Source organism: Hyla sarda, chromosome 9, assembly GCF_029499605.1.
Source record: "Hyla sarda isolate aHylSar1 chromosome 9, aHylSar1.hap1, whole genome shotgun sequence".
NCBI classification, from domain to species: domain Eukaryota; kingdom Metazoa; phylum Chordata; class Amphibia; order Anura; family Hylidae; genus Hyla; species Hyla sarda.
In genome coordinates, this window is record NC_079197.1 from 16,188,772 (window position 1) to 16,325,132 (window position 136,361).

The 136,361-nt window shown below is 45.5% G+C and overlaps 2 protein-coding genes and 1 long non-coding RNA gene across 8 annotated transcripts in view; 2 read left to right on the forward strand and 1 right to left on the reverse strand.

The window, feature by feature from the left end:
- The window catches only part of FPGS (folylpolyglutamate synthase), a 66,336-nt gene extending 27,440 nt beyond the window's left edge, over positions 1-38,896 (forward strand). For 2 of the 4 annotated variants that reach the window (XM_056540450.1, XM_056540449.1), the window contains 14 exons: positions 14,730-14,858; positions 16,429-16,482; positions 21,289-21,353; positions 21,872-21,986; positions 22,948-23,025; positions 24,718-24,779; positions 27,743-27,845; positions 28,851-28,928; positions 29,011-29,158; positions 29,964-30,062; positions 30,339-30,489; positions 31,772-31,847; positions 32,901-32,967; positions 38,141-38,896. In XM_056540450.1, coding sequence (XP_056396425.1) covers positions 14,730-14,858; positions 16,429-16,482; positions 21,289-21,353; positions 21,872-21,986; positions 22,948-23,025; positions 24,718-24,779; positions 27,743-27,845; positions 28,851-28,928; positions 29,011-29,158; positions 29,964-30,062; positions 30,339-30,489; positions 31,772-31,847; positions 32,901-32,967; positions 38,141-38,565 — 1,650 coding nt within the window. In that variant the 3' untranslated portion in view covers positions 38,566-38,896. Of the gene's footprint in view, positions 1-9,800; positions 10,019-14,729; positions 14,859-16,428; positions 16,483-21,288; positions 21,354-21,871; positions 21,987-22,947; positions 23,026-24,717; positions 24,780-27,742; positions 27,846-28,850; positions 28,929-29,010; positions 29,159-29,963; positions 30,063-30,338; positions 30,490-31,771; positions 31,848-32,900; positions 32,968-38,140 lie in introns of those variants that run through there. The other 2 variants (XM_056540448.1, XM_056540451.1) reach the window with 2 other exon arrangements.
- Positions 38,897-69,439: 30,543 nt separating this feature from the next.
- ENG (endoglin) lies at positions 69,440-121,418 on the reverse strand. 3 transcript variants are annotated; one of them, XM_056540444.1, is made up of 15 exons: positions 120,981-121,418; positions 101,293-101,444; positions 93,204-93,341; positions 90,732-90,909; positions 87,999-88,161; positions 86,625-86,751; positions 82,447-82,615; positions 81,630-81,760; positions 80,298-80,438; positions 79,013-79,048; positions 78,737-78,844; positions 77,994-78,194; positions 76,592-76,643; positions 73,503-73,604; positions 69,440-70,789 (listed from the first exon to the last, which is right to left on the reverse strand). In XM_056540444.1, the coding sequence occupies exons 1-15, from the start codon at positions 121,033-121,035 to the stop codon at positions 70,671-70,673; spliced, it is 1,872 nt and encodes a 623-aa protein (XP_056396419.1). In that variant the 5' UTR covers positions 121,036-121,418; the 3' UTR covers positions 69,440-70,670. The 3 variants fall into 3 exon arrangements, with proteins under 3 accessions (XP_056396419.1, XP_056396420.1, XP_056396421.1); XM_056540445.1 differs by lacking the exon at positions 120,981-121,418 and adding an exon at positions 108,837-108,866; XM_056540446.1 differs by lacking the exons at positions 101,293-101,444; positions 120,981-121,418 and adding an exon at positions 93,632-94,612.
- On the forward strand, positions 83,149-113,354 carry LOC130291562 (uncharacterized). The gene is made up of 4 exons (XR_008847960.1): positions 83,149-83,665; positions 85,182-85,299; positions 90,772-90,878; positions 112,841-113,354. It is a non-coding gene; the product is annotated as an uncharacterized LOC130291562 (long non-coding RNA).
- Positions 121,419-136,361: the final 14,943 nt, after the last annotated feature.

A 136,361-nucleotide genomic window follows, 5' to 3' on the forward strand; every position in this document is an offset into this window, starting at 1 on the left:
TAAATCTCCCCCAGTGTGTAGGCTGGGTTGACACTTTTTAGGTCTTGCATAATCCATTTTAGAAATTATGCTCGGAAATTGGAAATTCCAGTGCAGCAGAGTCCCATTGCTGTTAATGCGATTCAGCTGCACATTGCACACTACGGAATTTCAGCGGCAGACGCTCCGCCGTCTAAATTACATCGGCATAAGATTGATTTTGGGTCTCCTTTTAGCAGAATCCATGTGGAATACATTGCCATCTATGGGGACGGCAATATTGGCACCGATTGAGTTGGCGCTGGGCTCCCTTTGAGTCTCCAGCTGAAGTTTCCTTAAACTAAACCTAGACTTAAAGGGGTACTCTGGTGGAATTTTTATTTTTTTTCAAGTCAACTGGTGCTAAAAAGTTAAAAAGATTTGTAAATTACTTCTATTAAAAAAAACCTTTACCCTTACAGTACTTTTTAGCAGCTGTATGCTACAGAGGAAATTCTTTTCTTTTTGAATTTCTTTTTTGTGTTGTCCACAGTTCTCTCTGCTGACACCTGATGCCCATATCAGGAACTGTCCAGAGCAGGAAAAATTCCCCAAGGCAAACCTATGCTGCTCTGGACAGTTCCTGACAGGGACAGAGGTGTCAGCAGAGAGCACTGTGGACAAGACAAAAAAGAAATTCAAAAAGAAAAGAATTTCCTCTGTAGCATACAGCTGTTAAAATGTACTGGAAGTGTAAATATTTTTCTAATAGAAGTCATTTACAACCGGACAGCCTGTGGCTCTCACTGACGCTCCTTTTGAACTTAATAGCTTCAGGGCTGGGCGCCCCCTGTGATTTTTTCACCTTTTGCCTCTCACTTATTTCATACAACACTAAGCTACTTTTCCCAAAGAAAGTTTTGTTACACAGCAGTCGCTAAACTTTGTTGTAGCCCATTCTGATCTCACAGTGTTGCAGTCCCATGTAAATCAATGTACTCCTATGCAAAAGTGTGTGTGCAGTCCCAGCGGATGGAGTATATGCGCACATATATGGCATAGAGAGGTATAATAGTGCCACCTCCATGACTGCGGGTGATGTACAGTGTCTCTGTAGAGAGAAGTAATGAAGCCGCTGGGGCCTACTACAAAATTGTATATAACTTTACAGTCTTAGGGTACGTTCAGACGAGCAGATATTCTGCACGTATTTCGCTGCGGATCCGCCGCTGAAGGATCGTTGTATGCTGCCTTTACATGTGCCTGTTCGGAGTGGCAATACACCGCTACCTGCAGACACACTGAAGCCATGTGCGAGTTGCCACGCATGTGTGGTGTACTCGCACACATTGCAGCCGCTCCCCCTGCTCAATGAGCCAGGCCGAGAGCTGCTACTGCGCATGCGCGCTGCGACTCAAACATCGCAGTGTGTCTGCTTATAGCGGGATATTGCCTCTCCGAGCAGGCACATGTAAAGGCAACATACAGTGGTCATTCAGCGGCGGATCCGCAGCGAAATACGTGCACAAAATATGCTCTTCTGAACGTACCCTAAGAGTACATTTACATGGGCTGATTACCTGCAGAATTTCCGCAGAGCATTTATGGATTTTGCTACCATTGACTTCAATATCCCGTCCTCATAATCCGTCCTCATATCCTGTCCTCATATCCCGTCCTCATATCCTGTCCTCATATCCTGTCCTCATATCCCGTCCTCATATCCCGTCCTCATATCCTGTCCTCATATTCCGTCCTCATAATCTGTCCTCATATCCTGTCCTCATATCCTGTCCTCATATCCTGTCCTCATATCCTGTCCTCATATCCTGTCCTCATATCCCATCTTTATATCCTGTCCTCATATCTCATCCTCATATCTCGTCCTCATACCCTGTCCTCATATCCCATCCTCATATCATGTCCTCATATCCTGTCCTCATATCCCATCTTTATATCCTGTCCTTATATCTCGTCCTCATATCCCATCTTTATATCCTGTCCTTATATCTTGTCCTCATATCCCATCTTTTTATCCTGTCCTTATATCTCGTCCTCATATCCCATCTTTATATCCTGTCCTTATATCTCGTCCTCATATCCCATCTTTATATCTTGTCCTTATATCTCGTCCTCATATCCCATCTTTATACCCTGTCCTTATATCTCGTCATCATATCCCATCTTTATATCTTGTCCTTATATCTCGTCCTCATATCCCATCTTTATATCTTGTCCTTATATCTCGTCCTCATATCCCATCTTTATATCCTGTCCTTATATCTCGTCCTCATATCCCATCTTTATACCCTGTCCTTATATCTTGTCCTCATATCCCGTCTTTATATCTTGTCCTTATATCTCGTCCTCATATCCTGTCCTTATATCTGGTCCTCATATCCCATCTTTATATCTTGTCCTTATATCTCGTCCTCATATCCTGACCTAATATCTTGAACCCCACATCCTGTCCTGATATCCCGTCCTCATATTCCGTCCTTATATTCCGTTCTCATATCCTGATAGAGAGATTGTGGTTGAAGGACCTGTGATGTGGGTAACAGTATTGGGCTAAAAAAGTGTTCTCAGCCTTGAGCCGAATAAAAAAAAAAAAAAAGGGCTGAAAATAAAAAGGGGTGTGGTTTATTGAAGGGCTTGGTAGCTGGACCGACACACTCACCAGGAGATGCAGAGCTAAGCTTCGGAGCTTGTGGAGGGAGCAGTCGCATTAGGTCCCTGGTGCCTAATACCGGGATTCTATTTGGCACATGGGGCCCTATTACAGAGTTTGCATCGGGGCCCTGACACTACAAGCTCCGCCTCTAGTAATGTGACCAGGTTTCATCTGAATATCTCCGGCCATTTGGAAGTTATGCTGGAACATACATATATACATATATACATACACATATTTAGTTATATATATATATTTCAGTCTTTGTTTTGGGCATTTAGGAGCCTGGAGTCAATGTCCCAGATTATCTCTCCTGCTCTGTTTGCTTTCTGCATTTACACATGGCGTCCTTGACAAGATTCGTGGGGTTGTGCAAATAAATCGCTTTCCCACAAAACCTTAACATTGGGGCAGCTGGACCGACAATACAACAAATAACCAAAAGTGGTAATAACAGCAGGGACCACTGAATGAAGCCTTTTATCCCAAACTACTTAATAATAAAGTGTGAAGTATAACAAATGTGTGAATTAAAACAACTGCCCAGTAATGTGTTTATTAGTATTATAGACCCCAATATAGGATGGGATATGACGACGGGATATGAGGACAGGGTATGAGGACAGGATATGAGGACAGTCAACGGGAAGAGACAGTCGTCCAATAATGAGACCATTATGATATTCTTTAGGGTATCTGTGCAGGGGTAGTAAAGATGGCATATGAGGACAGGGTATAAGGACGGGATATAAGGACAGGGTATAAGGACTGGATATGAGGACAGGGTATAAGGACAGGATATGAGGACAGGATATGAGGACGGGATATGAGGACGGAATATGAGGACGGGATATGAGGACGGGGTATGAGGACAGGATATGAGGACGGGGTATGAGGACAGGACATGAGGACGGGATATAAGGACAGGATATAAGGACAGGGTATGAGGACAGGGTATAAGGACAGGATATGAGGACAGGGTATAAGGACAGGATATGAGGACGGGATATAAGGACAGGGTATAAGGACAGGGTATGAGGACGGGATATAAGGACAGGGTATAAGGACAGGGTATGAGGACAGGGTATAAGGACAGGATATGAGGACAGGATATGAGGACGGGATATGAGGACGGGGTATAAGGACAGGATATGAGGACGGGATATGAGGACGGGGTATGAGGACAGGACATGAGGACGGGATATAAGGACAGGATATAAGGACAGGGTATGAGGACAGGGTATAAGGACAGGATATGAGGACAGGGTATAAGGACAGGATATGAGGACGGGATATAAGGACAGGGTATAAGGACAGGGTATGAGGACGGGATATAAGGACAGGGTATGAGGACAGGGTATGAGGACAGGGCATGAGGACAGGGTATAAGGACAGGATATGAGGACAGGATATGAGGACGGGATATAAGGACAGGGTATGAGGACGGGATATGAGGACGGGATATGAGGACTGGATATGAGGACTGGATATGAGGACTGGATATGAGGACGGGATATGAGGACGGGATATGAGGACAGGATATGAGGAAACGGTATGAGGACAGGGTATGAGGACAGGGTATGAGGACAGGGTATGAGGACTGGATATGAGGACTGGATATGAGGACAGGATATGAGGACAGGGTATAAGGACGGGATATGAGTACGGGATATGAGGACGGGGTATGAGGACAGGATATGAGGAGGGGATATAAGGACAGGGTATAAGGACAGGATATGAGGACGGGATATAAGGACAGGGTATAAGGACAGGGTATGAGGACGGGATATGAGGACGGGATATGAGGATGGGATATGAGGACGGGATGTGAGGACAGGATGTGAGGACACGGAATGAGGACAGGGTATGAGGACTGGATATGAGGACAGGATATGAGGACAGGATATGAGGACAGGATATGAGGACAGGGTATGAGGACCGTGTATAAGGACAGGGTATAAGGACGGGATATGAGTACGGGATATGAGGACGGGATATGAGGACAGGGTATGAGGACAGGGTATGAGGACGGGATATAAGGACGGGATATGAGGACGGGATATGAGGACAGGGTATGAGGACGGGGTATGAGGACAGGATATGTGTGGGGGTAGTAGTACAGTATGAAGCACAGCTGTGTGGGGGTAGTACTACAGTATGATGTACAGCTGTGTGGGGGTAGTAGTACAGTATGGACCATGATGCACGGCTGTGTAGTAGTACAGTATGATGCACAGCTGTGTGGGGCTAGTAGTACAGTATGATGTACAGCTGTGTGGGGGTAGTAGTACAGTATGATGTACAGCTGTGTGGGGTAGTAGTACAGTATGATGTACAGCTGTGTGGGGTAGTAGTACAGTATGATGTACAGCTGTGTGGGGGCAGTAGTACAGTATGATGTACAGCTGTGTGGGGGTAGTAGTACAGTATGATGCACGGCTGTGTAGTAGTACAGTGTGGACCATGATGCACGGCTGTGTAGTAGTACAGTATGATGTACAGCTGTGTGGGGTAGTAGTACAGTGTGGACCATGATGCATGGCTGTGTAGTAGTACAGTATGATGCACGGTTGTGTAGTAGTACAGTATGATGCACGGCTGTGTAGTAGTAGTAGTAGTACAGTATGATGCACGGCTGTGTAGTAGTACAGTATGATGCACGGCTGTGTAGTAGTACAGTATGATGCACGGCTGTGTAGTAGTACAATATGATGCACGGCTGTGTAGTAGTAGTACAGTATGATGCACGGCTGTGTAGTAGTACAGTATGATGTACAGCTGTGTGGGGGTAGTAGTACAGTATGATGTACAGCTGTGTGGGGTAGTAGTACAGTGTGGACCATGAAGCACGGCTGTGTATTAGTAGTACAGTATGATGCACGGCTGTGTAGTAGTAGTAGTACAGTATGATGCACGGCTGTGTAGTAGTACAGTATGATGCACGGCTGTGTAGTAGTACAGTATGATGCACGGTTGAGTAGAAGTACAGTATGATGCACGGGTGTGTACTAGTACAGTATGATGCACGGCTGTGTAGTAGTACAGTATGATGCATGGCTGTGTAGTAGTAGTACAGTATGATGCCGGGCTATGTAGTAGTACAGTATGATGCAGGGCTGTGTAGTAGTACAGTATGATGCACGGCTGTGTAGTAGTACAGTATGATGCAGGGCTGTGTGGTAGTACAGTATGATGCTCGGCTGTGTAGTAGTACAGTAAGATGCAGCACTGTGTAGTAGTACAGTATGATGTACGGCTGTGTAGTAGTACAGTATGATGCACGGCTGTGTAGTAGTACAGTATGATGCAGGGCTGTGTAGTAGTACAGTATGATGCACGGTTGTGTAGTAGTACAGTATGATGCAGGGCTGTGTAGTAGTACAGTATGATGCACGGTTGTGTAGTAGTACAGTATGATGCACGGCTGTGTAGTAGTACAGTATGATGCACGGCTGTGTAGTAGTACAGTATGATGCACGGCTGTGTAGTAGTACAGTATGATGCACGGTTGTGTAGTAGTACAGTATGATGCACGGCTGTGTAGTAGTACAGTATGATGCACGGCTGTGTAGTAGTAGTACAGTATGATGCACGGCTGTGTAGTAGTACAGTATGATGCACGACTGTGTAGTAGTACAGTATGATGCACGGTTGTGTAGTAGTACAGTATGATGCACGGCTGTGTAGTAGTAGTACAGTATGATGCCCGACTGTGTAGTAGTACAGTATGATGCACGGTTGTGTAGTAGTACAGTATGATGCACGGCTGTGTAGTAGTAGTACAGTATGATGCACGGTTGTGTAGTAGTACAGTATGATGCACGGTTGTGTAGTAGTACAGTATGATGCACGGCTGTGTAGTAGTAGTACAGTATGATGCACGGTTGTGTAGTAGTACAGTATGATGCACGGTTGTGTAGTAGTACAGTATGATGCACGGCTGTGTAGTAGTACAGTATGATGCACGACTGTGTAGTAGTACAGTATGATGCACGGTTGTGTATGAGTATAATATGATGGACGGTTGTGTAGTAGTACAATATGATGCACGACTGTGTAGTAGTACAGTATGATGCACGGTTGTGTAGTAGTACAGTATGATGCACGGTTGTGTAGTAGTACAATATGATGCACGACTGTGTAGTAGTACAGTATGATGCACGGTTGTGTAGTAGTACAGTATGATGCACGGTTGTGTAGTAGTACAATATGATGCACGACTGTGTAGTAGTACAGTATGATGCAGGGCTGTGTAGTAGTACAGTATGATGCAGGGCTGTGTAGTAGTACAGTATGATGCATGGCTGTGTAGTAGTACAGTATGATGCACGGCTGTGTAGTAGTACAGTATGATGCACGGCTGTGTAGTAGTACAGTATGATGCACGGTTGTGTAGTAGTACAGTATGATGCACGGCTGTGTAGTAGTACAGTATGATGCACGGCTGTGTAGTAGTACAGTATGATGCACGGTTGTGTAGTAGTACAATATGATGCACGACTGTGTAGTAGTACAGTATGATGCAGGGCTGTGTAGTAGTACAGTATGATGCAGGGCTGTGTAGTAGTACAGTATGATGCACGGCTGTGTAGTAGTACAGTATGATGCACGGCTGTGTAGTAGTACAGTATGATGCACGGCTGTGTAGTAGTACAGTATGATGCACGGCTGTGTAGTAGTACAGTATGATGCACGGCTGTGTAGTAGTGATGCAGGGCTGTGTAGTAGTACAGTATGATACACGGTTGTGTAGTAGTACAGTATGATGCACGGCTGTGTAGTAGTACAGTATGATGCACGGTTGTGTAGTAGTACAGTATGATGCACGGTTGAGTAGTAGTACAGTATGATGCAGGGCTGTGTAGTAGTACAGTATGATGCACGGTTGTGTAGTAGTACAGTATGATGCATGGTTGAGTAGTAGTACAGTATGATGCAGGGCTGTGTAGTAGTACAGTATGATGCACGGTTGTGTAGTAGTACAGTATGATGCACGGCTGTGTAGTAGTACAATATGATGCACGGTTGTGTAGTAGTACAGTATGATGCACGGCTGTGTAGTAGTACAGTATGATGCACGGTTGTGTAGTAGTACAGTATGATGCACGGTTGTGTAGTAGTACAGTATGATGCACGGCTGTGTAGTAGTAGTACAGTATGATGCACGGTTGTGTAGTAGTAGTACAGTATGATGCACGGTTGTGTAGTAGTACAGTATGATGCACGGCTGTGTAGTAGTACAATATGATGCACGGCTGTGTAGTAGTACAGTATGATGCACGGCTGTGTAGTAGTAGTACAGTATGATGCACGGTTGTGTAGTAGTAGTACAGTATGATGCACGGTTGTGTAGTAGTACAGTATGATGCACGGTTGTGTAGTAGTACAATATGATGCACGGCTGTGTAGTAGTACAGTATGATGCACGGTTGTGTAGTAGTACAGTATGATGCAGGGCTGTGTAGTAGTACAGTATGATGCAGGGCTGTGTAGTAGTACAGTATGATGCACGGCTGTGTAGTAGTACAATATGATGCACGACTGTGTAGTAGTACAGTATGATGCACGGCTGTGTAGTAGTACAGTATGATGCACGGTTGTGTAGTAGTACAGTATGATGCACGGCTGTGTAGTAGTACAATATGATGCACGACTGTGTAGTAGTACAGTATGATGCACGGTTGTGTAGTAGTACAGTATGATGCACGGTTGTGTAGTAGTACAGTATGATGCACGGTTGTGTAGTAGTACAGTATGATGCACGGTTGTGTAGTAGTACAGTATGATGCACGGCTGTGTAGTAGTACAATATGATGCACGACTGTGTAGTAGTACAGTATGATGCACGGTTGTGTAGTAGTACAGTATGATGCACGGTTGTGTAGTAGTACAGTATGATGCACGGTTGTGTAGTAGTAGTACAGTATGATGCACGGTTGTGTAGTAGTACAGTATGATGCACGGCTGTGTAGTAGTACAGTATGATGCACGGTTGTGTAGTAGTACAGTATGATGCACGGCTGTGTAGTAGTACAATATGATGCACGGTTGTGTAGTAGTACAGTATGATGCACGGCTGTGTAGTAGTACAGTATGATGCACGGCTGTGTAGTAGTACAGTATGATGCACGGCTGTGTAGTAGTACAATATGATGCACGGTTGTGTAGTAGTACAGTATGATGCACGGCTGTGTAGTAGTACAGTATGATGCACGGTTGTGTAGTAGTACAGTATGATGCACGGTTGTGTAGTAGTACAGTATGATGCACGGTTGTGTAGTAGTAGAGTATGATGCACGGTTGTGTAGTAGTACAGTATGATGCACGGCTGTGTAGTAGTACAGTATGATGCACGGCTGTGTAGTAGTACAGTATGATGCACGGTTGTGTAGTAGTACAGTATGATGCACGGCTGTGTAGTAGTACAGTATGATGCACGGCTGTGTAGTAGTACAGTATGATGCACGGCTGTGTAGTAGTACAGTATGATGCACGGCTGTGTAGTAGTACAGTATGATGCACGGCTGTGTAGTAGTACAGTATGATGCACGGCTGTGTAGTAGTACAGTATGATGCACGGTTGTGTAGTAGTACAGTATGATGCACGGTTGTGTAGTAGTACAGTATGATGCACGGCTGTGTAGTAGTACAGTATGATGCACGGTTGTGTAGTAGTACAGTGATGCACGGTTGTGTAGTAGTAGTACAGTATGATGCACGGCTGTGTAGTAGTACAGTATGATGCACGGCTGTGTAGTAGTACAGTATGATGCACGGTTGTGTAGTAGTACAGTATGATGCACGGTTGTGTAGTAGTAGTACAGTATGATGCACGGCTGTGTAGTAGTACAGTATGATGCACGGCTGTGTAGTAGTACAGTATGATGCACGGCTGTGTAGTAGTACAGTATGATGCACGGCTGTGTAGTAGTACAGTATGATGCACGGCTGTGTAGTAGTACAGTATGATGCACGGTTGTGTAGTAGTACAGTATGATGCACGGTTGTGTAGTAGTACAGTATGATGCACGGTTGTGTAGTAGTACAGTATGATGCACGGCTGTGTAGTAGTACAGTACGGACAGGTTGCAGACAGCTGCAGCTTAGTAAAGCGCCAAAGCGCGGGAGGGGCGGGGTCTGGTGACGTCACGCACACTCCTTACGTAACTTATAAAATTCCTGCTGCCACACTCAACATGGCGGCGGCGGCGGGGTGTCAATCTTCGGGTTACCGCGGGGTCAGGGGGTGTGTCTGGAGCCCCCAGCATGGCTCCACGGTACCGGGCACTACACGCGGTGCTGAAGCTGCTGCCCTATCCCGGTGCCCGGTCACAGTCCCGAGGTCTGAGCACTCAGGCCGCCCCGGCTGTCAGGATGGAGTATCAGGTACCCGGCGTGTGGGGAGGGGGAGACGGATTACATCATCCGGACACATGGGGCCCCTTCACATCACCACGTAGAGACCGCGGCGGGGACTACGAGCCCCAGCATGCCCTGCATACCCACCATGTCTGTTACAATGTGTCCCTGACAGCTGTGGTCACGTGGTGCTGCTCGCCATAGGGCTCCGATTCATTCATGGGCGCCAAAGTGCCAGCAAGTTGGAGCTAAAGTCACGTGACTGCGCAAAACTTGGACTCATGTTCTGATCTTTGTTTCCCAATCAGGGTGCCTCCAGCTGTTGCAAAACTACAACTCCCAGCATGCCCGGAAAGCCAATGGCTGTCCGGGCATGCTGGGAGTTGTAGTTTTGCAACAGCTGGAGACACACGAATTGGGAAACACTGACCTAACTTTTAAATGCCCTAAAACTTCTTAAGTGTGTGTGGGGGGGGGGCAGCAGTGTCCCAGGGCTTTACCATGGCAACTAACAATTTGGTGGTGGGGCCTTTCCAATAGGAGTTGTCAGTCTTTTAAAAGAACAAACTGTTTTACTTATCTTCGCCTTCATCCCCCCCCCCCTGATCCCCCATTTTGCCTCTGGTTGGTGCTGCGGTCATGTGACACTGTGCTGACTGAAGGCAGAGCGGGATCAGCGTGGGAACAGAGGTAAGTAAAATTAGTTTGTTTTTAAAAAGATGTAGGGGCATTAATCACTGTGACACAGGAGATGAAGGGACATTAATGACTGTGACACAGGAGATGAAGGGACATTAATGACTGTGACACAGGAGATGAAGGGACATTAATGACTGTGACACAGGAGATGAGGGGACACTAATGACTGTGACACAGGAGATGAGGGGACACTAATGACTGTGACACGGGAGATGAGGGGACACTAATGACTGTGACACGGGAGATGAGGGGACACTAATGACTGTGACACGGGAGATGAGGGGGACATTAATGACTTTGACACGGGAGATGAGGGGGACATTAATGACTGTGACACGGGAGATGAGGGGGACATTAATGACTGTGACACGGGAGATGAGGGGGACATTAATGACTGTGACACGGGAGATGAGGGGGACATTAATGACTGTGACACGGGACATGAGGGGGACACTAATGACTGTGACACGGGACATGAGGGGGACACGGGACATGGGGGGACACTAATGACTGGGACACGGGGGGGACACTAATGACTGGGACACGGGGGGGACACTAATGACTGGGACACGGGGGGGACACTAATGACTGGGACACGGGGGGGACACTAATGACTGGGACACGGGGGGGACACTAATGACTGGGACACGGGGGGGACACTAATGACTGGGACACGGGGGGGACACTAATGACTGGGACACGGGGGGGACACTAATGACTGGGACACGGGGGGGACACTAATGACTGGGACACGGGGGGGACACTAATGACTGGGACACGGGGGGGACACTAATGACTGGGACACGGGGGGGACACTAATGACTGGGACACGGGGGGGACACTAATGACTGGGACACGAATGACTGGGACACGGGGGGGACACTAATGACTGGGACACGGGGGGGACACTAATGACTGGGACACGGGGGGGGGGGGGACACTAATGACTGGGACACGGGGGGGGGGGACACTAATGACTGGGACACGGGGGGGGGGACACTATTGACTGGGACACGGGGGGGGGGACACTATTGACTGGGACACGGGGGGGGGACACTATTGACGGGGACACGGGACCGATGAGGGGGACACTATTGACGGGGACACGGGACCGATGAGGGGGACACTATTGACGGGGACACGGGACCGATGAGGGGGACAGTAATGACGGGGACACGGGACCGATGAGGGGGACAGTAATGACGGGGACACGGGACCGATGAGGGGGACAGTAATGACGGGGACACGGGACCGATGAGGGGGACAGTAATGACGGGGACACGGGACCGATGAGGGGGACAGTAATGACGGGGACACGGGACCGATGAGGGGGACAGTAATGACGGGGACACGGGACCGATGAGGGGGACAGTAATGACGGGGACACGGGACCGATGAGGGGGACAGTAATGACGGGGACACTAATGACTGTGACACGGGAGATGAGGGGACACTAATGACTGTGACACAGGGGAGATGAGGGGACACTAATGACTGTGACACAGGGGAGATGAGGGGACACTAATGACTGTGACACAGGGGAGATGAGGGGACACTAATGACTGTGACACAGGGGAGATGAGGGGACACTAATGACTGTGACACAGGGGAGATGAGGGGACACTAATGACTGTGACACAGGGGAGATGAGGGGACACTAATGACTGTGACACAGGAGAGATGAGGGGACACTAATGACTGTGACACAGGAGAGATGAGGGGACACTAATGACTGTGACACAGGAGAGATGAGGGGACACTAATGACTGTGACACAGGAGAGATGAGGGGACACTAATGACTGACACAGGGAGAGATGAGGGGACACTAATGACTGTGACACAGGGAGAGATGAGGGGACACTAATGACTGTGACACAGGGAGAGATGAGGGGACACTAATGACTGTGACACAGGGAGAGATGAGGGGACACTAATGACTGTGACACAGGGAGAGATGAGGGGACACTAATGACTGTGACACAGGGAGAGATGAGGGGACACTAATGACTGTGACACAGGGAGAGATGAGGGGACACTAATGACTGTGACACAGGGAGAGATGAGGGGACACTAATGACTGTGACACAGGGAGAGATGAGGGGACACTAATGACTGTGAGACAGGAGAGATGAGGGGACACTAATGACTGTGACACAGGAGAGATGAGGGGACACTAATGACTGTGACACAGGAGAGATGAGGGGACACTAATGACTGTGACACAGGAGAGATGAGGGGACACTAATGACTGTGACACAGGAGAGATGAGGGGACACTAATGACTGACACAGGGAGAGATGAGGGGACACTAATGACTGTGACACAGGAGAGATGAGGGGACACTAATGACTGTGACACAGGAGAGATGAGGGGACACTAATGACTGTGACACAGGGAGAGATGAGGGGACACTAATGACTGTGACACAGGGAGAGATGAGGGGACACTAATGACTGTGACACAGGGAGAGATGAGGGGACAGTAATGACTGTGACACAGGGAGAGATGAGGGGACACTAATGACTGTGACACAGGGAGAGATGAGGGGACACTAATGACTGTGACACAGGGAGAGATGAGGGGACACTAATGACTGTGACACAGGGAGAGATGAGGGGACACTAATGACTGTGACACAAGGAGAGATGAGGGGACAGTAATGACTGTGACACAGGAGAGATGAGGGGACACTAATGACTGTGACACAAGGAGAGATGAGGGGACACTAATGACTGATCATATGACGTGCGGTGTCCTGGTTCCCAAATTCATAACAGATTTGTCCGCCCCTGCCCCAAGTACAATACCAAGTGTCCTGTGGACGGGTGTAAAGCTGCTACCAGACACCTCCACAATCTTATAGAAAGTCTCCCCAGACGAGTGGGAGCTGCGAAGGGAGGACAACTCCATATTAATGTCTATGGATATAGTTTAGGGCGTCCTAAAAGCTCCTGTAGGTGTAATGTGGGGGCGCAATACTTCTGTCTAGATCAGTGTTTCCCAACCAGGGTGCCTCCAGCTGTTGCAAAACTGCAACTCCCAGCATGCCCGGACAGCCAACGGTTGTCCGGGCATGCTGGGAGTTGTAGTTTTGCAACAGCTGGAGGCACCCTGGTTGGGAAACACTGGTCTGTATAGTGAATAGATGTATCCACCCAGTATACGGTTTATTTGCCTTCACTATCTCACCATTACAGTGTAACTACAGTTCTGGGAGTTCTTGGTAACTGATCCACAGGGAGGGTCCCGGGTGACGTCCGCACCTCCAGCTGGTGTAGTATTAACTATTGCTTGTCCTGCAGATAATGTGAGGTCCTATAATCCGCACCTTTCCCTCTCCCCCTCCTGGCAGACAATACCTCTCAGCCTCCGTCCCTGTATATATCAGGAGGACGGGCGCAGCGTGTGGCATTACTGCATTCTCCGGGTGAGGAAGTTGCGCTTTTCTAGCTAAGGCTTGGTTCACACTACGTTTTGTCCCATTTTTGCGCCGTATGCGCTTTTACAACCGGACCTAAAACTGTGGTCAACCACGGTTTTAGGTCCGGTTGTAAAAGCGCATACGGCGCAAAAATGAGCCGACCGGACCGAACATTTCACTCCGGTCGGCTCATTGAAATTAATGGCATACGGGAGCGCATACGGTCACATACGGGAGCGCGAGCTTTTAGCTCCCCCCTGCCGTATGCGCTCCCGTATGGGACAAAACGTAGTGTGAACCCAGCCTAAGCCTGTGGTTTAGTGGACCTGCATATTTTAGGAGGCGACCAACTTCACACCAAAAGGTGCCCCCTGGGTATAAAGTGCATTGATAGTTGGATCATTCTTTATAAACACCTCTCCCTGGGATCTTACAGCAGTGTTTCCCAACCAGGGTGCCTCCAGCAGTTGCAGAACTACAACTGCCAGCATGCCTGGACAGCCGTTGGTGTGTGTGTGTGTGTGTGTGTGTGTGTGTATATATATAATATATTCGCATACATACATAGAATAGATTTACAAGGCGCCTATTACTGATCATGATGTTTGTGCGTTCAGGACGCCATACGAACCCTCAACACCCTGCAGACCAACGCCAGCTACCTGGATCAGGTGAAGAGACAACGCAGCGATCCTCGGGAACAGCTCGCCGCTATGAAAAGCTTCCTGGAGAGGAGCGGTCTGCGGGTAAGTGACACACACACATTTTGCAAACAGTCTTAATTTATAATTTATTTATTTATATAGCACCTACAGATTCCGTAGCGCAGTCTTAACCTAAAGTATCACTGTCATTTAAAAAACACTTGACATCTTGAGAGGCATCAAAATTTTAGATGGCAGCAGCAGCGCTCTTCACCCCACGGTCTGCCGCTCCTTCTGACTCCACCACTCCATAGGCTAATACATTACAATCCTGAGTTGGATTTGATTGACAGCTCACACTGCCGTATACTTTACTGACAGTAATGATTGCAGCGGGTGTCAGGGGGGAACACCCTCCAGTTGTTTCAAAACTACAACTCCCAGCATGCCCTGACAGCCTTCGGCTGTCCGGGCATGCTGGGAGTTGTAGTTTTGCAACAGATGGAGGCACACTGTTGAGATGGGGAATAAGCAACTAACCCCCACGGTCAGCCACTTATCACCTATTCCACTGTTTCCCAACCAGTGTGCCTCCAGCTGTTGCAAAGCTACAACTCTCAGCATGCCCGGACAGTCTTTGGGAGGAGTACCCCTTATAAGATCTCTTGCCTTTTTGTGTGTACAACTTCTCTGCTTAAAGGGGTACTCCAGTGGAAAACAGACTTGTAAATTACTTCTATTTCAAAAATCTTAACGCTTCCAGTACTTATCAGCTGCTGTATGCTGCAGAGAAAGTTTTGTAGTTCTTCCCAGTCTGATCACAGTGCTCTCTGCTGACACCTCTGTTCATGTTAGGAACTGTCCAGAGCAGGAGAGGTTTGCTATGGGGATTTGTTCCTGCTCTGGATAGTTCCTGACACGGACAGAGGTGTCAGCAGAGAACACTGTGGTCAGACTGGAAAGAACTACACAACTTCTTCTGGAGCATACAACAGCTGATAAGTACTGGAAGGATTAAGATTTTTTTAAACAAATCATTTACAAATATATTTAACTTTTTGTCCTAAATAAATAAATAAAGTTTTCCACCGGAGTACCCCTTTAACCCTTTCTTGACCCATGACATACATGTACGTCATGGGTCGGCTCCCATTCTATAACGCGGGGCCACGGCCGGGCCCGGCACCTAGCAATGGCCGGGACCCGTGGCTAATAGTGTGCGGCTAAAGGGTTATTAACCCTTTAGACGCAGCGTTCAAAGTTGATCGCCACGTCTAAAGTGAATGTTAATAAGTGCCGGTTAGCTCAGGGGGCTGTTCGGGACCGCCGCAATGAAATCACGGTGTCCCAAACAGCTGTAGGACACGAGGAGGATCCCCTACCTGCCTCCTCGCTGTCCGATCGCCAAATGACTGCTCAGTGCCTGAGATCCAGGCATGAGCAGTCAAGCGGCAGAATCGTTGATCAATGGTTTCCTATGAGAAACCATTGATCAATGTAAAAAAATTTAGGTGCAATATTGAGAGTTATGGTTTTTTGAAGGTAAGGAGGAAAAAACGAAAGTGGAAAAACCCAGGGTCATGAAGGGGTTGACTTCATGTCCACCTAATAACAAGCTTTACGTTAACCCTGAAGCTGCCTTTATTGTTCTTGACGATTTCTGTGTCTACAGGTTGAGGATCTGGATCAGCTTAACATAATTCACGTGACTGGAACCAAGGGGAAGGTGAGTGATGGGCGAAGATGTTCAGGTTATAGGTTACTTTTGTCGGCTATTACACGTCCTTTTCTCCTATTTCATCGCAATTTCCAGCTCACACTGTTGTTCTCTTAGTGTCCTCCACCCAGCTTTCCTGGCTTAGTGACCTCCACCCAGCTTTCCTGGCTTAGTGACCTCCACCCAGCTTTCCTGGCTTAGTGACCTCCACCCAGCTTTCCTGGCTTAGTGACCTCCACCCAGCTTTCCTGGCTTAGTGACCTCCACCCAGCTTTCCTGGCTTAGTGACCTCCACCCAGCTTTCCTGGCTTAGTGACCTCCACCCAGCTTTCCTGGCTTAGTGACCTCCACCCAGCTTTCCTGGCTTAGTGACCTCCACCCAGCTTTCCTGGCTTAGTGACCTCCACCCAGCTTTCCTGGCTTAGTGACCTCCACCCAGCTTTCCTGGCTTAGTGACCTCCACCCAGCTTTCCTGGCTTAGTGACCTCCACCCAGCTTTCCTGGCTTAGTGACCTCCACCCAGCTTTCCTGGCTTAGTGACCTCCACCCAGCTTTCCTGGCTTAGTGACCTCCACCCAGCTTTCCTGGCTTAGTGACCTCCACCCAGCTTTCCTGGCTTAGTGACCTCCACCCAGCTTTCCTGGCTTAGTGACCTCCACCCAGCTTTCCTGGCTTAGTGACCTCCACCCAGCTTTCCTGGCTTAGTGACCTCCACCCAGCTTTCCTGGCTTAGTGACCTCCACCCAGCTTTCCTGGCTTAGTGACCTCCACCCAGCTTTCCTGGCTTAGTGACCTCCACCCAGCTTTCCTGGCTTAGTGACCTCCACCCAGCTTTCCTGGCTTAGTGACCTCCACCCAGCTTTCCTGGCTTAGTGACCTCCACCCAGCTTTCCTGGCTTAGTGACCTCCACCCAGCTTTCCTGGCTTAGTGACCTCCACCCAGCTTTCCTGGCTTAGTGACCTCCACCCAGCTTTCCTGGCTTAGTGACCTCCACCCAGCTTTCCTGGCTTAGTGACCTCCACCCAGCTTTCCTGGCTTAGTGACCTCCACCCAGCTTTCCTGGCTTAGTGACCTCCACCCAGCTTTCCTGGCTTGGTGACCTCCACCCAGCTTTCCTGGCTTGGTGACCTCCACCCAGCTTTCCTGGCTTGGTGACCTCCACCCAGCTTTCCTGGCTTGGTGACCTCCACCCAGCTTTCCTGGCTTGGTGACCTCCACCCAGCTTTCCTGGCTTGGTGACCTCCACCCAGCTTTCCTGGCTTGGTGACCTCCACCCAGCTTTCCTGGCTTGGTGACCTCCACCCAGCTTTCCTGGCTTGGTGACCTCCACCCAGCTTTCCTGGCTTGGTGACCTCCACCCAGCTTTCCTGGCTTGGTGACCTCCACCCAGCTTTCCTGGCTTGGTGACCTCCACCCAGCTTTCCTGGCTTGGTGACCTCCACCCAGCTTTCCTGGCTTGGTGACCTCCACCCAGCTTTCCTGGCTTGGTGACCTCCACCCAGCTTTCCTGGCTTGGTGACCTCCACCCAGCTTTCCTGGCTTGGTGACCTCCACCCAGCTTTCCTGGCTTGGTGACCTCCACCCAGCTTTCCTGGCTTGGTGACCTCCACCCAGCTTTCCTGGCTTGGTGACCTCCACCCAGCTTTCCTGGCTTGGTGACCTCCACCCAGCTTTCCTGGCTTGGTGACCTCCACCCAGCTTTCCTGGCTTGGTGACCTCCACCCAGCTTTCCTGGCTTGGTGACCTCCACCCAGCTTTCCTGGCTTGGTGACCTCCACCCAGCTTTCCTGGCTTGGTGACCTCCACCCAGCTTTCCTGGCTTGGTGACCTCCACCCAGCTTTCCTGGCTTGGTGACCTCCACCCAGCTTTCCTGGCTTGGTGACCTCCACCCAGCTTTCCTGGCTTGGTGACCTCCACCCAGCTTTCCTGGCTTGGTGACCTCCACCCAGCTTTCCTGGCTTGGTGACCTCCACCCAGCTTTCCTGGCTTGGTGACCTCCACCCAGCTTTCCTGGCTTGGTGACCTCCACCCAGCTTTCCTGGCTTGGTGACCTCCACCCAGCTTTCCTGGCTTGGTGACCTCCACCCAGCTTTCCTGGCTTGGTGACCTCCACCCAGCTTTCCTGGCTTGGTGACCTCCACCCAGCTTTCCTGGCTTGGTGACCTCCACCCAGCTTTCCTGGCTTGGTGACCTCCACCCAGCTTTCCTGGCTTGGTGACCTCCACCCAGCTTTCCTGGCTTGGTGACCTCCACCCAGCTTTCCTGGCTTGGTGACCTCCACCCAGCTTTCCTGGCTTGGTGACCTCCACCCAGCTTTCCTGGCTTGGTGACCTCCACCCAGCTTTCCTGGCTTGGTGACCTCCACCCAGCTTTCCTGGCTTGGTGACCTCCACCCAGCTTTCCTGGCTTGGTGACCTCCACCCAGCTTTCCTGGCTTGGTGACCTCCACCCAGCTTTCCTGGCTTGGTGACCTCCACCCAGCTTTCCTGGCTTAGTGACCTCCACCCAACTTTCCTGGCTCATATCTTATTCCTGAAATGGTGTATCTAGGCTTCGTGGACTCTATTATAGTGTTCAAGATAGTAATGTTTTTACATATAATAGTGTGCCCCCTACTGCCCAACTTTTATAAGTGCTGCCAATTATTATTTCCGCAGTAAATCTACATTGAAATGTGTGGATTTGGGGCTTATTTGTCACTCCAGTGTCATTTGGATAGACATATATTTTTTATTGCAACCCCTCCCACGTTTCAGCTCCCAGGCATCTGTCTCAGCCCAGCTCTGCCTCCCTACTAGACTATGATGGAAAAGTTGGTTAGATCCCTCTGCCTCTTTTAGGACCATTAAATAAGGGCTGGTGAACAACTTAAATGCCGCCCATGTCACCTGACTGGTATCAGCCGCCATCTTCACCACATCCCTATAGCTCTGTAGGTAAAAATTTGCATCAGTTTTGTCTCATGTGAACTCTCCCTATAAAAGCCCCAGGCTCGGTACAATTATTAGTCAGGTGGTGTATTGTCAGGCTGGGTACACATCACGAGTTTGACATCGAACTAGTTAAAGGGGTACTCTGCTGCTCAGCGTTTGGAACAAACTGTTCCGAACGCTGGAGCCGGTGTCGGGAACTCGTGACGCTATAACCCCGCCCCATCATTACTTCATGGCCCGACCCCTCAATGCAAGTTTATGGGAGGGGGGCGTGACGGCTGTCACGCCCCCCTCCCATAAACTTGCATTGAGGGGGTGGGGCATGACATCATGATGGGGCGGGGTTATGACGTCACTAGCTCCCGGCTCCAGCGTTCGGAACAGTTTGTTCCGAACGCTGAGCAGCGGAGTACCCCTTTAAAGGGGTATTCTAGGATTTATTTATTTTTTTTCTTCAGCCTTTGAGCCCATGATGCCAATTTATAATACAGTATAATTTGCGTCTATTACCGCCGTTCACCACTTTGTCCCATTTTCATGCACAGGACCCTCACCCGAAAGTGCTGTAGTGCAAGTCTTCTTATAATACTGTTGTCTCTGACCTTTCCCAGCATTCCATGCGGCCAGGGACAATGTTACAAGTCACATGGTCTCCAGGGGGGGTGTGGCTATGCTCCACTGGGGGGATAGTATTACTTCTGTAAATCCCTTCCACCCACTGCAGTAGAGCCACGCCCCCTGGAGACTGTGACTTGTGATGTATTGTCTCTGGCCGCACGGAATCCTGGGAAAGGTCAGAGATAACAGTAAAATAAGACGACTTGCCCTATCTTCCGGGAGTGGGTCCTGTGCATGAAAACGGGACAAAGCGCCACCCGGAGGTAATAGAAGTATATTACACATTACACATTTATTATAACTTGGCATCATGGGCTTAAAGGCTGAAGAAATAAATATCCCAGAATACCCCTGATCTTATATCCTCATATCTGATTTTCATAACATAAATATCTATGTAAATCGTTTACCTGCACGCGGTAGCTTAGAATTTCTCTAGTATGATTAAAAAAAAAGTTATTTTTAGGGTAGGGTCACACGTAACGGATCCGCAGCGTATTTTAGGCTGTGGATCTGCTGGTAACCTGACCTTTATTGTGCCTCCAGCTGTTGCCAAACCCACCTGCCCCCTGGCCTGCTCACAGCGGCAATCCGCCGCTCCAAGCAGCCAGACTGGGGGCCTGCGGGTCGCCGAGTGCACTCAGTTATCACGGCTGCTCCACAATGTCTGAGTACACATCACATGTACAGTGCACTCGGCGACACCACGATGTCTGAGTGCGCTCGGCGACTCGCAGGCCCCCCAGTGTGACTGCTCAGAGCGGTGGATTGCCGCTGCGAGCCGGCCAGGGGGCGGGTGGGTTTGGCGACAGCTGGATGCACACTGTGGGTCGGGTCGCCAGCGTATCCGTTACGTGTGACCCTACCCTAATAGTATTTTATTTGCACAAAATATACAAACAAATAATAAATTATTTAAAAATAATAATAAATTGGACATTGGGAGGGGGGGGGGGGGGAGGGTGAAAAGAATGGTACCGTCCAATTTCGAAATACAATTGTTTGTTGTTTTTTTTATTTTTTATTTTTTTATTCAATTGTATCTCAAAGTGGGATTGTAGTATTTTTTTGTATTTATTTATTTTTTAGTTCATAGAATTTTTGCTTTTTGCCTTCCGTTTTCCCACCTCACTGTCGTATGTCAAAATTGTGATGTGAACCAACTTCCGTTTTTGTCCTACTCTGCGGAGCTGATTTTCTGATCTCTTTACCTACACAAATAGCTGTTTTTTGTACATCTTTTAAGTTTTAATCTTTTTCAGGGGTCCACTTGTGCCTTTACTGAGCAAATTCTAAGAAACTGTGGCCTGAAGACTGGATTCTACAGGTATTGTGTGTGTTGTTGTTGAAGGAACGCGCCACAAAAGTGATGCGATGTGTTATACCTAGTGCAGGGCCTGAAGGGGGCAGAGCCTGACACGCCATGTCCTCCCCAAACCTTGCATTACACCAGGGTGCCTCCAGCTGTTGCAAAACTACAACTCCCAGCATGCCCGGACAGCCAACGGCTGTCCGGGCATGCTGGAAGTTGTAGTTTTGCAACAGCTGGAGGCACCCTGGGTGGGAAACTCTGCACTAGACATAATGCAGTATCATTTTTTTTTTTTTTTTAACCTCTTATAACCTGTTTCCTCATGTAACCTGTGTATGCTGGAAGTTGTAGTTTTGCAACAGCTGGAGGCACCCTGGGTGGGAAACGCTGCACTAGACATAATGCAGTATAATTTTTTTTTTTTTTAACCTCCTATAACCTGTTTCCTCATGTAACCTGTGTAACTTTGGGCATCTGATGCCAGTTCTTCCAGTTCAGTCTGGTAACCTTATCACTCTCTGGCTTCCACCCAGCTCGCCACACTTGGTGCAGGTGAGGGAGAGGATTCGCATCAATGGGCAGCCAATCAGCAAGGAGCTATTCAGCAAATACTTCTGGCAAGTGTACAACCGCTTGGAGGAAACGAAGGTCAGTCGCTGACTGTGGCAGGGTTTGGATTATTAAACCTGTCATATAACAGATAAAAAAGAAAATATATATGTTATTAGGTCATGTAGATGCTTTGTGTCTTTTTTTATGTGTCTAGTTTCTGTATTTGGCTCACAAATCCCTCATCTGCTGCTCACCTATTCTGACATCCACTGCTCAGGAAGGGGCGTGTCCGAGGCAAGCACTGAGCCCGCCCTCACTCACAATGCCTTCATTTCCTCCCTGAGTCTGCTGTGCTGGGTCTCTTCATCCAAACACTGCAGGCTGCTCTGTAACCCCTTCCTCTCTGTATTCATGCTGCAGTCTGATAGGACAGGAGTGAGCACAGAGGAGTGCTAGTCCCGCCCTCACTTGTTAGACTTTGTCACTGCCTGTGCTTCATCAGGGACAAAGAAAATGCTGCAGCTGGACAGGATTATGTTCTGGATGGTATGGGGGCTCCAAGTGAGACCTTCAATAGAAGACAAAGCCCATGAATAGAGGGGCTGGAGAAACAGACCAAGGTACACCCCTTTTAATATGGCATTTAGTGATTGGTAGAAGAACAGTTCACCATACTGGTACAGTATTTGCAGTGCCTGGCACGTCTTCTAAATCACCCTTCCCTACCAGCACCTCCTTGACTGACATACAGAACTCTTCCAGGGAGGGGCTGGGAGGTGAGGGTGAGCAAGGAGTTGTGCCAGGCTGTGGCACTTTAGTAGCTTGGTACCGCCTCCTTGACACTTGGCTAAGAAACAAAAAGGAAATTTTATAAACTTGGCAGCCACCGTCTGCTCCAGAAAAAGGTAGAATTTACTTTTATACCCTAACGGCCATACAACTGACAGAGCGGACAGAATCCCTTTTTAAGTGTAAATTGATTTTAAAATTTTTAAAGTAAAGCACAAAAAACTCAGATCAAAGCCAGTGACCAACCCTTCTTCCATCTTCTCCTCAGAGTGATGACATGTGCTCCATGCCGGCATACTTCCGCTTCCTGACCATAATGGCCTTCCATGTGTTTCTGCAGGAAAAGGTTTGTATCCCGAGAGGACCTCTTGTACCTTCATGGCGTCCCAGTTGATCCCTCCTCACCGTCGTCTTCTCCCCCTCCTCACCGTCGTCTTCTCCCCCTCCTCACCGTCGTCTTCTCCCCCTCCTCACCGTCGTCTTCTCCCCCTCCTCACCGTCGTCTTCTCCCCCTCCTCACCGTCGTCTTCTCCCCCTCCTCACCGTCGTCTTCTCCCCCTCCTCACCGTCGTCTTCTCCCCCTCCTCACCGTCGTCTTCTCCCCCTCCTCACCGTCGTCTTCTCCCCCTCCTCACCGTCGTCTTCTCCCCCTCCTCACCGTCGTCTTCTCCCCCTCCTCACCGTCGTCTTCTCCCCCTCCTCACCGTCGTCTTCTCCCCCTCCTCACCGTCGTCTTCTCCCCCTCCTCACCGTCGTCTTCTCCCCCTCCTCACCGTCGTCTTCTCCCCCTCCTCACCGTCGTCTTCTCCCCCTCCTCACCGTCGTCTTCTCCCCCTCCTCCCCGTCGTCTTCTCCCCCTCCTCACCGTCGTCTTCTCCCCCTCCTCACCGTCGTCTTCTCCCCCTCCTCACCGTCGTCTTCTCCCCCTCCTCCCCGTCGTCTTCTCCCCCTCCTCACCGTCGTCTTCTCCCCCTCCTCCCCGTCGTCTTCTCCCCCTCCTCCCCGTCGTCTTCTCCCCCTCCTCCCCGTCGTCTTCTCCCCCTCCTCCCCGTCGTCTTCTCCCCCTCCTCCCCGTCGTCTTCTCCCCCTCCTCCCCGTCGTCTTCTCCCCCTCCTCCCCGTCGTCTTCTCCCCCTCCTCCCCGTCGTCTTCTCCCCCTCCTCCCCGTCGTCTTCTCCCCCTCCTCCCCGTCGTCTTCTCCCCCTCCTCCCCGTCGTCTTCTCCCCCTCCTCCCCGTCGTCTTCTCCCCCTCCTCCCCGTCGTCTTCTCCCCCTCCTCCCCGTCGTCTTCTCCCCCTCCTCCCCGTCGTCTTCTCCCCCTCCTCCCCGTCGTCTTCTCCCCCTCCTCCCCGTCGTCTTCTCCCCCTCCTCCCCGTCGTCTTCTCCCCCTCCTCCCCGTCGTCTTCTCCCCCTCCTCCCCGTCGTCTTCTCCCCCTCCTCCCCGTCGTCTTCTCCCCCTCCTCCCCGTCGTCTTCTCCCCCTCCTCCCCGTCGTCTTCTCCCCCTCCTCCCCGTCGTCTTCTCCCCCTCCTCCCCGTCGTCTTCTCCCCCTCCTCCCCGTCGTCTTCTCCCCCTCCTCCCCGTCGTCTTCTCCCCCTCCTCCCCGTCGTCTTCTCCCCCTCCTCCCCGTCGTCTTCTCCCCCTCCTCCCCGTCGTCTTCTCCCCCTCCTCCCCGTCGTCTTCTCCCCCTCCTCCCCGTCGTCTTCTCCCCCTCCTCCCCGTCGTCTTCTCCCCCTCCTCCCCGTCGTCTTCTCCCCCTCCTCCCCGTCGTCTTCTCCCCCTCCTCCCCGTCGTCTTCTCCCCCTCCTCCCCGTCGTCTTCTCCCCCTCCTCCCCGTCGTCTTCTCCCCCTCCTCCCCGTCGTCTTCTCCCCCTCCTCCCCGTCGTCTTCTCCCCCTCCTCCCCGTCGTCTTCTCCCCCTCCTCCCCGTCGTCTTCTCCCCCTCCTCCCCGTCGTCTTCTCCCCCTCCTCCCCGTCGTCTTCTCCCCCTCCTCCCCGTCGTCTTCTCGGCTCCTTACCATCTTTTCTACACTCTGACACAGGTGGACCTGGCGGTGCTAGAAGTTGGCATTGGTGGAGCTTATGACTGTACAAATATCATCAGGTTCGTGTCCTCCTATGTCTGAATCTGTTTGCTAACACTCACACACACCAGTTTTTTCTAAACGCCTTCGTACAAACCAGAATATTTACTGAACGCCTCAGTACAGATATATACATTATGCAGTTCGTCAGGTTCCCTGGACATCAGCTCCAGTTACAGAATCTCAGAAGCTGAGCCCATGGAGACTTCCAGACTTATTTTTTTGCTCTCAAGACCTGCAGTGGGACGATGGATTTTGCTGCCTGCCTGGCTCCTGCAGGAGGCGCCCTGACTCGTGTCAACATCTTTTTAGATAGGAACTCGTGTATGTATATACAAGCACTACCCAGGACCAGGGGGGATTGTTTATAGCTGCCGATTTATTGTATATGGTTCCCTGTATACAAGGGATCGACCGATATCGCTTTTTTAGGGCCAATACGATAATCGGTGGAGGTTAGGGCCGATAACTTATACCGGAATATCGGTATAAGTTATCGGCTATTTATCCCCCCGCAACACCGCTGCAGATCATTGATTTAAAGCGGGCGCTTTAAATCAATGCACTGCAGTGGCTTTTGCGGTGCTATAGGCCGCCGCCACCACCCGCTTCTCTCCCCCTGCCTGTCCGGGGGTCCTGAGACCTATCACCGCTCCCCGCACCGCCGCTGCCGCACCCGACCCGCCGCACCGCAACCGACCCCCCCGCACCGCACCAGCCCCTTTGCCTCCCCCATCCCCGGTTTTATAATTACCTGTTCCCAGGATCCACTCCATATCTGGCTCCGGTGGCGTCCTCCTGAACTGTCACTGTGCGCACTGACTGTGACGTCACGTCGCGCACGTCACTCCTCATTGCGCACAGCGTAACGCAGGACGCAGCAGGAGCAAGAAATAGCGTGGGCTCCGGGAACAGTTAATTATAAAACCGGGGATGGGGGAGGCAATGGGGGCGGTGCGGTGGGGGGTGCAGGGGGGCGGGGCATTGTCGGCTTATCAGTAAGGTAATTGCCGATACCGATAATGCCCAAAATCGTGATTATCGGCTGATAATCGGTCTATCCCTACTGTATACCATATACCAAGGGATAAAAAATCTAAAAGAATAATAATCAGCGCTAAAAATGAATGTGTGTGTATATGTGTGTGTGTGTGTGTGTGTATATGTGTATATATATATATATATATATATATATATATATATATATATGCTTTAAAGTGGTTTAATACAATAAAATACAATTGTATTTTATTGTATTAAACCACTTTAACGCATATTTTATAAATACATATATATTTATATATATAATATACATTCATTTTTAGCGCTGATTATTATTCTTTTAGCTCTTTTTAGATAGATTTGGTTGGGTGTGCAGAGGAGAGATGAATCAGCCGGTAGAGCTTATATCCACTTTTGTATCCGTGGAGTGGTAATAGCTTTTTTTTTTTTTTTTTTTTTTTTTATTCAAACGGTTTTATTGAAAGATAACAATCAGATAAAGAAAACAGTACAGCAACTTTTAAGCCCCAGCGGCCAGGTGAGGCCGGGAAGACAATGGGCTCAATATTACAATAATAAAGGTCAACAACGCGCAACGCAAAGCAATATAACCATTGGAAAAATACGACAGATCTAGGTGTCAATAGTGAGAGAGGAGCAGGGCGAGGAGCAATTAAAGAACAATACAAATATCCGGAGTATAGTCCCCTAAAGCCATGAAGAGCCAGTGAATATAAATGGCACACAATACACATGCTAATGGCCTTTTTTGAATCTCCGTCCTTTTTTGTGTTAAATTTTTTTTTTTGTTTTATTTGCCACTGTCCTATATCTTAAATAAACAAAAACAAATGACAATAAAAAAACAAAAAACAAACCAACTTTTGACCTGTTGCAGAGACTTGTCAACATTTTTTCTGTCTGGGTCTCAGTGCTGACCAAACAGGAGAACGAGCGGGGGGGGGGGGGGGATAAGTGTGTGGTGTCATGCTTTACCCCCCCCCCCCCCCTGCTACCATTCTCTTGCTGCTCCATTATAAGTTTATACCGTGCGCTTATCCCCACTTGTTCTCCTGAATGGCGGGGGTTCTTAGCACTTAGAATAAACGGGAGGTCCAGCACTACGATGAATTGCAGCTTTATTCAGATAGACAACACACAGTAAAAACGACAGTCAGACGCGTTTCGAGCGCATGCGCTCGAAACGCGTCTGGCTGTCATTTTTACCGTGTGTTGTCTATCTGAATAAAGCTGCAATTCATCGACGTGCTGGACCTCCCGTTTATTCTTCAGTATTGCTGGGTGACTAGCCGGGCACCGGCCTGAGCACAGAGTTTGGAGAGGTGAGCTGGACTCTGTTCTACATTGTCTGAACACTTAGACCCTGACCGGTTTTTTAAATGACGGGTACACTTGGAGGGGTACTCCCCTGGAAAACTTTTTTTTATTTATTTTTTTTTTTTTAAATCAACTGGTTCCAGAAAGTTAAACAGATTTGTAAATTACTTCTATTTAAACATCTTTATCTTTCTAGTCTTTATTTTTCAGCTTCTATTTGCTCCACAGCAAGTTCTTTTCTTTTTGCATGTCCTATTCACTCTGACCACAGGTCTCTCTGCTGACAACTGTCTGGATCAGGAGAGGTTTGCTATGGAGATTTTCTCCTACTCTGGACAGTTCCTAAAATGAACAGAGATGTCAGCAGGGAGCACTGTGGACAGACAAAGGAAATTCAAAAAGAAAATAACTTCCTGTGGAGCAAATAGAAGCAGATAAGTACTAGAAGGATTAAGATTTTTAAATAGAAGTCATTTAGAAATCTGTTTAACTTTCTGGCACCAGTTGATTTAAAAAAAAATAAAAAAAAATTCCAGGGGAGTACTCCTTTTAAATGTCCTCCATGTATTAAAAGGGAACTCTGTGGATAGGGGATAAGACGTTAAGTACCAGAGTACTTCTTTACAACCTGTCATTCTTGCAGGAAGCCCATTGTTTGTGGGGTTTCTTCACTTGGTATCGACCACACAGCCATCCTGGGGGACACCATTGAAAAGATTGCCTGGCAGAAAGGCGGCATATTCAAGGTTTGGAGAGGGATCACTTACATTTTCAGCAGAGACCATCACTATAGAATAGTTCTTAAATAGTAAGATCTTAAATTGGTTATCCTAAGATTAAAATGTATCCCCCTTATGACAGAGTTTTCCCACCAGTAGGCACCCTCCTTAGGAAGCACTGCCCTATGCACAGGATAGGGAAAATAACTACCTGATCTGTGGGGTCCAACTGCTGGGACCACTAGTGTTCAAGAGAATGGGGGTCCCTTGTCCCTCGGGTGAATGAAGCAGTAACATGCTTGGCTTTTATTCCATTTTGTTTCATTCACAATCTACGGGACTTTCAAAGATAACTGAACACTGTACTTGTCTATCAGCCGAAGCCAAGAATGAATGGAGCATACCTAGAAGAGAAATCCAAAAAGAAAAGCATTTTCTCTTTAGTATACAGCCCCTAAAATGTACTGGAAGGATTAATGTTTTTTTTTTTATTTTTTTTTTTTTTTTTTTTATAGAAGTAATTTATAAATCTGTATAACTTTCTGGCACCAGTTGATTTAAAAAAAAAAAAAAAGTAAGAAAAAAAAAATTTTTTACACAGGAGTACCCCTTTAAACGGGCATCTTGAGGATTGGCGCCCTAGAAATCATACACTGAATTACTGGCCAACAATGTATTAGGTATGGTTCATGTTGGCTCTGGTGGGTCTACAGGGGCTGTAAAGTTAGTGTAGTTCATAATATAGTGTCTGTACCTGTGTTTGATGGCTGGTCTCTTAATTCTTATGTGATCTTTGCCCTGATGTTCATTTTTAGCAGTGTGGTCTCAGGCCTTTCCCATGTCGCAGTGCGGCACGAGACATTACAGCACTAGTCAGGTGTTAAAAGGGAACCTGTCTGTGCTTCAGTGGGTGGAGCAACCACTGGGTGGGAGATCATTCTCCACAGGGCTGCTGGGAATTGTAGTTAGAAGCATAGCTGCATGGAATGGATCCCAGCTGTGAATGTGTCATCATTTCTTTGTGTCCCTCAGCTAGGTGTTCCAGCATTTACAGTCCCCCAACCTGCAAGCCCCCTGGAGGTGCTGAAAAACAGAGCCCAGGAAATTGGGGTGAGATTATACCTGCTCTGTAGCCCTTTTCCCGCCCTGCCTAGCAGTTTTGGACTTTTAACTTACTTATTCCTTATCATAGAGCCCCTTGTATATGTGCCCAGACATGACGGAGTACGAGGAGGATGGCGCATCACTTAATATCGGTTTGGCCGGAGAGCATCAGAGATCCAACGCTTCGCTGGCGCTGCAGCTGGCGCAGACATGGCTTCAGCATCAAGGCTGTCAAGGTACAGTGCTGTGTTCTCCAAGACACCCAACATGGTTCATCAGCTGTTTATGGCTAGTGCAGTGTGTCTCCAGCTGTTGCAAAACAACAAATCTAAGCATGCCTGCATAGCTGATGGCATTCCGGGCCTGCTTGGAGTTGCAGTTTTGCAACAGCTGGGGGGCTGGCGTTTGGAGACCACTGGGTACAGAATTAAAGGGGTACTCCAGAGGAATTTTTTTGATTATTTTTTTTTTAAATCAACTGGTGCCAGAAAGTTACAGAATAGAAAAATACTGAATACTACAGTTTTCTTTTTGGAACACAGAGCTCTCTGCTGACATCTCTGTCCATTTTAGGAACTGTCCAGAGCAGCATATGTTTGCTATGGGGATTTTCTCCTTCTCTGGACAGTTCTTAAAATGGACAGAGATGTCAGCAGAGAGCACTGTGCTTGTGTTGTCAGCAGAGAGCTCTGTGTTCCAAAAAAGAAAAATAATTTCCTCTGTAGTATTCAGCAGCTAAGTAGTACTGGAAGGATTAAGATTTTTTAATAGAAGTCATTTACAAATCTGTTTAACTTTCTGGCACCAGTTGATTTAAAAAAAAAAAATAAATAAATAAAAAAGTGTTCTCCACCGGAGTACCCCTTTTAACCAGGCTCTTCCTCCAGACTAGAGATTGCAAAACTGCAACTCCCAGCATGCCCGGACAGCCAACGGCTGTCCAGGCATGCTGGGAGTTGTAGTTTTTCAACAGCTGGGGGGAAAACACTGGGCTAGTGGTTTATAGAATATTGTGTTTATTATGACTGTTAATTTCTTAAGGTTTTGGAGAAATAAAGAATCCAAAGAAACAAATTCCTGCAGTGAAGTGGCCCCTCCCCCTGGCGTCTCCTTTCCGACTCTCTGTTCCAATGGTACAAGGTAAAATTGAGCACAAATGTCTCATGGCAGCGATAACTCTCAATAATTTTAAGCTACATTAGGACCGTAGAAGTGAATAGTGTTTGTAGTGTAGCTGTAATTTCCCTTAACTTTTGACTTTTTTAGTTATAATTTTTTTAAATATTTTGTAGTTTGGGATTTTGACCACAAGGTGGCAGCGATGTTGCGTGTCTTTTTTTTTTTATTTTTTATTTTTTTTTATTTTTTATTTTACTTTTGGCTCACTATTTATGCTTTTCCTCTACATTTGTGTAGGTTTACAGCACACTATATGGCTGGGGCGTACGCAGGTTCTTCTGCGCGGGCCCATATCTTATTACATCGACGGCGCGCATACCAGCAGCAGCGTGAAGGCTTGTGTCAAGTGGTTCCAGGATATGGCGCTCAGTGAGGAAAAAGCTGGAGGGTAGGTCTGATAAAACTGAAGCAACATGCTGTGCGTGCACCAGTCGGCCATAACATTAACCCCTACGCAACACGTGACAGGTATAGTCTGTCATGGTGCCCTTCAGGGTGTATGGATTGGGCTTCTGACTCAAGCCTGATCCATACCCGGCGGCCCCCAGCTGATTTCAGTAGCTGGGGTCCGCCGCTGATAGCCCGCATGCAGCAGTCGCTGCAGTCTGCTATTAACCCTTTAGATCGCTGTCCCTGGTGGTTTAGTGGGGTGGATCGCCCCCCACTGCAGTGCGATCGCTGGTGGGGGTGATCCACTGTAGAGGTAGCCAGGTAACCCTGATCAGCGACGAGCACTTGGGTAAATATGACATGTTCTAGTTATACTGTTCCCGTATTTTAAAGTTTTAGTATGAGAACATACGCATGAAGTAAGTAGAGATGAGCGAACTTACAGTAAATTCGATTCGTCACAAACTTCTCGGCTCAGCGGTTGCTGACTATTCCTGCATAAATTAGTTCAGCTTTCAGGTGCTCCCGTGGGGTGGAAAAGTTGGATACAATCCTAGGAGACTCTTTCCTAGGACTGTATCCACCTTTTCCAGCCCACCGGAGCACCGGAAAGCTGAACTAATTTATGCAGGATAAGTCATCAACTGCCGAGCCGAGAAGTTCGTGACTAATCGAATTTACTGTAAGTTCGCTCATCTCTAGAAGTAAGTATTGGAATTGAGAACATGAACTCTGTTGTACGAGTGCATTATTATTATATTTTTTTTGGATTGATCACAGGAGTCCGGCTGCTGAGCACCCTCACGATCTCTGCTGCGGCACCCCAGTCATCCAGTGCACGGAGCGAACACCGTGCAGTGCCTGATGACTGGCGAACACGGACACCGCACCCCCTCCATTCATGTCTATACAGCTGTGTACTAGCCGTCACACCCCCTCCGATAGACGTGAATGGAGGGGGCAAGGAGTGACGTCCTGAACCCTGACCGTAACGCTGCAGCATCGATCCGGAGATCACGGCCGGACCCCCCCCCGCGATCAGACATGTTATCCACTATCCTTTGGATAGGGGATAACATGTATAGGGGCGGAGTAGCCCTTTAAGGATCTGTTGCCTTAGTATAGATACCACAGTATTAGGCACAGTTTTATGTTACGTCTGATCGATGTAAGGTTATGTAAACGTATCAGCTTGTAGGACGCTGTCTAGGACTTGTAACCCAGTCGTTTGCTGCCGGTCAGGATACTGTGTATTACTTAGTGATCCTATTCTTTTGCAGAGGTTCTGTGGTGCGGGTGCTGTTGTTTAACGCCACGGGGGAGAGGGACACCGCCGCTCTGTTAAAACTACTACAGGTGAGTCCAACTACTACATGTGCACCCGTTTTATAGATGCTGCTGCTTTCTTCACATACATTCTCACTAGACCAGTGTTTTCCAGCCAGGGTGCCCCCAGCTGTTGCAAAACTACAACTCCCAGCATGCCCGGACAGCCTTCGGCTGTCCGGGCATGCTGAGAGTTGTAGTTTTGCAACAGCTGGGGGCACCCTGGTTGGGAAACCCTGCACTTGGATAACCAGTCTCACTCCTGACCTATGTTCACACTGAGAATTTCCGTCTAGACAAATTCCGGCTAGCGATTCTCGGTGCAGCAGGCTCTAGTTAACGGCAATGCAGCCCACACGCCATTCCGCCAAACTTCACTTTTTGGTGAAAATTCTGCAGCAGAAACTCATCGCCGCAATTTCCGCAGTGGAAATTATGCAGCAGAATCCCATTGACAGCCTAGTGGGTTCCACCTGGAATTTCCCATTGGAAATTTGAGGTTCAATGTGAACAGTTTTTTTTTACTTTTGTAAATGTTCAGCTTCCATCATTCCCAGAGAACTGAAAGCAGTCAGGGCATCCTGGGATGTGTAGTTTCCGCTGCAGAATGCCGTCGATGGCAATGGGCGGGCTGCTGCAAAGCAGATTCTGCCCTGGAATTTCCACCCTGTCACAACAGCACCACCAGAGATAGATGGCGGGATGGATTGTGGTGCTGTCGTGACTAGGAGGAAACAATTACCGGTGAGTAATTACCGACTTTCCTAGTGGAAATTCTCAGTGTGAACAGGTCCTTACAGTAAATGTACAGCTACCAGTATGCCCTGAGAGCATTCAGCTGTCTGGGCATCCTGGGATGTGTAGTTACCGCTGCAGAATGCCATTGACGGCAATGGGGGGCTGCTGCAAAGTGGATTCCGCCCTGGAATTTCCTAGTGAAAATTCTGGTTGGAAGTTTAATGTCAACTGGTCTTGGGTTACAAGTAGTGCCAACCATTGCATTCCAATTTATTAGGCATCCTGTACAGGTCCAGTACTTGGTAAAGTGTGTTTTTAAATTTAAAAAAATATTTTTTATTTCAGCCCTGCCATTTTGACTACGCCCTCTTCTGCCCTAACATGAGCGAGGTGTCGGGGGTGGGCATTGCAGGTAAGCCTTTCGTATTGGTCTTTATGCCAGCGACCTTGGGGTCACTATTTGATGAACTCTGATGGATTGGGTAGTAGGGCTGAATACGATGAATCGCAAAAGCAATTGAATGGCAACTATTCCTTATTTAGGTGTTGTATTATTTGTACTACAACCCTCAGCATGCTCTAGCAAGGATGCTTGGCGTTGTAGTTTTGCAACAGCTGGAGCTTCGCAGTTTGGAAACCGCTGCCTTAGGCCATGTTCAGATGGAAGAATTCCAAATTGCCGAAAATGCGGCCAAAATTTACTGCCCAAAGACTTTAATGGGATTCTGCTGTCCCATTCACACTGCGGAATTCCAGCATTGCGCAAAATTTAGAGGCCAGGGATTTTTTTGTCAGAATCCCATCAAAGTAAGTGGGGCTTTGCATTTCAGCCGAATTCTGTGTTTTGAGAACACAACTCCGCTGGAATTGTCACTTTTCTGTTTAGCAACCTTTGCGGAATAGAAATTGTGCGGAATTGCGGAAATTCCACCTTTTGTACAAGGACTTGCGCTGTCACAGATCCTTTCTAGAGCATGCTGAGGGTTGTAGTACATATAAAGCAACACCGAAATAAGTAAATTTGTTCCTTAAAGTAGGCTCTACTACACTGTCACCTGTCCTTACTAGAGCATGCTGGTTCTTGTAGTTCAAGCATAGATATCTGGGTTGTAGTAGGCAATAAGGCATTCTGGTAGGTGTAGTTTGAATGGACGCTCTCATTAAAACAACTTTTTGCTATTGCCCCCCTCATGGTAAATAAAAAATCTTTCTAATGTACTTTGATAAAATTATGTTTTCTATGTTTTGTGTTTAAAAAAGCTGCCACTAGGTGTCTCCCTACTTGTCCAGAGCACCCCCCCCTCCCAAATTGCAGAGACTTTGGACTCCTGCTGGCCTGGCAGAAGTCCAAAATCAGGAAATGCTGAAGGCGTGTGTGCAGCCTTAGCCAATCATAGCTCATCTCACACTGAAGTGCTCTGGGCTGTGTGTAGCAGAGTGAGGGAGGCAGTTCTCCCCTGTATGGCTTCAGATGATGTCACGCCTGCTGTGAATCTGACAGACTGAGCAGAAAATACAGAGTAATATCAAAGTAGAAAACTAAAGAATATGCAAGACCTGCAGGTTCTTGTATTTTAAACATGTGACGCAGCCTTGCGGGTGCTGCGGGAGATGGCGTTGGCGCCGTGCTTGTGTCATACCATGCAAACGGCACATACCTGGATGTCTGATTTAGGTAATGACCCATGATTGTTTACAGCTATGTTGGCAACTTCTGATTGGTTCGCTGGGCGTTTTTAGGATGGAGCCACTCCCAGATGAAGGTTAGCGTGACGAAACGTACGTTGGAGTGGCGCCATCCCAGTCTCTGTCTCGCACTCATAATATAGTAAAGTGCCAATACTCTGTTCCTAAAATGCACAGAGATGTCAGCAGAGAGCACTGTGCTCATGATGTCAGCAGAGAGCTCTGTGTTCCAAAAAGAAAAGAATTTCCTCTGTAGTATTCAGCAGCTAATAAGTACTGGAAGGATAAATATTTTTATTAGAAGTAATTAACAAATCTGTTTAACTTTCTCCCACCAGTTGATTTAAAATAAATAAATAAATGTTTTCCACCGGAGTACCCCTTTAAGCATAGATATATAGGGGTTGTAGTAGACAATGCGGCATGCTGGAGCTTTTAGTTTAAACACAGATAATGACATGAAATGGGGAGGTGGGGGGGTTCACCATTTGTTTATTATATCGAAATTGCAATATTTACTGCGTCCTGCCGACCAATGGGGTTGGTGGAAGCGGTGGCTCGGCATCATGGCACCAGCGGTCACCGCCGTGTTTACCGCCGCATGGATGTTCCTTTTAATTATTTACCAGACATTCCTTTGGACTTCCCAGAGGCCCCACATGTCCCCTGTAACCTGCGCTGCTAAACATTGTCTGATCCCAACGCTTAGGAAGTAAATCAGACACTTGGCAAAAAGTGCGGGACATTCCTGCGCTGTGTATGAAAAGGCGCTGCCAAAAACCGGGCTGATCTGGTGTCTGTCCAGGGAAGAGGCTTCAGTACAGACTAGTGGGGTCTGGACATTCCAGTTACCCTGTGTCCGAAACAAGACGCTAATATAGGGCCACGTGTCTGTGTATGTATATATGTGTGTGTGTGTGTGTGTGTATATATATATATATATATATATATATATATATATATATATATATATATATATATATATATATATATATGTATATATATATATATATATGTATGTATGTATGTATGTATATATATGTATATATATATATATATATATATATATATATATATATATATATATATATATATATATATATATATAATCTATCTCATTGAACTGTAGATAGGAGAAATTATGGAGGGACCGTGGGGGAGATCTTTGTGGACTTCCTGTTGAAGAGGCTCGGATGCTTGGTAAAAGTAGCTGACTAGGTTTACAGCAGTGGTCTCCAAACTGCGACCCCCCCCCCCCCCCCCCCAGCTGTTGAAAAACAACAACTCCCAGCATGTTGGCTGTCCAGGCATGCTGGGAGTTGTAGTTTTTCAACAGCTGGGGAGGTCGCAGTTTGGAGACCACTGACTCTTCCTCCAGACTACACATTGCAAAACTACAATTCCCAGCATGCCCGGACAGCCAACGGCTGTCCGGGCATACTGGGAGTTGTAGTTTTGCAACAGCCTGGGGGGGGGGGGGGGGGGAGACAGTTTGGAGACCACTGGTTATACCTGACTCTCCCCCAGACTACAGATGCAGGTTTCATTGTTTCCAGTCCTTTTGTTCCTGTCCTCATAGAGATAAACTTGCTTATTGTGATGTTGGCTAAAACCGCCATCCAATCTGTGTGGTACTTTTTGGCTGCCAGAGTGAATAATTTGACTATTTTATTTTTATTTTATTTAGGTTCATTTATTTAATTTTATTTATTACATTTTTTTATTTAATTATTTTATCTATTTAATTTATTAATCACGTACCAGTGTTTTGCAACTAGTGTGTGATCATATTAACCTCTTAAAGACACAGGGCGTACCTGTACTCCCTGCACCTGCTCCCGTGCTATAACGTGGGGTCACGCAGTGACCCCGCATCATAGCGGGTCGGGCCCGGCACCTAACAACGGCCGGGATCCGTGGCTAATACCGGACATCAACTATGATCGCCGCGTCTAAAATAAAAATAAAATGCTTTCCCAGCAGCTCGGTCAGGTTGATCAGGACCATCACGGTGTCCTGATCAGTTGAGGACACACAAGGGGGGTCCCTACCTTCCTCCTCGGCGTCCGATTGTCGATTGGATTGCTCCTTGCCTGGGATGCAGGCTCGAGCAATGGAGCGCCGATAACACTGATCGATGATATGCTATGGCATAGCATTGATCAGTGCATGCAATCAATGTACTGCATGTTATAGAAAAGTGTAAAAAATAAAATAAAAAAAAGTTAATAAATGTGATTTAACCCCTTCCCTAACAAAAGTTTGAATCACCCCCCTTTTCCCATAAAAAAAACTATGTAAAAATAAATAACCATGTGGTATCGCCACGTGCGTAGATGTCGGAACTATATATAGATATATACATAGATATAGATATTCACATAGATATATTTAAAGATATATAGATATAATTATCGTTAATTAAACCGCACGGTGAATGGCGTATACGTAAAAAAAAATAATTCAAGTCCAAAATAGCATATTTTTGGTCACTTTTTATACCATAAAAAATTAAAAAGTGATCAAAAAGCCCCATCAAAACAAAAAATGGTACCGATAAATAAAACCTCAGATCAAGGTGCAGATGCGGAAAAAATTGAAAAAAGTTATAGGGGTCAGAAGATGACATTTTTAAGCGTATACATTTTCCTGCATGTAGTGATCATTTTTACCAGAAGTAAAACAAAATTAAACCTATATAAGTAGGGGATCATTTTAATCATATGGACCTACAGAATAAAGAGAAGGTGTAATTTTCTACCGAAAAATGTACTGCGTAGAAACAGAAGCCCCCAAAAGTTACAAAATGGCATTTTTTTTATTTTGTCCCACAAATATATTTTCTTTTGTTTTGCCGTCGATTCTTTTGTAAAATGAAGGATGTCATTACAAAGTACAATTGGTGGCGCAAAAAACAAGCCCTCATATGGGTCTGTAGGTGGAAAATTGAAAGGGTTATGATTTTTAAAAGGTGAGGAGGAAAAAACAAAAGTGGAAAAACGCTGAGTCCTTAAAGGGGTACTCCGCCCCTGGCATGTTATCCCCTATCCAAAGGATAGGGGATAAGATGTTAGATCGCCGCGGTCCCGCTGCTGGGGACCCCGCCATCATTACTGCACAGAGCGAGTTCGCTCTGTGCGTAATGACGGGCGATACAGGGGCCGGAGCAGCGTGACGTCATGGCTCCGCCCCTCATGACATCACGGCCCGTCCCCTTAATGCAAGTCTATGGCAGGGGGCGTGACGTAACGATGCTCCGGCCCCTGTATCGCCTGTCATTACGTGCAGAGCGATCTCGCTCTGCGCAGTAATGATAGCGGGGTGCTGCAGCAGCGATCCCCGGGGACCCCTTTGGATAGGGGATAAGATGTCTAGGGGCGGAGTACCCCTAGACATCTTATATAATCTATGAGGGTGATTTATCAAGACGTGTTGAGGAAAAGTTGCCCATAGCAACCAATCAGATCGCTGCTTTTTTTTTTTTCACAGGCCTCTTTAAAATTGAAATAAGCAATCTGGTTGCTATGGGCAACCGCACCACTTTTCCTCTACACGTTTTGATAAATCACCCTCATAGATTATATATATATTAGCGCAAGATAGAGATATATAATTTTATAGATATGTATATAACTCTGGTGCCATCTAGTTATGTAGTGATAAATAGTGGACTTGCACGATAAGTGTCCAGGCATGCTGGGAGTTGTAGTTGTGCAGTAGCTGGTTGGGAAATAGTTGTATAGACAAAAGCAGTGAATGAGTCTCCATTCATCCGGGAGGTGCTGGAGATGAAGTACAGCGCTGGTGGACAGGGGATAAGTGTTTACTTCTGGAATACTCCTTTAAGCTGCGATATCTTCTGTACATCATCTCCTCCATGTTGTCATCTCTTTCCTCAGATCAGCAGAATTACAATGTGACTCTAGAGAACGTCCTCACTCGCTGCCTGGAGAACCAGAAGAAGTGGAATCTTCTGATGGAGGAGAGAAGCTGTACCGACCCCTGGAGCTCCGCCCTCCCGGTTGAGACTCTGATTAAGGACAGCCCCCGCGGGTCTCCCATGCTCCTCGCCCCCTCCTCAGAGCGCCTCCTAAACTGTAACTCCCTGGTGTTCCCGTGCATCTCTCATGCTCTCCAGTGGGCCACCCAGGGTAGGGACCCCGACTTCCCTTGTCTGGACACCAATCTTTTCCACCACCATCCTGTGGCCAGTTCCGGCTCCGTGCTCCTGCGGGAAGCTGCTCACATTCAGATCCTCATCACTGGAAGCCTGCATCTGGTCGGGGGGGCCCTAAAACTGCTCGACCAATCCCTCACCCAATGAAGAACTGGTTTATGGGTCTGATATTACATTACATGCTGTTTACTTGAATAGTGGATGCTGCCTGGCATGGGATGGGGCTTTGTTTTTCTTTTTTCCTTTTTTTTTTTTATAATCTATAAAAATGTTATGTCTTAGAACTGTCACAATGATCCCAGCATTAGCGAGGATTACCCATTTACCTCTGGACCGTGTCTTCAAAAGGGCTGCTATTTACATATGTCCCAAGTTATCAAATTCTAGTAATAGGGGATGGAGATATTTGGTTAAAAATAACTAAAATTTTACTACTTATTCCTGCAGAAAATATTTATTAACGTTTCTCATGTGTTGAGTTTTTCTTTGTTAGCAATGGTGTCATTCTGTGTTTGTCCAGCAGGTGGTGCTAATGCTCAGGTATGGGTAAACGGGTGACGGGTGCCACTTTTTCACACGTCTTTTATAATACGAAGTATATGCAATTGGGTAAGAAACACAGATATTTGGAGTTATCCTCACACTTAGCTATGTGAGCTGTAGATTTTACTTGAGTAGAATTTAATGTGAACCTGTGAGTTAAAGGGGTTATCCAGGAATAGAAAACCAGAGCTAATTTCTTTAAAAACCCTCCCTGTCCATCTCCAGGTTGGATGTGGTTCTGCAGCTCAGTTCTAATGATGTAAATGGAGCCAAGTTGTAATACCCTACACAACCTGGGGACAGAGGTGGAGCTGTTTTTTAAAAGGAATTAGTTCTGTTTTTTTTTATTTCTGGGTAACCCCATTAAACATATTTTTATAAACCAGCATAGTTTTTTTTTACATTTACCCTTAAGGGATAAGGACCCGTTTTCACCTTAAGGACTCGAAACAATCTGCGTTTTTGCACTTTTGTTTCTTCCTCCTCCATAACGTGTTCAATTTTGCACCTACAGACCCATATAAGGGCTTGTTTATTGCGTCACCAATTGTACTTTGTAATATCACTTATTTTATAACCTAATCTGTGTCGAAACAAAAAAAACATTTGTGGCATGAAATGAAGAAAAAAACGCCATTTTGCAACTTTTTAGGGCTTCTGTTTCTATGCAGTGCACTTTTCAGTAAAAATGACACCTTATCTTTATTCAGGAGGTCCATACAGTTACAGCGATACCCAATTTTATGTAGGTTTTATTTATTTTACTTCTTTAAAAAAAAAAAAAAATTATAACGACATGCACCAAAATTTTTATGTTTTAAAATTGTCATCTCCTGACCCAAATAACTTTATTTTTAATTTTTTCCCCGCATATGGGGCTATATGATGCATTATTTTTTGCGCCATGGTCTGTAGTTTTTATCGGTACCATTTTTGTTTTGATAGGACTTTTTGATGGCTTTTTATTACTATCTTTATGGTATATGAAGTGACAAAAAATTCACAATTTTGGACTTTGGTATTTTTTTACGTGTACGCCATCAAACGTGCGGTTTAGCTAATCTTATATTATAATGAGCAGAGAAGGCAAAGTCCAGCGCAGTATCAAAGCAATGCGTGAGATTTATTCAGCAATCGGCCAACATGGAGAACAGGACGCGTTTCAGCCACATTGAGCAGCCTTAGTCATACCAAATATGACTAAGGCTGCTCAATAAGACTGCTCACTGTGGCCGAAACGTGTCCTGTTCTCTATGTTGGCTGATTGCTGAATAAATCTCACGCATTGCTTTGATACTGCGCTGGACTTTGCCTTCTTTGCTCATTAGTTCCAGGAGACCAGGGTTCAGTCTCGTCCGTGCCGCGGTCTAGACTGAATGGTGAGCTGTACCGATAAGATTCGGTGAATACTTATATTTTAATAGTTCAGACATTTATGCACGCGGTGATACCACATATGATTTTTTTTTTTTTTCATTACATTATTTATAACATAGGAAAAGGGGGGGCTTATTCACATTTACTCATTTAATTTTTTTTAGCCCCCTTAGGGGGCTATACCATGTGATCTTTTGATTGCATACACTGTTCAATGCTATGTCATAGCATAGCATAGCATTATCAGTGTTACCGGCACTCTGCTTCTCCTGCCTGCTGCGTGGAGCAGTAGATTGCCGATCGGACGACGAGGTCCACGTCGTCCAGTAATCTGATCAGGACATCGCGATAGTCCTGATTAGCTCCGCTGAGCTGCCGAGATAGTTTTACTTTGTTTAGACATCGCAATCAACTTTGATCGTGGCGTCTAAAGGGTTAATGCCGGGCATCGGCCCGATCGGCGGCTGCCTGTAGCAACCGGGACCCTCGCGTTTTAACCCGTTCTCCGCTCGTGAGAGCGGTTTAAACCCGTTAGCAGGTTACAGTTACAGTTACGCCCTGCGTCCTTTAAGGGGTATTCCAGTAGAGAAAAAAAATATCAACTGGCTCCAGGAAGTTAAACATATTTGTAAATGACTTCTATAAAAAAATCTTAATCCTTCTAATACTTATCAGCTGCTGAAGTTGAGTTATTTCCAGTCCGACCACAGTGCTCTCTGCTGACACCTCTGTCTGTCTCAGGAACTGTCCAGAGCAGGAGAGATTTGCTCTGGGGACAACTCAACTTCAGCAGCTCATAAGTACTGAAAGAATTAAGATTTTTTTAATAGAAGTAATTTACAAATCTGTTTAACTTTCTGGAGCCAGTTGATATAAAAAAAACAAGTGTTTTCCTGGAATACCCCTTTAAGTGCAATTACATTTTGCAATACAACACTCCTGCGTGGAGACTGAACGTTTAAGAACCATACATGTCGTTTACATGGCTGTATTACTGGGACAAGTTATATATGGTCATTAAATGTAGCAGGAACGGTAGGAAGATAAAACAGACGCTTTATATCAGGACCTAAATGAATGGAATGAACATGTAAACAGGTAGAGGCTTATGCTGCCCAGTCACGGGATCGCCATTTCCTATGCAGACGGCAGGTGGTAAATTCTTTTTCCATGGAACAATCGCTGATGCAGTAGAACAAGAACGACGTAAAACTTCTATTGAAAAGGGACTTAGGAGTATTGATGGACAGTAAGCTCAACTTTAGTGATCAGTGCCAGGCAGCTGCTGCCAAGGCTAACAAAGTCATGGGATGTATCAGGAGAGGAATAGAGGCTTGTGTCATGGGAGGGACAGCCCACTACCCCACCAATACACATTTAGGGTGGGGTGATATGTAGCGCATCTGCAGCGTATTTGTTGCTGCGGATGCGCTACTGACCGTCCCTAGAGTGTGCTTCCTGCTGTGCCCGTGCGTCCTGGTTTACCTGCTCGTAGAAGCAATCCACACACGCATGAGCAGTGTACTCACAGACATCGCGGCTGCTCTCGGCCACGCTCACGAAGCAGAGGGAGTGGCTGCGATATCTGTGAGTATATTGCACATGCGTGCGGTGACTCATAGATCTCGGTGTGTCTACTCGTAGCAGCGGATTACAACAGCTGGAGACACACTATGGGTCGGGTCCGTGTTGTGTACCTACCCTTAGAGACTGTCCATGAGGCAACTCAACTTCAGCAGCTGATAAGAACTGGTAGGGTTAAGATTTTTTAATAGAAGTCATTTACAAATCTGTTTAACTTTCTGGAGCCAGTCGATATGGGAAAAAATAATAATTTTCACTGGAAGACCCCTTTAAGAGTGTTGACAGTGCTGTTAGTGTTTTTCTGCTGGTTTTAATCCCCTGAGAGCCCCCTCCATGGTAAACAGCTATTTGTCATTTTCTCCATTTCTGGACGTGGGACCAAAAGCTGAACTTGTTGTACACACACTGTTTCTTCCTTTCCTTACTTCTCTGGCCAATCAAAGCACTCAAGTGATCTATGAGTCGCCACATCCATGAGGCTGCTGGAGCATGGTGGCCCATTCCATGTTGGTCACAATCCTGCACAGGACTGTAGCCACCACAGATAATTAATTGTTAGCAAACACTGTAATTGTAGGGCCCCAGGACCTGCAGACTTGGTTGGTTATAAGCAGCTGGGTGGGGCGTCATCTATGTGCACAACTACAGTGGGCATGCTATGAGCTTAGAAGTTGTCTAAGGCTGGGTTCACACCATGTTTTTGCAATACAGTTCCCATATCAGGTTTTTGATTAAAAAAAATAAAAATTGATTCCTCAAAACTGGACTAAACTGTATGAAAACGTGGGTACCAATTTTAATCTGTTAACTGTTTGAAAAATGATGTCTGGTTGCATCCGTTTTTTAAGAAGAAAAAAAAAACTCATGTTTTTAACTTTTCATTCCATTATGAATAAAGTTTCCCTTGTTTGAAATTCAAAGAAAAAAAACCTGCAAAGTCAAAAACCGTATGGAATCGTACGCACATACGGTTCTGTACGGTTTCCATTGACGCCCATGTTAAAAAAAAAAAGTGTAGACTTTTCAAAATGTTTTTTTTTTTTACCCAGACCAAAAACCGTTGTAGGCTACGGTTTTGAGTACGGGAATAAAACTGAAAAAACTACAGGATGCGAAACGGACATAACCGGATGCATCTTTTGGAGTACGGTTTTCAATACGGTTCCGTACGGTTTTCAAATTGAAAAACGTATACGGGAACTGTATTTAAAAAATGTATTGCAAAAATGTGGCCTGAACCCAGCCTAAGCCAAATGGGGCAATAAGGTTTAGCAAATAATTAAATAGGGACATGTCATTAAAAACATTTGCGTAGATAGATCAATAGTACAAGCTAATATAACAAATTTTGTAATATGTCTTATAAGACAAAAATGCTTCTTTCTCCTGTTATCAAGCTTCTCCTTCCCGCCCCTCACCCTTGCTCAGTTTTGTCATGTGTTCAAGACAAGCAATACAAGTCTATGGAGGAGGGAGCTCCACCCACCAGCTCTGAGAGAACTGCAAATTAGAGATAAAGCCTGCAGAGCAGAAATCTGCTTAAAAAATGTCACGTACAAGTTGTATACTGGGCAGAAATACTGCTGCCCCTCATGTATACATACATGAAAAGTCACCTAAAATCACGTGTATGCTTTAATATTACAACTCTTGGTTAAAGGGGTACACCGCCCCTAGACATTTTATCCCCCAAAGGATAGGGGATATGATGTCTGATCACGGTGAGCTCCCTGCTGCACCCGGAGTTCGTTTTGAGCATTGGGTGCAGCGCCGGAGGCACGTGATGTCATGGCCAAGCCCCCTCAATGCAAGTCTATGGGAGGTCACGCCCCCTCCCATAGACTTGCATTGAGGGGGCATGGCCGCCATGAGGCTCCGTGCACCGGATGTCTGGGGTGCCGCAGCTGAGATCTCGGGAGTCCCCAGTGGCGGGACACCCGCGATCAGACATCTTGTCCCCTAATCTTTTGGATAGGGGATAAGATGTCTAGGGGCAGAGTACCCCTTTAAGTATTATTGAAAGCACCGTAGTGTATAGTGACTTCATACAGACATTCCAGCAGGTTGACATATGGAGGTAAAATATTTTCTGTATATAACGCTTTTCCTTTCTGTCCTGTCTTTGGACGTTAGTGCAAACCTCGAGGTCTTCCTGTGTTGTGTATTGTGAGGAAGCTGCGTCCTGGCGGTGTGCCCAGCTCCAAGCACTGGCCGCTCCGCACCGCCTGCTGCCTCGATTGAGCTGTGACCCTCACACATGGCGCCATGGGGACCCCCTTTGTTGTCAATGAGCCTGAAGGGGAAACAACTATTTTGTTTAAGAATTCTTGTGTCTGACGCAGTTGAGAATTCGGTTCTGATAACGGCTCTTCCTAATCTGCTTTTTCTTTTATTTTTGACCCCTCCGCCGAGTCGCCCGATGCAGACGTAGAGTCTGCGCCAGATGGAAAATTCCACCTCCTGTTACGTGACTCTTCTAAATAAAAGTCTGCGTCCCCCGTGCAGTCTCCATCCGAGATAGTGAATCAAAGCCGAATTTGTATCAGAACCATCACATGTAGCACAAAGAACTAAATACAAGACTGCTTTATTTTATATTATTAAAAATTATTAAAGGGGTATTCCAGGCAAAACCTTTTTTATATATATATATATATATATATATATATATATATAATCTATCAACTGGTTCCGGTAAGTTAAACAAATTTGTAAATTACTTCTGTTAAAAAAATCTTAATCCTTCCAATAGTTATTAGCTTCTGAAGTTTTCTGTCTAACTGCTCAATGATGATGTCACGTCCCGGGAGCTGTGCATGCTGGGAGAATATCCCCATAGGAACTGCACAGCTCCCGGGATGTGAGTCATCAGAGAGCAGTTAGACAGAAAACAACAACTTAACTTCAGAAGCTAATAACTATTGGAAGGATTAAGATTTTTTAATAGAAGTAATTTACAAATCTGTTTAACTTTCCGGAGCCAGTTGATATATAAAAAAAAAATCTGGCCTGGAATACCCCTTTAATTAATAATCCCCCCATGACACTCTGATATCTGCAAAATATTGTTCCCCAAGAGAAGATTTCAGTGACTACTAAGACACCTGCTCTTGGGGATCTAGTTACAGAGGTACGCCCGTCTCCATATGTTATCCCCTATCCCAGAGGTTCTCAACCGTTGGTACCCGTACCCCTAGGGGCACCACCAGTTGAGTTGGGGAACGCAATGCGCTGACAAATACCGGCCATGCATTGGCCAGTATTTGTAAGCACATAGCTGAGAATGGCCGCAGCAGCTCTCTGAACCGTAGCATGGGAGCTGCGTGTTTGCCGGGGAGACGTGTGACCTCCCCTGAGGTGCCGCACAGCGCAGGGGGATGTTACACATCAGTGCGGCCCAGCCAAACGGGAAGCACTGCATACATGGACAGGCCACACGGGACCACAGGAGGCTGGGTAAAGTAAAAAAAAGAAGTCCATTTTAGGAACTGTCCAGAGGATTTTCTCCTACTCTGGACAGATCTTAAAATGGACAGAGATGTCAGCAGAGAGCACTGTGCTTGTGATGTAAGCAGAGAGCTCTGTGTTCCAAAAAGACGAGAACTTCCTCTGAAGCATACAGCAGCTGATAAGTACTGAGAGGGTTAAGATTTTTTAATAGAAATAATCTACAACTCTGTTTAACTTTCTGGCCCCAGTTGATTAAAAAAAAAAATATATAGTTTTCCACCGGAGTACCCCTTAAAATACCAAAAGCACAATTCATTTGTAGGATAAGTCAGACAATATTTTGGAATCATATTTCATGGAGTTTTTGTCATCTTCATCGGAAAACAATGGAACATTTAGGGATTTAGAACAAAGACGGTGACATTTCAATTCCTAGCTAAATAATAAAGCGCTGGAGCGCCTCTGTTTTATGCTGTAGGTTTCCGGTGTTTAACAATAGCGCTCACATGAATGTCAGATGATCTCCCAAAAAACAAGCATTTTGACATTTTCCAGTTTGATCATGAGCTCCAGCGCCATCATTTCCTATTTCTTGGCCAGGAGTGAGGGCAGATAAGGGCACGGCTGGAAATATCTCAGTCATCTAAACATAATTTACATAAACAGTTAAAGGGGACCTGTCACGGTATGAGGTGAGGGCACGGCTGTATTGGGCTTCCCACTCCGAATCCATACATACCTCTCATTGGTTTATTGACCCCTCCAGCGCTGAGACATAAGAGTTTAAAAATATATGCAAATTAGGCTTAGGTGCCCACTGGGCGGTATGAAAAAAAGGAAAATATGATTGCTTTCTTTTAGGAACAGCACCACCTTTTTCCTATGATTGGTACTGCAAGTCCGCAAAATACAATTTAATGCTGCAGTACCATTCCCAGCCCACGAGCAATAGTGGCATCGCAAGAAGCAGTCATTTTTTTTTTTGTTTTGTTTTTTAATCTCATGCCACCCTTTAAATTGCTCGGTAAAGAATTTGACCGGAAAGTTTTTAAACTTTTTTTTTTTTTTTTTTTACTGTGGCCAAGCTAGGATAAAGAAGCAAAACACCCTGTCGGTGGCACTCCCCATGGCTCAGCACTTTCTAACCTTCTCACCAGACCCAGCCGTGGGCACTTTCTTGGGTTAAGACTGGAGCAGAAAGTACGGAGCAGGGGAACTGGATACTGTCAGAATGGCAGGGGCAGGGGATCAGCAGCTGCTGAGGGCAGTTTTTTTTTTTTACTTTTGGGGAAGGGGGGGGAGGGTCAAGAGGAGGGATGAAATGACACAGGTGGGGACCAAGGTGGGTAAAGATGTGGCACAGGGGTTGGTCAAGAAGGGGGGATGAAATGGTACAGGGGAGAATTAGAGGGGGAATGATGTGGTACAGGGGGTCATAATGGGGGATTATATGGCACAGGGGGTGATGAGGGGGCGATAAAATGGCACAGTGGGGATCAAGGGGGGAAGGCACCGATGGGAGGATGGTTGGGTAGTGACATGGCGGCTTCAAGGGGTGGAGGGATAAAGTGGCACAGGGGTGATGAGGGAGAGGAAATGGCATAGGGGATGATGAAAGGGGTATAAAGGGGCACAGGGGGTGATGAAATGGCACAGGGGGCCATGATGGGGGGGGGGATGAAATGGCACAGGGGGTGATGATGGGGGGATTATGAAATGGCACAGGGGTGATGATGGGGGGATTATGAAATGGCACAGGGGGTAATGAGGGGCTATAAAATGGCACAAGGGGTGATAAAGGAGGAATGAAGTGGTACAGGGGGTGATGAAGGGGGGGGGGGTGATAAAATGGCATAAGGAAGGAAGAGGGGGATAAAATTGCACAGGGGATGATGAGTGGGTTTAAGGGGGAGGAATGAAGTGGCAAGGGGGTCAAAAGGGGGGAAATAAAGTGGCACAGGGGTGATGGGGGAAGGAAATTGCACGGGGGGTGATGGGCGGGTGGATGAAATGACAGAAGGAGTGATGAGGGGGGACAAAATGGCACGGGGTGATGAAATGGCACAGTGGGGATAGAGGGGGTGATGGCATAGGGAGTGCTAAAGGGAAGATGAAATGGTACGGGGGGGGGGGGGGTGATGAAGAGGGGGATGATATGGCACAGGGAAGTAGCCGCCATATTTCTGAAGCTGATTCTGGTATCATATCGCGTGTCATAGGACGCGCAACGTGATACGTGCAATTGGCGGTACGGCGAGGGGTGTGTCACCAACCTATGCACGCCAAAGAAGGATGTCGCCAACATGAAAAGCTTGGAAATCGCTGGTGTATGGGACTTTCTACAAATCCATACGACGCACACTTGGCTTTCTGCATAGATCTGAGGAGAACCAGCTGAGCTCTTCTGCCCCTTGGTTTTAGTGACCAGTGGGGGTCTCAGCACGTAGACCCCCCACCAATCAAAAATGAACACTTAGCAAAAAAGATATTTTTTTATTTTAATAGGTATCCTGAAAGTCCCTCTTCAATGAGAAATTCAGAATGACTGTCTTAGGACGGGTTCACGCTATAGTTTACCAGCCATATGATGACCATTTGGACTGCCCTGACCGCGGCGGGTCTTTTGGCCCAGACGGACAGGCCAAAATCTAGCCCTAGGATGTTATGTGGGTGCTCCTACCTCAGAATTGATAGAACTTCCCTTATGTATCATTTGAAGTAGGTAAAGAGTCATTATTATGGTGGATAAAGAGAGGGCCGAACAGGGTAGAGCAGTGTTTCCCAACCAGAGTGCCTCCAGCTGTGGCAAAACTACAACTCCCAGCATGCCCGGACAGCCTTTGGCTGTCCGGGCATGCTGGGAGTTGTAGTTTTGCCACAGCTGGAGGCACCCTGGTTGGAAAAACTGGGGTAGAGACTATGGGGGAGATTTATCAAAACCTGTCCAGAGAAAAAGTTACCCAGTTGCCCATAGCAACCAATCAGATCGCTTCTTTCATTTTGCAGAGGCCTTGTTAAAAATGAAAGCAGCGATCTGATTGGTTGCTATGGGCAACTGGGCAACTTTTCCTCTGGACAGGTTTCGATAAATCTCCCCCTGGGTATCCTAATGTGGAGGTAGGTGGCCAAGTGACCAAAAGACTCGGCAATGGTTGCAACACAGTAAAAGTGGAAAATACGAAAATATTAATATTATAATTTATAGTTCTTTTGCTCCCTATATTAAGAAAAAAAAATATTTCCTGCCAAATCTTATTCATGAAAAAGTCTCCATAGAAAATAAATAACTATAAAAAAAAAAAAAGTTCAATAAATTTGCGCCAAGAACAAAGGATCAAAGCCTTAGAGCACTAGGAAGGAAACTACCGCCGTGAAGGGACCCGAATTCTTAGTGTATTATTAACTCCTTCACCGCCCGGAGATTCAGCGCGTGTCTGCCACCGCAAATTCATATAGGATGTTACGTGATTGCTACTATAGAGGTTTACAGCATTTAAAGGGGAACGCCGCCCAGTACACATCTAACCTGGAGCGGGGAAGTTGGTGAATCTGACCAACTGCAGAGTTGTCACTAGGGGGCAGGCTATCTGTATGTCAATGAAACAGCCTCCTTGCTTTACAACTGCTGTGAAAACTGTTCTGAAATTAGTTTATTATATAGTGTCTGTACCTGTGTTTGATGGCTGGTCTCTCAATTCTTATGTGATCTTTGCCCCGATGTTTATTTTTAACAGTCGTCTCAGGTTTTACCAGGTTGCAGTTCGGCCCTAGACATTTCATCTCTAGGCAGCCAGTCTGCCTCAATGGGTGGAGCACACATAGGGTGGGGTAACTAATGTGTGGGGGAGAGAGAAGTGACCTCACACTTACAAGAAAGGGATCCTGGGACTTGTAGTTAGAGGGAGGGAACTCCAACAGGAAATAGCTGTTTCACAAAAAAAGAAAGCAACAGCATTATGGTGGACTTTCAACACAGCCATTTAGCCCCAAGACAAGCACGGATCCTTCCTAGGCATGTTCATTACTGTCTGGCAGGTAAGTACTAAAGTCACCTTATGGTGGATAACCCCTTTAATCAACTCTCTAATGGAAAAATATGGTTATAATTGAAATAAGGCAGAAAATACTTTTTAGCAGTCACACAAAAATTTTTGCAATACTTAAAGTAGTATCTTAGAAAAAGCCTTCTAGTAAATCTTGGCTGCTGTTCTTGTTGTTTTTTTTTTTTTTTTTTTTTTTTTTTTTAAATCAACTAGTGCCAGAAAGATATACAGATTTGTAAATTACTTCTATATACAAATCTTAATCCTTCCAGGACTTATTAGCTGCTGTATGCTCCAGAGGAAGTTGTGTAGTTCTTTCCAGTCTGACCACAGTGATCTCTGCTATAGGGTTTACTATAGGGATTTGCTCCTACTCTGGACAGTTCCTGACATGGACAGAGGTGGCAGCAGAGAGCATTGTGCACAAAGCTACAGGGGAAACATCAGTCAGTAAGTAAAATGTCCCTAATTTAGTGTGGGCTGTCATTAATCTCAAGTTTGCAGTTTCATTAATTACAAGTACCAGCAAGACGACAGGCTTCCTGGGCTCACTGTGCACTTCCCTCTACACAAATCTGTACTGTGAAGGCTTTAACAACATTCCTTCCTCAGTAAAGATAGTTTTCCGTAACCTGGAATCATGGTCATCATTGTCCCAGGAGAGCCATCTCAACCTTGGAACGTGGAGGTTAACATTGCCCTGGCATCACGACCTGTGCATTCCATTCATATTCCACCCGTTGACGCCACACATTAAGAAGATGTGAAGGCTCGCTGGTTGATTTCTCAGTTGGTCTAAGCCAAGGAGATGAGAAGGCTCGCTGGTTGATTTCTCGGTTGGTCTAAGCCAGTGGTCTCCAACTGTGGCCCTCCAGATGTTGCAGTTTTGCGACATCTGGAGGGCCACAGTTTGAGACCACTGGTCTATGCTCATCAGTTTGTCATGAGGAGTCCCTTTTATTGAAAAGCAGGTGTCTAAACCAGACAGTTCCTTTGAAATTCCCTTTCATATATATTTAGCAGCGTGTCAACATAATGAAAACAGACAGGAGATGGCTGGACATCCGACCTCATAGGCCTGACACAATTGCTTTGAAGAAACATTCCAGGATATGAGCTTCCCAAATGAACGAGGATAAAATCTGAAAAACAAGGCGCCGCGCTAAGGCCACCAGGACGCAGACTGCTGTGGGAGATGTCTCTGTCACGACTTCACCACACCAGCCACTCACGGCTGAGTCAGCTCGCAGTAAAAGTGCTGGACAGCAAAACAATGTGGCACCAGGCACCGTGTACTGTGCCATGACTTCACTCGGCGGCCGCAGCCAAAATACAGACTTGGCTGGACTGTGTCATGTGATGCGTGCGGAAAGCTACAATAACAGAGATTGCAATAACAAACTGTATTAAAGCCATGTCAGACGTCTTGTCGGTTGAATGGATTCCAACTCATGGTTCTGTAGATTTCTAATTTACTTGGTGTATAAATGTCAAGATCCCTGCTTGCTGTAAGTGTATGGGAACATTCCTGTACCTGCACAGACCAAATACACACAGCTGAGAATTTGGTAGGTTGTATCTGGCCAGGTCTACATTACCTGAAAAACAACTGATACATGTACCTGTACTTTATACGGCCATACACCTTCAAGCGTACCTGTCATACCACAGAAAAAAATTATGCTTCTATATGTTACTCACTAGGTCATGCAAATACTTTACACGTCTTTTTTATGTGTCTAGCTTCTGTATTTGGCTCACAAATCCCTCCGTTCTGCTGCTCACTCATTCTGACATCCATTGCTCAGGAAGGGGAGTGACTGAGGCAAGCACTGAGCCCGCCCTCACTCACCATGCATTCACTTCCTCCCTGATTCTGCTCTGCTGTGTCTCTTCATCCAATCACTGCAGGCCACTCTGTAACCCCCTTCCCTCTGTGTTCAGACAGGAGTCTGATAGACAGTAGTGAGCACAGAGGAGTCCCGCCCTCACTTCCTGGACTTTGTCCTATGGGTGGAATGGGGTGGAATGGGGACCCCTAGTAGTTTTTTTTTTTTTTCTTTTTAAAGCCAATTTCGGTGGGGCTGGATGATCCCAACCTGGGTGCCTCCAACTGTCGTAAAACTACGACTTCCAGCATGCTCAGACTGTTTTGCAACAGCTGGAGGCACCACCTGGCAGCGGCTTTTTTCTCCAAGAGCTCGGGAGAGATAGCTAGCGTTTGAAGTGGACAACCCTTTATTAGAGCTCAGACTCCATTATTACAATGTTATACAAGCTCACTTACTGGAAGGAAGTTTTATCTATCGGGACAGTCAGTAAACAGTCCCACTTCCCCGTGTGCGCACATGACATCGCCTCGCTCTGCGACCTCACTTTAACCGTGTTTTGTCTTCCTTAGTGTTTGAAGATTCTTATATACACAGTAGGTGACTAAGGACAGGCGGTCAGATGTCTTATAGTCACCGAAAGCCGGTGAGGTATCTGTCAGCCCATTGTCAGGCAGACCTACCTATACCAGTGGGATTGGCTGACCATCTAACATGTATGGGGCTTTCTCCTGATGGTAAAAGTCAGCAGGGGAGAGAACGGTCCAGCATGCAGAGAGTGCTACTGAAGATATATCTGCTGCTTTATTTATAGGACCAGGAGTGCAGTGATATAGTAGGTGAGTGTATCTTTTGTGAGATGCAGTCCACCCTGTTAGATAAAAAAAAAAAGGAGACTGGCTAAAGTTTATATGGATTAGGGGACAGAAGATCTGTGTCTCTGTTCTATCACTTCCTGATCATAGATAGGACGCAGAGCAAGGGCTATGATTAGACTCCACTGTGTCTCCGCAAAGACAGAGGCATCATGGGAAATGTAGGCTGCACCCTATCATAGGAGAAATAGGAATCAAGATGGCATACACAATATTCACTACTTTAATAGCCTATGCTGAACTGTATAAGCAAACTAGAAGACACAATGCTATGTAAGGGATTCGACCCACTGTACTGCTACTAAATAATTGCAAGGTAGGTCGAGGCAGCCTTCATAGATGCATTCCATCACAGCTCAATGCTTTTTTACCTTCCTGCTTACCATCCCCTATGGAAGATTAAGATACAGTAGTATCTCTACTACACTGTTTCTCAACCAGGGTGCCTCCAGCTGTTGCAAAACTACAACTCCCAGCATGCACGGACAGCCAAAGGCTGTCCGGGCATGCTGGGAGTTGTAGTTTTGCAAGAGCTGGAGGGACCCTGGTTGGAAAACACTGCTCCACTGAGACAGTTCCTTTCTTCCTTGTCTAGAAATGTTGTTCTACTTGTTGAAAAGGGAGCCCTTCGTTGGTTCACATTGCTTATTTGGAGCCCTTAATAGGTTCACATTGCCCATTTGAGGCCCTTCATAGGTTCACATTGCCATTTGGAGCCCTTCATAAGTTCACATTACCCATTTGAGGCCCTTCATAGGTTCACATTGCCATTTGGAGCCCTTCATAAGTTCACATTACCCACTTGAGGCCCTTCATAGGTTCACATTGCCTATTTGAGGCCCTTCATAGGTTCACATTGCCCATTTGAGGCCCTTAATAGGTTCACATTGCCCATTTAAGGCCCTTAATAGGTTCACATTGCCCATTTGAGGCCCTTTATATGTTCACATTACCCACTTGAGGCCCTTCATAGGTTCACATTGTCCATTTGAGGCCCTTAATAGGTTAACCATGGCAATTTGGAGCCCTGCATAGGTTCTCATTGCCCATTTGAGGCCCTTAATAGGTTCACATTGCCAATTTGAGGCCCTTATTAGGTCTACATTGCCCATTTGAGGCCCTTTGTCGGTTCACATTCGTGATTTGGAGCCTTGCATAGGTTCACATTGCCCATTTGAGGCCCTTTATAGGTTCACATTGCCCATTTAGAGCCCTGCATAGGTTTTACATTGCCCATTTGAGGCCCTTAATAGGTTCACATTGCTCATTTGGAGCCCTGCATAGGTTTTACATTGCCCATTTGAGGCCCTTAATAGGTTCACATTGCTCATTTGGAGCCCTGCATAGGTTCACATTGCCCATTTGGAGCCCTGCATAGGTTCACATGTGTGGAAGAGGGTGGAAGATGCAGGGCAGATGGAATTACCCTAGGGGCAGATGGTAGGGCGTGTTTTATCCTCAATACCACCCGAGGGTATACCGCTGGATCCTGGGCTAGGCACGGGGGGAACAATGACTCCGACGCCAAGTTACGAAACAACGGCAGCTTTACTGAGTGACAGATGGAACAGTCTATACAGTTCAGCCAGGCCCACGGAGGTGACCAGTGACTTCAGAGACCTTAAGGGCTTGCTGGGACTTGCAGTAGATTTGGAAAATTTTAGTGCTGGCCACTCTGACTTGACAATAGATGACTGTGACTGACTTGACTTGAGACTGACAATGCTCTGGTTGTAGCTTACTTGTAGAATTGCTGGACTGACTTAAGGCCTCCTATGGACTCCAGACACACTCTAGGACTTGTGTGCACTGCAACTCATCAGAAAGAGAGAGAGAAGAGACTCCTCCCAGGGCTTTTATTGGGAAGACTCTGGTGGGGTCGCATAGGTCACCCTTAAGTCACATGGTCACTGATACCTCCTGGGTTACACTCACATGACAACTGGTGATCACATGTTAACCTCTCTTAAAGTAATAACACTTTCTAGATGCATTATACAGTAGAACACATGGCAAACAATATATACATAAGGGGACACTCTAAGGAGGCTGCCTGACAGGGCAGCAAGGGTACGGGGGCACAACTCCTGTACTGGGCCACCATAAACTCCCCCTCTTAAACACAGCCGTCATCGGCGCCCAGTCCTGGAGGGCGGATAACTGGAAGTGGCCACTGGGGCCTGTGATGAAAGTTCCTGGGGCATTATTATCGAATAAGTCCATGTAGCACTTTGTGAATATGTCCATACATGCTCCTTGTGATAATGGGACATAAACATGTGGGATTCATTACCCTTGTAACTGCATTCTTAACACAATTAAACATACTTAAACACATTTGTTGCAGATTGGACTGCCCGAGGCTCTCTACCCAATGCCTTAGCTACTGGGGCCCATTGGCACTAGCTACTTCTCCCCAGAACTCCTTACATGTTTTACACCATACAACAATGTTACCTTTGTACACAGCAACTCTGTCTCTATACGTGCTTTATTTACATCTCAGGGGAACCCTCTGGGCAGTAGAGTGCCCTGTACACGTGGACAGGAAAAACTATTAGACATATATACATTAGACAATTGTGGACTGGTAATATACATCCTGGCTACAGTCCTAAATAGCTATTACATGTGACTAGTCTATATCCAAGCTCTATGTACATCACTAAATGAGTTATGTGTGAACTGACTAGATTGGACTATATGTTGTACAACTTTATACATGGTACCGCAACTTATTCTTTGTACCTAGCAGGTATTGGTCATGGTGGTGAGGCAGTTACGCTTCTCCTGACCTGGTCAGGACACCTCCTATATGGATCGCCATAGACACAAAGAATATGTATACACATATATACATGTATACATTGACAGGTGACTCAGGATACCATTCTTCTTGGACGACTTGTCCCTTGGCATTTGGTGGCAGGAGACCAAATGGATCTGACTCCCAACCTTCAGAGGGGAAATAGGTGAAGGGAATTTGCGTAGGATTCTCAGGCCTGGTGATGGCTGCAGCCCATTCCCCTCGCAGGCTCTGTATAGGGGTGTATTCTACAATCTCCCCACTCTCTAGGGAGTGTAGATGTGTAGGGAGGTAGTCTGGATAAGGGCTGGCTCGTCCCCAAATAACCCTCATAACAGGGATGGTGACCTGGGACGTGCTGGAGGCTGCTGGGGCGCTGGCTCTGGGCTGGGTGTAGATGGAGGAACGCGGTCTTGGCTGGGGTACTCACTTCCGACTCCTCTATAGGGATCTCCTCCCAGGAACCCCAGGTCCTGTGATGGGGAGACAGCCTTACCGGCGACGATCCTCGCGATGATGCGGGCATCCACCTGCTGGAGTTGCAGGCCAATCTCCATCATCCTTAGGCAGCGGAACGTTAAGATTGGCGTCTTCAGCCCCAATGGAGAATCTCTGCAGACGATCCGCTAACTCCTGGAACATCTGCGCCACGGCAACTTGCCGGGCCTCCGGCGCCATCTTGGGACTCTCCGACCTCGTGTGCTGCTGTGCCTCCGGCTCTGGTCCACCTCTTATAACGGTCTTCGACAAAATTATCGCCGAACGAAACTTCTTCATCAGCGGGAGTGACTCAGCGCTGCGTCCTCTTCTTCGCCCTCCAGGCAACAAGGGGCGGACCTTTCAAGTTCCACTTAGGGTTAGTAGCTGTGACTGTGACTTGGCTTTCACGCCCAGGGGTGGGATGCTGGCTTTGGCAGGATCCTTTTGCGCGCTTTTCTTCCAACAGACTAACCCTTTCAGATATGGTGGTAGACATCTTGGCATTTTAACATTGCTTCGGCACGAATCTTGCACAAAGTATTCATGACTTCAGCACTGTTTCTAATTGCAGGCAATAAACTTTTCTTCACCTCCCCCTCTATTTCACAAGTGCCTCGGGTAAAACACTTTTCACTGGCAAAGTCCTGTACACTTTCTGGCGCAAATTTTATTTGCATCGGCATGGGATTCTCTGGCGATACTGGACACAGTTCAGACTGGGGGAGGACTTTAGGCATAAGGCGCACACCCGTATCCTACCAAAAGTTGTGGTAGAGGGTGTGAGATGCGGGGCAGATGGAATTAACCCCTTGTATTTGTGACGCCAGGGCGTGGTTTATTCTCAATACCACCCGAAGGTGTACCGCTGGATCCGCGTGTGTTCATTTACTTCCCATGTCTGGCCCAGGAGAAGCTGTCCCCAACCTCGGACCGTGTGTAGGATAACGGTACCCTGGTGTCATGAAGTGATCAGGTGTTTCCACCAACCCCACCCTGTAGCACCACATACAGTATATGATTTTTCTGTGCCGGAGCAATGGGCATATTCAGCTATAATACATTCAAAAAACAATAATCCTATTATAAAGGAGGTGTACAGGATTGACTGCTTTCTTACAAACACAGCACCACAAATGTCCAGGGTTGTTTCTGATATTGCGCCTTGGTTCTATTAACTCGTGGACAGGTGTGGGACTAACTAACTAGTCATAGGCCCTTGACATTACCCTAATGACCAAATGGTCAGCTACACACAGATGCACATATTTCCGCTCTATATGATTATATTTAGGATGTATATGAGAGATACGTGACGATTGCTATATAGAGGAATGACATTGTATATCTTGATAGTAATGACCTTGGGTTGGGCATTTCCTGGCAGACGAGAGAGAGTCCATGAAGGAAACAAAGTGCCTATTTTTTCGCAAGCTGGCAGGGGGCATTATAGCGATAATAAACTGGTAACAATTAGAAAATAAGATGATAAACATCTGTAGAAATGTTTCAAGGTTCGACCCTGTTGATTGAAATCTTCATGAGGTCATAAGGGGACGCCTTGGCCCTCACACCGAGTCTACACGACCGAGCGAGTTCAAAGCCATCCTATATAAACATATAGAGGGAATAATAAATACGCTGCTCAAAAAAATAAAGGAAACACTAAGGTAACACATCCTAGATCTGAATGAATGAACTAATCGTATGAAATTCTTTCGTCTTTACATAGTTGAATTTGCTGTCAACAAAATCACACAAAAATTATTAATAGAAATCAAATTTATCAACCCATGGAGGTCTGGATATGGAGCCACGCTCAAAATCAAAGTGGAAAACCACACTACAGGCTGATCCAACTTTGACATAATGTCCTTAAAACAAGTCAAAATGAGGCTCAGTAGTGTGTGTGGCCTCCACGTGCCCATATGACCTCCCTACAACGCCTGGGCATGCTCCTGATTAGGTGGCAACTCCTGCACAGTCTGTGATGCAACGTGTCATTGGTGGATGGAGCGAGACATGATGTCCCAGATGTGCTCAATCGGAATCAGGTCTTGGAAACCGGCCAACCGCACCAGCATATGGTCTCACAAGGGGTCTGAGGATTTAATCTCAGTACCTAATGGCAGTCAAGCTACCTCTGGCAAGCACATGGAGGGCTGTGTGGCCCCCCAAAGAAATGCCACCCCACACCATTACTGACCCACCGCCAAACCGGTCATGCTGGAGGATGTTGCAAGCAGCAGAACATTCTCCACGGCGTCTCCAGACTCTGTCACATGTGCTCAGTGTGAACCTGCTTTTATCTGTGAAGAACACAGTGGTGAATTTGCCAATCTTGGTCTTCTCTGGCAAATGCCAAACGTCCTGCACGGTGTTGAGCTGTAAGCACAACCCCCACCTGTGGACGTGGGGCCCTCATACCACCCTCATGGAGTCTGTTTCTGACCGTTTGAGTGGACCTGCTGGAGGTCATTTTGCAGGGCTCTGGCAGTGCTCCTTCTGCTCTTCCTTGCACAATGGTGGAGGTAGCGGTCCTGCTGCTGGGTTGTTGCCCTCATACGGCCTCCTCCACGTCTCCTGATGTACTGGCCTGTCTCCTGGTAGCGCCTCCATGCTCTGGACACTACGCTGACAGACACAGCAAACCTTCTTGCCACAGCTCGCATTGATGTGCCATTCTGGATGAGCTGCACTACCTGAGCCACTTGTGTGGGTTGTAGACTCCGTCTCATGCTACCACCAGAGTGAAAGCACCGCCAGCATTCAAAAGTGACCAAAACATCAGCCAGGAAGCATAGGAACTGAGAAGTGGTCTATGTTCACCACCTGCAGAACCACTCCTTTATTGGGGGTGTCTTGCTAATTGCCTATAATTTCCACCTGTTGTCTGTTCCATGTGAAATTGATTGTCAATCAGTGTTCTTCCTGAGTGGACAGTGGGATTTCACAGAAGTGTCATTGACTTGGAGGTACATTGTGTTGTTTAAGTGTTCCCTTTATGTTTTTTGAGCAGTGTATATCGGCCACATCCTGACACTAGTTGCATTTGTTTTGTCTATGAAGAATTACGGGAGGAATACAAAACTACATAATTGTCCTTGTCTTACAGCATGTCCGTAGCCCAAAGGGGCACCTGCATGCAATGACCATGAATATGGGGTGTAAGGGGACTCCGCTACCCCAGCGCTTGGAACATTTATAGTTCTGAGCAACCACACATCAACTTCAAGATAACCCCACTACCCAGGTTAAAGCCAAAGCCTTAGAGAGGTACTAATGGAGGCAGACAGCCTTGACCTCGAAAAAGGCGGAAAAGGGGTACAAACGGGGGCAGACAGCCCTGACCCCCAACTAGGCGAAGAAGGGGTACAAACGGGGGCAGACAGCCCTGACCCCCAACTAAGCGAAAGTCTCCATGAGTTCTGGCAGTTAATTTCTAATAATGACACTGATTGCGGAACCTGGAAAATGAAATACCCTTTGCTAACAGAGACCCCACACTCAGGGGCAGGTATACACATATACCCAGGGAATTACACATGCTATAGGGGAGAAAAGGAAGGTGTCAATAGAAAGAACTTTATAAAGGGATATTGTGCTAGTTATAGCTCTGTAGAAGTGTCACTCACTCAGAACCAAGTTTTTTCAATAGGTGACATTTACTGGATCTGTGGCGATGGTGAAATAAGGTTCAAGCTAGAGGGCAAGTGGAAAGGAGAGTGTGCTCTAGCTGAAGCCATTCTGAACATTCACATATTCACAGAAGGGGGAGAACACGTAAACTCTGCCACAAAAAGGATAAAGAGGTCAACACCTGCAGGTAGCGTCCATCCACATGTATACATAGACACAATAGGGGTCCCAAGAGGGGTCCCTGATGAGTTCAAAGCCAGGAATCAAGTAGCTGCGGGCTTTGAATCTATCCTTTCTATAATCACTGTGAACAAAAATGTAGACTGGATTAATTACATTTACTATAAACAACAAAGGTTTGTAAACTACACAAGGGATGCGTTACGAGGTGTTGCAGAGCAGCTCCAAGCTGATTCCATTATGACATTTCAGAACAGAATGGTCTTAGATATGATTCTGGCAGAAAAAGGTGGGGTGTGCAAAGTGCTTGTGGATCCTACATCATGCTGCACCGTCATACCTAACAACACTGGTCCCAATGGTAAAGTAACTATTGCAATACAAAAGTTAGAGGACCTGTCTAAAAAAAAGAACTCCGGTATTACAGATCCTTGGGATCAATATTTTGGATGGTTTACTAACTGGAAACATGATTAACACAATTAGCCATTATAATTTTTGTAATCATTATAGTTATTGCTGCATTTTCTCTATGTGTGATACCATGTATTAGGAGGTTGCTAGAAAAGGGAGTCGCCAATGGCGCAGCCACATTTTACCAGGCCTCGCCCTCATTGGCTAATGAAGATACTACACCCAGTGGATACATGCAATACCTAAAACTCTACAGAGAAAGGAAGTTAAAAAAAAAGGAGAACCGTATAGTATAAAATAATATAAGGTTCTAAGAGGGGATTGAAGGGGTTACTGTATTGTATGTATCCATCACACAGTGTCTTTATCCTGTCAGCATTTAATGTTATCTCTTTGCTAGGAATGTAGCCGCGAAGGTTAATTAACCATATTAGGACTTCCTATTCTTACATGTGTTATGGCTTTCTCGATCATCTGTGTCTCCCATGAATTCTCTCAGAAACCTCCGTATACCTAATATTATAGGCTAGAGATTATACCAAATATTTGAGTGACGGAAGGAGGGGTGCAACCCCCCCCCCCCCCCCCCCTATATTATGTGCTTACGGACTACTGAATAAACTAGAGTGAATTTGACCAGACAAACTGTTGTTATGTGTTATTTCTGGTAGATTCATTCTCCTGGATCCAGATAAAGACTTAAATTAAGCTAACCACCGAAGTTCGGTACCAGGGGTACCTAGATAAGATCAGATCTCCTTACAGATTACATCAGTCAAGTTAGTCAAGTCCAAGTCCCTAAAGCATAGCATGTGCTGCATACCAGTCAAGTCAGTTATATACACCACAATCAACTACATGTCCCAGCAAGCCGATAAGCTTCCCTAAGTTCACCCTGCAACTCCTTCATGCTAATCGGAGCTGTAACAAATTTGTACCATCTTTCCAACCTCAGTAAAGTAAGCCAGTTAACCGAAACCTTGCATCGGAGTGATTATTTGCCCCGTGCCTGGCACAGGTGAAGTTGGCCTACCTCATGTGGTATATAGGTCAACCACTCCCTGGCATCACGATAAGGTTAATTACACATTACCCCATCCGACACAACTTTTGGCATCACGAACATGATACGGGTGTGTGCCCTATGCAGAGAAAAAAAAAACATTCTGAACTGTGTCCAAAATTGCAGAAAACCGCACATCCGTGCGACAGAAATTGCACCAAAAATTGTACGGAGCTTTGTCTGTGTAAAATATGTACGTTGAAAGGCGCTTAGGAAAAGAGTGGGAGGAGAATAGTTTATTCCGGCTATTATAAAAGTGTTAAAGTTGTGCCCGCCATGGGCAAAATCCTTACAGAAGCTATGCTGCGTTGTAAAATGTCTCCTGTACCTGAAGGGGTTAACAGAGTCAAAGAAAAGTGCGCAAAGGAAGCCAGCGTCCCACCCCTGGGTGTGGAAGTCAAGTCTCCATCTCCAATCCAAAGTGGAATCAAAAGGGTCGGCCCCTGACTAAAGAGGGCGCACCACTGAAGAACTTGTGGCCAGCGGCCATCTTGCCAGAGACCGGAATAAGCTGGGCCTCTTCAGTCTACAGGAAGTCAATGAGCGGAGTAAGATGGCGGAGGCACAAGAGTCCCTCTGCTGGAGAACGCCGACGAGTGGCCCATGACACCTGAGGGCTGAACGCCGGCATCATCACGTGGAGCATCGCCGATGAGGCTTTCCCCACATCATCGGACCTGGGGATCCTGGGCGGAGATTCACACCGAGGAGTCAGAAGTAAGTTCATCATCCACTTCTAGCCCATCAGGCACCAACTGTCTGTTCCCCAGTGGCGCAAGCTGCTGCTGTCCAGATGGTGGTCACCGTGAGCCCCACCATCACTCATTCCAGTTTGTCTCGGATGTCATGGAACACCACTCTTATCCCCATGGAGGGGGTCCAGTCCAGAGGACCCACTTCATGTCCCAGCCCAAGAAGACCGACGAGGCTGGGACGGAATATTCCCCATTTGAAAAAGTCCTCCTGATGGCGGAAAACGCCTAACTGTCATATATCTGGTTAAGCTTTAATGCTGTTCGGGAAGACCTAACTTGTGTGGAGTGTAGTGCTGTTTTTGTTTCCTCAGTACCTGCAATCTTCAAGAAAATGCGCCTGGCAATTATGCCAAGAACTTTACCTGCAACCATATTCGTAAGCATGTGCCCGGCTTTGGTCGTGAACACCTAAAGACTACAGTACCCTGAACTTTTTATAGGGTACTACATGATAACATTTATAACTGAAATTGTAAGAAAAGTCATTAGATAAAGTGATATAGGTGACAATCCTCCCCTCATAATGGCTGCAGAGGGCGGATATACAGGGGCACTAGGTATGACAGACATGATATGTAGGTCAGTATAATACCACAATACCCTGTAGGCCTGACCTTATATAACCCTCCCTCCCTACTGAATATGGGGGCACATTATAGACTATATTATGGTTTTTTGCTGAGAAGATGTTGTAGAAGATGCTGGAAACTCACCAAAAATAAATGGCTGCAATGGCCCCAAATAGCACACAAGTGCCATGTGCTGCGACCACGACTGTAAAAAAAGAGACAAGATGGAGCAAAAGACGTCATGTTATCTGAAGGTTCCTCACATAGAACATTGTAGAACATGAAATAATGGCCGCTGGCTGTCAGGGCAACTGGAGCACAATAGGGTGTTGACCACTGGGGAAGATTTTATTTTCTCCAAAGTGGATCATAAAATTGACCCTTGGATGGGGTATGATCACCACCACCGCACACATAGAACCGTCATGTACTGTACATTTATATGGGATGATGATGTCATCACTTACTGTTATTGTCAGGCGTGGTCTGTCCCATGGTGGGGGTCGGGGAGGTCGCTGTCCATAGATGAAAAATAAATCATGGTGAGGACGCAGATATCGTTTACCCAACATGGAGGTGACACAGAAGGCCCTACACTGATAAACCACAGCCCATCCCCCATAGTCCTCTCCTGCCTCTATACACAGTACATCCTCCATGTAGATTAATAGCCTCTTACACAATGATGTCCAAACTGATGCCCTCCAGATGTTGGAGAACTACAACTCCCTGCATGCTGGGAGTTAAAGTTTTGCAACACTTCTCCTGCTCCAGACAGTTCCTGACACGGACAGAAGTGACAGCAGAGAGCGCTGTAGTCAGACTGGAGAGAACGACACAACTTTCTCTGGAGCATACAGCAGCTGATAAGTACTGTAAGGATTAAGATTTTTATATAGAAGTAATTCACAAATCTGTAGAACTTTCTGCCACCAGATGATGTATACATATGATGTATAAAACATTATTTTCCTCCGGAGTACCCCTTTAAAGAGAGAGTGGTTGGCACAGGAGCAGGAGCTTCCTATATAAGTATCTCATAACAGGTGGCTTGTACAGGAAGCATTAATAAATGGCACCTATGTAACACCACTGATCTCTAAATAACTCTTTGTAACATAAATATTGGTACAATTTTCCAATCCGCATAATGTTTTGTCTATGTGAGGTTCTGCAGTAGCTAAGTGTGTGCTATGAGCCGTTGCAGCAGCAGTGCAGAGGCGGCCCTTCCGGTAGGTGAGTTAGGCAGCTGCCTAAGGCCTTGCGCTCAAGAGGGCCTTGCAGCCGCCTAACTCGCCCCTGAAGTGAGTGGCAATGCGTACAATGTACGTATCATCACCCTGCAACACCTCCTCCGTTTGACCATAACTGGTTGTGGACTCTCATTTCACTTCTAGCAATTGGGATAGTGGAGAATCCGGGCGTGTGGTGTTCAGGAACCCGAAAATCACACTGGCGTCACGAACACTAGGGGTTAATACCATCCAGCCCCCGGGGTTAATACCATCTGATTACACCGCTACACCTGTGGTCCCACCATTTCACCCATTGTTCCACCACAATGGCTTCTACTGCTGCTACTAATACTACTACCACCTAATGGGGGCTTCTACTAGTACCTAAAGGAGGCTTCTGCTGCTACTTCCACTTCAAGGGGGATGCTGCTGCTTCTACTGCCTAATGGGGGATGCTGCTGCTTCTACTACCTAAAAGGGTGTGCTGCTGCTACTACTGTCTAGAGGGGGTCGCTACTACTAGTACTTGAAGGTGATCGCTACTGGTACTATTTAAAGGAGAATACTACTACCTTAAATAAGCTGCATCAACCTCTAATCCAACACCTTTGGGATCAACTAAAAGTGAACCAGGCGCTCTCAGATTTGGAGCGGGGTGACCTAACGTTTCCTGTAGGTGGAATGTGGAGGAACTTGACTGGCCGCACATCTCTCATCCAACCTTTAGAACGAACTAGAATTTTGTGAACCAGGATCTCTCGGATTTGGATTTTGAACGGGGTGACCTAACGGCTCCTGTAGGTGAAATGTATAGGAACTTGACTGGCTGCATAGATCCCGAATCTAAACCTTTCATCTAACACCTTTGGGGTCAACCAGTAGTTTGTAAACCAGGCTCTCTTGGATTTCGATTTTGAATGGGATGACCTAACGTCTCATGCGGGTGGCATGTGGGGGAATTTAACTGGCCCACAGGTCCCAAACCTTCTACTACTACTACTGTCTAGAGGGAGGGGGGGCTACTACTTTCTATAGGGGGCCGCTACTACTACTACCCAAAGGTGGCCGCTACTAAAGGACACTACTACTACCTAAAAGAAGCTGCATCAATCTCTCATCCAACACCATTGGGATGAACTAGAAGTTTGTGAACCAGACTCTCTCAGATCTCCTGTAAGTGGAATTTGGAGGGGTCCCAATACTTTTGTCCATATAGTATAGATCGATTGATTTTTGGTTTACTTCGATGACACCATTCAATCTTAAAGAATATTGAATAAGAATCTTTATTTTGACATTACGTTCTACATAACAAAGTGGGTGACGTATACAGTTAATGCGGTTGTAACAATAAGGTAAATGTTCCCCAACCTTTGGCTATCTAGCTGTCGTGAACCTAGAGCTCCCATCATGCTGGGAGTTGTAGTGTTTCACCAACTGGAGAGTCACAGGTTGGAGACAACTGAGTTAAAACCATGCTAACCATTATATGCGGATGGTGTGAAGGACCAGAGGGCATTATTCTAGACTTGTCCGATAATTTGGTTAACATTACATATACCCTAAGACAATGTTTCCCAACCAAGTTGCCTCCAGCTGTTGCAAAACTGCAACTCCCAGCATGCCCGGACAGCCGAAGGCTGTCCGGGCATGCTGGGAGTTGTAGTTTTGCATCAGCTGGAGGCACCCAAGTTAGGAAACACTGCCCTTAGATGTCAGATCCTGTATAGATTAGTCATGTGTTTTTTTTTCTTTAGTTTTCGTTTTGTGTCATATGTATTGTGCCCTTTAGGGTTTTTGCGTTTCTCGAAATGTATATGTCAAGTGCAACATCGGGCACATACACAAGATGTACCAACAACAACCAACATATATAGACAAAATATTCTAAAAACAGTAAAATATATTTTCTACAACCTTTCAAATATTACAATGCCATGAATAAATATATACAACCGTTGTCTAATCTCTTTACAGCGGCCGAAGGCCTCCTGAGCCCCCTACGGCCGTAATAAGCAGCCATCATGTCCCCGATATTTAATCGTATCTATACAAAAGTAACAATACTGGTTAATACACAAATCCAACCTCGGGGCTAGAGCTAAACCGCCACGTGCAATGGCCGAAGTGAAAAGCATCGGAAATTCTGCTATATGATCATGTGACTGCGTCAGCCTGCCTTGACATTGATGAAGCACAACAATGGCCTTGAGGCCATGTTCACACGACGGAATTTCCGAGCGGAATCCGGCGGAGAGATTCCGCTCGGAATGTCCCTTGATTTTAATGGGATTGTGCTGCATCAGGCACATGGCGAAATTTACGCCGCAGAAATTCCGTTTCCGGTCTCCACCGAAAGCAATGACAGGTCACTAATTTTGTCTGAATCCGCTTGGAAAATGCATTACTGTCTATGGAGACGGCGTACTTCCGAGCGTTCGTAGCGCTGGCAGAATATGCAATTTGCGAAATGTCACGCCCGTGCTTTTTGGGCAGACATTCCGTAAAAATTCGACCAGGTGAACATAGCTGTGGTGTAGAGGTCCCCAAGTTGCGGGTTAGAAAGTAAAAGCTGTAATCTGTTTGAATAGAAAATGGTAGGCCTCAGAAAGACTGGCCAGTTGCCCATAGCAACCAGTCAAATCTCAATGCTAAGCTGCTGAAAATGAAAGTGGAACCATGATTGGTTGCTAAGGGCAACAAGGTCAGGTTTGCTCTGTTGTGGTTTAGATACATGGAAATGCATTAGGCCTTTAGTTATAGTGATCCCTTGCGCCATTTCCACCATTGCAGACGCCACGGTCTAGCTCTAACCCTAGAAAATACTTTACTATAGACAAACAGCTTTTACATAGTAAAAATAAATAAATTAAAACAAACATCGAAATTTTTTTTTACTGGGGGGCTCAATAGTGATTAAGTGAAAGGTGTATAAATAAGGAGGTGCAAGCTAAGCCCCCCCCTCGTAGTCTGTGGGAATATGTCCTGGCAGGTGCCAATGTATATTGTGATGTAGGCAGGAACATGGCGATGTACACCGACACGTACAGTTAAAGAAATTGTCCAGGATTAGAAAACGCTGCTTCTTCTTTTTTTTGCAAAAAACAGCGCCACTCTTGTCCACAGGTCATGTGTAGTACTGCAGCTCAATCCCATTTAATTCAATGGGCCTAATGTGGGGAAGCCCTGCCTGCCTAATGTGGGGGAACACTGCCTACATAATGTGGGGGGGAACACTGCCTACATAATGTGGGGGGGGGGAACACTGCCTACATAATGTGGGGGGGGGGGGGAACACTGCCTACATAATGTGGGGGGGAACACTGCCAGCCTAATGTGGGGGGGAACACTGCCAGCCTAATGTTGGGGGGGTGGGGGTGGAAACAATGCCAACCTAATGTGGGGGGGGGGGGGAACAATGCCAACCTAATGTGGGGGGGAACACTGCCAGCCTAATGTGGGGGGGGGGGGGACACTGCCAACCTAATGTGGGGAGAACTATGCTGCACCTAATGTGGGGGGGAACTCTGCCAGCCTAATGTGGGGGGGAACACTGCCAGCCCAATGTGGGGGGAACACTGCCAACCTAATGTGGGGGGGGGAAACAATGCCAACCTAATGTGGGGGGGGGGGGGGAACAATGCCAACCTAATGTGGGGGGGAACACTACCAGCCTAATGTGGGGGGGGGGGGACACTGCCAACCTAATGTGGGGAGAACTATGCTGCACCTAATGTGGGGGGGAACTCTGCCAGCCTAATGTGGGGGGGAACACTGCCAGCCCAATGTGGGGGGAACATTGCCAACCTAATGTGGGGGGGGGGGCACTGCCAACCTAATGTGGGGGGGGGGGCACTGCCAACCTAATGTGGGGGGGAACACTGCCAACCTAATGTGGGGGGGGGGCACTGCCAACCTAATGTGGGGGGGGGGAACACTGCCAACCTAATGTGGGTGGGGGGGAACACTGCCAACCTAATGTGGGGGGGGGGAACACTGCCAACCTAATGTGGGGGGGGGACACTGCCAACCTAATGTGGGGGGGGGGAACACTGCCAACCTAATGTGGGGGGAGGAACACTGCCAACCTAATGTGGGGGGGGGAACACTGCCAACCTAATGTGGGGGGGAAAACACTGCCAACCTAATGTGGGGGGAGGAAAACACTGCCAACCTAATGTGGGGGGAGGAACACTGCCAACCTAATGTGGGGGGAGGAACACTGCCAACCTAATGTGGGGGGGAAAACACTGCCAACCTAATGTGGGGGGGAAAACACTGCCAACCTAATGTGGGGGGGAACACTGCCAGCCTAATGTGGGGGGAACACTGCCAGCCTAATGTGGGGGGAACACTGCCAGCCTAATGTGGGGGAACACTGCCAGCCTAATATGGGGGGAACACTGCCAGCCTAATGTGGGGGAACATACTGCCAACCTAATGTGGGGGAACACACTGCCTACCTAATGTGGGAAGAACTATGCTGCACCTAATGTGGGGGGGAACACTGCCAGCCTAATGTGGGGAGAACTATGCTGCACCTAATGTGGGGGGAACACTGCCAGCCTAATGTGGGGGGAACACTGCCAGCCTAATGTGGGGGGAACACTGCCAGCCTAATGTGGGGAGAACTATGCCGCACCTAATGTGGGGGGAACACTGCCAGCCTAATGTGGGGAGAACTATGCTGCACCTAATGTGGGGGGAACACTGCCAGCCTAATGTGGGGGGAACACTGCCAGCCTAATGTGGGGGGAACTATGCTGCACCTAATGTGGGGGGAACACTGCCAGCCTAATGTGGGGGAACATACTGCCAACCTAATGTGGGGGAACACACTGCCTACCTAATGTGGGAAGAACTATGCTGCACCTAATGTGGGGGGGGGGGGGGGGGACACTGCCAGCCTAATGTGGGGAGAACTATGCCGCACCTAATGTGGGGGGAACACTGCCAGCCTAATGAGAGGGAACACTGCCTACCTAATGTGGGGGAACACTGCCTACCTAATGTGGGGGGAACACTGCCAGCCTAATGAGAGGGAACACTGCCTACCTAATGTGGGGAACACTGCCTACCTAATGTGGGGAGAACTATGCTGCACCTAATGTGGGGGCCTCGTATCGATGTTCGCTCACGTCGCGCTCCCAGAATTCAAGGGCCGGCGTTACTACGTCCTGACGCCAGCCCTAGAGCGTGACGTGCGTGAACATCAAGGGGTGGAGGGGGGTGGCCTCCATGTCCATTTTGCTTGGGGCCCCCAAATTCCTTCAAACGGCCCTGCTCACATTGTCTGAACTCCATACAGGAGAAAGTGGGCGTTCCCCAGCAGGCGCGACGTCACTGAAGCCTGCGAGAGCTGTGACTCGCCATGCCCGGCACGCACTTCCTGAGTCTGGACTTCTGCAAGTCCGGGTGGAGACCAAACTAACTGTTTGACTTGTGGCAGGGAACAGAACAGAGCCACCTAGTGGCCGTTTTTCAATCACATTAAAAACATATAAAAGGTTGAGAATTTTAACAGCAAGTAAATAGCAAAGTGTCTTATAATAACATAAGGAACAATATATAAAAAGCTTAGTTTGGTGACAGGTACTCTTCAAGGATAGGGTCACGTGTCGTATTTAGCTGCGTATTTTGCTGTGAATTTGCTGCATATTTTTCTACTCATCGTAGTCCATGGGTAGCAAAATTAGCTGCAGAAAATATGCAGCAAAATATAGCATGTGTGACCCTGCTCAAACGCTCCATGGTGCAGAGCTGCAGTGTAAAGCATGGACGAGGAGGAGGGACAGAGCAACACTTTAAAGGGGTATTCCAGGAAAAAACTTTTTTTTATATATCAACTGGCTCCAGAAATTTAAACAGATTTGTAAATTACTTCTATAATAAAATCTTAATCCTTTCAGTACTTATGAGTACTTATGAGCTTCTGAAGTTAAGGTTGTTCTTTTCTGTCTAAGTGCTCTCTGATGACACCTGTCTCGGGAACCGCCCAGTTTAGAAGAAGTTTTCTATGGGGATTTGCTTCTAAACTGGGTGGTTCCCGAGACACGTGTCATCAGAGAGCACTTAGACAGAAAAGAACAACCTTAACTTCAGAAGCTCATAAGTACTGAAAGGATTAAAAAATTTTAATAGAAGTAATTTACAAATCTGTTTCACTTTTTGGAGCGAGTTGATATATAAAAAAAAGTTTTTTCCTGGATAACCCCTTTAAGTCTACAATTAGAAACAGGAGGATTGCAGACCACCAAAGACGAAAAATAGGTGGGCATCACAAAAAAGGCACAGATTTACGTCCACTACAGCGTAATCTGGCGTAGATAGTGCACCTAGAGATTACGTGGCCCCCACCCATTGCAGTAATCAAAATGGCCAACGCCTAGCTGCTGGTTTATACCAGCCATTTCTTGGAGGCGGCCATGATCCCCGACTTGTTTTCGGTCTCCATCTTGTTTGCTTTTATGTTGTTGAGGAGATCCAGCACAGGTCTACACCTTCTATAAGAGGGTAAGTACCCGAGCCATACCCTAATTCGACCTTCTAAAAGCAGCGTGCCTCCAGCTGTTGCAAAACTACAACTGCCAGCATGCCCGGACAGCCTTCGGCTGTCCGGGCATGCTGGCAGTTGTAGTTTTGCAACAGCTGGAGGCACACTGGATGGGAAACACTGATCTAATGCCTATGGTGTCTTCCCAACTCCTAATTTCATCTGCCCAATTCTTTAGTTGTCTGGGAGATAAGGAGTCTGACAGCGGCCTACCCCCTCCCGTCTATCCATTGAAAGCACAGGCCACATTTCGCCAAACCGCGGCCGGTTTAGGACCTTCAAGTTTTAACACAAGGATCATTTACCATAGTCCTCAATGTCGTGAGGACTATTGTTCTATGCGTCTCATGAGGTATTTGTCATTGGCTACAATAGAGGGTATGGATAGGTGATAAGCCCCCATCAGGCACAGTCGCGTGCCGCTTTATGGTATACACATAAAATACGTTCCTGCTGCAAATGACTGTCAAGTGATACGATATGTAAAAGCGAATACTGTAGGTTGGATTGAGAGGTTTACATTCAGGTTGGTTACGTAGCTTAGTAAAAAAAAAAAAAAAAATAGTTAAAATAATTGGAATTGTCCATTTTCAGACCAGTCCTGATGAAGGCATCCATCTTTTTCCTTCTTATGAAAAACTCGTCTTTGTGGCTTTGTTACCCATCAAGTAGAAATTGACACGCAGCTAGTCCCCCGTGTATGTCCATTATGGATTCTCACCAATTTTGCTTTGGCATAAAACAGAGACTTTTGGGTAGACGGGTATCAGAGAAGACCCTCTTGATAAAGTGAAAGCTTTATAACTGATTGGGCCCTGTTCTCTGTATGGCGGTGCTCCATAGGGTAGCGTCCTCCGTGGTTATGCTCGGCTGCTGGTGCTGCAGGGGGTACTTTGTGTGCTGTCAATACTGTGGTTTGTGCTGCTGCTCTCCGACCCTCCAGGCAATGTTGGCACTGGCTGCATCTTAAAAGAGGAGCCTACATTGGACAAATAGAAGATTGTTAAATATACCTACACGTTCAGGTAACTTCTCAGCAGTTACGCCATTTTCCAGCCATTTTGTAATATGCATATGGTATTTTTCATTAGCAATCCCCTGATGAAGCCTCTGTGCGAAACACGTCTGATTTACTGGGATTCTACGTTGCTGCCTCATTACATTGTAGGTATTCATTGCAGGCTGTATTGTTTCCTGTTCTTGCATGTACTTTGATGTTTTTTTGTATAAGATCTGGTTTTCTGTCCATTATGTAATTTGCATATGGCATTTTTCATCAGTGATCCCCTGACAATGCAAAGCACGTCGGATTTCGTGGGATACTGAGTTGTTGCCTCATTAAACTGTATGTATTTATTTATTTTTCTTTCTTTCTTAGGTTTAGTGTTACGACTAGGGATGAGCGAACTTACAGTAAATTCGATTCGTCACGAACTTCTCGGCTCGGCAGTTGATGAATTTAGCTTGCATAAATTAGTTCAGCTTTCCGGTGCTCCGGTGGGCTGGAAAAGGTGGATACAGTCCTAGGAGACTCTTTCCTACGACTGTATCCACCTTTTCCAGCACCTGAAAGCTGAACTAATTTATGCAGGATAAGTCATCAACTGCCGAGCCGAGAAGTTCGTGACAAATCGAATTTACTGTAAGTTCGCTCATCTCTACTTACGACCATGACTAAATGTTTATTTATGTTATATTTAAAGGGTTATCCAGGAAAAAACTTTTTTTTTTATATATCAACTGGCTCCAGAAAGTTAAACAGATTTGTAAATGACTTCTATAAAAAAAATCTTAATCCTTTCAGTACTTATGAGCTGATGAAGTTGAGTTGTTCTTTTCTGTCTAAGTGCTCTCTGATGACACGTGTCTCGGGAACCACCCGGTTTAGAAGCAAATCCCCATAGCAAACCTCTTCTACTGTGTGCAGTTCCCGAAACAAGCAGAGATGTCAGCAGAGAGCACTGTTGCCAGACGGAAAACAACAACTCAACTTCAGCAGCTGATAATTATTGAATGGATTAAGATTTTTTAATAGTAGTAATTTGCAAATCTGTTGAACTTTCTGGAGCCAGTTGGTATAAATTTTTTTTTTTTTTCCTGGAATACCCCTTAAAGGTATTGATTAGGATTTATTTGAAATAATTGTACATGTTTTGTTGCTTTGTCTCCACTTGGGAAAAAGAAAATGTAATATAAAAAATCTTATTATTTTTGCACAAGATCTATTATGGTATGTTTATTTTTTTGCCTAAACTCGAAAGTTTAACATTTCCGGCAATATGGCGATTTATTATGTGTTAACGCATGTAGGCGTTTCTTCACTCTTGCTAAACATTCTCTACCATTTATTGTGTATTTCCGGCATTTATAATTTTGATGTTTTGTGTTTACATAGGTTCAGTTCTCAGTATCCCGACCATATTTCCTTGTCTGTGTGGATTTCTTTTTCTCTTTCATGTATTTTATTATGCTTTAACATAAAGATTACTATGGTTATGGTATTGTTCACTGACAGCAAGCAGAGTTCTTAAAAAAAATACTTGTAATCTGATTACTGATTTAAAAGCAGCCTATGTCTGCTTAGCATCAGGGGCATAACTATAGGGGGTGTAGAGGTAGCAGTCGCATCGGGGCCCGGTGACTTAGAGGGCCCCGAGGCACCTTTGTCCCATAAGAAAACACTGGTAAATTAAAGGGGTACTCCGGTGGAAAACTTTTTTTTTTATCAACTGGTGCCAGAAAGTTAAACAGATTTGTAAATTACCTCTTTATAAAAAAAAAAAATCTTAATCCTTCCAGTGCTTATTAGCTGCTGAATACTACAGAGTAGATTCTTTTCTTTTTGGAACACAGAGCTCTCTGCTGACATCACGAGCACAGTGCTCTCTGCTGACATCTCTGTCCATTTTAGGAACTGTCCAGAGCAGCATATGTTTGCTATGGGGATTTTCTCCTACTCTGGACAGTTCCTAAAATGGACAGAGATGTCAGCAGAGAGCACTGTGCTCGTGATGTCAGCAGAGAGCTCTGTGTTCCCAAAATAAAAGAATTTCCGCTGTAGTATTCAGCAGCTAATAAGTACGGGAAGGATTAAGATTTTTTAATAGTAATTTTTTTAAAAGTAATTTACAAATCTGTTTAACTTTCTGGCACCAGTTGATAAAAAAAATAATAATAATAATAAAAAAAAAAAAAAGTTTTCCACCGGAGTAGCCCTTTAAATGACACACAGGGCCCAGTTACAGATTTTGCATTGGGAATAGAGATGAGCAAACTTACAGTAAATTCGATTCGTCACGAACTTCTCGGCTCGGCAGTTGATGATTTTTCCTGCGTAAATTAGTTCAGCCTTCAGGTGCTCCGGTGGGCTGGAAAAGGTGGATACAGTCCTAGGAAAGAGTCTCCTAGGACTGTATCCACCTTTTCCAGCCCACCGGAGCACCGGAAAGCTGAACTAATTTATGCAGGAAAAGTCATCAACTGCCGAGCCGAGAAGTTCGTGACGAATCGAATTTACTGTAAGTTCGCTCATCTCTAATTGGGGCCTATAAGCTACAAGTTACGCCTCTGCTCAGCATAAATAATGTTATGTTAAGCGGCACGAATCACATTGGGGAGAGTTACCTCTGCAACGTGCTGGTGCATAAGTGGGGTTTGCGCTAGCACTAGACCGAAATAACATAGGTACTCACGTGTGCGGGTATAGATGAACCACAAGGCGGCGGTCAGCAATGCTCCGATCAGGAATGCTCCGAACGTGATTCCCAGGACAGACTCCATGCCGAGGCCTTGCTCTGCGGAGACATAAGAAGCTGTCGTTTATTTTTTTCATTGACATTTTGTGTCTGTCCCAGTGCAGGTGTCTTATGTGCTGTATGTGTTTGGCCTGTTGTCCACGTTACATGCTGCCAACCCCCTTATCTGGCTTGCACCATGATGCTATCGCTCTCCCTCCCAGATTAGGCTGATGAGCATTTAGTGTCTCTTCCCCTTCTCCTTCCCAATAGCCTTGTGTTTGTTTTGGCTTCTGGTTGCTTCCTTCCTGCCCTCACATCTCCCCATTCCCCATGTACTGGGGTCAGCGCACACTGTTTCCTGAGGGCAGCTATGGCCGCCGTGCTGACTTCTCCCTGCCGGTGACATCACTAGTGCCTGGGGAGCAGAGGAAGAGGAATCCTGGCTTGTCACTTAGGGAGAAGCGATAAATATTGTATTTAAAGGGGTACTCCAGTGTTAAATCAACTGCTGCCAGAAAGTTAAACAGATTTGTAAATGACTTCGATTAAAAAATCTTAATCCTTCCAGTACTTATTAGCTGCTGAATACTACAGTGGAAATTCTTTTCCGCTTGAAACACAGAGCTGTCTGCTGACATCATGAGCACAGTGCTCTCTGCTGACATCTCTGTCCATTTTAGGAACTGTTCAGAGTAGACCCACAGCAAACATATGCTGCTTCTGGACAGTTCCTAAAATGGACAGAGATGTCAGCAGAGAGCACTGCGCTCGTGATGTCAGCAGAGAGCTCTGTGTTTCAAAAAGAAAAGAATTTCTGCTACTGGAGTACTGGAAGGATTAAGATTTTTTTCAATAGAAGTAATTTACAAATCTGTTTAACTTTCTGGCAGCAGTTAATAAAAAATAAAAAAAAGTTTTCCACCAGAGTACCCCTTTAAGATTGGAATAAATTTCACAACTGCACAAAGAACAACACGCTTACTCCATTTTGCTGCCCTTTCATAAAGTCCAATCCACCTTACATTTAAAGGGGTACTCCGACCCTAAGACATCTTAACCCCTATCCAAAGGATAGGGGATAAGATGTCTGACCGCAGGGGTCCCGCCGCTGGGGACCCCCGCAATCTTGCATCTGACACCCACCTCTTTGAGCTGCACGCCGTGCTGCCAGCTCACAAACTGAAGGGTGCCAACCACGGGGTCGGAGCATCGTGACGTCACGACTCCGCCCCCGTGTGACGTCACCCCCTGCTATGCAAGTCTATGGGAGGGGGCGTGACGGCCGTCACGCCCCCTCCCATAGACTTGCATAGCTGGGGCGGGGCATGATGTCACACGGGGGGCGGAGTCGTGACGTCACGATACTCTGGCCCCGTGGCGGGACCCCCGTGGACAGAAATCTTATCCCCTATCCAAAGGATAGGGGATAAGATGTCATAGGGCCGGAGTACCCCTTTAAAGAATCAGTCCAGTTTGTTAAATGTTTTCCCCTATCCAAAGGATAGGGGATAAGTGTCGGATTGCGGGGGGTCCAACCGTTACGGAGTGTAACTAGTGTACAGCGGTCCCTCAAGTTACAATATGAATGGGTTCCAGGACGACCATTGTATGTTGAGACCAAAACTCTATAAAAACCTGGTAATTGGTTCTAAAGCCCCAAAATGTCTTCTAAAAATAGGAAAAAGTGAGGATTAAAGAAAAATCTGTAAATAACTAATAGAGATAAAGCAAGTCCAGCGGTCTGACCCCCAGCGTTCAGACATTAATGCCCTATGCTGTGGATAGGGGATAAGATGTTCTGCACTGGCGTACCCCTTTAAAGGGGTACTCCGGTGAAAAACTTTTTTTTTTTATCAACTGGTGCCAGAAAGTTAAACAGATTTGTAAATTACTTCTATTAAAAAATCTTAATCCTTCCAGTACTTATTAGCTTGCTGAATACTACAGAGGAAATTCTTTTCTTTTTTGGAACACAGAGCTCTCTGCTGACATCATGACCACAGTGCTCTCTGCTGACATCTCTGTCCATTTTAAGAACTGTAGGAGAAAATCCCCAAAGAAAACATATGCTGCTCTGGACAGTTCCTAAAATGGACAGATATGTCAGCAGAGAGCACTGTGGTCATGATGTAAGCAGAGAGCTCTGTGTTCCAAAAAGAATAATTTCCTATGTAGTATTCACCAGCTAATAAGTACTGGAAGGATTAAGATTTTTTTTTTAATAGAAGTAATTTACAAATCTGTTTAACTTTCTGGCACCAGTTGATTAAAAAAAAAAAAGTTTTACACCGGAGTTCCCCTTTAAAAAATAGGGGTGTAAATAGGCCCATGGCTGGACAGGGCTAGTCATTATTATTCGGGACATGCCTTTCTTTTTTTTCCTCAATAGTCTAGGTGAGATATAAGCCTTTTAGTGATTGTCCAGGGGCGTTCTCTAGTGCAGAAAGAGCCCATGTAAGTCCAACCCATATCTTCTTTAGGGTGCATTCCCACGTGGCGTATTTTGCTGCGTATTTGCTGCGTATTTGGTGCTGCGTATTTTCCTACCCATTGACTTCAACAGGGAAAATAAAATATGCAGCAGCAAATACGCAGAAAATACGCCGTGTGGGAACGTACCCTCACCAGTCAAACAGGGTAGGCAGATGCAAGACGACCAGGGGCAGTAATAAAGAGGAGATCGGCTGGACCTACCTGGGCACTTGATGTGCTAGGAGACAACCCCTTGGGCACTTCAACATGATTTGCATAATAACTAAAAGGCTTATCTCACCTATGGAGAGGACTATTGAAATAAAAAAGGTATGCCCAGAATCCCAATGACTAGCCATTGGCTAATTTGCCCTGTTTACATGCTGACAGGTCCACTATAATAAAAGTCTTAAAGGAACATTCCAGTCTCTGTGTCATGCTCCTCCTCTACAGCCACCCTCTGGCCGTATTTTTACATTGGTTCTGCCTTCATATCATGTCAGCCAAGTTCTTCCTAACGTTGTAGGTCCAGATTAAGCTACAATATATTATGAGAATTTTTCTTTACTCACTTTGAGACTTTTCAACAACAGTTACATCCAATGACTTGTACACACAGTAATCCTAGAATAAAACAGAATGAGGATATGAGTAAGGTATAAGGGTAAGGTATAACAGGGGTTAATTCTCAATATACAGCAAATATTAAATAAATATGCAAACAATTATATTTTGGGGGACTTGAGCCAGCCTTAGGTTACAGCAGTGTTTCCCAACCAGGGTGCCTCCAGCTGTTGCAAAACTACAAATCCCAGCATGCCATAGGCTGTCCGGGCATGCTGCAGGTTGTAGTTTTGCAACAGCTGGAGTCACCCTGGTTGGGAAAAACTGCTGTAACCTAAGACTGGCTCAAGTCCCCCAAAATACCATTGTGCAATTTTTATTACTGGTGACTACTTGTGTGACACTTGGGCTTCCTCAGAAGTGTTCGCACTGAATATTCCACATGGACATTCCTCTCCAGCAGAGTCCCATTGATTTCAATAGGATTCTGCTGTAATGTTTACACAGGGGGAACTTCTGCGCTAGATGTTACTGCCACGGAAATTCCGATGCAGGCGTCCGCAGTCTATTCTTTCTGTGGACTCTGCAAGGAAATGAATTGCTGTCTATGAGATGGCACATTTCTGAGTAGTCCTAGCACCCTTCGGATCGGGCAAATGTGCGGAATGTCCTAGCACCCTTCGGATTTGAGCAGACATTCTGCACAGTTTCCTAACGTGTGAATATAGCCTCAAACATCAGTGCCCAGATGTGAAATACGCTGCGTATACGCCGTGTGGGAACGCACCCTAAAAGTTGCAAAAGTTAAATAGGTTGTCTCGTTTTTTAACCCCTTCCCACTATAAAACACATGGATACGTCCTGTCAGTTGGTACGTTCCTGCAATAGCAACAGAGTGTACCCATACTGTATATTCACTGCGCTGTTGGAAGCGGCACAGGAGATCTGCAGCTGGAATCCTTTTGCAATCTCCAAGACAGAGTCGCTGGTCTCTGGAGTACTAATGATATCCCTATAGATGCCATGGTCAGTACTAACCATGCCATCTATAGAATTGGCGACCCCGCAATGCGATCACAGGGTCCCGATGGTTGTCATTGGCAACAGGAATGCTGATGGCCTCCTGTCTGCTGAGTACGGAAGCCTGTGAGGGCCAGCCATGCCCTTGTGGATAATCTAAACAGATTCTCTTGATTCTACATGTGGCTTCAGCCTCACACTGACAGTACTTCCTCCTGCCAGCTTCTTATATAACATTCTCCTGGTATATGCTACATCTAGCAGTGACAGCAAATAGTACAGTATAAACTTATACATTGGATTACATAAAATAGTAGCATGGGAAAGACAGTGGGACACATAAACATAACCCCATAAACTTTACACCTCTGCATGTATCTCAGAACTCACCAATGTTCTATCATATCCGTAACAGAATTCACAGCTGAGTTTGGCCGAACTTGTGTCTGGAAGTGATAGTTCTTGTGTATGAAATTTCCAGGATAAATTTTCAATATTCATGGCTGGCAGGCTACTGTTCAACCTCAGGGTCTTGTTTCCCACCGATAAATCACACTTGACATTTGACTGAAATATTAAAGGAGTGTCCACCTACCAGGAAAACATATGTTACACCATGACAGATGTCTCGTATACACATGATACTATAGGACTTCTTCTACGCCAATCCCTCCTGCCCCCAAATCCAGAAGATTGATGGCCACAATTAAGAGAATTACGTAATAAAGATGAGAGTCACCGAGACCTTCTGTGCTCCGGACCAGGTTACATAAGGTTGAGGCCCCTTAGAACAAAATTTGATTGGACCCCGTGTCACCTCTGGAATCCAGACTCCATATTACCCCTTATCACAGCCACATATACAGTAGGAGAACGGCATAAATTGGCTACGCATAAGTGTTAGTGCTATCATTCCCTGATGTGTCCCTCATTCTAGGAGCTCTCAATAGTAATCCCACCATGTACCATATATAATACCAGTGCCCTCTTATGTGGCAGCGCACCGGACCCTGAGTGTGACTGCAGGCCCAATGGCTACACCCCTGCCAATGTGTACAAGATACCATGATGTCCATGGATGGCTTTGAAGTGATGTTAGTGTCTTGTTCGTTTCTGAGCCGCACACAACGTACCCGCACATAGGTGACCTTTTCAGCATCAAATATCTCAGTGGGCACCGTGAGGTCAGGGTTCTGGAATAGTTCGACTTCGATCATGGGGATCGTGCACATAGCGACGTGCTGAAAAAATACAAAATAATTAATCAGCTTCCATAGACACGTAGAATTCTGTACTATACAAAGGTAGAACATGACCACTGCCAAACTAAAGCAGGGCATATTATTATACATCATACTAATATATCATAAAATATAATTTTGTATGATATAAGATATAGTTTTACTTACTTCAAAAATGGTTGTTTCACCGCTTTGCACTAGTAACTAGAAAAAAAGCACAAAAAACAAATATGAGAGATATATAAGCAAGGTGCTGACCAATTTGTAACAAGGCGATTTATGTGGCAGATGGGCCTATCAGCCCCCTAAGGCATCCTGACCCAAGTGTGACTACCTACTCCGCACCCCCTCTATCTCCACTTCTCTCGCTGTCAAATGAAGGATCTAAGGTTGGCAGCAAAACTAGTAGGTAGTCAGAATAGTCCTCCAAGTTTAGAAGAAAGCAGGTAGATGCCAGCGGATAAGAAACTTCACCTTTATTTTCATCACATTAAAAGCATGGACATGGAGAGACTTCAGTAAGACAAACGATTAAAATCCTTGGAGTAAGCGCCAAGCATGACGCGTTTCAGGTCATGTGACCTTTCATCAGATGCAAGATCTAAGGTTGGCATTTATCTGTGGCTCTGTGACCGGCATTTTACGGGGCTCTGTAGTTGACCGTTAATAGAGTAATCTGTGACTGGCATCTTGTGAAGAACCAGTAGCTAAAATTTGTGGTGGTCTATGGCTGGTATTGCATTTGTGGTGTCCGGGTGCGGAACACAGCTGTCTACCTGCCCTGTCAGGTAGATGTCACTCTACAGTGTCTGCTCAGGTTTACGTGTTGTATGTTTTATAATGTATTTCAGTTTATGGTCATTTATTTGCTGCCTATGTATTTGTTCTTGCCAAGTAAGAGTAAATTCTGTCTGTGCAGGTGGATGCACAGAGAAACCCATGAGCACCTTGGCCATTCAGGGCCTCCTACCCGGCTCCACCCAGGTCTGTCTAGTTAGGGAGGAGCGAACTAATTATTGAGTAGTAGGAGTTGAGTCCAGTCTGAGTAAGGTGAAGTCTCTCTTGTGTATGCCTGCCCATACCTCTAATGGGAACAGGTTCCATGTCTATATCTAAGTCTATCTGTTCCTTAATGACTGACCACCAGTATACGGATTTCGGACGACCAGGCCCTTCCTCAGTCAAGTCTGTTCTGCCATGTTCAGACAAGTCAAGGACCAAACCGAACTGTTCCTGTCTGTAAAGTACATTTGAAGTGGTTTCCCAAACCTGGCATGTTAGGTATTTCTTGCCGGGTTCCTGGCACAGGCAACTGCTTATCCTTGGTAGGGAGGGGGTAAACAATTCTGGTGTCACGAACTCTAGTCTACCGACACAACGCCCACTACACATGGATTCTCTGTGTTCTCAGAAATGTAGTCCGGAGATGGTTCTAATGTGTTAGACCACTCACATTGTTTATGATCACATTCCCTGACACCACGGTCCCACACTCCGTCTTTGACGTGGTCAACACGATATGATCATTATGGATTACAGCTGTGCACTGAGGGTCTCCAAAAGATATTTGTTCAGGGCTTTGCAGATTACAGTCCTGAGGAATACAAAAAAGCAATGATTCACTTTCAACAAAAGGTTTACAAAGTACACAATACACCAGGTTACAAAATACACTAGCAGAGTACCCGACATTGCCCGGTCTACCTACCTAAAACTTGAGGGAGAGGAAAAGCAACAACAACGTTCTTGTCCTCATATCCTGTCCTCATAAACCAGTCATCTTCAAACTGTGGCCCTCCGTTGGCTGTCCGGGCATGCTGGGAGTTGTAGTTTTGCAACATCTGCAGGGCCACAGTTTGAAGACCGCTATCATACACAAACCTCATATCTCGACCTCATATCCCATCCTCATATCCTGTCCTCATACCCCAACCTCATATCTCGACCTCATATACCATCCTCATACCCCAAGCTCATATCCCGGCCTCACATCCCAACCTCATATCCCGGCCTCACATCCTTACCTCATATCCCGGCCTGACATCCCAACCTCATATCCAATACTCATATACCATCCTCACATCCTATCCTCATATACCATCCTCATATCCCGTCCTCATATCCCGTCCTCATATACCGTCCTCATATCCCGTCCTCATATCCCGGCCTGACATCCCAACCTCATATACTATCCTCACATCCCATCCTCACATCCCATCCTCATATCCCATCCTCATATCCCATCCTCATATCCTGTCCTCATATCCCGGCCTGACATCCCAACCTCATATACTATCCTCACATCCCAACCTCATATACTATCCTCACATCCCATCCTCATATCCCACCCTCATATCCTGTCCTCATATCCCGGCCTGACATCCCAACCTCATATACCGTCCTCATATCCCATCCTCATATACCGTCCTCATATACCGTCCTCATATACCGTCCTCATATCCCGTCCTCATATACCATCCTCATATCCCGTCCTCATATCCCATCCTCATATACCGTCCTCATATACCGTCCTCATTTCCCGACCTCATATCCCATCCTCATATACCGTCCTCATATCCTGACCTCATATCCCGTCCTCATCTCTCGTCCTCACATCTCATCCTCATATCCCATTAATAATATTCAACATTATTGTGTATGTCCAGCTTTGCAAAATGAAATGGCGTATGGGCCCACAGAATTACAGCTCTTTACTACCCTCATCTTTAATATTCCCACATGCCTGAGCAGCCATGTATGTCAGGCTTCCCCTTCGATCATTTACCGTCATGACTTCTTTGCTTAGTGAGATAGTCAGCTTCTCCTCATTGCACAGTTGTATGGAGGTGCCCAGCTGTTTCTGGCATTGCCCCTCTGGTTGCTGAGTTGTCATTGGTGATTCCACTTCCTCCTTAACTAGGGTCCAGAGAAAAATAAATGAAAGGATTTTTGTAAGGAATATTGTACTCTATTAAATTATTATATTAGTTATCATTACTATTATTATTATATTGGAATATTTTTACTTGTGTGATTTAATATCTGGGCCCTATACCTAACTCAATTGTTACTGTATAGATCAGTGTTTAGCAACCAATGTGGCTCCAGCTGTTGCAAAACTACAACTCCTGGTAGTGGCTGTCAATCACACTTGTCATTAGTGTCACCTCCACTACCTGTCTGTACTGACAGGTGACACTGATGACAGATTTCCTTTAAGATCAAAAAAGTACTCCGGCAAAAATTCACTTATCCCCTTTCCACAGAATAGAGGGATAAGTAGCCCCGGCCAGCGGTCGGACCCCCCGTTATCTCCAGGATGGGACCTCGGTGCTCTCAGGGGTGCATGTTGTGTCGATGATGCCCGAGAGCTGTACTCGGGTCTTTTCGGCACTCCCATAGAAATGAATGGAGTGCGTGCCCGCTGCAGCACGTGTTCCTCACTGAGCGCTGGGTCCTGTCTCGGTGATCGTGGGGGGCCCCAGCTGTCAGACCCCCCGCGATCAGCTACTTATCCCCTTTCCTGTGGATAGGGGATAAATTATTTGTCACTGGAGATCTCCTTTAATAATATATGGTAAAATAATATGTCTCTCTCTTACCACAGGTAACAGGAAGTGTGACGGTCATGGCATTATAGACGTGCATGTATGATACGCTTCTCAGATCCATGCTGCCATTCGTTCTAGCCGTGCGGATAAGTTCATCTTTAGTGTCCGGCAGAAATTGAGCAGGTGTTTCAAAAGGACCCAGGGTACAATTACCAGAGGCCTAAAGAAAAGAGATGAATTTCAGTTTAAAATATATATATGTGACGCCCATCACGCCCCCTCCCATAGACTTGCATAGCGGGGGCGGAGTCGTGACGTCACACAGGGGCGGAGTCGTGACGTCACACAGGGGCAGAGTCGTGACGTCACGATACTCCGGCCCCGTGGTCGCCACCCGGCTGTTTGTGAGCTGGCAGCGGATAGGGGATAAGATGTCTCAGGGCTGGAGTACCCCTTTAAGGAGTAACACACTGTGCAACAAAATCGCAGCAAAATTTGGCACACGATTCAGGTGTAGTTTAAAGGGGTACTCCAGGGAACTAAACCCATAGCCCATCCTTTCCCTATTTGTCTAAATATCATTCATTTCCTATATACAGCAGTTTTCCTCTTTCAGCAGTCACTTACATGCAGGAAGTGTGAGGAAAGCATCATCCAGACAACTACTGTGTCTTGACAGGAGGGTGGGGGCTAGGTCAGTGAGGGGTTTACACAGAGACAAGCACCAAGCAGGGCCGGACTGGCAATCGGGCACACAGGGTATTTGCCCGGTGGGCCTCGACGCAGTGTTTAAAAACTTTTTTTTTTTTCTAAGTTTGAGGCTCCAGACGCTCTTACCCCTCCTCCTGCTGCAGCCTGCAGCCGATTTTCTGGAGGCAAACGTGCACCGCGTAGGCACGATGTCTGCTTGTTCCTGGCGCACAGGAAGAAGTGGAGGCTGGCAAGCAGATGGGAGTCGGCGCTCCTTATCTGCCTCTGACCCCAACATCCGCTGCAACAGATTCCTGGCGGTGGTGGCGTAGCGGATGCCCCGCAGCCCCCGCAGTGCGGGGGGGGTTCCTTCTATGTAGGGACCCCCAGCATTGCCCCCCTCCGAACTAAAATGCCGGAACCCCCCGCCCCAGGCACCTCCCGCACCCCCGGCCTGCGCTGCTGTAGCACGGGCCTTTGCTTTGGCCTACCCAGGGCACTAGAACTTCCGTGCGGCTTAGCGATGCCTCAGGCCATGGATCCCCGGGACCTGATCACCCTGAACTCCCGGCGTATGCAGGTGAGGAGGCCGAGGACTGGGGGGGAGGAGGTTATGTATCATGTGTATGTATGATGTTTGCATGTATGTGTTATGTGAGGTGTGTGTATGATTTATGTGTGAGTATATGTATTATGTGTGTATGTATTATTGCATTTGTGTATGTATGATGTGTGTACAGTGTGTATGTATGTAATGTATGATGTGTGTAGTGTGTATGTATGTAATGTATGATGTGTATTTAATGTATGATGTGTGTACAGTGTGTGAGTATGTATGTAATGTATTATGTGTATGTAATGTATGATGTGTGTGAGTATGTATGTAATGTATGATGTGTATGTAATGTATGATGTGTGTCAGTATGTATGTAATGTATGATGTGTGTACAGTGTGTATGTATGTATGTAATATATGATGTGTATGTAATGTATGTACAGTGTGTATGTATGTAATGTATGATGTGTGTACAGTGTGTATGTATGTAATGTATGATGTGTATGTAATGTATGTACAGTGTGTATGTATGTAATGTATGATGTGTGTACAGTGTGTATGTATGTAATGTATGATGTGTATGTAATGTATGTACAGTGTGTATGTATGTAATGTATGATGTGTATGTAATGTATGTACAGTGTGTATGTATGTAATGTATGATGTGTGTACAGTGTGTGAGTATGTATGTAATGTATGATGTGGGGGCTGCGTCTGGTGTATGTCTGATGTGTGTGTATATGTATGATGTGCGTATATATGTATGATATGTGTGTAGAATGTGTATGTATGATGTGTGTGTATATGTATGATGTGCGTAAGATGTGTGCGTATGTATGATGTGTTTATGTATGAAATGTATGAATATGCATGATGTGAGTATGTATGATGTGCATGTATGTATGATGTGTGTAAGCTAGATAGATGTATGTATTATGTATGTATTTATGTGCGATGTGTGTATGTATTTTACGCATTTTACATGCGGAAAAAGTGGTCTGGAGGAGAAGAGAAAAGAGAGGCCTGGAGGATGGAGGAGGACAGAGGGGTCTAGAGGAGGACAGAGGGCTCTGAAGAACGAGGATGGAGGAGGAAAGAGGGGTCTGCTGGAGAAGGACGGAGGAGGACATAGGGGCCTGGAGGAAGAGACAGAGTTGTCAGGAGGAGGACAATGGAGGAGTAAAGAGGGGTCTGAAGGAGGATGGAGGAGGAAAGATGGCTCTGGAGAAGGAGGACATAGGGGTCTGGAGCAGTAGGATGGAGGAGGACAAAGGGGTCTGGAGGAGGAGAATGAAGGAGGACAAAGGAGAATGGAGGAGGAGGACAGGGATCTGGAGGAGGAGGACAGAGGGATCTGGAGGAGGAGGACAGAGGGGTCTGAAGGAGGGGGATAGAGGAAGACAGTGCAGGGGTGGGATTAAGCTGATCTGGGAAGAAACAGTGTGTGGCAGTATTATTATAATGGGTACAATGTGTGTCAGGGTTCTTTTCAGGGGGCACAGTGTTTGGCAGTGTTATATTAATTATTTTTTTCATGTAGAGGATAAGGATCTTCTGGCAAAGTGAGGAGCCAACGATGTCCTGACGTCATACTCTGCAGAGAAGATGTAGCTGGATGAAGTCCTGGTGTCTGGACCAACAGAGAAGACGTCACTCAGGTCACTGATATATTCTATTCTCCTGACTGTCCCATCAGATGTAGTGACTGATATTGTGTATTCTCCTGACTGTCCCATCAGAGCTATAGTCAATTTTAAGTTCTGCAGGGATGATGGATTAAACTGTTCCCCAATCTGTGGCTCTCCAGTTGTAGCAAAACTACAACTCCCATAATTCCTGAGGTTCAGGGGCCTCAGCAGTCGGAACGCCACCCAATAAATGGGCTGCTTATTCTAAAATGCCCGGGCCTATTTTTGATCCCTGTCCCGCCCTGGCACCAAGTGATTCCTGGCTTCACAGCTCCCCTCCCCTCTCTGTGTGCCTGAGAAAAGCTGAGTGAAGATTGCTGTAGATCCTTTCACTAACTACTGCCATTCAAAGCATAACATGATTTATTGCTGGAGGAAGGATAAAAAGACCTGTACAGTGTGTGTGAGCTGCAGTGTGAACATGCACACAGATAGTGAAAGCAGTTGGCTGGAAGCCATTACACAGAGCTGCACTGACTTCTGGGAGTTGTAGTCTGTGCAGCAAACAAGGAAAAAAAAGTATTTAGGAGACAACAGGGGCCAAAGGAGCTGCAAAAACCACATGGGTACCTACAGTGGACACAGAACAGGTATTGTGGTGGCTTTGGGGCATTTTTATTTTTCTTAAGCCAACTAATAGTTGTTGTAAACCCAAAGATGTGCCAGATTTATGAAACAGCCTAAGCCATTGTGATAAAGCTGGTGCATTCTCAGACTGTCTAGTAGAAGTAGGCTGGGTTCACACTACAGAATCTCCAACCAGGTAAACTCCTGGTGGAGATTCCAAAAGCGTCTGGAGCCGATGTATTCTGTGCAATATCCGTCCGTAAGAAAGCTCTGCTGTTGAAATTTCATAGTGTGCACCGTGCAGCAAAATCCCAGTGACAGCAATGCACCGGAATTTCCAAGCGGAATTTTAAAGCAGAATTCTGCTCAGAAATTCTGTAGTGTGAACCTGGCCTTAGACACAACAGGGCACATTTACTAAAACTGTCTATGTACAGCACTGGCCTACTTAAGGTATTGCCCTAGAAACAATGCTCTATAATACAGCATAAGGGTAGGGTCACACATAGCACATGCGCAGCATATTTGACGCTGCGGATGCACTGATGACCATCCATAAAGTGAGCCTCCTTCTGTGCCAGTGTGTCCTGTGTTGTCTGCATAAAACAGATGGTTCAGATGTTTTGGGCTTCCCGACCTCCTCTAGTAGCCCGCCATAAGCAGACTGGATGGGCCCTAATTCTCATATGGGAATAACCCTTTAAAAGGCAATGTCTACTAGATCTTACCATTATTCCCACAGCTTCCAAGACCTGAACGTTCCAGTTGTAGCCTTTCTCGCTCTTCAGATATATCATGGGAGGCTTCTCACATGGACCATTAGCGATGGCCACATTGACATATATTACCTTGTGACTGCAAAGCAACAGAAAGGAATATTTATTATACATTATTGCCCCGGAATAAAGCTACATTTTCAAAAAGTTTTAAAGGGGTACTCCGCCCCGAGACATCTTATCCCCTATCCAAAGGATAAGAGATAAGTTGTCATATCCCGCCACTTGGCCCTTCACGATCTCTGTGCAGCACTGAAAGTTAGAGCGGCCATGGTCGTGACGTCACAACATGCCCCATCATGACATCACACCATGCCCCCTCCATTCATGTCTATTGGAGGGGGTGTGACGGCGAAGTACCCCTTTAAAGGGCTACTCCGGTGGAAAACGTTTTTTTTTTTTTTTTTAAATCAACTGGTGCCAGAAAGTTAAACAGATTTGTATATTACTTCTATTAAAAAAATCTTAATCCTTCCAGTACTTATTAGCTGCTGAATACTACAGAGGATATCCATTTTCCTTACAAGCAGAGAGCTTCAAAGTTAGAAAAATGCTAAATTTTCATTTTTTTCATCAAATTTGGGGATTTTTCACCATGAAAGGATGCAAGTTACCACAAAATTTACCACTATGTTAAAGTAGAATATGTCACGAAAAAACAGTCTCTTGGAATCAGAATGATAAGTATAAGCATTCCAGAGTTATTAATGTTTAAAGTGACAGTGGTCAGATGTGCAAAAAACGCTCTGGTCCTAAGGTGTAAAATGGCCTGGTCCTTAAAGGGTAACTCTCATTAAAACTAATTTTTGCTATTGCACTCCTTATGGTAAATGAAAAATATTTCTAATATACTTTGCTTAAATTTTTTTTTAGTTTTCTATGTTTTATTTGTGCTTAAAAAATCTCAAGAGCACATTTTCCCCCAACTCATACACAGACTTTGGACCAAAGTCCGAACACAGGAAGTGCAGCCTGAAGTGCTGAGGGGGGGGGGGGGGGGTGTGTCCAGCCTCATCCAATCATAGCTCCTCTCACACATAACTGCCATATGCTGTTGGCTGGACACCCCCCCCCCCCCCCCAGCACTCCAGGCGGCACTTCCTGTGTTCGGACTTCGGTCCAAAGTCTGTGTATGAGTTGGGGGAAAATGTGCTCTTGAGATTTTTTAAGCACAAATAAAACAGAAAACCTCATTTTTTTTTAAACAAAGTCTATTAGAAATATTTTTCTTTTACCATAAGGAGTGCAATAGCAAAAATTAGTTTTAATGAGAGTGCCCATTTAAGGGGTTAAAGAAACTATCTGCGAGAACTCACTGCGGTGTACCTTGGAGGAGGGTGCTGATGGGTGACATGTACGATGTAGGCGTTTTTTACAGGTTTGGTATTCGTCAGGGTGCACATCTCTGTGTCCACAGGACCGACCACTTGGAGAATGTTAGCAGCATGGAAGTCGTCCTGCAGCTCACACGTCTCCGGTCCAGTTTTATCTATAAAGAAATAAATCAAATGCAAAAGGGAAAGAAAAATGAGCAGCCAGTTGTTTAGTTAAACCAATTCTGCTAGAAATACCAAGGGGATCACATGGATCATCCCGATCAGCTGGGGAATCCTACTGCAAGTGCAACATTTCCACTCAGCGCCTCCACAGGAGAAATTAAAGGGGTACTCCGCCCCTAGACATCTTATCCCCTATCCAAAGGATAGGGGATAAGATGTCAGATCGCTGCGGTCCCGCTGCTGGGGGCCCCTGGGATCCCCGCTGCGGCACCGCTCTCTCATTACAGCACAGAACGAGTTCACTCTGTGCGTAATGACGGGCGATACGGGGGACGGAGCAGCGTGATGTCATGGCTCCGCCCCTCGTGACATCACGGCCCGTCCCCTTAATGCAAGTCAATGGGAGGGGGCGTGACGACCGCAGCGCCCCCTCCCATAGACTTGTATTGAAAGGGGCGGGCAGTGACGTCACGAGGGGCGGAGCTGTGACGTAACGATGCTCCGGCCCCTGTACTGCCCGTCATTACGTGCAGAGCGATCTCGCTCTGTGCTGTAATGAGAGCGCGGTGCCGCAGCGGGGATCCCAGGGCTCCCCAGCAGCGGGACCGCGGCGATCTGACATCTTATCCCCTATCCTTTGGATAGGGGATAAGATGTCTAGGGGCGGAGAACCCCTTTAAGCATTACACAGACCCCATTGAAATCAATGAGCTGTCCTTATAATCTGTGGATACGAGAGACATTCTTAGGAGCTTCTCTCCTTTTTGGCCAATAGGTTATGTGTGATACCGCTCCTCAGTTCTCATGAAGAGAATGAAGCAATGTTGTAATAGCACACACAACCTGAAGACAGGGGTGGTGCTGTTTTAGAAAGAAATTAGCTCTGTTTTTCTATTCCTGGATAAAATGTATCAATGTATTGTAGGAATTTTGACATAATAACATTTTTTTTAAATGTGTACATTACTGAACATTAAATGAAAAAGTATTACTAAATAAAAATTATTATAATGTCATAATAATAATAATTCTAAATGATATATTCCCTCTAAGGCCATGTTCACACTACACCTCCGGAATTTTCGTGTGGAATCCTGCATTGGAATTCTGCCAGAGATTCAGCCACCGCAGGGTCCCATTGTATGCAACGTAATTCTGCTGCGCTGTGCACACAGCGGAATTTCCTCCCCAGATGTTTTTGGCGCGGAAATTACGATTTCAGTGTCTGCAGAAAGAATCTTCTTTCTGTGGAATCCGTGCGGAATACATTGCCCTCTGTGAGACATTATTTGACATATTCTGCACATACCTATATCTGTTTTGTAAAAATCAGATGGACGCAGAGGTACGGTATGACCTCACAGACATAGTCTAAGGCGGACATGACCTCACAGATATAGGGGGGGTATTTATCAATTTTGCCTGTTGAAAGTTTCTTTTTACCGTTTTTTTTTTTTTTCACTTTGGTTTTCGTGGACATGCACCAAATTTATCATTTGGTGCAAGTTGTTAGTAATTTTGGCGCAAATGTTGAAATCAGCTGTTCACAGCGCCTTTTACACAGAACTTACCGCCACAGAGGACGCGTATTTTACCCTGTAGAGCAGCCATTTTGGCGTCCCTCCTGCAGTATATCAGCAAGCGACATGAGTTATTTTCTTTTGTGGGGTTTATAGCCGCCATGTGAAATGGATTTTATTTTTAACTTGAGTAGTTTTTTTTTTTTTTTTACTTTAGTGCTTTACCTTTCCTGAACCTGTGTGGCCATGTCCAATGCCGGCTCAACGGAGGGTGAAGGTCCCTCAGAGACAACTATGTCGCAGGAGGTGTCGCTGCTTTTGGAAAAAAATGTTTTATGTATTTTGACACCTTTACATTTTCTGACATTGCTATGTGTGTTTTCCCTCTGCAAAATGGCGGTAAACTGTGCCAAAAAGCACCCCTAAAGGCGCAAAATTGCGCCAAAGATCGATTGGCGCAAATGATGAATTAGTGACCAAAGTAAAAATCACACACAGGACAGTGTGATTTTGAGAAAGTTTAAAAAATGTTAAAAAGTGTTGCGCCAAAGTTTTTTTCTTAATTTTATATATATATATATATATATATATATATATTCCACATATTGTACATCATTATATATATATATATATATTTTTTTTTCCTTCTTTATTTTATATATATATACACACACAGAAAATCTTCAGCACTCCAGGAACAATTCAAAAGTGATTTATTGTCCCATGCAAAAACAGTGATGCAACATTTCACCGGTCTCTCACCGGCTTTCTCAAGCATCTTGCTTGAGAAAGCTGGTGAGAGACCGGTGAAACGTTGTATCACTGTTTTTGCATGGGACAATAAATCACTTTTGAATTGTTCCTGGAGTGCTGCAGATTTTCTGTATATGCATTGTCTAGAAGGGCTGTGACCGGGCCCTCTCTGCTGGCACCCACTCACCACCACTTACATTTTTGTGTTGTGCTGCCAACTACAAGTTTGTATATATATATATATATATGTTTGAATATTTACTGTTTGCCAATATATATCCGCTCACCCTTCTTCAGATCCAGATATATTTTCTGTGGATTTTTCAGCTCAGCGAAGAAGGTGACTTCTGAGTAATTCGCCTTCGCCCACTGAAGAAGTTCCTCGCTAGTTTCTGGCAGGTTTCCTTGAGTAACAATCCAATCCGGCATATCTGGTAAGTTAATAATGGTAAAATCCACGGAACGCTAACATAAAGAAGGAAATAGAGACAAAATGTAATGGGTAACTCCCAATAATTACAAATCATAAAATCATAAAACAAAACTATAGGCTAATGTTCTCCAATAGAGATGAGCGAACTTACAGTAAATTCGATTCGTCACGAACTTCTTGGCTCGGCAGTTGATGACTTATCCTGCGTAAATTAGTTCAGCCTTCAGGTGCTCCGGTGGGCTGGAAAAGGTGGATACATTCCTAGGAAAGAGTCTCCTAGGACTGTATCCACCTTTTCCAGCCCACCGGAGCACCTGAAAGCTGAACTAATTTATGCAGGATAAGTCATCAACTGCCGAGCCGAGAAGTTTGTGACGAATCGAATTTACTGTAAGTTCGCTCATCTCTATTCTCCAACCAGGGTTCCTCCAGCTGTTGCAAAACTACAACTCCCAGCATGCCCGGACAGCCAACGGCTGTCCGGGCATGCTGGGAGTTGTAGTTTTGCAACAGCTGGAGACACCCTGGTTGGGAAACACTGCTATAGACTATAGGCCACATAATATCAGCCACTGAAAATCAGATACAGATATAGCAGAGCGGTTTGTTAGCGTTGAGCTTGTCTGGCAGCATTGAGTTTATCAGGTGTAGTGGAGCTGTGTTTGTCACTATATCTCATTGGTTTTTACGTAAGAGCTTGAGCGTTATCTGTCCATCCTTATGCCGATACATTTTATGCACAGTTTTCTGCTATACTTTGTGTTTCAGTTCCTAATATTTTACAATATCTTAGGCTGCATTCCCGCTTCGTTTTTACATTACGGGTGCCGCATCCGGCTGGGGGAGGGGCAAACCGTGCGCTCCCGTACCCCAGCCGGACCAGCGCTGAACTCCATTTACTTTAATGAGCCGAACAGAGTCAAACGGTGACTCCGGTCGACTCATATTTGACCCGTATGCGGTTTCCTGGCCGGACCTAAAACCGTAGTATACTACGGTTTTAGGTCCGGTCACAAAACTGGATACGGGTCAAAAATGAGCCGACCGGAGTCATCGTTTGACTCCGGTCGGATCATTAAAGTAAATGGAGTTCAGCGCTGGTCCGGCTGGGGTACGGGAGCGCACGGTTTGCCCCTCCGCCAGCCGGATGCGGCAACCGTAATGTACAAAACGTGGTGTGAATGCAGCCTAAGCTCGCTGTCAGTTTATAAAGGTGTAGTATGAGAGGAAAAGAGGAGGCTTTGGTTTTGTTTTCAGTTTCATTTTAACGCTCATCCTTAAAGGGGTACTTTGGTGGAAAACAAATTGTTTTAAAATCGAAAGTTCTACTGATTTGTAAATTACTTCTATATAAAAAAAAATCTTAACCCCTCCAGTACTTATCAGCTGCTGTATGCTCCAGAGGTAGTTGTGTAGTTCTTTCCAGTCTGACCACAGTGCTCTCTGCTGACACCTCTGAACTGTCCAGAGCAGGAGCAAATCCCCATGGCAAACCTCTCCTGCTCTGGACAGTTCCTGACATGGACAGAGGTGTCAGCAGAGAGCACTGTGGACAGACTGGAAAGAACTACACAACTTCCTCTATAGTATACAGCAGCTGATAAGTACTGGAAGGATTAAGATTTTTATATAGAAGGAATTCACAAATGTTTAACTAACTGAAAGGGGTACTCTGCCCCTAGGCATGTTATCCCCTATCCAAAGGATAAGGGGATAACATGTCTAATCGCAGGGGGGTCTGTCTCCTGCAACCCCCCCAGAACCCATACCCCCCCCCCCCCCCCTGTCCTCCACTCCACTGATCTCTGGCGTAGCATCCTGTAATCCGATGCACGAAGCGAACACCGCTCTGTGCTGGATGACGGGTGACCACCGCCATCACGCCGCCTCCATTCAGGTCTATGGGGGGGGGGGGCATGACGACTGTGTACTAGCCATCACACCCACTCCCATAGACATGAATGGTCAATGGAGAGGGAATGGCGTGACGTTATGAACATGGAGTCCATGGCTTCCGTGTTCATGAATGCCGATACACCGGCCCAGAGATCGCGGGGGGAGGGGGGTCCCGGCAGCCGGATCCCCCCACCGATCAGACATGTTATCCCCTATGCTTAGGATAGGGAATAACATCTTTAGGGGTGGAGTAGCCCTTTAAGTTGTTTCTAGTATCACTGTACTGTACTTAGAAAAAGTCTATAGGCTCCTAGAATCCCAGTTTCCACATTGTCCCCCATGAAATCCATTATATTGCGCTAATACACACATCCCAAAAGACACAGCTGTCCTTTCTATGACAACAATGGACGATGAGGATTATACTTACAACCAAAATAACTGGACGGATCATGACTTTGCCTGTGACGGTTGCATAGACTCCTGGGGAGTTTGTATTGAGAATAAGCACAGGGGGCTTCTCTGAAATCTTATCTGTGAAGACCTCCAGCTCCACATACGTATAAGACTAAAAAAACAGCACACAAAAAAATCATAAATTAATTTAATGCATAATTAATAATTTTGCTTTACATGTTTATTTATTTTTATTTTTTATTATTATGAAGTTTCAAGAAACAGAGAAAAAAAAACCATACAAGGTGACAACATAGAATTACAATCAATCGTGGTATTTTCCATCCAGGGTGCCTCACGCTGTTGCAAAACTACAACTCCCAGCATGCTGGGAGTTGTAGTTTTGCAACAGCTGGAGGCACCCTGGTTGGGAAGTATTGATCTAGGCAGACTGACTCTCACCAATTCTTGTTGCCCAGTGATAATCTGATTTCAGCACCTGTGCTGATCTGGGCTCGTCTGGAAAGCTTGCCAACATGTTACATCCTAGACACGCATGCTGGGAGTTGTAGTTTTGCAACAGCTGGAGGCACCCTGGTTGGGAAGTATTGATCTAGGCAGACTGACTCTCACCAATTCTTGTTGCCCAGTGATAATCTTTCTTCAGCACCTGTGCTGATCTGGGCTCATCTGGAAAGCTTCCCGACATATGACATCCTAGGCATGCGTGCTGATAGTTGTAGTTTTGCAACAGCTAGAGGCGCCCTGGTTGGGAAATATTGGTCTATAGCACATGTCATGCCTTACGTGTCATGGAGTTATTGAGTCACATTCATTGTCCAACCTTATCGGATAGAACATCATGCAAGGCAAAGTGTTTCATTAGTGTCAAATATACCCTCCTACTTCTAATCTAAGGCCCTGGCTACATATTGACCTTTGTCATGCAACATTATAGCAGTGACAGAAGCTCCATAGGAAAGCATTGAGCTTAACAATTTGTCCTTCTTGAAGGGCTTGTCTTGTAACCCTTTTCAAATAATGCTGGCCTAGTGATTAGTGACCACTGCGGATCAACGTAGTTCTATTTGGCAACCATTAAAATGAAAGGACTGAAGCAGACAATCTTCCAGTGGGCTCACTCACAACTAATACATTGGCCACGGGCCCACCCAGGAATCCACATGCCCCACACTCCAGCACTTCTTTCAACTGTATCTGGCTATTTCCTGTTGGCGTTCCCTCCCTCCAACTACAAGCTCCAGGATTGCTTGTTTGTAAGTGTGAGGTCACTTTTCTCCTTTTCACGCATCAGCCACCCCACCCATTGAAGCACACCTGAGCTGCCTTCCATGCTGTGCTGTAAACAAAAGACCAGTGTTTTCTAACCAGGGTGCCTCCAGCTGTTACAAAACTACCCTGCAGATTCTCCCTCCCAGAAGAGTCTTTCAAATTGAAGCACTGCAATGCTCCTTTGAGCACCTGACCAGTGATGTAATGTCTCGGGCCGCACTGAAACCTGAAAAGACAGTCATTTTGCATGCGGTTTAAAATAAACATTGGGGCAAAGATCACATAAGAATCACGAGACCACCATGAAACACAGGTACAGACACTATATTATAAACTACACAACACAGGGGGTCTTGGTGTTGCAGGCATCATAAGGGCAAGAACATGGGAACAATAAATTAGATTGCGAGACTCTGTCAGTGTTTCCCAACCAGGGTGCCTCCAGCTGTTGTTTGCAACAGCTGGAGGCACCCTGTTTGGGAAACACTGTTCTATGCCAAAAAATAAAAAATAAAATTGCGCTTAAAACGTTCCCTGATTCAGGCCTCCTGTGTTGCAGCCAAAACATTTGTTTTTACTTAACATTACAAAAATGGGAAAGCGAACGTCCTGGGACAACACAAGTCTAGTGAAAGTTCATAAAAAATATCTAGTCCAAGAATTCCTTGGCTGTGGAAGGCCCATGGGGCTTTCCGACCCTGTACAAAGGAGGGAGTTTTGTCACTGCCGTGACCCAGAGGTCTGCGTCGACACAGTGTCGCCCCGCAGTGATGCCGCCCGGTGATTCGACTCATTTTCTAATTTTATCCAGTGAATTTTCAGACATTGTTTCCCCTGAACTGAATTAAGACGGTAACTTAAGCTGCATTTCCAGTAATTCTTCTCAGAGCCAAGAATGGCCTTTTCTCCCCCCCACCCAATACAGTATACCCTTTGCACTATATACAGTCTAGGCCCCGTGTAAATAACACAAAGGGACACTTAGGAAATAAAAGGTCCTTGAGCGAGAAGGTGCACTGATTCTAAACCATATAGATACCGATATAAACCACTGTAGTACCCAAATAATACCCAGAGTGCCCAAATATGTGGTACCCAGATAATACTACTATGTAGTGGCCAATACTGTCACACATTGAAAAAAATAGAACAATACAGTGCACAAATAATACCACCTTGACTGCACAATGCAGAAATAGTACCACCATACACTGTGCGGACAGTCCTATTACATACTGCACAGATGGTATCACCTCTTGTGATGGTGCCCATACTGTCATGCATTGCAATAATAGCACGATACAGTGCACAAATAATACTACAGTGACTGCACAATGCAGAAATAGTACCACCATACACTGTGCGGACAGTCCTATTACATACCGCACAGATGGTATCACCTCTTGTGATGGTGCCCATACTGTCACGCATTGCAATAATAGCACGATACAGTGCACAAATAATACTACAGTGACTGCACAATGCAGAAATAGTACCACCATACACTGTGCGGACAGTTCATAAAAAATATCTAGTCCAAGAATTCCTTGGCTGTGGAAGGCCCATGGGGCTTTCCGACCCTGTACAAAGGAGGGAGTTTTGTCACTGCCGTGACCCAGAGGTCTGCGTCGACACAGTGTCGCCCCGCAGTGATGCCGCCCGGTGATTCGACTCATTTTCTAATTTTATCCAGTGAATTTTCAGACATTGTTTCCCCTGAACTGAATTAAGACGGTAACTTAAGCTGCATTTCCAGTAATTCTTCTCAGAGCCAAGAATGGCCTTTTCTCCCCCCCACCCAATACAGTATACCCTTTGCACTATATACAGTCTAGGCCCCGTGTAAATAACACAAAGGGACACTTAGGAAATAAAAGGTCCTTGAGCGAGAAGGTGCACTGATTCTAAACCATATAGATACCGATATAAACCACTGTAGTACCCAAATAATACCCAGAGTGCCCAAATATGTGGTACCCAGATAATACTACTATGTAGTGGCCAATACTGTCACACATTGAAAAAAATAGAACAATACAGTGCACAAATAATACCACCTTGACTGCACAATGCAGAAATAGTACCACCATACACTGTGCGGACAGTCCTATTACATACTGCACAGATGGTATCACCTCTTGTGATGGTGCCCATACTGTCATGCATTGCAATAATAGCACGATACAGTGCACAAATAATACTACAGTGACTGCACAATGCAGAAATAGTACCACCATACACTGTGCGGACAGTCCTATTACATACCGCACAGATGGTATCACCTCTTGTGATGGTGCCCATACTGTCACGCATTGCAATAATAGCACGATACAGTGCACAAATAATACTACAGTGACTGCACAATGCAGAAATAGTACCACCATACACTGTGCGGACAGTCCTATCATGCACTGCACAGATGGTATCACCACCTGTGATGGTGCCCATACTGTCACACATTGAAATAATAGCATGATACTGTGCACAAATAGTACCGACGTGACCACACAATGCAGAGATAGTACCACCATATACTGTGCAGACAGTCCTATCATATACTGCGAAGATGGCACCACCACTTGATACCCAATACCACTATGCAGTACCTTATACTGTCACACATTGCAATAATAGAACAATAATGTGCACAAATAGTACCACCGTGACCACACAATGCAGAGATAGTACCACCATATACTGTGCAGACAGTCCTATACTGCGAAGATGGCACCACCACTTGGTACCCAATACCACTATGCAGTACCTTATACTGTCACACATTGCAATAATAGAACAATAATGTGCACAAATAGTACCACTGTGACCACACAATGCAGAGATAGTACCACCATATACTGTGCAGACAGTCCTATACTGCGAAGATGGCACCACCACTTGGTACCCAATACCACTATGCAGTACCTTATACTGTCACACATTGCAATAATAGAACAATAATGTGCACAAATAGTACCACTGTGACCACACAATGCAGAAACAGTACCACCATTCACTGTGCAGACAGTCCTATCATAAACTGCACAGATGGTACCACTACTTGGTACTCAGATAATACTACTATACAGTGGCCCATACCATCACACATTGCAAAAATAGCACGATACAGTGCACAAATAGTACCACCGCACAATGCAGAGATAGTACCACCATACACTGTAGATATTATTGGTGTGCAGTGGCCACTACATGTAATGTCCCAGTACAGGACATGGTCCTGCACTACACTTAGGCCCTGTCAGGTTGAGTCCCTCCTGCTGTTATTATAGTGTTATTTAATGTAATATTATTTAATGTAAAAGGACCTTTGGAGGACTCCAGTAAATGTCTAAAGGACCTGTGAAGTGTCACATGTTATGTTTATGTTATCACATGTTACCCAGAGGGCACCAGTTTAACACATGACCCGCAGCTTGACCAAGGGGCTTTGGCTCAGCCCCCCTCTATATAAGGGGGCGGCCATCTCTTTTGCTCTTGTACCATCATCACTTTACTGAGACCAGCAAACACCAGAGATCTCAGTGCTAGTGTCCAGCACCCGGAAGGCCTCAAATCTACAGTCTCTTCCAGTAAGTCAAGTCTATGTCTGCTGTCACTATCTACAGTCTAGTCAAGCCTCAAGTCAATTATCTAAAGTCTATTACAAGTATAATTGGTCCCAGCAAGCAGCGAGGTCCTTCTATGTTCCTGGCCACCTCTCTGGGATTCTGGCCTAGCTGTGAAGATAATAACACCTATCTGACCTCAGTAAAGTCTTTGTTAAACAATAACCTGGTTGTGGATTAGTTTTTACTGCCTAGCTATTGGAATAGCGGAGATTCCGGTCCCCAAAAACCACTCTGGCGTCACGAACATTAGGGGTTAATAACACCTTGCCCCTGGGGTTAATACCATCTTGCCCCATCCACCTACACCGCTACACCCCATGGTCCCGCCATCACCGTGGGTCACCACATACACATTTCCCTAACCAACATGCAGTGCACAAATTTGACCACCACACTGTGTGCAGATAATACCACCATACTCTACACAGACAGTACCGCCATACACTGTGTAAATCGTATTTCCATTCAGCAATTGAACAACTACACTTCACATTGAAATAAAAAAAATGTATGGTTTAGTTTTCTTTTAGCTTTCATGTTTTTTCCAAAAATGGTGCCACTTCTGTCGGCAGGTTGTGTGTGGTATTGCAGTTTTGCTTTATTTATTTCTAAAGTATAGAGGAATAATAGACAACTCATGTACAGATGTGGGCTCTGTACTGTAAAGAAGACAAATAATTTAATGCACTTCAATGTGTGCCAGCCATAGGCGATCCATAACCGTGTGTGCCAGCCACAGGCGATCCATAAAAGTGTTTGCCAGCCACATGCGAGCCATATCAATGTGTTCCAGCCACAGGCGAGCCATAACAATGTGTGCCAGCCACAGGAGAACCATATCAGTTTGTGCCGGCCACAGGCGAGCCATAACAATGTGTGCCAGCCACAGGCGATCCATAAAAGTGTTTGCCAGCCACATGCGAGCCATATCAATGTGTTCCAGCCACAGGCGAGCCATAACAATGTGTGCCAGCCACAGGAGAACCATAACAATGTGTGCCAGCCACAGGAGAACCATATCAGTTTGTGCCAGCCACAGGCGAGCCATAACAATGTGTGCCAGCCACAGGAGAACCATAACAATGTGTGCCAGCCACAGGAGAACCATAACAATGTGTGCCAGCCACAGGAGAACCATAACAATGTGTGCCAGCCACAGGAGAACCATAACAATGTGTGCCAGCCACAGGAGAACCATAACAGTGTGTGCCAGCCAAAGGGGAGCCATAACAGTGTGTGCCAGCCACAGAGGAGCCATAACAGTGTATACCAGCCAAAGGGGAGCCATAACAGTGTGTGCCAGCCACAGGGGAGCCATAACAGTGTATACCAGCCAAAGGGGAGCCATAACAGTGTGTGCCAGCCACAGGGGAGCCATAACAGTGTATACCAGCCAAAGGGGAGCCATAACAGTGTATACCAGCCACAGGGGAGCCATAAAAGTGTGTGCCATTCACAGGCAAGCCATAGCAATGTGTGCCAGCCACAGGGGAGCCATAACAATGTGTGCCATTCACAGGCGAGCCATAGCAATGTGTGCCAGCCACAGGGGAGCCATAACAGTGTGTGCCATTCACAGGCAAGCCATAGCAATGTGTGCCAGCCACAGGGGAGCCATAACAGTGTGTGCCAGCCACAGGAGAGCCATAACAATGTGTGCCAGCACAGGGGAGCCATAACAGTGTGTGCCATTCACAGGCGAGCCATAGCAATGTGTGCCAGCCACAGGGGAGCCATAACAGTGTGTGCCATTCACAGGCGAGCCATAGCAATGTGTGCCAGCCACAGGCAATCCATAACAATGTGTGCCATTCACAGGCGAGCCATAACAATGTGTGTCATTCACAGGCGAGCCATAGCAATGTGTGCCAGCCACAGGCTAACCATAACAATGTGTGCCAGCCACAGGCTAACCATAACAATGTGTGCCATTCACAGGCGAGCCATAACAGTGTGTGCCATTCACAGGCGAGCCATAACAGTGTGTGCCATTCACAGGCGAGCCATAACAGTGTGTGCCATTCACAGGCGAGCCATAGCAATGTGTGCCATTCACAGGCAATCCATAACAATGTGTGCCATTCACAGGCGAGCCATAGCAATGTGTGCCAGCCACAGGGGAGCCATAACAGTGTGTGCCATTCACAGGCAATCCATAACAATGTGTGCCAGCCACAGGGGAGCCATAACAGTGTGTGCCATTCACAGGCGAGCCATAACAATGTGTGTCATTCACAGGCGAGCCATAGCAATGTGTGCCAGCCACAGGCTAACCATAACAATGTGTGCCAGCCACAGGCTAACCATAACAGTGTGTGCCATTCACAGGCGAGCCATAACAGTGTGTGCCATTCACAGGCGAGCCATAACAGTGTGTGCCATTCACAGGCGAGCCATAGCAATGTGTGCCATTCACAGGCAATCCATAACAATGTGTGCCATTCACAGGCGAGCCATAGCAATGTGTGCCAGCCACAGGCAATCCATAACAATGTGTGCCAGCCACAGGGGAGCCATAACAGTGTGTGCCATTCACAGGCAATCCATAACAATGTGTGCCAGCCACAGGGGAGCCATAACAGTGTGTGCCATTCACAGGCGAGCCATAACAATGTGTGTCATTCACAGGCGAGCCATAGCAATGTGTGCCAGCCACAGGGGAGCCATAACAATGTGTGCCATTCACAGGCGAGCCATAACAGTGTGTGCCATTCACAGGCGAGCCATAGCAATGTGTGCCAGCCACAGGCGAGCCATAGCAATGTGTGCCAGCCACAGGGGAGCCATAACAGTGTGTGCCATTCACAGGCGAGCCATAGCAATGTGTGCCAGCCACAGGCAATCCATAGCAATGTGTGCCAGCCACAGGCGAGCCATAGCAATGTGTGCCAGCCACAGGGGAGCCATAACAGTGTGTGCCAGCCATACACTGCCCTAGGGTCTGTGGATCTCTATATTAGCATTTTACATATTGGGGAGATTTATCAAAACCTGTCCAGAGGAACAGTTGCTGAGTTGCCCATAGCAACCAATCAGATCGCTTCTTTCATGTTTGAAAAGGCCTCTGAAAAATGAAAGCAGCGATCTGATTGGTTGCTATGTGCAACTCAGCAACTGTTCCTCTGGACAGGTTTTGATAAATCTCCCCCTTTGTATATAAATCATATGTAACACTGCGATGTGTATTTTTCGGTATATACTCACCGAAGCGCCTGTAAAATGAATATTCAGCACATACACTTCTTGGCTGGAGGGCTTCCCTACGCAGCCCTTTGTGGTAAGTGAATGCTTGGCCATCGGTCCCGAGGCCTCATCGCCGCCATCATTCTTTTGGACTTCACACATGGGCACAGGAACTGGAATAAAACATTGCTTCATAAACCACATCACATAAATGACAAATGACAACAATAAGAATTCTGCAGACTATAATACATAGCTGACACGTGACTATATACACTGTATATATCCTATAACATATAACAGTCTATCAGAGGGTACTCGGCACCACTACAGTTAACAGGTTGATGTCCGGATGTTAATAGTGTACGGCCCCTTTAACTGCTGTATGAACTCCATGTGCGGTGCTGTCTCGCTGAAGATATAGAGGATAACACTTTCAACACTGGAGATGAAGAAAAAATGCGGAGCACTCACCAAGCTTCAACTGCAGCTGTAGTTTATTGCAAAACTTACATCATAGGGGTACACGGACCGGGGAGTTGTGCGGAGGACGCGGGGGTATAATCTCGGTGATGGACCGTTGCGCGCTTCTGCGCTTCGTCAGACCGGGAGCAGAAGCGCGCAACGGTCCGTCACCAAGATTATACCACCGCGTCCTCCACACAACTCTCCGATCCGTGTACCCCTATGATGTAAGTTTTGCAATAAACTACAGCTGCAGTTGAAGCTTGGTGAGTGCTCCGCATTTTTTCTTCATCTCCAGTGTTGAAAATATCCTATAACATACATTCACATATCCTATATACCAGTGGTCTTCAACCTGCAGACCTCCAGATGTAGCAAAACTACAACTCCCAGCATGCCCGGACAGCCAACGGCTGTCCGGGCATGCTGGGAGTTGTCGTTTTGCAACATCTGGAGGTCCGCAGGTTGAAGACCACTGCTATATACATTCACATTCTGACACTGGGACCTCTCAGGTTATCAAACAATCTGCATCAATAGACAGGAAACATATCTATATATTACTTGTAAGAGGTTAAAGGGGTACTCCGATGGAAAACTTTTTTTTTTTTTTTTTTTTTTTTTTCAACCAGTGTACGAAGGTTAACCAGATTTGTAAATTACTTCTATTAAAAAAAAAATCTTAATCCTTCCAGTACTTATTAGCTACTGAATACTACAGAGGAAATTCTTTTCTTTTTGGAACACAGAGCTCTCTGCTGACACCATGACCACAGTGCTCTCTGCTGACGCCTCTGTCCATTTTAAGAACTGTCCTGAGTAGGAGAAAATCCCCATAGACAACATATTCTGCTCTAGACAGTTCCTTAAATGGACAGAAATGTCAGCAGAGAGCACTGTGCTCGTGATGTCAGCAGAGAGCTCTGTGTTCCAAAGAGAAAAGAATTTCCTCTGTAGTATTCAGCAGCTAATAAGTACTGGAAGGATTAAGATTTTTTTAATAGAAGTCACTTACAAATCTGTTAACTTTCTGGCACCAGTTGATTAAAAAAAATAAAAATAAAAGTTTTCCACCGGAGTACCCCTTTAAACAAGTTACGTGTATCCCAAAAGTGTACCAAGTGGAAAGGTTTGACTCTAGTGGCACTGATATGGTGATCATCCTGGCACCAACTTCTAGTATTGCGATGATCATACTTCTGTATAATAGTATCTGCAATTGCCAACAGTTGGGTGGAAGGGGGGGGGGCATATTAAAAGGGGTCTAAGACCTATTCTTGGCTTTCATGCCACTACTTTGGAGGTTTTTCTCTTTCTTACAAGGAAAATATGACATGACTTATGCAGTGCACTTGGGAGGGGGCCTAGTTCTGGTTGATTTCCTTCACTTTAGAATATATAAGCCTATTCACACTAAGGAGATTCCATGTGCAACGGGCACCACTGTCCCCATTGGGAATTTCTACAGTAGAAATTCTGCAGTGGGCTCAGTGAAGCAGAAGACCATTCTGGGAGGCTGCTGAATTGGAATTTCTGAGCAGAATGTCCGAGGGGCATTGCACTCAGAAATTTCGTAGTGTGAATGCACCTCCAGATGAAGAGAGGGTGGAAGGAATTTCAATCTTTGCTATATTTGAAGTCACTTTCAACAAAGTTTGCATAAACAAATAATACAAGTGAATATAAGAAAATGTGTGATATATCTTATATGAGAAAAATTCCTTTTTCTCAATTTGTGCTCTTTTCCTCCCGTTCACTCCTAAAGTTATCATTCACAGTGAAAAACTTCTAAAGATTGTCATTTCACTGAGGGATCAGGTTACAGCTGCCCATAGAAGTGTATGGATAGGGGAAAGGAAAGGAGCAGCTATCTGCAAAATGAGACAAAGGCAGAGAGAGAGAGACGCAGAGAAAGGGGTGAAAGCTCTAGTAAGTGTTATAGCTCACTCTAGTGCTCCAATTCACAGTTCATATTACTCAGTACTGCACTATCATGCAACCCTTGCTGCTGCTTCTTAGGGTGTACTATAGAGAGATAGAGGAGCATGGTCCCCTTGTTTGGATTTGTGCAGTGTATGGGACACATCATAGCATCTAACACTGTGACCCTGTCGGATTAAATCTTTTTACATGCCTCTGTGACAGTAACGCTTAAGGCTGAATACACATATGTCCAGTGTCCGGCTCAGCTTGAATTTGCCACAAGCGATTCCACAACTGATGACAAAAGTGCATCAACTGGCCTCAGTTGTTTAGGATCTGGTGACCATTATTGTGCATGCCGAATAGGGGAACATAGTGTTCCCCTGTCCGGCGCCCATGTGGCGTGTTCCACTGTCCAGCGAACGACGAAGGACGGTGGACGACGCCAGATAAATGTGAACGGTCCAATTCAAATGAATGGGATGAGTTCTACAATCAGGGGCTTTTTCTACAGAGCCGGAGGGAAACGCCACCGGACACCGGTCATATGTAAAGGGGGGCAAAGTATATTTCAGTATCTTCTGAAATATCTTTAAGACACATCAGATTAAATTGTTGGGTGTCTGTAAGTTGGGACCACCATCGATCACCCTAATAAAGGAGCCCTTTACTTTACATGACGCACCTTACTTAGACTTTTCCATATCTTGCAAAGATCAAACTGCAGTGAGACCCCAATTCTGGAGATCTATTGGGTTCCGCCATCACTAATGTTATCTTTCGAGTGGTCTCAGCCACATATTAGTATAATTATTATGTCTGGCATGTCCATGTCCATTGTTATGTATACAGCAGGCGACCAGCGCGTTAGCATTGCACTAGTGAGGACAATGGCAGTAAGACGGCTAGTTTTCCCTTTGTGTCTATGAACAGTCACTGACTGACAGGCAAATTCTACTGTGTCACTCAACAGCAGGTGGGACCATGTTAGGGAGCTGGAGTTCCCCTGTGTGTCACCACGTGTTCTTCAGTCAGACGCATAGTAAAAATAGTATCCTGCCCTCTGGATTTGTGGGCAGCTTCCTGCTCACAGGGGTGAGGATGGACACACAGAAGCTCCAAACGGGATTAATAGGAGGTTTAATTAATGACGGGGCTCCCATCCAAACCCTGGAGGGGGTCACAGACCAGAGTAGTCACTATTGTGCACAGTTTCCTGTCAGCACAAAAAACAACCCTTATCTGGATGCACCAGACTGGCTCCTTACACAACCTCCCTACTCGCTGCCACGGGGTATAAAAAGACTCGTTGCATGAGGCTACACTGACTCAGCATGCCATGCCTCCATTCTCGTAAACGGTATAATATGAATTTCCTTCTAAATCTTACTTTTACTTTCCTAACACGACTGTCATTGTCAAAAGCGAAGGGTGAAGCAAAAAAGGGCTGCAGAGTGGCAAGACCGGTCTCCTCCACGCCGCCCCCTGCGTCACCCACCGGCCAGCTGGCACCACATTATGTCATTATCAGATAAAGCCGCACAGGCGGGTGCCTGGACAGAGGCGCTCGGTGGATCAGATAGGAAAGAAAATGCAAAAAAGGGAAGTTCTCTGGAAGCAAAAATAAATACGGTCACCCCTCCTCCGCCATGACGCGTCTCAGTGTCTCCCTAGAGCCAAGAACCAATCAGCAAAACAACTCCAAGAATGGAGATCTCAACTGTGTTCTGTCTGAGGCATCGAAACACGACGTGAGGAAAGCAACACAAGACACGAATAATGTGAGAACCTGGGATTTCCACTGATGAGGATCTGTGCCAACCCCCCCAACACCCCCCCCCCCCCCCCCCTAGGTCACTCTTGGGGTCACCTGGTCACTGGTACCTACTGGGTAACAATCACAGGACATATCACATGGTATAACTCTTAAAGTAACATTACATTTTATAACACTTTACATGGTAAAACATATTTACAATGGGGAAACAAGTGCAGGGAGCCCCAGGGACACTGAAGGAGGCTGCCTGACAGGACAGCAGGAGCACAAGGTAACACCTCCCACACTGGGCCACCACACAGAGGTATTCTACCCTAGAAACATTTCTTCAAGGGATAATGTGGTATTATATAGGAGCACCTTGGATCAGTACACAGTGTGTCACCACTGTGCAAATGTCTAAAAGTAGCTATCTCTCAATATTTTATTTCTTATCTGACCACAGGGGGTCCTACCACTGCGAACGCCTGCAGTCTCCTGCATGGCACTTCGGCTCTCCTCGTGCATGGAGCAGGGTTTGACACGCCCCCAAGCATCCATCTCTATGGGAGAGTCGGAGAATACAGCTTTCCGATAGAAATGCATGGCAGGGGCATGCTGACCCCCACTCTGTGCATGAGGAGAGTTAGGGTGCTTTCAGGAGATCAACCCCCCCCCCCACAATCTGACAATTATCCCCTATTGTCCTAAATTAGAGTACCCCTTTAATGCTGTGCCATTGCATAGAATTGATCAGTGTTATTGGCGTTCTGCTTATACAGCCTGCCCAGGCACCCTGTATACTCAAAGCTAGTCCATCATGGACCCTGCAATCACACTGCGGAGCCCCTTGTCCAACAGACACCGGTATTTAATTTTTTTTTAGATGTCTGCCATTACATTATAGGAAAGTCCCAGGTTGCTCAAGTGCAAAATACACTCGGTTTGTGAATACGCTTCATACACCTGGACCACCACCGAGGCGTACATGTACGCCCTGTGTTGTGAAGGGGTTCCTCTGGGAAAATGGAAGCTGAGCTGTGATTGGTTGCTATAGGCAACAGAGACAATATTTATTGAGAAATCGGCCCCATAAGTGGAGGATGTATCATTCCCTGCACCAACTGGGAGTTTCCCCCAAAAAAATTTTGCACAAAGATGGGCTTACGAAGAAAAATTGTGCGATGGTGCAGGGAGTGATAACTTCAGAGGAGGTCTTACGGTGTATCGGGTTCCGAAGCCAATGGGCTCCCGATTGTATTGACATTGGGTCAGCACTGCACTATTGTTCTGTAGGAAAACTAGTTCTCTTAGTGGTTGCCTTGTCTCAGGAGACAGGAAATTTTATGACATCCTCATCCTGCGCCTGCTGCTCCGTAGATAGTCTACAGGCTTCTGTAAACGGCAGGACTATTCTATCCATAGGTCAATGGTGGAGACTCTGAATTGCAAGTAATGGTCTGTCTTAAAGGAGTACAGTTCAGCTTACAAAAACGTATCCTCTATCCTTAGAATACGGGATGAGTATCAGATCACAGGGTGTGGGGTCCGACCCTCCTGGCTCCCCGGCTCTCCCCATGAATGAAGCTGTGTCGTCCACCGCACAAAGCGGTGGTCAACAGGCCCCCCTCTAATCATTTCCATACCCAGGTACATCGCTTCGGCCCTCCCATAGGGTTGAATGAAGAGATACCCAGGTACATAGCATCGGCCCTCCCATAGGGTTGAATGAAGAGATACCCAGGTACATAGCTTGGGCCCTCCCATAGGGTTGAATGAAGGGCGCCGTGCAGGAGGAGAGCCAGGGTGCCGGGTAGGAGATTGCTGGGGGGCACCAGCGGTTGTACCCCCCGCAATCTGATACCTATCCTTTGGATTAAGAGATAAATTTCTATAAACTGGATAACCCCTTTTATCGCCAGCTCATGTAAATTTGCACCAAAATTTGTACCACATTCTGGCTTAAAGGGGTTATCCAGGAAAAACTTTATATATATATATATATATATATAATATATATATCAACTGGCTCCAGAAAGTTAAACAGATTTGTAAATTACTTCTATTAAAAAATCTTAATCCTTTCAGTACTTATGAGCTTCTGAAGTTAAGGTTGTTCTTTTCTGTCTAAGTGCTCTCTGATGACACCTGTCTCGGGAACCGCCCAGTTAAGAAGAGGTTTGCTATGGGGATTTGCTTCTAAACTGGGCAGTTCCCGTGACACGTGTCATCAGAGAGCACTTAGACAGAAAATAACAACCTTAACTTCAGAAGCTCATAAGTACTAAAAGGATTAAGATTTTTTTTATAGAAGTCATTTACAAATCTGTTTAACTTTCTGGAGCCAGATATATATATATATAAAAGTTTTTTTCCTGTATAACCCCTTTAAAACTGCCACCAAACACCAACAACTTTTACCGCCACTTTGGCAAATGGGGAGAAACCGTTGCAAATTTCTCTGCGTATAGGTGCCATGTTTTATCCAAGACTGGGGGAAATCATGGATGGATCCCCGCTTGGAACTATATGATGTAAAGGTTAACCGAGCCCTTATGTGAAACCCAGGACCGTCTGCTCCAGAGCTGCGAGCACTAACTCCCAATCCTCAGAGCTGAGCTAGAAACAGGATGGAAGAGCACTTCAACCCCGAGTAAATGTTAACAGGATGGAGCCAGGCAGACGGACAGACGCGGCTGTAAACTTCTCTTTACTGCTTGTCGCCAGCTTCTTATAATCTATAAGACACATAATCTATAGGACACATACAAACTGTGGACCTCCGGCTGTAGCAAAACTACATCTCCCAGCATGCCCGGACAGCCAACGGCTGTCCGGGCATGTTGGGAGTTGTAGTTTTGCACCATCTGGAGGTCCATAGTTCTATTGTATTATCTTCTAATGCTAGTAGTGTTGTAATATATAACATATTTGTGACTTTTTAATCCTTTCATGTACTCCCATAGTTCAATGGGTTCCCCTGAGGAACTTGAAACTCCTGGGGCCCCAATGTCAAATCTTTCACAGGGCCCACCTACCATTTATCATTCGAAACACTGGTGTTTTCTTTTGTGATGTGGGGGTTTTGGGGCCCAGTTACATCTGCTACCACTGCGTCCCCTATAACTACTTCACCATAAATGAAAGTAGAAGAGTTGTCCCTAAAGTCCAACCATCCAGAGTAGGGGTGTGAATCGCCAAGAATTTGGCGATTCGATTCGAATCGCGATACCAGTGTGGCGATTCGATATATCCCGATATATCGCGATATATCCCGATATATCGCCCACCTGGGAGCATTCATAGATCCCAATAGACGCCGCTGTCAGCTTTGACAGCGGCGATCTAGTACTCCGGTGCTCACTTTTCTCATGTTATCCCGTCCGGGCTGCAAAATAAAATAAAACGCACTTTCTCTTACCTGCCAACGAGCCCCCGGAGCTCCGGTACACTCCGGTACAGGTGTTCGGTCCCCGGGCTGTATTCTTCTTACTTCCTGTTAGTCCGGCACGTCACATGGAGCTTCAGCCTATCACCAGCGGAGGCGGGACATCGCTGCGGCCGGTGATAGGCTGAAGCTCCATGTGACGTGCCGGACTAACAGGAAGTAAGAAGAATACAGCCCGGGGACCAAACACCTGTACCGGAGCTCCGGGGGCTCGTTGGCAGGTAAGATAAAGTGCGTTTTATTTTGCAGCCTGGATAGGATAAAATGAGAAAAGTGCGCACCGGATACTCCTTTAATAGCCAGCCGCGGCGATTGTCGCATGCTGGCTATTAGCGGCGGCCCCCGGCTACTGAAATCAGCCGGGGGTCGCATAGTACGGAGTGGGCACGAGTCGGAGCCCGCTCCATAGCCGTGTCAGATCCGGCCTGCCCGGCTCCACAAATGTGGAACTTTTATCTCCTGATTCCCAGGACATGACATGCTGTTCCGGGCGTCCGCAGATAAAAATTCCACATCCCTAAAAGAATCGATTCAAAAATATTTTGAATCGATTCTGTATCGGCAAATGAAAAAATCGCGATTATCGCGAGAATCGATTTTTTCTTACATCCCTAATCCAGAGTGCGTAAGATGCGACTTTCCATTGCGCCTGGTTCTGGTGAGGTGAATGAGGGCGGCCTTCCTTCCTCACATCTGCCGGAGAGCTCACAGAACATACATTGACATGATTTGATTCATTACAGCTGAATTAAAGCTGTGTCGGCTCCACCATGTCGCTCCCTCCTCCATATCCTCTCCTCCTGGCGGCTATTTATCAGTCACACCGCCCGCAGCAAATAGCGGCCTTGTCAAATGATGTCACCTTCACCTCTCAGAACGCAGATGGAACTGGTTTGTTCTTAAAGGGGTACTCCGGTGAAAACCTTTTTTCTTTTAAATCAACTGGTGGCAGAAAGTTAAACATATTTGTAAATGACTTCTGTTAAAAAAAATCTTAATCCTTCCAGTACTTATTAGCTGATGAATGCTACAGAGGAAATTCCTTTCTTTTTGGAACACTGATGACATCACGAGCACAGTGCTCTCTGCTGACATCTCTGTCCATTTTAGCAACCATGCAAAGCAGATGTATGCTAAGGGCAGCACGGTGGCTTGGTGGTTAGCACTGCTGCCTTGCAGTGCTGGGGACTTGGGTTCAAATCCCACTAAGGACAACAATAAATAAAGCGTTATTATTATTATAATAACGTCAGCAGAGAGAACTGTGCTCGTGATGTCATCAGAGAGCATTCCAAAAAGAAAAGAATTTCCTCTGTAGTATTCAGCAGCTAATAAGTACAGGAAGGATTAAGATTTTTTAATAGAAGTAATTTACAAATATGTTTAACTTTCTACCACCAGTTTTAAAAGAAAAAAGGTTTTCACCGGAGTACCCCTTTAAAGGGGTTCTCCGGTGGAAACAAAAAATGCTTTCAAATAAACTGGTGCCAGAAAGTTCTACAGATTTGTAAATTGCTTCTATATATAAATCTTAATTCTTCCAGTACTTATCAGCTGCTGTATGCTCCAGAGGAAGTTGTGTAGTTCTTTCCAGTCTGACCACAGTTCTCTCCGCTGACACCTCTGTCCGTGTCAGGAACTGTCCAGAGCAGGAGCAAATACCCATAGCAAAGCTCTCCTGCTCCGGACAGCTCCTGACATGGACAGAGTTGGCAGCAGAGAGCACTGTGGTCAGACTGGAAAGAACTACACAACTTCCTCTGGAGCATACAGCAGCTGATAAGTACTGGAATGATTAAAGGGGTACTCCAGCGGAAATTTTTTTTTTTTAAACCCCTTTTATCGCCAGATCATGTAAATTTGCACCAAAATTTGTGCCACATTCTGGCTTAAAGGGGTTATCCAGGAAAAACTTTTTATATATATCAACTGGTGCCAGAAAGTTAAACAGATTTGTAAATTACTTCTATTAAAAAAATCTTAATCCTTCCAGTACTTATTAGCTGCTGAATACTACAGAGGAAATCCTTTTCTTTTTGGAACACAGAGCTCTCTGCTGACATCATGACCACAGTGCTCTCTGCTGACATCTCTGTCCATTTTAGGAACTGTCCAGAGCAGCATATGTTTGCTATGGGGATTTTCTCCTACTCTGGACAGTTCTTAAAATGGACAGAGGTGTCAGCAGAGAGCACTGTGGTCATGATGTCAGCAGAGAGCACTGTGTTCCAAAAAGAAAATAATTTCCTCTGTAGTATTCAGCAGCTAATAAGTACTGGAAGGATACTTTGGATGGTCAGCCAGTCTTACTGAAATTGTCACGTTTGGTTGACACGTATTTAATGTGTACTGAAGCCTCCAGACTCTCCTCTATGGCAGATTTAAAGGGGTACTCCGGTGGAAAACATAAATTTTTTTTTTTTTAATGAACTGGTGCCAGAAAGTTAAACAGATTTGTAAATGACTTCTATTAAAAAAATCTTTACCCTTCCAGTACTTTTTAGCAGCTGTATGCTACAGAGGAAATTCTGTTCTTTTTTAATTTCTTTTTTGTCTTGTCCACAGTGCTCTCTGCTGACACCTGATGCCCGTATCAGAAACTGTCCAGAGCAGGAGAAAATCCCCATTGCAAACCTATGCTGCTCTGGACAGTTCCTGACACGGACAGAGGTGCCAGCAGAGAGCACTGTGGACGAGACAAGAAAGAAATTCAAAAAGAAAACAATTTCCTCTGTAGCATACAGCTGCTAAAAAGTACTGGAAGGGTAAAGATTTTTTAATAGAAGTCATTTACAAATCTGTTTAACTTTCTGGCACCAGTTGACTTTTATAAAGACCTAAAAAAAAATGTTTTCCACCGGAGTACCCCTTTAAGAAGGATCGGACATGTCCGATTTCCTTGTTCTCGGTGACCAGAGGTGTTTGGCTTTCTTCCCTCTTATTAAAAGCGGAGTGTGTTTGTGTATGGGCAGGATTGGGTGGGATAGTTGTTGACTTAATTAATTTATTTTATGTGTATGACCAGCTTATACGCCTCTTAGGTCCTTGATAGGTCCGTGGGTCCTCCTTCTGACTACATTTACCGCCTCAAGTCACTTGAGCTGCAGTCGGACGTTGGCCGGATCGGCCAACGTCCGACTGCAGCTCAAGTGACTTGAGGCGGTAAATCCTGCTTGGTGTTAGGTGCATGGTGGTGTCGTGCCCACAGCACAATACAACACGATGGGTATATATACTGCTCACCCTATAACAATATTTTCTGTCACCTGGATAACGGCACTTAAAGCTCTTTCCTCTGTTTTGCTTCCTTGTTTTCTATAACTGACCTCAATTGTCTGGACACTTATTGCTGCTCTGTTTACCGCAGCGAAACAGATCATTAATTTTTGGGGTGAAATTAGGGACCTCGGCTTATATTCGGGTGGGCTTATACTCGAGTATATACGGTATACATTCTACAGACATCTTAATATTCATATAAACATGTCTTCGAGAAGACCACCCATGATCTTAACGTTACCCCTTAGCTCATACATTGTGGTCCCAGGGACATATCTATTGTAAACTGGGGAAGAAGGGGAAATGCCCTATGTGCTGGGTGCCAAGGAAATGTGGCAAAAAGCGTAGCCTTGGCCAGATTAGTTTTACACACAGGGCACTGACCCAAATTTTTGCCCCAATTTAGGGAAAACTGAGCTACAGCTTAATTTGGCCTTCTCCTTTGAATGGTCTTTTTGAAGACCACTTGAACTTTAGGTGATCTTTTTTACTATATGTGAATAACTGTTAAATAGCTGAGCACTAGACATGTTGGTAAAAATTGGTCATCGAGTCCTGATATTGGTAACGCTGGTAAAAAGGAAGTCATGCCGGAGGAGACATGGTGCTATTTATAGGAGTTACTGAAGTAAAAATGGAAATAAGAAAAAAACCAAAAACATACTGTATAACGTTATACATTGTTTTCATGTCAACAGGAAATAGGGGCCCATTTCGGACAAGCTGTTTATTATTTGTGGTCGCATCCTGTGTTTCTGTAGCACTTGGCTGCAAAAATGTGACAGCGAAACCTCAACCGTAGAGAACACATGAAGACCACACAGACACACACAATGCTGGCAAAAGAAGAAGGTCCCTTAGCCAAAGTCCTCTACTCAGTAAGACACTTTCCATTGGCAACCACAACGAGCTAGAACCCTTGTTAATGGTATTACGGGTCCCGAAAAGCAGCTCTCTTTTTAGACTTCATTGGAAAGGCCCATGCATGTGGTGGGTAGAAATAATTTAAAGGGGTTCTCCACCATAAGGTAATGTCAGTACGTACCTGCCAGAGAGTAATGGACATGCTTAGGAAGGATCCCCGCTTGTATTTGGGCTAAATGGCCATGCTGTGAGATTACCAAAACGCTGTGGCTTTCTTTTTGTGAACTGTATACTTCCTGTTGGAGTTTTCTTATACTACAAATCCCATAATTCCACTTTTCTTCCTCCCACACATCAGCCACCCCACCTATTGAACCACAAAAGAGCAAAATTCCATGCAAAAGCCAAGTGCTTTCTAATCAGGATGCCTACAGCTGTCGCAAATTCCCTGTGCTCACTCCACCCATTGAAGCAGAACAGGCTCCCTGTCATCACCTGACTAGTGAGGATGTGTCTCGGCTGCACTGCATCCTGGGAATATCTGAGACAGGAGTCATTTTGTATGCTGTTAAAAATGAACATCCAGAGCAAAGATCACATAAGAATGTGAGACCAACCATCAGAGACAGGTACAGACTATATTATGAACTGCACTAACTTTATTGCCCCTGTAGCATAGTCAAATAAAAAAAAATCCTGGAATACCCCTTTAACAGGGGTTAAAAAGCCCATTGTGTACTAGATGATGGTCCTAGATATGGAACCCGCACCGATCAGTATCATGGCATTTCCTATGGGCAAGCCATAAAAACCAAGATAGGCAAACCCTATAAGCCATCACCATGGCACGAAGATGGATGGATGCATGTTCCATGTGAGGAATTAGAAAAAGACAAAAATTTATAAAAGTTGTAGGATGATACTTAGTGACCTAGTGTTGTAAACTTAGAAAAATATGAGTGGGACATGGCCAAAATTAGAAGCTCAAGGTCAAATACCAATGGGTGAAGAAACGTCTATGAAAAGCTATGACTATGAAAAATTAATAGTTTTGAGGGCTTGGCGGGTTATTTGCTAGAGCCATGGACATCATAATAGGCGTTAGTGTTCCTTTAAGACTATATTATAAGACAATACCCAATATAGTTTTAAAGGAGATCTGCAGCCCTAGATACTTATCCCCTATCTGCAGGATCGGGGTCCAAATGCTGGGACCCCCTGTGATCTCCTGTACTGGGCCCTGGCTCTGCCGCAGACTTCCCATGCAGGAGGCATTACCGTCACAGCATCATGCCGCGGCCCCCTCCATGTATCCCTATGGGAGAAGCGGAGATGCAGCATGTATGGAGGAGGGCATGTTGTCGACCTCAGTGAGGTCGATGACACGTGTATTAGCTGCGCAGGGCCGCGGCAATGCCGGGTCCCTATCCGGGAGATCGATGGGGGTCCCAGTGGTTGGACCCCCCTCCTGCGCGATCAGACACTTATAAGGGATAAGTGTCTAAGACTGCAGTACTCCTTTAAGAGGTGTCTGTCCCACCAAACCAGGACCCTGACTTCAGAACGATGCGGTCTACAGATGGGGGCCTCTGACCGCTACGTCTCAAGGTTCCATGACGGATTGGCTGCTAGCTATTACAGGTAACTACCTAAAGGAGGCACTAGAGAGTTTTCTTCCTTTTGGAGGAGAGCTATTTTGGATAGTTTCTACACCAGTGGTCTTCAAAATGTGGCCCTCCAGCTTTTGCTAAACTACAACTTCAAGCATTCTTGGACAGCCATAGGCTTTCTACACCGGTGGTCTTCAAACCGTGGACCTCCAGCTGTTGCAAAACTACAATTGTAGTTTTGCAACAGCTGGAGGTCCACAGTTCATAACCCATCAGGCATCCCTGTTTTTAATAAAGAGAGTTGGCCATGTTGAATTTCAGTCTGTCCTCTTTCGTTCATTCTCAGGACTCGTCCCTTCTCCATCTATGGACATAGTATAAACATTCAGGCTAAAAATAAGCTATTATGGCAGCAGGAATGGCCCAGACGACTTCAATCTAATTGAAAATCTATGGAAAGAACTGAAGATCATGATTCATAGAAGAGGCCCGAGGAACCTTCAAGATATGTAGACTGTGTGGAAGAATGGGCCAAAATCCAACCAGGGCAATGTAGGACACTAGTTTCTCTATACAGGAGGCCTTATTTACCAACAAAGACGTCGGTACAAATTGTATTTAGAGTTTTTAAGACTAATTTCTGAGCTTATTTGGTTTTTGATTTTGTTTATTTGAATGTATGGGTTACTTAGGCTGTTACCAATATCTCTACATTGCACCTAAATCGTGACTAATAAATACATGTTTTACCCAGAAGATCCATTGAATTACCCCTGTCTATCCATAGGGATATAGAAGAGTTTTTATATCTCATCATGGACAACTTACCCAGACAACTTACCCAGACCTATTCTTCAGGGATGCATTGGGGGATTCATTTGGATATATGCGCTTGCTTCAAAGGACTTGATTTAGAACTGTCCAGGAGACCTCCTTATCTATGATATGACCACCATATATATAATATGACCACCTTATCTATAACATGACCACCATATCTATAACATGACCACTATATCTATGGAATGACCACCATATCTATAACATGACCACCATATCTATAACATGACCACCATATCTATAACATGACCACCATATCTATAACATGACCACCATATCTATAACATGACCACCATATCTATAACATGACCACCATATCTATCATATGACCACCATATCTATAATATGACCACCTTATCTATAATATGACCACCTTATCTATAATATGACCACTATATCTATGGAATGACCACCGTATCTATAACATGACCACCTTATCTATAATATGACTACCATATCCATAACATGACCACCATATCTATAACATGACCACCATATCTATAACATGACCACCATATCTATAATATGACCACCATTTCTATAACATGACCACCATTTCTATAACATGACAAACTTATCTATAACATGACCACCATATCTATAATATGACCACCATATCTATAATATGACCACCATATCTATGATATGACAACCATATCTATAACATGACCACCATTTCTATATGACCACCTTATCTATAATATGACCATCTTATCTATTATCTGACCACCATATCTATAATATGACCACCATATCTATAATATGACCACCATATCTATAACATGACCACCATATCTATAATATGACCACCTTATCTATAATATGACAACCTTATCTATAGTATTACCACCTTATCTATAATATGACTACCATATCTATAACATGACCACTATGTCTATAACATGTCCACCATATCTATAATATGACCACCTTATCTATAACATGACCACCATATCTATAATATGTCCACCATTTCTATAACATGACCACCATTTCTATAAAATGACCACCTTATCTATATGACCACCATATCTATAATATGACCACCTTATCTATAATATGACCACGTTATCTATGATATGACAACCATATCTATAACATGTCCACCATATCTATAATATGACCACCATATCTATAATTTGACCACCATATCTATAATATGACCACCTTATCTATAATATGACCACCATATCTATAACATGACCACTATATCTATGGAATGACCACCATATCTATAACATGACCACCATATCTATAACATGACCACCATATCTATCATATGACAAACTTATCTATAATATGACCACTATATCTATGGAATGACCACCGTATCTATAACATGACCACCTTATCTATAATATGACTACCATATCTATAACATGACCACCATATCTATAACATGACCACCATATCTATAACATGACCACCATATCTATAATATGACCACCATATCTATAATATGACCACCATATCTATAATATGACCACCATTTCTATAACATGACAAACTTATCTATAACATGACCACCATATCTATAATATGACCACCATATCTATAATATGACCACCATATCTATAATATGACCACCATATCTATGATATGACAACCATATCTATAACATGACCACCATTTCTATATGACCACCATATCTATAATATGACCATCTTATCTATTATCTGACCACCATATCTATAATATGACCACCATATCTATAACATGACCACCATATCTATAATATGTCCACCATTTCTATAACATGACCACCATTTCTATAACATGACCACCATATCTATAATATGACCACCTTATCTATAATATGACCACGTTATCTATGATATGACAACCATATCTATAACATGTCCACCATATCTATAATATGTCCACCATATCTATAATTTGACAACCTTATCTATAATATGACCACAATATCTATAACATGACCACCATATCTATAATTTGACCACCATATCTATAATATGACCACAATATCTATAATATGACCACAATATCTATAATATAACCACCTTATCTATAATATGACCACCATATCTATAACATGACCACCTTATCTATAACATGACCACCAAATCTATAACATGACCACATATCTATAACATGTCCACCATATCTATAATATGACCACCATATCTATAATATGACCACCATTTCTATAACATGACCACCATATCTATAATATGACCACCATTTCTATAACATGACCACCATATCTATAACATGACCACCATTTCTATAACATGACCACCATTTCTATAACATGTCCTCCATATCTATAATATGACCACCATATCTATAATATGACCACCATTTCTATAACATGACCACCATTTCTATAACATGACCACATATCTATAATATGACCACCATATCTATAACATGACCACATATCTATAATATGACCACCATATCTATAATATGACCACCATTTCTATAACATGACCACCAAATCTATAACATGACCACATATCTATAACATGACCACCATTTCTATAACATGACCACATATCTATAACATGTCCACCATATCTATAATATGACCACCATATCTATAACATGACCACATATCTATAATATGACCACCATTTCTATAACATGACCACCATTTCTATAACATGACCACCAAATCTATAACATGACCACATATCTATAACATGACCACCATTTCTATAACATGACCACATATCTATAACATGTCCACCATATCTATAATATGACCACCATATCTATAATATGACCACCATTTCTATAACATGACCACCATATCTATAACATGACCACCATTTCTATAACATGACCACCATTTCTATAACATGTCCTCCATATCTATAATATGACCACCATATCTATAATATGACCACCATTTCTATAACATGACCACCATTTCTATAACATGACCACATATCTATAATATGACCACCATATCTATAACATGACCACATATCTATAACATGACCACCATATCTATAATATGACCACCATATCTATGATCCAGTCCAATCTCCACTCTTTTTTTTTTCTTACAAAATACACAAACATGACTGATATCTTCCAATACTGTGAGACACGGTTAACATTTAGTTGGTTGTCTCCTACCGAAGATTGGCCTGGATCATGGACCTGACCACGATGGTTCAGGGTGATGTTCCGCAATGAGCTGTAGATCTACAAAGACATGCAGGCAGTGAGAGTTCATTGGTTTGGAATTATTCCACCATCACCTAAATATTGGTTCCCTGTGGACTTGACGAAGAGAGAACGTTTCTCTCGAAACACGTTGTCTGAATGAAGCTTATGCATTATTTATTGTACTCGATCTCCCTGATCTAATTCCCGGGATGCCAGCGAGGGCCATGGAATACCCACTTGTGTATCGTGCAGTACACTATTACTTACTCTATGACTTTTGATGTACAAGTCATCTTGACTTTTTGGCACTAGAATCCACCACATGATGTCTTGGACAACGATAGCGGGTGATACTTCTGAGCTAAGGAACAGCATATAGGATAAAGTTGAAGCAACAAGCTAGGTCAGAGAGGTCGGTGACCCCTCATGCTCTTCATTTTAAGCATTTTGTTCTCATTTTGAGTTCTCATGTTCTCAATTTTAAGTATTTAGTTCCTGTTTTGCCTTTACAGTCTGAAAAAATTCCTCCCAAACTACGAACCATCTGTTTGCATGCATAGCATGGTCCTCCTGGGTATTTCCTTGACTTGATGGCAATCATCCTCCCAAAATTCTGGGACTGTTTAACTCAAAATTCAACAACAAATTTCCCACAAGATCTTATCGGCTACGAGTCCCAAGAGGTAATGGAACAAATGCAGATTGAAGCCATATGATAGAAAGCAGAGAGCGGTACTGCCATGTAGGACTTGTAGGTCTAGGAGTATTCTAGTGTCTTAATCCCACCAGAAGGAAAATCACATCTCAATGTAACAAAAGACTCTTTCAGCTGCTATATAAAGCTGAGAGTAGTAGTACTAGAGCTAGTAGTCACAACACATCAGGACAACAATCACTAAGATTCTGTCAACTTATTTCCACAAGAGGACAAAGTTTATATTAGAGGGGAAAGGGTTCTGCAGTAATATCAGGGAATATCACTTTACTGAGAGAGTAGTGGATACATGGAATAGACTTCCTGCAGAAGTGGTCGCTGCAAATACAGTGAAGGAGTTTAAGCATGAATGGGATAGGCATTAGGCTATCCTTCATATAAGATAGAGATAGGCATAAGGCTATCCTTCATATAAGATAGAGATAGGTATAAGGCCATCCTTCATCTAAGATAGTGATAGGCATAAGGCTATCCTTCATATAAGATAGGGATAGGCATAAGGCTATCCTTCATATAAGATAGGGACAGGCATAAGGCTATCCTTCATATAAGATAGAAATAGGCATAAGGCTATCCTTCATCTAAGATAGTGATAGGCATAAGGCTATCCTTCATCTAAGATAGTGATAGGCATAAGGATATCCTTCATATAAGATAGAAATAGGCATAAGGCTATCCTTCATATAAGATAGGGATATATATAACGCTATCCTTCATCTAAGATAGTGATAGGCATAAGGCTATCCTTCATATAAGATAGGGATAGGTATAAGGCTATCCTTCATATAAGATAGGGATAGGCATAAGACTATCTTTCATATAAGATAGGGATAGGCATAAGGATATCTTTCATATAAGATAGGGATAGGTATAAGGCTATCCTTCATATAAGATAGGGATAGGCATAAGGATATCTTTCATATAAGATAGGGATAGGCATAAGGCTATCCTTCATATAAGATAGGGATAGGCATAAGGCTATGCTTCATATATAGGGATATATATAAGGATATCCTTCATATAAGATAGAGATAAGCATAAGGCTATCCTTCATATAAGATAGGGATAGGGACTATACATAGTCCCTATTCATAGATTATTGGACAGACTAGATGGGATGAATGATTCTTATCTGCCGACACATTCTATGTTTCCACCTTATATTTTAGTTCCAGTACAGAAGTTGTAGCCATAATATTCTTACCAGACAAACCCAACCACAATAGACAAAGCATAAGGTTATTATGGCTATTGCTCTGCTTTGCAGATACATATATATATATATATATATATATATATATATATATATATATATATGCTATATATATATACATATATATATATATATACATATCTATGCTATATTTATATGTTTTATGGCTCCATATCATTTAGTCTTATAGAGTGTGTGTGTATGAGATTAAAAAAAAACTTGCATTAGTGTTCCCCAACCAGGGTGCCTCCAGCTGTTGCAAAACTACAATTCCCAGCATGCCCGGACAGCCTTCGGCTGTCCGGGCATGCTGGGAATTGTAGTTTTGCAACAGCTGGAGGCACCCTGGTTTGGAAACACTGACTTAGATTGTGAATCAAAGTCCGTACATTCTCTATACAGCACTATATATAAGGACACAGACCTCACGTTGATAAATGTCACAGACTTACCTAAATGTCCCATGCGGAGACAGAGAACGAGAAGAATCATCTGCAGAACCTTCATCTTTCTCAGTCGTCTTCTTTTCCCCTTCCTCGAAGACTTCTCTTAGCCTGTGTCCAAGAGCGCCGGCTCAGACGAAGCTCCGAGCGTGCGACAAAGCGATACGACAGCAGTACGGGCCGACACGGAGCTGGGACCGGTCAGACGGTGACGGGAATCCAGATTTTGGTCCTCTGGAGAAGATTGGCTGTTTATAGGCAGAAGGAGAGAGAGAGAGGAAGAGTCTGAAGTCAGAGGCGATGAGGAGAGGACAGCTGTCCAGATTGCTCTGCCCGACTCTGACAACCAACACGATCTGATGAGTCCAGGAAACCAGCGAGGACTGGGGAGGTCTTACGCAGCTGGATAGCGATGAGGAGGAAATGCCTTCTACACAAGAAATTCTCCAAGGAGCCCCGAATACCAGAAAAACAGACCCCCCTCCTCCGAGCACACGTCCTGAAGGGCGGGGTGTAGATAAATTAAAGGGGCACTCCGGTGGAAAAACATTTTTTTTCATATCAACTGGCTCCAGAAAGTTAAAGGGGTACTCCGCCCCTAGACATCTCATCCCCTATCCAGAGGATAGGGGATAAGATGTCAGTTCGCTGGGGACCCCGGGGATCGCTGCTGCAGCACCCCCGCTATCATTACTGCGCAGAGCGAGATCGCTCTGCACGTAATGACGGGCAATACAGGGGCCGGAGCATCGTTACGTCACGGCATCGCCCCTCGTGACGTCACGGCCCGCCCCCGTCAATACAAGTCTATGGGAGGGGGCGTGGCGGTCGTCAAGCCCCCTGCCATAGACTTGCATTAAGGGGACGGGCCGTGATGTCATGAGGGGCGGAGCCATGGCGTCACGCTGCTCCGGCCCTTGTATCGCCCGTCATTACGCGCAGAGCGATCTCGCTCTGTGCAGTAATGATGGCGGGGTGCCGCAGCGGAGATCCCCGGGGTCCCCAGCAGCGGGACCGCGGTGATCTAACATCTTATCCCCTATCCTTTGGATAGGGGATAAGATGTCTAGGGGCGGAGTACCCCTTTAAAGGGGTGTTCCAGGAATTTTTTTTATTTGACTATGCTACAGGGGCTGTAAAGTTAGTGTAGTTCATAATATAGTGTCTGTACCTGTGTGTGACGGGTTTCTCACAATGCTTCTGGGATTTTCACTAGAGATGAGCGGACTTAGAGTAAATTCGATTCGTCACAAACTTCTCGGCTCGGCAGTTGATGGCTTTTCCTGCATAAATTAGTTCAGCTTTCAGGTGCTCCCGTGGGCTGGAAAAAGTGGATATCCTAGGAGACTCTTTCCTAGGACTGTATTCACCTTTTCCATCCCACCGGAGCACCGGAAAGCTGAACTAATTTATGCAGGAAAGGCATCAACTGCCGAGCCGAGAAGTTCGTGACGAATTGAATTTACTGTAAGTTCGCTCATCTCTAATTTTCACCCCATTATTTAAGTTTAACAGCAAACAAAATGACTGTTGTCTCAGATTTTTCCCAGGTTGCAATGCGGCCGAGGTCTGACATCACTAGTCAGCTGAAGACAGAGAGCCTATCTTCTTCAATATGTGGAGCGATCGCTTGGTGGGAGAGAGACCAATCTGCAACTAATGCAACAGCTGTAGGCTATCCTGATTGAAAACCACAGGTCTTTTGAATGGATGCAGCTCATTTATGTTTCGATGTGTGGGAGGGAGGAAAATGGAATTATGGGATTTGTAGGCAAAAGAAGAAAACTCAAACAGGAAATACCAGTTCACATAAAGCTAGCCACAGTGTTCTGGTAATCTCACAGCATAGCCATTTAGCCCCAAGACAAGCGCAGATCCTTCCTAAGCATGTCCATTACTGTCTGCCAGGTACGTACTAAAATCACCTTATGGTGGAGAACCCATTTAAACAGATTTGTAAATTAAAATAAGAAATTGGGGCTCAGGGTCATGAATATTGAACCAAATTGTATTTATTAATGTTTAAAAAAATTATATTATTATTAACATTAATAAATACAATTTGGTTCAATATTCATGACCCTGAGCCCCAATTTCTTCTTTTAATCTGCCTATTGTTCGACACCGTGGGTATAGGTGCCATTTGGGTAGCTCGGGTCAACAGGTTGCTAGCCTAACAAGAGCCTCTCCAACATTTTTTATATTGCAGATTTGTAAATTAATTCTATTAAAAAAAATCTTAATCCCACCAGTACTTATCAGCTGCTGAAGTTGAGTTGTTCTTTTCAGTCGGACCACCTTTGTCTGACTCAGGAGTAGGAGCAAATCCCCATAGCAAACCTCTCCTGCACCAGATAGTTCCTGAGACAGACAGAGGTGTCAGCAGAGAACACTGTGGTCAGACATAAAACAAAAACTCAACTTCAGCAGCTGATAAGTACTGGAAGGATTAAGATTTTTTAATGGAAGTAATTTACAAGTCTGTTTAACCTTCTGGAGCCATTTGATATAAAAAAAAAATATAAAATAAAAATACCGACCATGCTCATTTGCATAATTATATATGCGTAACACATAATCAGGGAAATTTTGTCCTATTTTGTCCCCTATAACTTTTTTATTTATCCTTATACGGTCTGTATTATCGCTAATTTTTTGCACCCCTATCTGTAGATTTTAACTCGAGTGGCCACAAAAATAATGAACTTTAGGAAGGCAAAGTTTGATCAACTCAGAGTAGCCCTTAACAATATAAATTGGGATAATGTCCTCAAAAACAAGAATACTGACCCTAAATGGGAGACTTAAGAATATTTTAAGTTCTCACTGTAAGTTGTATATACCTTATGGGAATAAAATGGTCAGAAATAAAAGGAAACCAATATGGATGAATTAAAATGTTAAGGGGGAAATAAATGGCAAAAATAAAGCATTTAAACTACTAAAAGAGGACGGCAGTGAAGAAGCATTAAAAAGCTACAGAGAAAAATGTAAAATATGTAAAAAACTGATAAAAACTCATTGCCAAAGAGAGTAAAACTACCGTAACCCCAAAATGTTTTTTAACTATATAAATAGCAAAAAGGTTAAAAATGAAACTGTTGGCCCTTTAAAAAATGATGAGGAAGAAATTATACTGTAGATGGGGATCAGGAAAAAGCAAATATATTAAAAAAATTCTTCTCCACTGTATTCACTGAGAAAAATGAAATGCCAGGTGAAATACAGCTAGATGAAGTAAACTCCCCAGTACAGGTCACCTAGCTAACCCAGGAAGAAGTACAGGTCACCTGTCTAACCCAGGAAGCAGTATAGGTCACCTGTCTAACCCAGGAAGAAGTACAGTGCCGCCTACAAAAAATCTAAATATACAAATTGCCTGGTCCAGATGGCATTCAACCCTGTGTTCTAAGGGAATTAAGTAATGTAATAGTCAGACCCCTATTTTTAATATTCAGGGACTCTATAGTAACAGGGACTGTTCCCCAGGACTGGCGCATGGCAAATGTGGTGCCAATATTTAAAAAGGGGTCAAAAGGTCACCCTGGGAATTATAGGCCTGTTATATTAACCTCCGTTGTATGTAAATTGTTTGAGGGTTTCCTAAAAGATGCTATGTTGGATAACCCCTTTAGTCGTTACATTTTCTAATCACTCACCATTTTATCACTGCAGAAACCATGGAATTCCAATGGTTTCATTTACTTTTTCTAGCTTTTTTGAGACCATTATCTAAATTTTTTTCTCCTCCCAAGACATAAAATTGTTAACCCTATAATCACACAATACATTCCGTCCCTGCTATCTTCTTGGGGAAATATTTTTCCAGCTGTACCCTGTAACGTGAGGAGCAGACGCACATAAATATTGACGGAACCACGATGCGTAATGAACACTGTCACCATATCTTCTCTACCATGTATAAAGGAAATCCTCTTTATCACTCTAAGTGTTTGCCAAACAGAGTGTCTCCAGCTGTTGCAAAACTACAACTCCCAAGGCACGTCCAGCTAACACCCATGTTGACATATTGTCAGAATATGTCCGTAAATGTATAATTCCCAATCCATAGATCTTGTTAGAAATATTTGTGACTCGGCTGCTTATATGAGTACTTGCTACCAGTCACCCCATGGTACTTGTATGACCCCATATTGTTGCTTCCCCTTCTATGTTTGCTATCACTTTGGTGCAGGGACCATTGACAATGTAAGAAGGGGAAAAGGTCAAACCGGGAGCTTCTGTGAATCAAAGAGCAGGCGGCGCATGGAGAGAACTGGGTGCCCCCGATCTGTTAATTAAGGTACAGGTAAGTTGTAGGGGGAGGTGTACCGTATATAAGACAGGGATTGCAGGTAAGAGGTTAGAGCTAGAGGATGTGCGGCTGAGCGTGAAACACGTGTCACTCCTGTACAGCACCCACATGTAGTGTCCCCCACTGTCCATGGATGGTATAAAGCACCTTATGAAGACTTGGTGAGTGCGGCCTTTTCATTTCTTCCTTGAAATATTGAAAATATAACATTATGCTTCAAGTAATCCCCTTTAAATAAATACATAAACATAGACAGGTATGGAGAACAGCAGATTATTTAAAGGGATACTCCGGACCATGTCAGGAACTGTCCAGAGTAGGAGCAAATCCCCATAGCAAACCTCTCCTGCTCTGGACAGTTCCTGACATGGACAGAGGTGGCAGCAGACTCCCCTGTAGACTTACCTCACTGAGGTCTAAATAACAGGCAGAAGAAACACATCTGATCCTTTTCCCCTCTTACATAATCTGTTGGGGAGATTTGGGAGGCCCCCATACACATTAGATAGTCGGCCTCTCCTGCCAAAATTGCCTCCATCACTATGCATCAGCTCATGGCACTCCAGTTTCAGAGGTAAATAATAAAATTGTAGCTACCTGAAACAACCTCTGGGGGTATACCACTAGGGGCGCTCATACATTCTAGATCGGTGGTCTCCAAACTGTGGACCTCCAGGTATTATAGAACAGTGGTCTCCAAACTGTGGACCTCCAGGTATTATAGAACAGGGGTCTCCAAACCGTGGACCTCCAGATATTATAGAACAGGGGTCTCCAAACTGTGGACCTCCAGATATTATAGAACAGGGGTCTCCAAACCGTGGACCTCCAGATATTATAGAACAGGGGTCTCCAAACCGTGGACCTCCAGATATTATAAAACAGGGGTCTCCAAACCGTGGACCTCCAGATATTATAGAACAGGGGTCTCCAAACTGTGGACCTCCAGATATTATAGAACAGGGGTCTCCAAACTGTGGACCTCCAGATATTATAGAACAGGGGTCTCCAAACTATGGACCTCCAGATATTATAGAACAGGGTCTCCAAACTGTGGACCTCCAGATATTATAGAACAGGGGTCTCCAAACTGTGGACCTCCAGATATTATAGAACAGTGGTCTCCAAACTGTGGACCTCCAGATATTATAGAACAGGGGTCTCCAAACTGTGGACCTCCAGACATTATAGAACAGGGGTCTCCAAACTGTGGACCTCCAGATATTATAGAACAGGGGTCTCCAAACTGTGGACCTCCAGATATTATAGAACAGGGGTCTCCAAACTGTGGACCTCCAGATATTATAGAACAGAGGTCTCCAAACTGTGGACCTCCAGATATTATAGAACAGGGGTCTCCAAACTGTGGACCTCCAGATATTATAGAACAGGGGTCTCCAAACCGTGGACCTCCAGATATTATAGAACAGAGGTCTCCAAACCGTGGACCTCCAGATATTATAGAACAGGGGTCTCCAAACTGTGGACCTCCAGATATTATAGAAAAGAGGTCTCCAAACTGTGGACCTCCAGATATTATAGAAAAGAGGTCTCCAAACTGTGGACCTCCAGATATTATAGAAAAGAGGTCTCCAAACTGTGGACCTCCAGAAATGATAGAACAGGGATCTCCAAACTATGGACCTCCAGATATTATAGAACAGTGGTCTCCAAACTATGGACCTCCAGATATTATAGAAAAGAGGTCTCCAAACTGTGGACCTCCAGATATTATAGAAAAGAGGTCTCCAAACTGTGGACCTCCAGATATTATAGAAAAGAGGTCTCCAAACTGTGGACCTCCAGATATTATAGAACAGAGGTCTCCAAACTGTGGACCTCCAGATATTATAGAACAGGGGTCTCCAAACTGTGGACCTCCAGATATTATAGAACAGGGGTCTCCAAACTATGGACCTCCAGATATTATAGAACAGGGGTCTCCAAACTGTGGACCTCCAGATATTATAGAACAGGGGTCTCCAAACTGTGGACCTCCAGATATTATAGAACAGGGGTCTCCAAACCGTGGACCTCCAGATATTATAGAACAGTGGTCTCCAAACTGTGGACCTCCAGATATTATAGAACAGGGGTCTCCAAACTGTGGACCTCCAGATATTATAGAACAGTGGTCTCCAAACTGTGGACCTCCAGAAATGATAGAACAGGGGTCTCCAAACTATGGACCTCCAGATATTATAGAACAGGGGTCTCCAAACTGTGGACCTCCAGATATTGTATAAGTACAATTCCCAGCATGCCTGGGCAGCTGTTGGCTGTCCGGACATGTTGCAAATTGTAGTTTTACAACATCTGGAGGTCCACAGTTTGGAGACCAATGTTCTAAAATGTATGAGTGCCCCTAGTGGTAAGCTCCACTGTATGTATTGTAGAACAATGGTCTCCAAACTGTGGACCTCCAGATATTGTAAAGCTCTATGTATTGTAGAACATTGGTCTCCAAACTGTGGACCTCCAAATATCATAGAACAGTGGTCTCTAAACTGTGGACCTCCAGATATTGTAAAACTACAATTCCCAGCATGCCTGGGCAGCTGTTGGCTATCCGGGCATGCTGGAAATTGTAGTTATACAACATCTGGAGGTCCACAGTTTGGAGACCACTGATCTAAAATGTATGAGCGCCCCAGTGGTATACCCCCAGAGGTTGTTTAAAGGAGAACTCCAGCCAAAATTAACTTAGGGATACTTAGCTGATCACGGGGGTACTCCGACCCCCAATGACATAACACCCCCCCCCCCCCCCCCCCCCCCGATCTCCGTAACAGGAACCCAACTCCATCAGTGAAATGAATGGAGTGGGTGCCGTCTGCAGCACACTCACTTAGTGCCAGGTCCTATTTCGGAGATCACAGGGTCCCACCGGTCGGACCCCCACGATCAGTTACTTATCCCCTATCTTGTGGATAGGGGATAAGTTAATTTTGGCTGGAGTTCTCCTTTAATAGTCATTGTCCATGGCAGCATTTCCACCCATAAAATAGGGAAGTAACCAAACCAAAACAGCGTTAAAGTATCCTGAAATTCCAGGCAAATAAAACATTAATCAAACGTCGATAACATCATCATCCGGATGCCAGACAGCCATTTGTTACCCGGACTATAAATACGGTCACACCGTGACTTTTGAAGGTCATATTTATGCTGGGAGTTGTACTTTTGGAACAGCTGGAGGCACCCCTGGTTGGGAACCACTGACCTATACTATATACTACTATATAGTCCAACATGCTGGGAGTTGTAGTTTTCATTTGGGGCAGCTGCTGAGCCACAGACTGTATTAGGGCATCCTGGGAGTTGTAGTTAGTAACTAACTGCAACTGTTGAATTTAATTATAAAAAATGCGATCAAAAAGTCACATCGAAAGAAAAAAAGGTTCTGTTAACATAGTAACATAGTTCGTAAGGTTGAAAAAAGACCAGACCACCTCCTCGGGCAGAGAATGCCACAGTCTCACTGCTCTTACAGTAAAGAACCCCCATCTGTGCTGGTGTAGAAACTGATCCCTCATAAAGCCATGCTGATATGGGGTCATACATTTATTTTTATCAAGATACTCCAAAATAAGGTGACTGTAGTACTTACCTGTCATATAGTAATGGACATGCTTACCAAGGATCTGTGCTTGTGTTGGTGGTACATGGCCATGTCCTGTGTCCCGCCTAACGCTGCTGTTTTGTTTGTGGGAATTTGCTATTTCCTGTTGGAGTTACCTCCCTCCAACTACAATCCCTAGGATCCCTTGTTTCTAGGTCGGAGGTGACTTATCTCCCTCCTACACATTAACATCACCCATTGCAGCACAGCTGAGCTCCCTTCCATGCGTGCTGTGCTTGAAACTACAATTACCTGCAGCCCTGTGGAGAAATTTCTCTCTTCCACCCAGTGGTCACTCCACCCATTGAAGCAGACAGGCTCCCTTTCAACACCTGACTAGTGATGTAATGTCTCGGGCTGCACTGCAACCTGGGAAAGGCCCGAGACGACACTCATTTTGTATGCTGCCAAAAATGAACATTGGAGCAAAGATCACATAACAATTGTGCGTAGTATTCTACTATCTGGTATTCTGACTTTGGCTGTGTTTCCTGGTTTAACCCCTTGCTTTCTGATTCGGCATCTCTCTGGTTCTCTCGGTTCTGATATCAGCTTGATGACTCTGATTTATCTGTTGGTTTGCTTGTCTCCCTCTGTTGTATAGTGTGTATATACCTTTTGTATTCCTGACAATTCCCTGACCGGTGGCTGAGTATTTTGTAGTTTGTTATTTTGACTTTGAAGTCCCAGCACGTAGATAGGTAGGGACCGTCTTTGTGGTTTGGATCCGTCAGTTAGGGCAGATTTGTAATAGGAGGGGACGGGCTGTGGGCAAGTGCAGGGCTTCACCTTTTCCCTGCCTATACGTGAAAAAGTCATTCAGGTCAGCGTAAAGTCTTCAGCCCGATCCAGGTAAGGTTTTGCAACGTTTTCTTATCTAATCTATGAAACAATCAGCAGCAACTTTCCTTTTAGACCATGTGGCCTGCAGACGTCTTAAGTTATCATTGAGTCTGTCTACAGTCTATGCTGCCTAGTAAAAGCTAGACTTAGGCTGGGTTCACACCACGTTTTGTTAAATACGGTTCCCGTATACGGCTGGGAGGAGGGGGGCGGAGCTTAATCACGGCGCACGCACTTAGCCGTATGCGGTTTCCCGACTGCAGGCAAAAACGTGGTCGACCGCGTTTTTGCCTACGGTCGGGAAACCGCATACGGACGAAAACGAAGCCGACCGGAGGCTGCGGTTCACTCCGGTCAGCTCATAGACAAACATTAAATACGGTTCCCGAATACGGCTGAGTGTGGGCGCCGCGATTAAGCCACGCCCCCCCCCTCCTCCCAGCTGTACACGGGAACCCTATTTAACAAAACGTGGTGTGAACCCAGCCTTATACAAGGAGCTAATTATCATAACTCCACCTATTTACTCTAAAGTGCTTCTGAAATCTGGAGAATACCAGGGAATGTTAAAAGGTTAAGGCGTACCTGTTATATCACATAAAAAAAAATAATGCTTCTTTATATATGTTACTCACTAGTGCAGATGCTTTACATGTCTTTTTTATGTGTCTAGCTTCTGCATTTGGCTCACAAATTCCTTTATTCTGCTGCTCACTCATTCTGACATCCACTGCTCAGGAAGGGGCCCGTTCACACTCACCAAGCATTCGCTTCCTCCCTGAGTTTGCTGTGCTGTACTGTGTCTCTTTATCCAATCCCTGCAGGCTGCTCTCTAATCCCCGGCTCCTTTCTGTTTTCAGGCAGGAGTCTGATAGACAGGACAGGAGTGAGCACAGAGGAGTACTAGTCCCCCCCTCACTTCCTGGACTTTTTCCCAGCCTGTGCTTCAGCTGGGACAAAGATGATGCTGCAGCCGGACAGAATTATGTTCTGGATGGTATGGGGACCCCTAGTGATCTTTATTATAAGCCATGATTTTCTATAAAAAGGAGATAAACATTTTTATGAAGTATATTAAAAAGTTTTTGATTCTGACAATGCCCATTTTATTACAGTAGTGCTGTTCCCCCAGAGGTGGCAGCAGCGAGTAGCATGTGCATGTGACTGTAAAGTAAATGGCGACACTGCAATAAATAAGTGGGATGGGGGGTCTGGAAATGCTCTCAATAAAGAGAGCACCATGGGCATTTAAAAAGAAAATCCCATCTCCTGGGCACTTGCAGCTGTGGTGTCCCCGTACCGTATTGCATATCGTACCTAGTGTCGGGGGGTCCCCAATGTCAGAGTTCCTAGTAAGGGATGGGGTCCGCCTGCTGAGTAAGTCCCCAGTCACCTCTTTGCCTTTAAATTTGCTGTGTTATATGTTTGGAGGTCCTTGGGTCACATGGTTACACATAACTCTTTGTACAGAAGATTGACAGTTGTATGGACCAATGAGCTTAAGTCCAGCCCCTGCCCATATAAGGGAGCTGTAGCCAATGGTCGCTCTCTTGGGTTGCTGCTCTCGTGGACGCCGGTCTAGCAGGGGCGGATCCAGAGTCTAGTCTCGGGAGGGGAACTATTAGAGAATTTTGTTTTGGTGGACAGAAAATAAGGTGTTTCTTAAAGAACTCACAATATTATTAAATGTATCCAGTATAATAATCAAATACACCAATTGCCACAGAATGGGAAAGCGCTAAAGAAGTTTTTACAATTTAAAACTACAGCTCCCAGTATGACCTGAGTAGTGGTGAGGTTATGCTGGGAGTTGTTGTTTCACCCATCATTACTGCAAAACTTACAAGTGACTACAGCTCTGATGGGACAGTCAGGACAATACACAATGATATCAGTGACTATAGGTGACGTCTTCTCTATAGTCTTTCCTTATCTAATTCAGATGGTACATACCGCCAGATCCAGCTAAATGTTCTCACTGAAGAACTTGATGCCCAGACGGCTCCTCACTATGTCAGCGGATTCTGAACCTCTATATGAAAAAAGTATTATTATTATAATACTGCCAAACAACACCATATCCTTTGAATATAATTCTGACACACTGTACCCTCCAAATATACTACAACTCACGTTACCCTTTGAATATAATACTGCCACACACTGTACCCAATGAATATAATACTGCCACACATTGTACCCACTGAATAATACTGCCACACATTGTACCACTGAATATAATACTGCCACACTCTGTACCCACTGAATATAATACTGCCACACATTGTACCCACTGAATATAATACTGCCACACACTGCACCCCTGAATATAATACTGCCACACACTGTACCCCTGAATATAATACTGCCACACACTGTACCCCTGAATATAATACTGACACACACTGTACCCCTGAATATAATACTGACACACACTGTACCCCTGAATATAATACTGCCACACACTGTACCCAATGAATATAATACTGCCACACATTGTACCCACTGAATATAATACTGCCACACACTGTACCCACTGAATATAATACTGCCCACACACTGTACCCAATGAATATAATACTGCCACACATTGTACCCACTGAATATAATACTGCCCACACACTGTACCCAATGAATATAATACCGCCACACATTGTACCCACTGAATAATACTGCCACACATTGTACCCACTGAATATAATACTGCCACACACTGTACCCACTGAATATAATACTGCCACACATTGTACCCACTGAATATAATACTGCCACACATTGTACCCACTGAATAATACTGCCACACACTGTACCCCTGAATATAATACTGTCACACATTGTACCCACTGAATAATACTGCCACACACTGTACCCTCTGAATATGATACTGCCACACACTGTACCCCTGAATATAATACTGCCACATACTGTACCCCTGAATATAATACTGCCACACACTGTACTCCTGAATATAACACTGCCACACACTGTACCCCTAAATATAATACTGCCACACACTGTACCCCTGAATATAATACTACCACACACTTTACTTCTGAATATAATACTGCCACACATTGTACCCCTGAATATAATACTGCCACACACTGTAACCTCAGAATATAATACTCCCACACACTGTACCCCTGAATACAATACTGCCACACACTGTACCCCTGAATATAATACTACCACACACTTTACCTCTGAATATAATACTGCCACACACTGTACCCCTGAATATAATACTGCCACACACTGTAACCTCAGAATATAATACTACCACACACTGTACGCTCTACCCCAGAAATTCCTTATACTTTGTGCCCCTCATATATAGTAATAATGCCCCATCCTGTGCCTGCACATATAACTATGACCTGTCCTGTTCCCCCTCATAATTATAATGCCCTCTGTCCTGTGCCCCTACCATATAATTCCCCCCTGTGTTGTGCCCCTCACTTATAATGCCCTTGCAATGTTCCCCTCACATATAATGCCCCCCTCCTGCTCCCTCAGGGTGCATTATAAGTAAGGGGCACATAACAGGGCATTATAAGTCGAAGTACATTATATGTTAGCGGCTCAAGACAGGGGGGCATTATAAGTGAGGGGCACATGACAGGGAGGCATTATGAGTGAGGGCCTGTAATGCCCCCTGTCATGTGCCCCTCACATTGAATGCCCTCTGTTATGTGCCCCTCACTTATAATGCCCCCTGTCATGTGCCCCTCACATTTAATGGCCCCCTGTCATGTGCCCCTCACATTTAATGCACCTGCAATGTTCCCCTCACATATAATGCCCCCTGTCCTGCACCCTCAGGGGGCATTTTAAGTAAGGGGCACATAACAGGGGGCATAAGTGAGGGGCACATGACAGGGGGCATTAAATGTGAGGGGCACATGACAGGGGGGCATTATAAGTGAGGGGCACATGACAGGGGGGGCATTATACGTGAGGAGCCCCCCTGTCATGTGCCCCTCACTTATAATGCCCCCCTGTCATGTGCCCCTCACTTATAATGCCCCCCTGTCATGTGCCCCTCACTTATAATGCCCCCTGTCATGTGCCCCTCACTTATAATGCCCCCTGTCATGTGCCCCTCACTTATAATGCCCCCCTGTCATGTGCCCCTCACTTATAATGCTCCCTGTCATGTGCCCCTCACTTATAATGCCCCCCTGTCATGTGCCCCTCACTTATAATGCCCCCCTGTCATGTGCCCCTCACTTATAATGCCCCCCTGTCATGTGCCCCTCACTTATAATGCCCCCCTGTCATGTGCCCCTCACTTATAATGCCCCCCTGTCTTGGGCCGCTAACATATAATGTGCTTCGACTTATAATGCCCCGTTATGTTCCCCTCACATATAATGCCCCCTGTCCTGCACCCTCAGGGGGCATTTTAAGTGAGGGGCACATAAAAGGGGCATTATAAATCAGAGCACATTATTTGTTAGCGGTACAAGACAGGGGGGCATTATAAGTGAGGGGCACATGACAGGGGGGCATTATAAGTGAGGGGCACATAACGGGGCCCTGTCAGTCTGCCGGAAGTTGCCATTCCAATGTCCCCCGCAGGGAGCCGCGGCCAACAGATGGGATACATGGAGGGGGCATGTCGGTCGGCACTCCGTGCAGGGTTCAGCACACCCCCTTACACCAGACTGCAGGGGACCTGTTCAGGAGATTGTAGGGGGTCCTAGCGCTCGGATCCCCCACAATCTATAACTTATACTCTGTCTCGGCATCTAAATAGGCTGTAAATAAATGAGGTGCAGGAAACTAAGCCCGGCCTGCAGGAAATACAGAGGAGTGAGAGGGGGAGGAGCTTATCTCTTCCCAGCCCCTGCACAGTGTAATGCCTGCAGACTGAATGATGCTGAGACCGGAGCATTCTCAGCACTGACAGGCAGCCCGCAGAGGATGGTGTCCCCGCGGTTCACACGCTGCAAATGCTGCAGGTGAGGGGACAGTGGAGCCGGGGCTGACAGCTCCCGCTCATCAATACTATAGTATCGGGAGGGGCAGCAATCTCGGGAAGGGGGGGGGGGGGGGCAATTGCCCTGTTGCTCCCCCCCCCCCCCCCCCCCTTGATCCGCCACTGCGGTCTAGACGGACGGATCTAAGCAACTTTCAAAGACAAGCTAGGCCAGAAGTCTGCCGGCCTCAGCCTGAAACTAAACCATGAGTTAAAATCTCAATCCCCACTAAAGCTAGCTTGACTACTGGACCTAAACTAACCCCTAAATCCAGTGGATCAGCGCAACAATTACCTTCCTAAGCTCAATAGACTCACGAGGTCCCAACCACTTGTCAATCTGTAAAAGACTTTGTTATCTGGACTGTTCTTGTTGAATGCTGCATAAAAGCTTCAGTAAAAGTTCTGACAAGTTTCTGCAAATTGATTTTGGACAATCAATTATTTCCTATCTCCCTATCGCTCTTGGGACGGGTGGCGGTAGGACAAGCATACAGAGAATAGCCCTCACCCTGGCGTCACGATTAGAAAGGGTTAAGCAAGCACCCTTTAGTAACCGCACAGCTACACTCCCATACCATACCCCCCAAAGCTACCACACAGCAGCTACCACTAATAATACGGTACAATAATACATATTTAGAAACATTTTTATGTACGAAAGGCTTCTAAGTGTTTAAAATTTTTCTTAGTATTGTCCCCAATTTGCTGGATTTCTACCCTAATACCTTCTGACAGGCAGAACAAAGGAGTAGCGGTGCTCACCGACGCTCATGGACTCTTCGCTGCAGTACAACTGTGGTTGTGCATGGAAAAAGGGGAAAAGTGAACTAGAAGTTTTGGCTCCGATTCAAGAAATTAGGACAGAACCTTAAAGGGTTAAACGTACGTTGGCAATGGGAAGAGACTATAATAAGGACCATGTGGAGCAGTGTAATTTTTGGGGAATCATTTTTTTTTTTCTGATTCAAAACGAGTTTATTGGAAAAAAATAAACCAGGTACATGGCAGTACAAGAAATGACAGTGTACAACATACTCAATGGCCTTGGGAGGCCGAGGATAAATCCGGTTAGGAAAATAACACAAAACCTCAGTAAAGTTAGGCATAACGATAAGCCAAGAGCAAATATAAACATATTGTTACGCCGAGCGCTCCGGGTCCCTGCTCCTCCCCGAAGCGCTCGCGGCGTTTCTCTCCCTGCAGCGCCCCGGTCAGACCCGCTGACCGGGAGCGCTGCACTGACATGGCCGGCGGGGATGCGATTCGCATAGCGGGACGCTCCCGCCCGCGAATCGCACCCCAGGTCACTTACCTGTCCCGGTCCCCGGCTGTCATGCTCTGGCGCGCGCGGCTCCGCTCTCTAGGGTGCGCGCGCGCCAGCGCTCTGAGATTTAAAGGGCCAGTGCACCAATGATGGTGCCTGGTCCAATCACCTTGATTAGCTGCACCTGTTCCTAGCCCTACTTATGCTCACTTCCCCTGCACTCCCTTGCCGGATCTTGTTGCCTTAGTGCCTAGAGAAAGCGTTTACTGTGTTTGTCCATACTGTGCACTTGACCTCCTGCTATTGCCATATTGACTACGATTCTTGCTGCCTGCCCCGACCTTCTGCTACGTCCGACCTTG

Excerpts from the sequence above, each read along its gene's own strand:
- ENG (XM_056540444.1), bottom strand. The coding sequence starts at position 121,035 with ATGAAGGTTCTGCAGATGATTCTTCTCGTTCTCTGTCTCCGCATGGGA. Across the intron at positions 101,445-120,980 it reads TCTCCGCATGGGACATTTAG|TTCCTGTGCCCATGTGTGAA; the intron begins GTAAGTCTGTGA and ends GTTTTATTCCAG. Across the intron at positions 79,049-80,297 it reads GGAATGTGATCATAAACAAT|TTACTAGTGCAAAGCGGTGA; the intron begins GTGAGTGGTCTA and ends CTTTTTTTCTAG.